Raw genomic sequence first — 144,179 nt, forward strand, 5'->3', positions numbered from 1 at the left:
GAAGAGAAACGAGGAAACTGGGTGCCAGTTAGATGTTTTGAAACCGCAGAATGTGGGCAAGCAAGTTCTCAGAAAGCAAAGGGCACCTGTGATCGATGGAAAATACACTCTGACATTATTAAAATTCAAAGCACCCCCGACAGATGGCCACCCAGCCTCATTTATTCTCTGTGGCCTAATGCATTGAAATTCCACATTTTAGTTGCCCCTTAGAAGTACTTTCTTGATTGTCAAAGTAGTTGGCCAATAGACCCAATTGCCTAGAGAGGTGTTAGGGTCTCTATAACTAGGTGCCTTCATCAAAAGTCTGGACAACCATTTGCTTTGGATGTTTACAGTGGAGATCCTGCATTGAGACTAGATGGCCTCGAGGGACCCCTTTCTCTATATCATAATCCCACCTCTATAATTATATAGTAATACAACAATTCTGCCCCCGTAATTCCAGACACATAATAAAAGTGAAAATGTGTGTGTGTATGTGTGGCTAGGGTGTCCATTTACACAGGCTCCTGGTGTTGGTCGTTCTCCTTGCTATCTTGTGTCAAGAGCTTGAGTTCATCTCATTTATTTCCCCATCCTCTGTTGCTTTAATGCCTATGTGAGCCTGCCTCTTGGTGACTAATGGAGGACCCTGTGTACTTTATTGGAGTTTTCTTAGACCAGGATCTCCTATCCTGGTGCCGACCAGAGCTGACCCTGCTTAGCTCCCAAGTTCAGACAAGAACAAGTGACTTTTGGAGATATATATATACACACACACACACACCTGTATTGGGTGTTGGTCGCTCTCCTTACTGTCCTGTGTCAAGAGTTTGAGTTCATCTCGTTTATTTCCCCCATCCTCTGTGCTTTAATGCGTATGCAACCCTGTCTCTTGGCGAGTAATGGGGGACCCTGTGGACTTGATGGGGTTGTCTTAGACCAGGATCTCCTATCCAGGTGCCGACCAGAGCTGACCCTGCTTAGCTCCCAAGTTCAGACAAGAATTGATCAGCAACTAAGAGGATTGGGGAGAATTCATCATGATGTATAGGAGTTGTATGTACTGGGATGTATAGTTCACCTGCAATCTAAGAACTGCACTCTGAACTCCACCAATGATGGACCTGGAACTCACTTGGCACACAAAACCCCCATGACCAACAACAAATACTGGAGGTCTTTGGATGGATTTAGAGGAGTTGTAGTTCACCTACATCCAAAGCACACTATGAACCCAAACAATGATGGATCTGGACCAAACTTGGCACACATACCCAATAATCCCAGATTTGAATACTGGTGGGTTTTGAGGGGAATTGGCCAGGGCATTTTGGAGTTGTAGGTATTGGGATTTATAGTTCACCTGCAATCAAGGAGCACTCTGAACTCCACCAAAGAGGGATCTGGACCAAACTTGGCACACAGAGCCCTCATAACCAGCAAAAAAATATTGGAGATCTTTGGGAGGATATCACCTTGATTTGGGGGAGATGTAGTTCACCTACACCCAGAGAACCTCTGTGAGCCAAAACACCGATGAATCTGGACCAAACTTGCTACACAGACCTGATATGCTGAAATGTGATTACCGGAGGGGTTTGGAGGGAACTGACCCCAATTTCTGGGAGTTGTAGTTCACCCACAACCAGAGAAAGTGTGATACCCAGTAATGGTAATGCCTGTACTCACCACCAGAGGGCACCCTTCGACCAATCTTTGATTCCCATTCTATAGACTACAACTCTCCAGCAGAAAGCAGAAGTTGTTTTCTGTTCTCCACCAATGTTGACACTCTCTTCGTTCATGTGAATATTTAACCTGGCAAAGGCTGGGTCTGGCCCTTAAAGAGCTGGGGTCAAAATGTCCTGGACACCAAAGGACCGACGGTGACGTAACCTTGAGGACGAGTCACTTAATTATTGCGTTCAAAGCAAGACTAAAGCATGTCAATTGCGCCTGTTGCATAAGGCCTCGCTGTCCTACTTCGCAATCTGGGTTTGCTGTTATTGTTGTGCGCTCTTCGGCAAAGGTTGCCAACCGATCGCTCGGCCAGCGCTCCTGTGCATTTAAAATTACGATCGGACGCAGATTGGGAGCAAAACTTGTCTATTTGGAAAATATAAGTGAAACCGGGACATTTTAATAGCAGCTGGGAAAGTGGGAAGGCCGTCCTGTGTCAAGAGCTTGAGTTCATCTCATTTATTTCCCCATCCTCTGTGCCTTAATGCCTATGTGAGCCTGCCTCTTGGCAACTAATGGGGGACCCTGTGGACTTGAGGGGGTTGTCTTAGACCAGGATCTCCTATCCAGGTGCCGACCAGAGCTGACCCTGCTGGAAGTTATAGTTTAGCTGCCAAGTTCAGGCAAAAACAAGTGAAGTTGGAGGTTCTATTGATGCAAGGGGAGAGTAAAGAGAAATGAAAGAGGAAGAGAAAAGAAAGGGATGTAACCTTCCTTTATGGGCTAACTCAACTTAAAACACTTTGGAGGGGATTGACAGAGGATAATGGGAGTTGTAGTCCAACCACATAAGCTGGGCCAGAGTGAAGAGACGGGGGGGGGGGGGACGGGGACAGTTCCATCTTGTTTCCTGTGCTATTTTAATAATATAATATAATATATTGTATATACATATAATATTTATAATATTATAATATAATGCAATATAATAATATATAATTATATATTTATATTACATGCAATATTACTAATAATATTACAATATAATAGTATAATACAAAATAGTAGTAATTAATAATTAATGCAATATAACACGAATAATAGTATGATATTATAATTATATATTTATATTACATGTAATATTACTAATAATATTACAATACAATGGTATAATATAATATAGTAATAATAATGCAATATAATATTAATAATAGTGTGATATTATAATTATATATTGCATGTAATATTACTACTAATAATAATACAATATGATGGTATAAGACAATATAGTAATAATTAATAATTAATGCAATAATAATATATAATTATATATTTATATTATATATTTATATTATATACATGTTATATAAATATAAATAATATAAATGTATTATACAATTATATTGTAATAATAATATTACAATATAATGGTATAATACAATATGTCAATAATTAATAGTTAATGCAATATAATAATATTACTAATAATATTACTAATATTACAATATAATGATATAATGCAATATGGTAAATAAAGCAAAATAATACTACTAACAATAACACGATATTATAATTACATATTATATTACATGTAATACTAATAATATTACAATAAAATGGTATAATACAAAATAATAATAATTAATAATTAATGCAATTTAATAATAATAATAATAATATGATATTATAATTATATATTTATATTACATGTAATATTACTAATAATATTACAATATAATGGTATAACACAATATAGTAATAATTATTAATGCAATATAATACTGATATTAATAATACTACTAATACTAATAATATGATATTATAATTATATATTTATATTACATATAAATACAATAATATTACAATGCAATAGTATAATACAATATAGTAATAATTAATAATGTGATGTAATATAATACTAATAATAATATTATAATTATATATTTATAATACATGTAATATTACTAATAATATTACAATATAATGTTATAATACAATATAGTAATAATTAATAATCAATGCAATATAATAATAATATGATATTATAATTATATATTTATATTACATGTAATATTACTAATAATATTACAATATAATGGTATAACAATATAGTAATATTTAATAATTAATGCAATATAATACTAATAATAATATATTATAATTATATATTTATATTACATGTAATATTACTAATAATACAACATAATGATATAATACAATATAGTAATAATTAATACTGATATTGGAGTACTTCCTCATTCTTCTGCACACTGCTGGAAGGTTTTATGGTGTTGCATTTAACTAATTAATTAGCCTCCCCACATAAAGTGGTACCTAGATTTCCTACTTGACAGATGCAACTGTTTTTCAGGTCGCATAGGTCAACAACAAGCTAGACAAATGGTCGGGAGCTTACTCCAACCCGGGCTGGCTTCGACTCAGGGCAGATCGCAATGCACATATACATGACAAACATTCAATGCCATAGACACACACAGAGGCTATTTAACTTCCCAGCCTCATGAGGGTATGCTTCGAATTCTGGCCACCGGGGGAGCTGTCAGTTCACCATTCACCTGTGACACCAATGGAGTACTTCCTCATTCTTTTGCATGCTGTTGGAGAGTTTTATGGCGTCATAAATTAGTTAGTTAGTTAGGCGATCCCTCATAGTCCGAGGATGATGGTCCTCCAAGGTCGGTGTTCTGTCGGTGGGTCCGTAGGTGACTGTGGAGCCCAATTAGTTAAGTTAGCCTTGATGGAGTACTTCCTCATTCTTTTGCACACTGTTGGAGAGTTTTATGGCGTCATAAATTAGTTAGTTAGTTAGTTAGGCGATCCCTCGTAGTCCGAGGATGATGGTCCTCCAAGGTTGGTGTTCTGTCGGTGGGTCCGTAGGTGACTGTGGAGCCCAATTAGTTAAGTTAGCCTTGATGGAGTACTTCCTCATTCTTTTGCATACTGTTGGAGAGTTTTATGGCGTCATAAATTAGTTAGTTAGGCGATCCCTCGTAGTCCGAGGATGATGGTCCTCCAAGGTCAGTGTTCTGTCGGTGGATCTGTAGGTGACTGTGGAACCATATTCTTGACCATAAATTAGTTAGGTACTTCCTCATTCTTCTGCACGCTGCTGGAAGGTTTTATGCTGTTGCATTTAATTAATTAGCCTCCCCACATCAAGCAGTACCTAAACTTCCTACTTGACAGATGCAACTGTGTTTCGGGCTGCAAAGGTCGACAGCAAGCTAGACAAATGGTCGGGAGCTTACTCCAACCCGGGCTGGCTTTGAACTCAGTAGTGATGGTTGTGATGCTGCGGCGAAAAAGCCAATGTAATTCTCGAATTGAGGGAAGCCACAGCCTCATCTGCTATTATGCAGAAATGGGGAAGTGGCACGACTAATAATACATGCTAATAAATAATACAAAGCCCAGAATTCCCAGCTTTAGTGGGACCAGCAAAACCATTGCTTTCTCGTGGAGTTATGCATCACCAAACTATGAATCCCTGGCTCCTTTAAGGGCAAAGTATTTCAGCAAAAGGGCCCAATGCACCACCTGAAGGGCCATCTCCTTTGACAGATTTGAAATGCATGTATAAAAAACTATATGGGAAGCACCCCGCCCAACACAACAACCCTGCGATCAAAAATGCATGAGTCAGGCGACCGGTTATATAACTACCTGGCAGTAAATCTCAAGGAGGTTGGGTTGAGCCTAATAGGTTTTGGCAGGAGGAATTTGGCAGCCTCTCGGGCAAGGCGGACGCTTGCCACCAGGGGGCGGCGCGGCTCTGGCAATCATCGTCAACAACTTCCTGAATTTTTCGTTTCGTTGGAGAGACAGCGCACAAAATTTCGCCAAGATCAGAAAGGAAATCGCACACAAATACTGTGCCAGAGCCTTTGCAAGCTCCATCTTTAAATCCTCGAATCATTATTATTTTGCATCTGACAGATGGTAATTTTGTTAGCGGCAATTGTTTTTAAGTGCAGGCCAAGGACTTGAGGCACCACACCCAGTGTGCCAATCACTACTGGGACCATCTTGACTGGCTTGTGCACCTCGATCTTTAAATCCTCGAATCATAATTATTTTGGCAGCTGACAGATAGTAATTTTGTCAGCAGCGATTGTTTTTAAGTGCAGGCCAAGGATTTGAGGCACTTCACCCAGTGTGCCCATCACCACTGGGACCACCTTGACTGGCTTGTGCCAGAATCTTTGCAGCTCCATCTTTAAATCCTCAAATCATTATTCTTTTTGCAATTGTTTTTAAGTGCAGGCCAAGGACTTGAGGCACCACACCCAGTGTGCCGATCACCACTGGGACCACCTTGACTGGCTTGTGCAGCTCGATCTTTAAATCCTCGAATCATTATTATTATTGCAGCTGACAGACGGTAATTTTGTCAGCAGCGATTGTTTGTAAGTGCAGGCCGAGGACTTGAGGCACTGCACCCAGTGTGCCGATCACCACTAGGACCACCTTGACTGGCTTGTGCCAGACTCTTTGCAGCTCCATCTTTAAATCCTTGAATCATTATTAATTTTTGAGCTAACAGATAGTAATTTTTGTCAGCGGCAATTGTTTTTAAGTGCAGGCCAAGGACTTTAGGCACCACACCCAGGGTGCCCACCACCACTGGGACCACCTTGACTAGCTTGTGCCAGAGTCTTTGCAGCTCGATCTTTAAATCCTCGAATCATTATTATTTTTGCATCTAACAGATGGTAATATTGTCAGTGGCAATTGTTTTTAAGTGCAGGCCAAGGACTTGAGGCACTTCACCCGGTGTGCCGGTCACCACTGGGACCACCTTGACTGGCTTGTGCCAGAGTCTTTACAGATCAATCTTTTAATCCTCATATTAATATTATTAATAATAATAGATGGGAGCCTTGGAAAAGTTACTTTTTTCCAAATTGGTTTTGGGACAGGAACGGCTCTCATAAGCGTTTCCATACGTGGATGATTTCCTCATCTTTCCACAGGGATTGTTGTGGTGTTCTTTAAAAGGAGAGAGAGCTGCAAGTTGCTTTTGCCAAAGAGAAAGGGTAAAATGTTGCATTTTCTCCCATTCCCGTGTTCAATTTGATTGCAAACTACTTTGAACACAGTTGACAGCCGTTCGAATTCGCTGAGGACGAAGGAGGGAGCGATAAGAGAAACCGGGACTTTTGAAAAGCTGCTAAAAATGTGGGAATGCAGAGGATGAATTTGGAGTTTTAGAAAGCAGCGGAGGTTATGGATGCAAGGAGAGACGGGAGCCTTGGAAAAGTTACTTTTTTCCAAACGGGGGCCTTGGAAAAGTTACTTTTTTTCCAAATCGGTTTTGGGACGGAAACGGCTCTCGTAAGCGTTTCCATACGTGGACGATTTCCTCATCTTTCCACGAGGATTGTTTATCGGGAAGCCGGCCCGAAGTTGGGAAACGAAATGCTTCCAAAGTGCAAGGGAGGGACATCAAGAGCTGGGCGTCTCCCTCCAAGAAATGCCAATTTCCAAAGCCAAGCGGCCTCCGATTTGGCACCGCGTTCGAGTCCTTGCCTCACCTGGCCTTGCCAAATCTGGCCCCAAAAAGAGAATGATGAGGCAAGTACCTGGGACGTGTCCACGCTGCAGAACGAATGCCGAACCAGCAGGACTCAAGGCTATAGGACCCTGGAAGTTGTAGTTTGGCAAAGTACCAGCCACTCGTACTTGTCAAATGGCCTTGTCAAACTGCAACTCCCAAGGTCCCATAACCTTGAGCCTTGGCATCCATTCTGCAGTGTGGATGCGTCCCATAATGTACTGCCTTAAGTGTAGAACTATACATCTCTCCGGAGTTCGAGAAGCGACACCTCGGCCATTATCGAAAGCGGAGGAGCCGGAAAGGTGGCAACCGATTGGCACACCGAGAGCCGAAGCCAGGATCAAACGCAATCCAAGGCAAGGGAGGCGCAGGAATGGGGCGCTGGGGCCGGTCCTGGCAGCGAGGCGCCCCACGTGCCCGCCCTCCTCCCCCGCCCTGCCGCCCCCAGCCTCAGGCGGCCGTCCAGGTGCCCCAAAAAGACAGCCAAGTAAACAGTAATTAGCCCCAGGGCCAGGGCGGGCCTGCATGCCCAAAGTGGGGAGGAGGAGGAAGGCGGGGCGGGTCGGGTGCCAGCATCCCCATTGGCACAGGCTTTGGGGATTGCGTCGGACTGCATGATAGGAGCCTGCACTGACCCTGCAATGCAATTGAACCGCATGGTGTCAGTCCCTACTGACTCTATAATGCAACTGAACCACATTGTGTGAGCCTACAATGAACCTCGAATGCAATTGGACTGCATTGTAGGAGCCTGCACTGTCTCTATAACACAACTGAATTGCATTGTATGAACCTGCACTGACCCTATAATGCAACTGAACTGCATTGTGTGAGTCCCCACTGACTATAATGGAATGGAACGGCATTGAAATGCATTGTATGAGCCTACACTGGCCCTATAACACAATTTAACTGCATTGAAATACACTGTATGAGCCTGCATTGACCCTATAATGCAATTGAGCTGCATAGAAATGCATTGTATGAGACTACACTTACCCTATAACACAATTGAGCTGCATTGAAATGCATTGTATGAGCCTACACTGACCCTATAATGCAATTGAACTGCATAGAAATGCATTGGATGAGACTGCACTGACCCTATAATGCAATTGAACTGCATAGAAATGCATTGGATGAGACTACACTTACCCTATAACACAATTGAGCTGCATTGAAATGCATTGTATGAGCCTACACTGACCCTATAATGCAATTGAGCTGCATTGAAATGCATTGGATGAGCCTGCACTGACCCTATAATGCAATTGAACTGCATAGAAATGCATTGTATGAGACTACACTGACACTATAACACAACTGAATGGCATTTTTTGAGCCTGCACGGACTCTGTAATGCAACTGAACTGCATTGAAATGCATTGTATGAGCCTACACTTACCCTATAATGAAATTGAACTGCATAGAAATGCATTGTATGAGCCTGCACTGACCCTATAACGCAATTGAACTTTGGGTGATCTTGGGAAGGAGTAATAGAGTTGGGTATCATCTGCATACGCATGTCACCAAACTCTGGAAGATCTCTCCCCGCTGTTTTGTACAGATATAAAACAGCATGGGGGATGTTATTGAACCGGGCATCTTTGGCTTTCGGTGGGAAGGAGTAATAGAGTTGGGTGTCATCTGCATACACGTCACCAAACTCTGAATCATCTCTCCCAGCGGTTTTGTACACATATTAAACAGCATGGGGGACGTTACTGAACTGGGCATCCTTGGCTTTGGGTGGGAAGGAGTCATAGAGTTGGGTATCATCTGCATACACATGTCACCGCACTCCAAAACTTTGGGTGATCTTGGGAAGGAGTAATATGCAGAAGTCGGGTGTCATCTGCATACACATGTCACCGAACTCTGGATGATCTCTCCCAGCGGTTTCGTAGAGATATTACACAGCGTTGGGGACGTTATTGTACCTGGCATCCTTGGCTTTGGGTGGGAAGAAGTCATAGAGTTGGGTGTCATCTGCATACACGTCACAAAACTCCAAAACTCTGGTTGATCTTGGGAAGGAGTCATAGAGTTGGGTGTCATCTGCATACACATGTCACCACACTCCAAAACTTTGGTTGATCTTGGTAAGGAGTCATAGCTGCACTCCAGAACTTTGGGTGATCTTGGGAAGGAGTAATAGAGTTGGGTATCATCTGCATACGTATGTCACCAAACTCCAGAAGATCTCTCCCAGCGGTTTCATACAGATATAAAACAGCATGGCAGGTGTTACTGAAGTGGGCATCCTTGGCTTTGGGTGGGAAGGAGGCATAGATTTGGATATCATCTGCATACATATGTCACAGCACTCCAAAACTTTGGGTGATCTTGGGAAGGAGTAATAGAATTGGGTCTCATCTGCATACACATGTCACCGCACTCCAGAACTTTGGGTGATCTTGGGAAGGAAACATAGAATTGGGTATCATCTGCATATGTATGTCACCAAACTCTGGATGATCTCTCCCAGCAGTTTGACACAGATATTAAACATCATGGGGGATGTTATTGAACTGGGCATCTTTGTCTTTTGGTGGGAAGGGGTAATAGAGTCGGGTGTCATCTGCATACACATGTTACCAAACTCCAAAACTCTGGGTGATCTTTGAAAGTAGTAATACAGTTGGGTGTCATCTGCATACACATGTCACGGAACTGTGGATGATCTCCAAGCAGTTTTGTGTAGATACTAAACAGCATGGGGAACGTTATTGAACCGAGCATCCTTCTCTTTCGGTGGGAAGGAGTAATAGAGTTGGGTGTCATCTGCATACACATGTCACCAAACTCTGGATGATCTATCCCAGTAGTTTGACACAGATATTTGACATCTTGGGGGACGTTATTGAACTGAGCATCCTTGTCTTTTGGTGGGAAGGAGTAATAGAGTTGGGTGTCATCCAAAACTTTGGGTGATCTTGGGAAGGAGTCATAGAGGTGGGTGTCATCTGCATACACAACTCCAGATGATCTCTCCCAGCAGAGAAGAAACTTTGGAGTTGTGAGGCCATCATAAAGCAGGAGACAAATCCATAATATGTAGTATAATAATAATAATAAAATGCCATTATCATCATAATATATTCTGAATGAATCTGATGCTGCTGATGCCATTGAGGAGGGAGGAGAGCCACCCCCAGCGCCACGTGACTCCTCTGGGAGGGAGGAAAGGCGGAGGGGGCGTGGCCCTCCTTTGATTGACAGGCGCGGGGTCACGCGGCCTCGGCGTGGCTTGTGTTGACTCCCTGCTGGCCCCGATCCAGGGACGGGCCTGGTTGTGTAATGCCAGCAAAGCCGCCCAAGGCCTGGCCAATGGAGCGCCGAGTGCCCCAAAGGGGATTGTACTGCACCGGTTGCATTCCTGCCTGCGCCTGCTTGCCTGTGCCTGCACTCTTCCAGGCACACAGGAGGAGGGCCTTGGGAGGCTTTGCAACTGTTTCTTTCCAAAGAGATCCCTCCAAAAGCAACTTTGTTTCCTCTTTCCTTCCTCTACTTCTCCAGTCCCCATCTACCATTATTATTATTATTATTATTATTATTATATTTATTATTATATTTATTATTATATTTATTATATTTATTATATTATATTTATTATATTTATTTAGAAAACACTTTCTTCTCATTGAAAGCAATGCATTTTAAGCCACACAAGTGTCAATACTCAAATAGGCATCCTTATGATATTGGTATTATTTTACATTTATTATATTACATTATAGTAATCTATAATATATTATTATATAATATTATTATATGATATATTATTATATTATATTACAATTGTTATAATTATAATATATTATAAACATGATAAATATATTATTATCATAATACATTATATATTATATTATGTGGTTACATTTATTATAATTTTACATATTATTATATTATATTATATTATATATATTATTGCATTTATTATATATCATAATAATCTATAATATATTATATAATTATTATATAATATTATTATATGATATATTATTATATTATATTAAAATGGGTATAATTATAATATATTATATTATAAATATTATAAATATTATATTATATTATTATCATAATACATTATATATTATATTATGTGGTTACATTTGTTATAATTTATTTTACATATTATTTTATTATTATATTATATTATAAATATTATTGCATTTATTATATTATATCATAATAATCTATAATATATTATTATATATTACATAATTATTATATAATATTATTATATGATATATTATTATATTATATTAAAATTGGTATAATTATAATATATTATATTATAAATATTATAAATATTATATTATATTATATTATTATCATAATAGATTATATATTATATTATGTGGTTACATTTGTTATTATTTGTTTTACGTATTATTATATTATATTATATTATAAATATTATTGCATTTATTATATTATATCATAATAATCTATAATATTTTATTATATATTATATAATTATTATATAATATTATTATGTGATATATTATTATATTATATTAAAATTGTTATAATTATAATATATTATATTATAAATATTATAAATATTATATTATTATCATAATAGATTATATATTATATTATGTGGTTACATTTGTAATATTATTGCATTTATTATATTATATCATAATAATCTATGATATATTATTATATATTATATAATTATTATATAATATTATTATATGATATATTATTATATTATATTACAATTGTTACAGTTATAATTATAATATATTATATTATAAATGTGATAAATATTATATTATATTATTATCACAATACATTATATATTATATTATGTGGTTACATTTGTTATCATTTGTTTTACGTATTATTATATTATATTATATTATTATAAATATTATGTGGCTACATTTATCATATTTTATTTTACACATTATTTTATTATGATCTTATATTATCTTATTTATAATATATATTATAATTATTATAGTATGTAATATATTATTATTTTATTTTATTTCATAAACATAATATTATATTATATTATAACAGTATAAAATATATTATTATATTATGATGTTACATTTATTATATTTTATTTTACATATTATTTTATTATTTTATTTAATTATAATTATTATAGTATGTAATATATTATTATATTAATTAATGAACATAATAAATATTAGATTATATTATAATAGTATAAATATTATATTATAATACTTACATTTATTATATATTATTTTACATTTTTATTTCATTATATTATTATATTTTATAATAAATATAATAAATATAATTACTATAATTATAACAGTATATATCATTATATTATGATGTTACATTTATTCTATTTCATTTTACATATTATATTATATTATTATATTTTATAATAAATATAATAAATATTATATTATATTCTAATTATTACAATTATAATAGTATATAATATATTATGATATTAGATTTATTATATTTTATTTTACTTATTATATTTTTATTATTAATTATAATAGTATATAATATATTATGATGTTACATTTATCATATTTTATTTTACATATTATTTTATTATTATATTATATTATTATATTATAAATGTAATAAATATTATATTATATTCCAATTATTCTAATTATAATAATATAAAGTATATTATTATATTATGTTGTTACATTTATTATATTTTATTTTACATATTATTTTATATTATATATTATATTGTTACATAATAAATATATTGATTATATCTTATTTAATATTATATATATTATATAATATATAATATATATTAATACGATGTAATATAATAAGCTACTTATGATATTATGATGTTACATTTATTATATTTTATTTTACATATTATTTTATTAGTATATTATATTAGATATTATATTGGTATATAATAAATATAATGATTATATCTTATTTAATATTATATATATTTTATATTATATTATATATATTAATTCGATATAATATGATAAGATACTTATGATATTATGGTGTTACATTTATTCTATTTTATTTTACATATTATTTTATCATTATATTATATAGTATATTGTTATATATTAATATAATATTGATTATATCTTATTTAATATTATATATATTATATATTATATTATATATAATAAAATGATATAATATAATAAGATACATATGACAATATAATATAATATACTATATATATATATATATGTAATATGCATTTTATTATATTATATCTCATTAATATGAAAAGGCAAGGCATTGCTTGCAGTGAAGCTTCACCTGTTGAATGGCAACCTGTTGCAATCAAGAGAAACTTTACTGGGAGAAAGCTGATATGTTTATATAACTTGGGAGGAGAAAGATGACAGCCACACAGGCCGATATGCTTCCGGTGGTGTTTTGGTCCCAGCGTGAGCTTCACCTGTTGAATTGCAACCTGTTTGGCACAGGCCTTTTATTAGAGGAATGAAAGGAGCGCTTCTGTCACAGGACGCTTCACCTGTTTAATGACAGCCCTTTTTTTAGATGGCCATTATTGTGGAGGGAGTGCAAGGCAGGCGTCCAACAGGTCATGCGGGTTTTCGTAAATAAGTCCCAGCTGGGGAAGCTTTCCCTATTTAACTTCAGCCTGGCGATGGGACCTCAATGGGAGCTTCACCGGTTGGGTGACAGCTTTGGAGACGCCTCGTTAGTTTGATGGCAGCCCTCTTTTATTAGATACGGAAAACTTTTGAGACTTTGGCAAGGCGGAAATCCAACCGGTGCAGCCGGGAATTGCTTCCCGGTTGAATGGCTGCCTGTGGAGTACATTAAGAGAAAGAGAAAAAAGAAGAAATCCCTCGCATTGAGAAAAATTGGGTGTTAAGAGCCTTGCAGCAGGTAGAAATCCAATCGGTAAAGTCCTCAAAGTGAGGAGGTAGGAATAAATATATTTAAACACCGACTCGAACCAGGCGGAAATCCAACTGGTGATGTCCCTTTCCCCATTTCAGTATATTTGGGGGATATTGCAGGGAAGGACGCAGAGAAGCCTAGCTGCACCAGTTTAATGACAGCCTTGCCATCCAATTGTTTGGCTGGCCCAGTTTAATGGCCGCCTGAGGCAGATGATGCCACTGGAATGCTTAATAAGAGGAATGAGAGAGCAAGTTTGGGCCTCATTCAGGCAGAAATCCAACCGGTGAAGACGGCATTTCCAGCCAAGGAGAGAAGAGCCTCCTTGGAGATACCCAGTGTGATTCCCACCTGTTTCGAAAGCAGAAAAGGAGAAAGGAGGATAGGTTTGTGCCTCTTGCAGGCAGAAATCCAACTGGTGAAGATTGCAATCTCATTGGAGGGATAGAGGAACCTTCTTGGAGCTGCACCCGCGTGATTCCTGCCTATTTGGGTCCTTTTCCATAGCAGCCTAGGCTTATAAAGGGAGGAGAAGAGGACCAAAATCCTGATTCAGGCCGAAACCCAACTGGTGAAGATTGAATTTCTAGGAAAGAAGCAGAGAAGATCCGAACCAGTGTGATTCCCGCCTGTTTGGCCTTGTTGGATTGCAATCTTGGCTTAGAAAAGAGAAAAAGGAGATAGTTTAGTACATCTTGCAGGCAGAAATCCAACTGGTGAAGATTAAATTTCTATTAGAGACACCGAAGAACCTCCGTGGAGCTTTACTGGTGCAATTCCTGCCTGTTTGGTCTTGTTGGATTGTAGCCTGCATTTACAAAAGGGAGAAAGGAGGGTAGATTTGTGCCTCTTGCAGGCAGCAATCCAACTGGTGAGGATTTCAAGTTCCCTTAGTGCTTCACCAGTGTGATTCCTGCCTGATTTAGTCCTTTTTTAGTATAGCCTGGGCTCAGAAAGGGAGAAAGGAGGGTAGATTTGTGCCTCTTGCAGACAGTAATCCAACTGGTGAAGTTTCCCAGTTCATTTAGTGCTTCACCAGTGTGATTCCTGCCTGATTTGGTTCTTTTTTAGTATAGCCTGGGCTCAGAAAGAGAGAAAGGAGAGTAGATGTGTGCCTCTTGCAGGCAGAAATCCAACTGGTGAAGGTTGCATTCTCATTGGAGGGATAGAGGAACCTTCTTGGAGCTGCGCCGGTGTGATTCCTGCCCGATTTGGACCTTTCCCCCTGGGTTTTCAAAGGGAAGAAGAAGAAAAGAATTCCCTGATTCAGGCAGAAACCCAACCGGTGAAGAGTCCAGGGGAGAGTGGAAAGGAAGGAAACAGCGCCCCTGTCGGCGCCGCGGCGGCACTACAGGTCCGGCGGCGGCGGCGGGGGGAGCGTCCGGTTCGGGCAGCCGCTGCTCTTCCCTGCTCCGCCCGCCTCCCGCCGCCCGTCGCCGCCTCCTCCTCCTCCTTTCCCCGACGCTGCTCTTCTCCTCCTCCTCCTCTTCTCCTCCTTCTCTTCTTCCTCCTCTTTGGGAGTGAAGCGGCCGCCTCGCCGCCCCATGGAGGCCCGCCCCGGAGAGAGCCCCCCCGCCAAGCGGCCCCGAGGTAAGGGAGAACGAGGGGGGAGAAGAAGGGGGCCAAGCGGGGTAAACGCGGGGTAGAAGAGCCTTGCCTTCTTCATCCCTGGAGGGAGAACCAGGAGCAGGTTGGGCAGCCCCAGTGCCTTCCTTCACTTCTCCTTCCCTCCTTCCTTTCCTTCTCTCTTGTCTCTTTTCTCTCTTTCTTTGCTCACTTGCTTCTTTTCTTCCTCCCTCTTTTCTTTCCTTCTTTTGCTCCTTCTTTCATTCCTCCTTTCTTTCTTTTTCCTTCCCTTCTTCTCTTCCTTCTTTCTTCTTCTTTCCCTTCTTTCCTTCCTTCTTTTTCCTTTCCTTCTTGCCTCCTTTCTTTTCTTCCTCCCTCCTTTCTTTTCTTCCTTTGCTCCTTCTTTAATTCCTCCCTCCCTTCTTTCCTTCTTTCCCTTCTTCTCTTCCTTCTTTCTTTTCTTTTTCCCCTTCTTTCCTTCCTTCTTTTTTCCTTCCCTTCTTCCCTCCCTTCTTTCTTTTCTTCTTTTCTCCCTCCTTTCTTTTCTTCCTTTGCTCCTTCTTTAATTCATCCCTCCCTTCTTTCTTTCTTCCCCCCCTTTTTCCTTCCCTTCTTCCCTCCCTTCTTTCCCCCTCTTTTCTTGCCCTTCTTCTCTTCCTACTTTCCTTTCTTCTTTTTTCCCCTTCCCTTCTTCCTTTCTTTTCTTCCTTCTCTTCTTCTCTCCCTGCTTTCCTTTTTCCTTCCCTTCTTCTCTTCCTTCTTTCTCTTCCTTCTTCTCTTTTCCCTTCTTTCTTTCCTTCCTTCATTTTTATCCCTTCTTCCTTCCCTCCTTCCCTTCTTTTTCCTTCCCTTCCTTTTTTCCTTCTCTTCTACCCTCCCTTCTTTCTTTTCTTCTTTCCTTTTTCTTTCCCTTCTTCCCTCCCTCCTTTCCTTACTTTCTTTCTTCCTTCATTTTCCCTTCCCTTCTTTCTTTCTTTGATTCTTACCATTTTCCTTCCCTTCCTTTTTCTTCCTTTTTCCTTCGCATCTTCCCTTCCTTTTTTCTTTTTTTCCTTCCTTCTTCCCTCCTTTTCTTCCTTCCTTTCCTTTTTTCTTCCTTCCTTTATCCTTCCCTTCTTTTTCTTCCATCCTTTTTTCTTCACTTCTTCCCTTTCTTCCTTTTTCCTTCCCTTCTTCTCTTCCTTCTTTCTGTTCTTCTTTCCTTTTTCCTTCCTTCCCTTCCTTCCTTCTTTTCTTCTTTCCTTTAATCTTTCATTCCCAATTGTCTCCTTTCTTTTTTTTGCTCCCTTCTTTCCCTTCTTCTTTCTTTCTTTTCATTCCCTTCTTCCATCCTTTCTTCTTTCCTTTCTTTCCTTCTTTAATTCCCCCTCCCTCCCTTCTTTCCTCAGTTCCTCCTCTTCCATTTTTTCTTCCTTTCTTCTCTTCTTTCTTTTCTCCCTTCCTCCCTCCCTTCTTCCCTTCCATAATAATAATAATAATAATAATAATAATAATAATAATAATGCTTTATTTATAACCGGAGGGGACTCAGGGCAGTTTCGACCCGTCAATCAAAACAGACTCAATCAAACTACAAAATAACAACTTAAATAAACATACATGATACATGATACATTTTTTTCTTCCTTTCCTTCCTTCCTTCCTTCCTTCCTTCCTTCCCTCCTTCTTTCATTCCTCTTCTCCTCCCTCCCCCTTCCCTCCCCCTTCCCTTCCTTTTTTCTTCCCTTCCTCCTTCTCTTCCTTCCCTCCCTCCCTCCTTCTTTAATTCCTCCTCCCCTCCCTTCTTCCCTTCCTTTCTTCCTTCCTCTCTTCCTTCACAAATTGGAATAGAAGGGCAGGTGGGCTGTGCAGGTAAGTGGCAGAGTGAGAGGACCTTCCTTTCCTTCATATTTTTCCTTTCCTTTTCCTTTCCTTTTCTTCTTTCCTTCCTTCCTTCCTGGAGAGAGTGAGAGGAACAAGAGGCAAATGGAGTGGGATTTTCAGGGCAGTTTGCAAGGTAAAGACCCTTCCTTCCTTCTTTTTCCTTTCTTCCTTCCCTCTCTTCCTTCCATCCTTTCTTTTCCTGTCTTCCTTCCTTCCTTTCTTCCATTTGCTCTCTTCCTTCCCTCTCTTCAATTTTCCTTTTTTTTCCTTCCCTCCCTTCCTTTTCCTGTCTTCCTTCCTTTCTTCCATTTCCTTCCTTCCCTCTCTTCCTTTTTCCTTCCTTTTCCATTCTTCCTTCCATCTCTTCCTTCCTTGCTTTTCCTTTCTCCCTTCTGACTCTTCCTCCCTTACTTCCTTTTCCATCTCTTCAATCTCTTCCTTCCTTCCTTGTCCTGTCTTTCCTTCCTTCCTTTTCGTTTCTTCTTTCTTTCTCTTCCTCCCTTACTTTCTTTTCCATTTTCTTCCATCTCTTCCTTCCTTTTCCTCTTTCCTTCCTTCCTTTCTTTTCCTTCCTTCCTTCCCTCTCTTCCTCCCTTACATCCTTTTCCATTATTCTTTCCATCTCTTCCTTCTTTCTTTCCTTTTCCATTCTGCCTTCCCTCTCTTCTTTACTTTTCCTGTCTCGCTTCTCTCTCTCCCCCCTCCTTCCTTCCTTTTACTTCCTTCCTTCCTTCCCTTCCTTTTCTATTCTTCCTTCCCTCTCATACTTCTTTCCTTCCTTTTCCTCTCTTCCTTCTTTCCTTCCTTCCTTCCTTCCTTCCCCTGCTGGAATAAGACCAGAGGCAGACAGGGTGGGATTTTCAGAGGCGCTTTCAAAGTAAAGATCCTTCCTTCCTTCCTTCCTTCCTTCCTTCCTTCCTTCCTTCCTCTCTCCTTCCTTCCTTCCTTCCTTCCTTCCTGAAGCGTTCACTAAACCCAAATTTAGGGTGAGGGGGGACCCCAAAAAGATTTGCGAAAGGAGGAAAGATATGGGAAGAAGGGCAATGAGAGAGCTCAGGAGGGGACTCAAAGTGTATTAAAGTTGGAAGGGGACCCAGAAGGTCATCTAGTCTGACCCCGCTTTGTCGTAGTTTCTTTATGGAGAGGGAATGGCCGGGGATTTTGGGATGTATAGTCCTACTCAAATGTCAATATCTAAAAACTTTGCTTTAATCCAATTTACAAACTTGGGGGAAAGCGCTTCGTTTGTTCTTGGACTACAACTCCCAGCATCCCCCTTGGTGCTCCAAGAAGGGGAACTTTTGCCATGCTCTGGAATCCCTCTCGCTATATTCTCCCACCCAATATTAACTCTTTAGGATGTGTGACCGAAAAGAGGGAACTTTTGCCATGCTCTGGAACACTCTTGCTATGCTTTCCAATCTCAGGTTAGCTCTTTGGCCTTTGTGGTTCCAAAAAGGGCACTTTTGCCATGCTCTGGAGCCCTCTTGCTTCACCAAATGGAGAGATTTGGAGGATGGATACCCTCCTCTTCCTATTCCCTGATCAGGCTTGTTGACAAAACCATTTCGATGGGCCGAAAGCCACAATTAAGTCATTTGCATGGCGGTTGCGGCAGAAAGGAATCAGAAGATGGTATCTCTCTCTCTCTCTCTCTCCTGCTTTCTCTCTCTCTCGCTCTCTCTCTCTTTCTCTCTCCGAAGCTGGCAAACGCGGCCGGGCCAGTTTCTCGGAGTGGCCGGTTTCGTTCCCGGCGTCGCCTCCTTCGCCTAATCACCGCCTTTGGCCGGGCAGCCACTCCAAATCCAAAACCAAGCAGCAAGTCCACATTAATCCTCTTCCATCCCATCTCCTGTTAGTGCAATGCAATGGTAACCCTGAGCACATGCAGTGCAATGGTAACTGAGCATATACAGAGTGCACGTAGTGCAATGCAATGGTAACCCTGAGCACATGCACTGCAATGGTACCTGAGCATATGCACTGCAATGGTAACTGAGCATATACAGAGTGCACGTAGTGCAATGCAGTGGTAACCCTGAGCACATGCACTGCAATGGTAACTGAGCGTATGCATAGTGCACATAGTGCAAAGCAATGGTAACCCTGAGCACATGCGCTGCAATGGTACCTGAGCATATGCAGAGTGCACATAGTGCAATGCTATGGTAACTGAGCATATGCACTGCAATGGTAACTGAGCATATACAGAGTGCACATAGTGCAATGCAATGGTAACCCTGAGCACATGCGCTGCAATGGTAACTGAGCATATACAGAGTGCACGTAGTGCAATGCAGTGGTCACCCTGAGCACATGCACTGCAATGGTAACTGAGCATATACAGAGTGCACGTAGTGCAATGCAATGGTAACCCTGAGCACATGCACTGCAATGGTAAGTGAGCATATACAGAGTGCACGTAGTGCAATGCAATGGTAACCCTGAGCACATGCGCTGCAGTGGTAACTGAGTATATGCAGAGTGCACATAGCGCAATGCAATGGTAACCTTGAGCACATGCACTGCAATGGTAACTGAGCATATGCAGAGTGCACATAGTGGAGTGCAATGGTAACCCTGAGCACATGCAATGCAATGGTAACTGAGCATATGCAGAGTGCACATAGTGGAGTGCAATGGTAACCCTGAGCACATGCAATGCAATGGTAACTGAGCATATGCAGAGTGCACATAGTGCAGTGCCATGGTAACCCTGAGCACATGCACTGCAATGGTACCTGAGCATATGCAGAGTGCACATAGTGCAATGCAACGGTAACCCTGAGCACATGCACTGCAATGGTAACATGCAAAGTCCCAGTTTCTCCCTCTGCCTTTGCCCTCCATTAAGGCAAACGACCATCCTGATGGATATGGTTCCCACTCCGTCTTTTCATCCTTTTGCAACTTTCTCAATCCTTGTGTTTACATATGCAAGACTATATTTGCATAGTGTAAACATCATTGCATATGGCAACCCTATCACAGGGTTTGGCTTGGCCTTTGAAGCTGAGAGGGTGTTGTCCAGCAGGGATTCAAACCCTGGCCTTCTTAGTCTAATGTGCAACCAAGAGCATATGTGTATATATATCCATATATGTATATTTGCACTGCATATGTATACATATATGTATATGCATGTGTATATGTTATCTATCTATACACCTATACACATAATACTAGTGAAAATCTGTATGTATGTATGTGGCAGGAGTGTCCACTTACACAGACAGACTCCCGCCTCCACGTACAGCTATAGCTCCCACCACTCAAGATACACCCATGGCCCTCCCTCCAATGACATTGCAGGTTATAGCGAGCACTATAAACATGTTCAAGAGCCCCGCCAATGTCGGCCACAAATGCCATACTAACTACCATCAAAGAGAAGACTTTCATATGGGGACAATTTCCACCTAGATTTCATGTGTTTCCTCCACCACAGGCATCCTAGTGTTCCTTACTCTCTCCATTGGTGTGGAATTTGCATGACCCCCCACCCACCCACTGCCTCTCACTTAACCCTTTCTTATTCTTTTCTACGGCACACAGCATTCTGAACCCCATCCTCTGTGCCTTAATGCGTATGCGAGCCTGCCTCTTGGCGACTAATGGGAAACTCTGTGGACTTGATGGGGTTGTCTTGGACCAGGATCTCCTATCCAGGTGCTGACCAGAGCTGACCCTGCTTAGCTCCCAAGTTCAGACAAGAACAAGTGACTTTGGGATATATACACACACACACAGATGTATTGGGTGTTGGTCATTCTCTTTGCCATTTTGTGTCAAGAGCTTGAGTTCATCTCGTTTATTTCCCCATCCTCTGTGCCTTAATGCCTATGTGAGCCTGCTGCTTGGCGACTAATGGTAAACCCAGTGGACTTGATGACATTGTCTGAGACCAGGATCTCCTATCCAGGTGCTGACCAGAGCTGACCCTGCTTAGCTCCCAAGTACAGACAATAACAAGTTACTTTGGGATATATATATATATATATATATATATATACACACACACACACACACATACATACATACATACATGTATTGTGTGTTGGTCATTCTCCTTGCTATCCTGTGTGAAGAGCTTGAGTTCATCTCATTTATTTCCCCATCCTCTGTTCCTTAATGCCTATATGAGCCTGCCTCATGGCAACAAATGGGGGATCCTGTGGACTTGATGGGGTTATCTTAGATCAGGATCCACCATCCAGGTGCCACCCAGAGATGACCCTGCTTAGCTCCCAAGTTCAGACAAGAACAAGTGATTTTGGGCTATACTGGTATTGGGTGTTGGTCACTCTCCTTGTTGTCCTGTGTCAAGAGCTTGAGTTCATCTCATTTATTTCCCTATCCTCTGTTCCTTAATGCCTATATGATCCTGCCTCATGGCGACCAATGGGGGACCCTGTGGACTTGATCGAACGCCCATTGTGTTCGATTTTATATTATGTTATTTGCTTTGTTTATTCTGTTTTGGCTATTGTATGTATTTTATTGTGAAGGAATTATTGTTGTTTTTTGTTGTTTGCATTTTGTATTTTATTTTGCTGTATTGTATTTTTGGCCTTGGCCTCATGTTAGCCTCCCTGAGTCCTCCTCGGGGAGATGGGGGCGAGGTATAAATAAAGATGATGATGATTATTATTATTGATGGAATTGTCTTAGACCAGGATCTCCTATCCAGGTGCCGACTAGAGCTGACCCTGCTTAGCTCCCAAGCTCAGACAAGAACAGTGATTTTGGGATATATATATATCACATACACACATGTATTGGGTGTTGGTCATTCTCCTTGCTGTCCTGTGTCAAGAGCTTGAGTTCATCTCATTTATTTCCCCATCCTTTGTGCCTTAATGCCTATACGACCAGAGCTGACCCTGTGGACTTGATGGGGTTATCTTAGACCAGGATCTCCTATCCAGTTGGGTGTTGGTCGTTCTCCTTGCCATCTTGTGTCAAGAGGTTGAGTTCATCTCGTCTTAGACCAGAATCTTCTATCCAGTTGCCGACCAGAGCTGACTTTGCTTAGCTCCCAAGGTCAGACAAGAACAAGTGACTTTGGGATGTGTGTGTACATACATATATTGGGTGTTGGTCGTTCTCCTTGCCATCCTGTGTCAAGAGCTTGAGTTCATCTAATTTATTTCCCCATCCTCTGTGCATTAATGCCTATGCGAACCTGTCTTGTGGCGACTAATGGGGGACCTTGTGTCTTAGACCAGGATCTCCCATCCAGTTGCCGGCCAGAGCTGACCCTGCTTAGCTCCCAAGTTCAGACAAGAACAAGTGACTTTGGGATATATATATATATATATATATATATATATATATATATACACATACATTTATGGGGTGTTGGTCACCCTCCTTACTGCAATCCTGCCTCATGGCGACAAAGGGGGTACCCTGTGGACTTGATGGGGTTGTCTTAGACGAGGGTCTCCTATCCAGTTGCCGACCGGAGCTGTCTCTGCTTAGCTCCCAAGGTCAGACAAGAAGAAGTGACTTTGGGGTGTGTGTGTGTGTGTGTGTGTATATATATATATATATATATATATGTGTGTGTGTGTGTGTGTGTACACACACACACACACACATACACACACATACATTGGGTGTTGGTCATTCTCTTTACCATCCTGTGTCAAGAGCTTGAGTTCATCTCATTTATTTCCCCATCCTCTGTGCCTTAATGCCTATTTTGAGCCTGCCTCGTGGCGAGAAATGGGGGACCCTGTGGACTTGATGGGGTTGTCTTAGGCCAGGAGTCCCCAGAAGCCGCTCGGCCAGTTCCTCCCTCCAAACGTATCATTACAATGACCTATAAACGCTACCAGTAAAATAGGGCAATACTACAGTTTTTGTACTGAAGTAGTAATTACGACGGCATTCAATACTACGCCGAATCATTCCGAAAACGTTTTTACGATGCGCGTGTTATGATTGTGATCGCTGTGTAAGCAATGGAAGCTCCTGGCCGGTTTGCGGGTTGAACCTTTTTCGGATTTCGCCAACCAATGGTGCCATCTCGGAAGGAAACAAGAGTGTTGTCGTCATCCGCTTCCAACAAAATGTGCGACTTTGAGCGTAGACATCTTCCTTTAGCAGGTGGATCCGTGCTCGAAGGCTTGGCCCCTGAACCCAAGTGGCTCCTTGCCCACCAAGGAACGGGTTTTATTTTTAACCGCGCCTCGGGATTTGAGTTAATATGTTAATGCGCCCAAGTCCGCAGCCCAGTGCGCTTGATCTCCCTCCGATGTGACGCAGGGACGCTGCTTAAGCCACTGGTAATCCCCCTCCCGGCTTCACTCTTTCTCTCTTTCCGGACTGTAACTCCCAGCATCCCCAATGGCCAGAGAGGGGAACTGGAGAATCTACAACTTGGGAGAAATGCAGCTCTCTTTTGGGACTACAATTCCCATTGTTCCCAAAATGGGAACTAAGAAGTTTGGGAATCTCCAACTTGGGAGATATACACTTCTCTTTTGGGACTACAACTCCCATTGTCCTCAGTGCCCCCAAAATGGAAACCAAGAAGTTGGGAGATATGCATCTCTCTTTTGGGACTACAATTCCCATTGTCCCCAAAATGGGAACTAAGAAGTTTGGGAATCTCCAACTTGGGAGATATGCACTTCTCTTTTGGGACTACAATTCCCATTGTCCCCAAAATGAGAACTAAGAAGTTTGGGAATCTTCAACTTGGGAGATATGCATCTCTCTTTTGGGACTACAGTTCCCATTTCCCTAGTGCCCCCAAAATGGGAACCAAGAAGTTTGGGAATCTTCAACTTGGGAGATATGCATCTCTCTTTTGGGACTACAGTTCCCATTTCCCTAGTGCCCCCAAAATGGGAACCAAGAAGTTTGGGAATCTCCAACTTGAGAGATATGCATCTCTCTTTTGGGATTACAGTTCCCATTTTCCCTAATGCCTCCAAAATGGGAACCAAGAAGTTTGGGAATCTCTAACTTTGGAGATATGCACTTCACTTTTGGGACTACAATTCCCATTGTCCTCAGTGCCCCCAAAATGGGAACCAAGACAATTGGGAATCTACAATTTGGGAGATATGCATCTCTTTTTGGGGACTACAGTTCCCATTGTACCCAGTGCCCCCAAATTGGAAACCAAGATGTTTGGGAATCTACAATTTGGGAGATAGGCATCTCTCTTTTGGAATTACAATTCCCATTGTCCCCAAAATGGGAACTAAGAAGTTTGGGAATCTCCAACCTGAGAGATATTCGTCTCTTTTGGAACTACAATTCCCATTGTCCCCAAAATGGGAACTAAGAAGTTTGGGAATCTACAACTTGGGAGGTACACATCTCTCTTTTGGGACTACAATTCCCATTGTGCCCACTGCCCCCAAAATGGGAACCAAGAAGTTTGGGAATCTACAACTTGGGAGATTTGTATCTCTCTTTTGGGACTACAGTTCCCATTGTCCCTAGTGCCCCAGAATGGGAACCAAGAAGTTTGGGAATCTACAACGTGGGAAATATGCATCTCTCTTTTGGGACTACAACTCCCATTGTCCCCAGTGCCCCCCAAATGAGAACCAAGAAGTTTGGGAATTATTAGTATCGTTCATATTAGTCTTCTTCTTGTTGTTAAGTATATTATTATTATGACAGTATGTAACAAAATTTGGAAAAATAAAGTCTGTTCCTGGTTTGTAAGCATTATTTCCTGTTTAATTGTGCCACCCTTGCTTTGGAAGTAGTTGTTCTGCTCCAAAAACGTTGTTTTTGTAGTGGCCACAAACTACGTTAAGTTGGGTGAGTCTCCCTGAGATAAGTCATTGAAAGACTAGAGCAGAGGATTCTACAGGATGTCCCGCCAAAACAAACTTTTCACATGTCTTTGTGATAGAGCCAATTAGGAAATGGCATTTATAACCCAGGAACAAATATTGTGTTACATAATGTTGTTGTTGTTGTTTAACCCAGGAGCAAAAATCGTGTTACTTGTTGTTGTTATTTAACCCAGGAACAAAAATTATGTTACATGGTGTTGTTATTGTTGTTTAACCCATGAACAAAAATCGTGTTACATAGTGTTGCTGTTGTTGTTGTTGTTTAACCCTGGAACAAAACACGGGTTACATTGTGTTGCTGTTATTGTTTAGCTGAGGAACAAAAACTGTGTTACATAGTGTTGTTGTTGTTGTTTAACCCAGGAACAAAAATCGTGTTACATGGTGTTGTTGTTGTTTAACCCAGGAACAAAAATCGTGTTACATGGTGTTGTTGTTGTTTAACCCAGGAACAAAAATTGTGTTAGTGTTGTTGTTACTGTTGTTTAATCCAGGAACAAAAATAGTGTTACATTGTGTTGTTGTTTGATCCAAGAACAAAAATCATGTTACATAGTGCTGTTGTTGTTTAACCCAGGAACAAAAATTGTGTTACATTGTGTTGTTGTTGTTTAACCCAGGAACAAAAATCGTGTTACATAGTGTTGTTGTTGTTGTTTAACCCAGGAACAAAAAATTGTGTTAAATAGTGTTGTTGTTGTTTAACCCAGGAACAAAAATTGTGTTACATTGTGTTGTTGTTGTTGTTCCTTAACCCAGGAACAAAAATGGTGTTACTTAATGTTGTTGTTGTTGGTAATAATAATAATAATAATAATAATAATACAAACATATTGTTATTGATCCAAATAGAAGGCACCGAATCCCCTTTCCGTCCTCATCCTCATCCTTTGCACTCTTTGGCAAAGAAGACCTTGGGAAACTACAATTCCCAGGCGGTTAAAGCGATGTCAAACTGCATTCATTCTGCAGTGTAGACGCACTCCGAGATTGAGATTGCAAGCCGCCAGCTCAGCGCAGTGGAATTCCAGGACGGAGGCCACGGAAATGTTGGCTGAGCATTGTTTCTGGCTTTGGCAAGCGGGGTGTTGTTTTCCCTCTCCCTTTTCTTGTGTTGGGAGCTCTCCGAATCCAGATGATAGAAGAGATTCGAACCCGGGGAGAGATGCGCTTTGTGCATGCTCAGCGTCGCCCTTTATTCAATTCTGTGTTTGCTCATCCATAAGTAGTGATGCCATTCCTATATGCACTCTGCCCATGCTCCAAGTTGCCCTTGCCATCACGTATTCATACTCTGTGCGTTGGGTTTCCTTGCTCAAAATAGTGACCTTTGTGTATACACTCTGTCTATGCTCAGAGCTACCTTTGCCATTACACACCATCGAGTATGCAAAGTATTTATTGTGCAATATAAACATAACTGAGCATATGCGCAATGCAGAGATAACTGAGCCGATCCCAAGGGCCTGTAGTGCAATAGAACAGTAACTCTGAGCATATGAAGATTGCACATAGCGCAATGCAATAGTAACGGAGCGTAAGCAAAGTGCACATAGTGCAATGCAACTGTAACTCTGAGCTCATGCAATGGTAACTGAGCATATACAAACTGCAGATAGTACAGTACAAAGTCAACTCTGAGCATATGCAAAGTGCACATATGCAGTCCAGTGGTAACTGAGCATATGCAAAGTGCATATAATGCAATGCAATGGTAACTTTGAGTGTAAGAAAAGTGCATATAGTGGAATGCAACCATTACTGAGCATATGCAAAGTGCATATAGTGCAATGTAATGGTCACTCTGAGCACATGCAGAGTGCATATAGTGCAATGTAGTGGTAATAGCATATGGAAAGTGCATATAGTGCAATGCAACGGTAACTCTGAGCACATACAAAGTGCATATAGTGCAATGCAATGGTAACAGCACATGCAAACTGCACATAGTGCAATGCAACAGTAACTCTGAGCACATACAAAGTGCATGTAGTGCAATGCAGTGGTAACGGCATATGCAAAGTGCACATAGTATAATGCAACAGTAACTGGGCATATGTAAAGTGCATATAGTGCAATGCAATGGTAACTCTGAGCACATGCAAATTGCATATAGTGCAATGCAGTGGTAACAGCATATGCAAAGTGCACATAGTGCAATGCCACAGTAACTCTTGAGTGTAAGCAAAGTGCATATAATGCAATGCAGTGGTAACAGCGTATGCAAAGTGCACATAGTGCAATGCAACAGTAACTCTGAGCACATACAAAGTGCATAAAGTGCAATGCAACGGTAATGGCATATGCAAGGTGCACATAGTATAATGCAACGGTAACTCTGAGCACATGCACATAGTGAAATGGAGAGGTAACTGGGCACATGCAAAGTGCATATAGTGCAATGCAGTGGTAACAGCATATGCAAAGTGCATATAGTGCAATGCAACAGTAACTGAGCACATGCAAAGTGCATATAGTGCAATGCATTGGTAACAGCGTATGCAAACTGCACATAGTGCAATGCAACTGTAACTCTGAGCACATGCAAAGTGCATATAGTGCAATGCAGTGGTAACGGCATATGCAAAGTGCACATAGTATAATGCAGCGGTAATTGAGCACATGCAGAGTGCATTTAGTGCAATGCAATGATAACGGCATTTGCAAAGTGCACATAGTTCAATGCAATGGTAACCGAGCACATGCAAAGTGCATATAGTGCAGTGGTAACTGGGCATATGCAAAATGCGCATAGTGCAATGCAACACTTAACGATGAGCATAAGCAAAGTGCATATAGTTCAGTGCAACAGTGAGAATATGCCAAATGTGTGTGGTGCAATGCTAACTCGTAAATGGGCATATGCAGAGTGCACATAGTGCAATGCCACAGTTACTCTGAGCATACGCGCATGCCAAGGTAACTGAGCCGATGCAATGGCAACTCTGAGCACCTGCGAAGTGAGCCTGGCGCAGTGCAAGAGAGGGAGATCAGGTTCAAGCCAGCTGCCGTGCCTTGCGGGATGCAGCTTGGAGGGGAAAGAGGTGTGGGATTGGAACCCGGTGCCCCACCCAGAGTGGGTGGCAGGCGGCCAGGGCGCTCGGAGAAACCCCCGGGGGCCCCCCACTCTTCCCTGATCCGGCCTTGGGAGGCCCAGCAGAGAAAGCTCCGCTGCCACTATTTATAAAGGAGGATTATTGGCCCCGGAGCCGCTTTGCCACGTCTTAGGCTCGGCCAGCAGAGAAAGGAGTTTGCTCGGATTGGAGGGCAGCGGGTGCAAAAGCCGCCCATGCCAGGAGGGGGGGGGGCGGAGAGAAAGAAACACCCCCCAGAAATGTTCCTTCAGGTGAAGAGCTTTAAGGTTGCTCTTGACGTCATTCGGGCCCTTAGGTCAATGGGGGCTAAGCCTTCTGCAAGGTGGGAAGCCCCGCCCCTCATTTGCATAAACACCTCCCTCTTTGGAATGGCCACACCCATTGCACTATATACACTTTGCATATGTTCAGTTACCACTGTATTGCACAATACGCACTTTGCTTATGCTCAGAGTTACTGTTGCATTACACTATGTGCTTTTTCATATGCTCAGGTACCGTTGTATTGCACTATATGCACTTTGCTTATGCTCGTTGTTACTGTTGCATTATACTATATACACTTTGCATGTTCTCAATTACTATTGGATTGCACTATAAGCACTTTGCCTATGCTCGTAGGTACTGTTGCATTGCACTATATGTACTTTTTCATATGTTCAGTTACTGTTGTATTGCACTATATGCAATTTGCATATTCTCACTTACCATTGCGTTGCACTATATGCATTTTGCATATGCTCAGTAACTGTTGCATCGCACTATATGCACTTTGCATATGCTCGATTACAGTCAGTTACTTTTGCATTGCACTATATGCACTTTGCTTATGCTCGTTGTTACTGTTGCATTACACTATATACACTTTGCATATTTTCAATTACTGTTGCATTACACTATATGCACTTTGCTTATGCTCGGAGTTACTGCTGCATTGCACTATATACACTTTGCATATTTTCAGTTACTGTTGCATTGCAGTAAAAGCACTTTGCATTTGCTCGTTGTTACTGTTGCATTGCACTATATGTACTTTTTCATATGTTCGGTTACCGTTGTATTGCACTATATGCACTTTGCTTATGCTCAGGTACTATTGCATTGCACTATATGCACTTGGCTTATGCTCATTGTTACTGTTACGTTGCACTATATGCACTTTGCATATGCTCAGTTACAGTTGCATTGCACTATATGCACTTTGCATATGCTCAGTAACTATTGCATTGTACTATATGCACTTTTTATGTGCTCAGTAACTGTTGCATTGCACTATGCACTTTGCATATGCTCAGTTATAGTTACACTGCACCATATGCACTTTGCATATGCTCAGTAACCATTACATTGCACTATATGCATTTTGCTTATGCTCAGTTACTGTGACATTGCTCTATATGCATTTTGCATATTCTCAGTAACCATTGCATTGCACTATATACACCTGCAAATGCTCAGTAACCATTGCATTGCACTATATGCTCTTTGCATATGCTCAGTAACCATTGCATTGCACTATATGCTCTTTGCATATGCTCAGTAACCATTGCATTGCACTATATGCACTTTGCTTACGCTCAGAGTTACTGTTTCATTGCACTATATGCATTTTGCATGTGTTCAGTTACTTTTGCATTGCACTATGTGCACTTTGCATATGCTCAGTTACCATTGCATTGCACTATATGCACTTTACATATGTTCAGTTACCCTTGCATTGCACTATATGCACTAAGTTTACACTCTGAGTCACCGTTGCATTGCACTGTGTGCACTTTACATATTTTAGGACAGCCTTCCAGAAGCTCTGCCCCACATTTGCATAAGCCCCTCCCTCTTTTGAAATGGCCCCGCCCCCTGGAGTCGAAGCCCACCCACCCCCTCCATAGAGGCAGAGCTTTACTCTTCCTACTCGGCCCTTTGCCTATGCTCAGAGTCTCCTTTGCTATTGCGCTGTGTGTGCTTTGTGCCAATTCCCTTTACATTGCATTAGGTGAAGTTTGCATATGCTCAGAGTCCCATCCCAGAGGGCGAAAAAATGTAAATTTCTCCCTTTTTGTTGCAAAGGTGGGTATGTTAGAAGGTCGTGACCCTATGGGGTCTCTTTGGGGTCTAAATGGCCCCCTAACTTTCCATGTTGCCCACTCCTCTTGCAGACAAACCGGGTCTGGCATATTTAATTTCTAAACGACTGCAGTTACAACACCGGCCACTTGGGGGAGACAAACATATTCACTTTGCTGTATTTGAAACATTCTGCGCAGAAAATTGCATTGGCTATGCCAAAAAAAAAATCACAATTTTCCATTTCTTGTGCGAATTAATTCGCTTTGAAACCACTTTAGGGTTATGGGCCCAGTATATCCCAGTATAGCCCAGTGCTACGGAATCCTGGGAGTTATAGTATGGTGTGAGGTGTCCACACTGCGAAATGACTGCCGTTTGATTCCCCCACCTCACTGCCTTGCCTCAAGGCGATGTTATCTTGAGAGTTGTAGTTTGGCAGAGAAAGACCTAGTGGAACTACAGCTCCCGAATTTGCATTGTAATTGGATGTTTTGGAAGGGAAGGTTGTCAGAGGAGATGGGGTTATTTCGATTTGACGTCTTGGCATTCGTCCTGATTGATGTAGCAATGGAGGAAACTAGAAAGAAAGGGGAAATCCACCCCAAGTTTCCGCTTCTCGTTAGAAGATTCCACTTTTGAAGTCAACTCAGATCTGGTGAACCGTGCCAAATCCACCTGCGGCAGAGTAAATCCGCTCCGGTTTGCAGTCCGAACTATAGCAGAGTTATTATACACCACCTGAAAATTCTATTTGAGTCAAATTAATGCAACTTTCACTGCCATGGCTTAATATGAGTTCCTGGGAGTTGTAGTTTTCCAAGGCTGTGAGCCTTCTCTGCTCAAGAGTAATGGGGCATCGCCCAACTACAACTCCCAGGACTCCATTGCATTGAACCACAGTAGTCAAAGTGGTGTCAGACGGCACTGATTTTAGCGTACTTGCACCTATTGATAAACTACAACTCCCAGGATGCAATCAGAGTCAAAATTGTGCTCCTTGATAGACTATATCTCTTGAGATGCCATTGCATCGAGCCATTGTAGTCAAAGGAATTTGTTGCATAGATGGTAAACTATAACTTCCATCCAGAGTGCTATCACACTGACCCATGGTAGTCAACAGTGTTGATAAACTATAAATCTGAGAGTGCCATTGTATTGGGCTGAGGGAGTCAAAGTTATGTCTAGTGTAGATTCACTCCTTGGCAAACTATAACTTCCAGAGTGTCAGTGCATTGATCCATAGCAGCCATAGTCATGTCTAGCATAGATGCACTCCTTGGCAAACTATAACTTCCAGGGTGTCATCATACTGAGCCATGGCAGCCATAGTCATGTCTTGTATAGATGAACTCCTTGACAACTACTATTTCCAGAGTGTAATGGCAGTCGTTGTCATATCTCGTATAGATGCACTCCTTGGCAAACTATAACTTCCAGGGTTTAATTGTATTGAACCATGGCAGCCATAATCATCTCTAGTATAGATGCACTCCTTGACAAACTATAATTCCCAGAGTATAAAGGCAGTCATTGTCATGTCTAGTATAGATGTACTCCTTGGCAAACTATAACTTCCAGCGTGTCATCACACTGAGTCATGGCAGCCATAGTCATGTCTCGTTTAGATGCACTCCTTAACAAACTATAATTTCCAGAGTGTAAAAGCAGTCATTGTCATGTCTAGTATAGATGCACTCCTTGGGAAACTATAATTTCCAGAGTGTAATGGCAGTCATTGTCATGTCTTGTATAGATGTGCTCCTTGACAAACTATAATTTCTAGGGTGTAATTGCATTGAGCCATGGCAGTCATTGTCATGTCTAGTATAGGTGCAATCCTTGACAAACTATAATTTCCTGGGTGTAACTGCATTGAGATATGGCATTCAAAGTCATGTCTAGTATAGATGCACTCCTTGGGAAACTATAACTTCCAGGGTGCCATTGCATTGAACCATGGCAATCAAAGTCATGTATAGTACAAATTCACTCCTTGAGAAACTATAATTTCCAGAGTGTAATGGCAGTCATTGTCATGTATAGTATAGATGCACTCCTTGGGAAACTATAACTTCCAGGACACCATTGCACTGAGCCATGGCAGCCATAGCCATGTCTAGCATAGATGCAATCCTTGACAAACTATAATTTCCAGAGTGTAATGGCAGTCATTGTCATTTCTAGTATCGGTCCACTCCTTGGCAAACTATAACTTCCAGAGTGCCATTGCATTGATCCATAGCAGCCATAGTCATGTCTAGTATAGATGCACTCCTTGACAAACTATAATTTCCATAGTGTAAAGGCAGTCATTGTCATGTCTAGTATAAATGCACTCCTTGACAAACTATAACTTCCAGAGGGTAATGGCAGTCAAAGTCATGTCTAGTATAGATGCACTCCTTGACAAACTATAACTTTCAGAGTGTAATGGCAGTCATTGTCATGTATAGTGTAGATGCACTCCTTGGGAAACTATAACTTCCAGAGTGCCATTGCATTGATCCATAGCAGCCATAGCCATGTCTAGCATAGATGCACTCCTTGGGAAACTATAACTTTCAGAGTGTAATGGCAGTCATTGCCATGTATAGTATAGATGCACTCCTTGGCCAACTATAACTTCCAGAGTGCCATTGCATTGCATAGATGCACTCCTTGGGAAACTATAACTTCCAGAGCGCCATTGCATTGAGTCTAGTATAGATGCACTCCTTGGCAAACTATAACTTCCAGGGTGCCATTGCATTGATCCATAGCAGTCAAATTCATGTCTAGCGTAGATGCAGCCTTGATCAACTAGAACTCCTTTGGCGTGGTGTGCCGGGCTGCCTCCTTTCTCGGGTGCAGAGGTGACAGTGTTGCGTCCTCCTCCCCGAAACCCTTCCAGTTCCACCCTCTCCTCCTCTTTGAGGATTGAATGCCAAACTGGGAAAAGTGGGAAGCCCGGCGTTTGCCGCCCGCCCGCCTTCTTTCCTCCCGCTGGGGCCGGGACGGGGGCCAAAGCCCTGCCAGCGGAGTTATGTAAGCGGCGGGTTCACCCCGGGACAGCCAGCCAGCCAGCCAGCCAGCCAGCCGCTCCCCTTCCACCGCTTCCTTATTTAAACCTCTTCCATTGGAGAGAGTGAGGGAGAGAGAGAGAGAGAGAGAGAGGAGGGGAATCCGGCACCTCCGCTTTAACCCCTTCCTTCTTGGTCTCCCCGCAGGGTGGACCAGACACGGCAAACTATAACACCCAGGATACCATAGCCGTGAGCCATACTGGGCCCATAACCCTCCTGTGGTTTCCAAGTGAATTAATTCAATTGAAAAATTGCGATTTTTTTGCGCAGAATGTTTCAAACCACAATTGGAGAAATAGTCGTCATCAGATGTGTTTCTCTGCAGGTTCACTAAGCCGAGGCTGGATGGCCATCTGTCGGGAGGGCTTCATAATAATAATAATAATAATAATAATAATAATAATTTTTATTTATACCCCGCTGAAATCTCCCCCAACGGGGACTCGGGGTGGTGTTTCTCTGCAGGTTCACTAAGCTGAGACTGGATGGCCATCTGTCGGGAGGGCTTCATAATAATAATAATAATAATAATCTCTATTTATACCCCGCTGCCATCTCCCCCAACGGGGACTCAGGGCGGTGTTTCTCTGCAGGTTCACTAAGCCACAGGATCCCCCATTAGTCGTCACGAGGCAGGCTCACATAGGCATTAAAGCACAGAGGATGGAGAAATAAATGAGATGAACTCAAGCTCTTGACACAGGATGGCAAGGAGAGCGACCAACACCCAATACATGTATACACAGGGACGGCTCAACCATTACGCAAAGTAAGCCTTTGCGGTACCATTGATTTTGCCCAGGGGCGCTCTTGAGGCGCTCTCGGGGGGAAATAGACCTTGACATATGCGAGTTGTAGTTACTGGGATGTATAGTTCACCTACAATCAAAGAGCATTCTGAACTCCACCAATGATGGAATCAAACCAAATACGGCACACAGAACTCCCTCGACGGACAGAAAATATATATCAGTGATTGGTTGGGGGGGGGGGGGGGCGCGAAATACTGTTTGCTTCCCGTCGAAAATTACCTAGGGCCGCCTCTGCGGCAAACTATAACACCCAGGATCCCATAGCCATGAGCTATACTGGGCCCACAACCCTCCCGTGGTTTCCAAGTGAATTAATTCGCACAGGAAACGGAAAATTGCGATTTTTTTGCGCAGAATGTTTCAAACCACAATTGGAGAAATAGTCGTCATCAGATGTGTTTCTCTGCAGGTTCACTAAGCCGAGACTGGATGGCCATCTGTCGGGAGGGCTTCATAATAATAATAATAATAATAATAATAATAATAATAATAATTTTTATTTATACCCCGCTGCCATCTCCCCCAATGGGGACTCGGGGCGGTGTTTCTCTGCAGCTTCACTAAGCTGAGACTGTATGGCCATCTGTCGGGAGGGCTTCATAATAATAATAATAATAATAATAATAATAATAATCTTTATTTATACCCCGCTGCCATCTCACCCAATGGGGACTCGGGGTGGTGTTTCTCTGCAGGTTCACTAAGCCGAGACTGGATGGCCATCTGTCGGGAGGGCTTTATAATAATAATAATAATAATAATAATAATCTTTATTTATACCCCGCTGCCATCTCCCCCAATGGGGACTCGGGGCGGTGTTTCTCTGCAGGTTCACTAAGCTGAGACTGGATGGCCATCTGTCGGGAGGGCTTCATAATAATAATAATAATAATAATAATCTTTATAATCTTAATAATAATAATAATAATAATAATAATAATAATAATAATAAATTATTTATACCCTGCCACCATCTCCCCCAACAGGGACTCGGGGCGGCTTACATAAGTCCAAGCCAAACATCAAATTACAATAAAATAAAATTAAATGCAAATTACAGTAAAATAAAATGCAAATTACAATGAAATAAAATGCAAATTACAATAAACTAAACAACATATACAATAAGCAATATACATAAAACATTTTTTAAAAAGCCTTCGTGTATCAGAAGCGGGTTGGACTGGTTGGTCCCTTCCAACTCGAGGATGCTATGACACGTCTATCGTATTTATTTATTTGTCCTTAAATCCAGACTTTGGGGTTCTCCCCAGGCTGGCCACGCCCCTTTCGTGATGACATCATCATAGGGGGTTCCCTAACCTTTGGATAAGTCGATCCCAATTGCAAAAGGCTGAGATCCAAAGCTTGAAACGGAACCGGGATATGTTTGATGACGGTTGGCATGGAAAATAACATATTTTGTGACATTTTTTCTGCCTAGGAAGCAATATTTCTGGTGTTGAAATATATATTTTTCCATGCCAAGTTTGGTCCAGATCTATCATTGTTTGGGAAGGAACTGGCCAAGTGGCTTCTGGGGACTCCTGGCCTAAGACAAACCCATTGAGTCCACAGCGTCCCCCATTAATCACCATGAAGTAGGCTCACATAGGCATTAAGGCACAGAAGATGGAGAAATAAATGAGATTTTTTAAAATGTATCGTGTCAGTGCAACCAGTCGATTATATTACATTTCTAACAGAACAAAGCAAAGAAACAGACAAAATGCAAAACTTGTGAGTTTGGTAGTGGATTAAATGTCCTTTGACCAGTATCTGGTCACTTGGAGTGCTTCTGGTGTTGCCGCAAGAAAGTCCTCCATTGTGCATCATGTGGCAGGGCTCAGGTTGCATTGCAGCAGGTGGTCAGTGGTTTGCTCTTCTCCACACTCGTATGTCGTGGATTCCACTTTGTGGCTCCATCTCTTGAGGTTGGCTCTGCATCTTGTGGTGCCAGAGCACAGTCTGTTCAGTGCCTTCCAAGTCGCCCAGTCCTCTGTGTGCCCAGGGAGGAGTCTCTCATTTGGTATCAGCCATTGGTTGAGGTTCTGGGTTTGAGCCTGCCACTTTTGGACTCTCGCTTGCTGAGGTGTTCCAGCAAGTGTCTCTGTAGATCTCAGAAAACTATTTCTTGATTTAAGTCATTGACGTGCTGGCTGATACCCAAACAGGGGATGAGCTGGAGATGTCTCTGCCTTGGTCCTATCAATATTGGCTGCTACTTCCCGGCGGATGTCAGGTGGTGCAATACCGGCTAAGCAGTGTAATTTCTCCAGTGGTGTAGGGCGCAGGCACCCCGTGACAATGCGGCATGTCTCATTAAGAGCCACATCCACTGTTTTAGCGTGGTGAGATGTGTTCCACACTGAGCATGCGTACTCAGCAGCAGAGTAGCACAGCGCAAGGGCAGATGTCTTCACTATGTCTGGTTGTGATCCCCAGGTTGTGCCAGTCAGCTTTCGTATGATATTGTTTCTAGCACCCACTTTTTGCTTGATGTTCAGGCAGTGCTTCTTGTAGGTCAGAGCATGGTCCAGAGTGACTCCCAGGTATTTGGGTGCGCTGCAATGCTCCAGTGGGATTCCTTCCTTCCCAGGTAATAATCCTCAGCGCTTGGGATGTTTGTCTGTTCTTAAGGGGAAAGGCACATGTCTGTGTTTTAGATGGGTTGGGGATCAGCTGGTTTTCCCTGTAATAGGCAGTAAGGGCGCCTAGAGCTTCGGAGAGCTTCTGTTCGACCAATAAATGAGATGAACTCGAGCTCTTGACACAGAATGGCAAGGAGAACAACCAACACCCAATACATGGGTGTGATATATCCCAAACTCACCATTCTTGCCTGAACTTGGAAGCTAAGCAGGGTCAGCTCTGGTCGGCACCTGGATAGGAGATCCTGGTCTAAAACAACCCCATCAAGTCCACAGGACAGTAAGGAGAGCGACCAACACCCAATACATGTGTGTGTGTGATATATATATATCCCAAATTGTGTTGGTGGAGGACAGTGGCAGGACTCTTGAAGATGTTTACGTTGCTCACTATAACCTGCAATGCCGTTGGAGGGAGGGCCATTGGTGGGTCCTTATAGGTGGGGGTCATAGCTGTTTGTGGAAGTGGGAGCTTGTCTGTGAAGGTAGACACCTCAGCCACATACACACATAGATTATTATATTATGTGTAGTGTGTAATGTGTATAGATAGATAGATAATTATAATATATCTTGAGTGTGTGTGTGTGTATAGTTTGTGAGTTTTCTGAGCTGTGTAATGTACATAGATAGATAATTATAATATATCTTGAGATATTTTATATAAATATTATATTATATATATATATTATATATAGGCTGTTGTGATTTTTCTGAGCTGTGTAATAACTTCCAGGACACCATCGCACCGAGCCATGGCAGCCATAGTCATGTCTAGTATAGATGCACTCCTTGGCGAACTATAATTTCCAGGATGCCATTGCACTGAGCCATAGCAGTCAAGTCATGTCTCATATAGATGCACTCCTTGGCAAACTATAATTTCCATGACACCATTGCACTGAGCCATGGCAGTCAAAGACATGTCTAATATAGATGCACTCCTTGGTGAACTATAATTTCCAGAGTATAATGGCCGTCATTGTCATGTCTAGTATAGATGCACTCCTTAGCCAACTATAACTTCCAGGTGCCATTGCATCAAGCCATGGCAGCCATAATCATGTCTAGTATAGATGCACTCCTTGGCGAACTATAACTTCCAGGACACCATTGCACTGAGCCATGGCAGCCATAGTCATGTCTAGTATAGATGCACTCCTTGGCAAACTATAACTTCCAGGACACCATTGCATTGAGGCATGCCACCCATAGTCATGTCTAGTATAGATTCACCCCTTGGCAAACTATAACTTCCAGGGTGCCATTGCATCGAGCCATGGCAGTCATAGTCATGTGTAGTATAGATGCACTCCTTGGCAAATTATAATTTCCAGAGTGTAATGGCAGCCATTGTATGTCTAGTATAGATGCATTCCTTGGCAAACTATAATTTCCAGGGTGTCACTGCACTGAGCCATAGTAGCCAAAGTCATGTTTAGTGCAAACTATAACTTCCAGGACACCATTGCACTGAGCCATGGCAGTCAAGTCATGTCTCATATAGATGCACTCCTTGGCAAACTATAATTTCCAGGGTGACATCACACTGTGCCATAGCAGTGCACCCCTTGGCAAACTAGATAGATCATTATAATATATCTTGAGAATATATATACAGGTTGTTGTGAGTTTTCCGAAATGTCTGGCCATGTTCCAGAAGCATTCTCTCCTGACATTTCGCCTACATCTATGGCCGACATCCTCATTCTCTCTCTCTCTATATATATAGTATTTAGTTTGAAAGTTTATCCTAATTATAACGACAGTGGCAATGCTTTCAGCCATTTGGTTCCCAAACCCTCTTAAGGACTAGCGGCTTAGGGATCCTTTTTAATATATACGGAATCAGTGCCACCGGAGAACCGAGCGCATGATGGCGGTTATATAAATAGCTCCGGAGCTCAAGCGCCGAAGACAAGGAGCCAAAATAGCAAAGCTGCTTAGGTCTGACTTAGCCGCAGAGGGAAGGAGGATCTCCCCGGATGGACGCCGCACACCAAGGCGCACGTCCTGCTCTCAAAGTGGGTGGCTATGGCCTTCCTGCTTTCACGTCTCTTGTTGAAAGGTCCCGGTTTCTCGCTCCTCCTTCCGCCTTTGTCCTTGGCCTGCTTCAAACGGAAACCAAAGGCCTTCCGGTGTATCTGCAAGCATTTGCTTGCCACAACTCAATGGAGTGGACTCCTTGGAGTTGTAGTTTGGAGCCCCTCGAGCAGTGGTTCTCAACTTATGGGGCACCAAATGTTTTGGCCTTCAACTCCCAGAAGTCCAAAACTGGCTGGGATTTCTGGGAGCTGTAGTCCAAAACACCTCAGGACACACAGGTTGAGAACCACTGACTTAGACTAAAGTGAATGATATAAAACCAACAACAACAACTAAAGTGGATGATATAACAACAACCACTACCACCACAACAACAACTAAAGTGGATGATATAATAAAAACAACTACTACTAAAGTGAATGATATAAAACCAACGACAACAACTCAAGTGGATGATATAACAACCACCACCACCACAATAACTAAAGTTGATGATATAACAACAACTAAAGTGGGTGATATAACAACAACCACAACAACTAAAGTGAATGATATAAAACCAACAACAACTAAAGTGGATGATATAACAACAACAACAACTAAAGTGGATGATATAACAACAACAACAACAACAACTAAAGTGGATGATCTAACAACCACCACCACAACAACTAAAGTGGATGATATAACAACCACCACCACAACAATAACTAAAGTGGATGATATAACAACCACCACCACCACAACAACAACAACTAAAGTGGTTGATATAACAACCACCACCACCATCACCGCAACAACTAAAGTGGATGATATAACAACCACCACCACAACAACAACTAAAGTGGATGATATAATCACCACCACAACAACTAAAGTGGATGATATAACAACAACAGCAACAAAACAACTAAAGTGAATGATATAAAACCAATAACCACCACAATAACAACAACTAAAGTGGATTATATAACAACCACCACCACAACAACAACAACTAAAGTGGATGATATAATAACAACAACCACCACCACCACAACAACAACTAAAGTGGATGATATAACAACAACAAAACAACTAAAGTGAATGATATAAAACCAATAACCACCACAATAACAACAACTAAAGTGGATGATATAACAACCACCACCACCATCACCGCAACAACTAAAGTGGATGATATAACAACCACCACCACAACAACAACTAAAGTGGATGATATAATCACCACCACAACAACTAAAGTGGATGATATAACAACAACAGCAACAAAACAACTAAAGTGAATGATATAAAACCAATAACCACCACAATAACAACAACTAAAGTGGATTATATAACAACCACCACCACAACAACAACAACTAAAGTGGATGATATAATAACAACAACCACCACCACCACAACAACAACTAAAGTGGATGATATAACAACAACAAAACAACTAAAGTGAATGATATAAAACCAATAACCACAACAACAACAACTAAAGTGGATGATATAACAACCACCACCACAACAACTAAAGTGAATAACAACCACCACCACAACAATGACAACTAAAGTGGATGATATAACAACAACCACCACAACAACAACTAAAGTGGATGATATAAAACCAATAACCACCACAATAACAACAACTAAAGTGGATTATATAACAACCACCACCACAACAACAACAACTAAAGTGGATGATATAATAACAACAACCACCACCACCACAACAACAACTAAAGTGGATGATATAACAACAACAAAACAACTAAAGTGAATGATATAAAACCAATAACCACAACAACAACAACTAAAGTGGATGATATAACAACCACCACCACAACAACTAAAGTGAATAACAACCACCACCACAACAATGACAACTAAAGCGGATGATATAACAACAACCACCACAACAACAACTAAAGTGGATGTTATAACAACCACCACCACCATCACCACAACTAAAGTGGATGATATAACAACCACAACTAAAGTGGGTGATAAAAATATCATCATCATCATAGAACTTAGAATGAATGCAGTAGACACCACTTGAACTGACATGACACATGCAGTGACATCCTGGGAGTTGTAGTTTGGTGGATAATATAATAGTAATAATAGTAGTCGTAATAGTGATAGTAATAATTGAATGCAGTTTGACACTACTTGAACCGATGTCGCAGAGTGCAGTGGAATCCTGGGAGTTGTAGTTTGGTGCACCTCAACTAAAGTGGAGGATAGAATGATAATAATAGTAATAATAATAACAATGATTGAATGCAGTTTGATACCACTTGAACTGACATGACACCATGCAATGGAATCCTGGGAGTTGTAGTTTGGTGCACCTACATTAAAGTGGATGATATAAATATAACAACAACAACGACGACGACACTAATAATAATAGTATGAATGCAGTATGACAGCACTTGAACTGGCATGGTGCCATGCAATGGGATCTTGGGAGTTGTAGTTTGGGGTATCTAGTCTCTTTAACATTTGTTCTTTGGCGCCCTCTTGTGACCAAAAGGCAGACCTGCAGCATTTGCATTTCTCACTTTGCATCCTATACTTTCCCCTCCTCCTATTGGTTGGGTTGGTTTATTTATTTATTTGTTTGTTTATATGAATTATTAATACTATTTTATTATTTACTTATATATACTAACGTACTAAACTCTCCTATCTTCTTTCTTGCAGGCTCAGTGGCGATGAAGAAGACACATACATGTGAGTAGCTATATTTTCCAATGGGTTTGTTTATATTTGTTGTTATTTAAATTAAATAACAACAACAACAACACTTTATCTGTATTCTCCCCTATCTCCCTGAGTGGATTCCATCATATATACAGAGATAGGCAAACATTCAATGCCTCTGAAACACAGATACGCAGACAAAGGCAAAGGCTTCCCCTTTCATTTCCGGCTCTCCATTTCCAAGCTGAGGAGCCCGTGTTGTCCGTAGACACTTCCTGGCATGACTTCATGAGGCATGACTTCATAGGGCACCCTTTTACCTTCCCAACGGAGTGGTAACTATAGATCTACTCGTATTTCCTTGTTTTCAAACTGCTAGGTTGGCAGGAGCTGGGGCTGACAGCGGGAGCTCACCCCATCTCGTGGATTCAAACTGCCAGATCAGCAAGCTCAGCAGCTATCCCCCTGAGGGGAGAGTGGATTCCAACATATATACAGAGATAGGCAAACGTTCAATACCTTTGAAACACAAATACACAGACAAAGGCAAAGGCTTCCCCTTTCATTTCTGGCTCTGGAGGCAACACTCATCTCAGTTTCCAAGCTGAGGAACCTGTGTTGTCTATTGACACCTCCTGGTCACGAAGCCGGTATGACTTCATGAGGCACCCCTTTAACCTTCCCATCAAGGCCGTGCCTATACATCCACTCATATTTGCTTGTTTTCGAACTGCTAGGTTGGCAGGAGCTGGGGCTGACAGTGGGAGCTCACTCCGTCTTGTGGATTCAAACTGGCAGCCTTCAGGTCAGCAAGCTCAGCAGCTATCCCCCTGAGGGGAGAGTGGATTCCAACATATATACAGAGATAGGAAACGTTCAATGCCTTTGAGACACAAATACACAGACAAAGGCAAAGGCTTCCCCTTTCATTTCCGGCTCTGGAGGCGGCGCTCATCTCCATTTCCAAGCTGAGGAACCCATGTTGTCCATAGACACCTCCTGTTTACAAAGCCGGCATGACTTCATGGAAGCACCATGAAACATATAGCAACACAAAGACACAGGCAAAGGCTTCCCCTTTCATTTCTGGCTCTGGAGGTGGTGCTGATCTCCATTTCCAAGCTGAGGAGCCCGTGTTGTCTATAGACATCTCCTGGTTACGAAGCCGGCATGACTTCATGGAGGCACCATGAAACACAAACACACAGGCAAAGGCTTCCCCTTTCATTTCCGGCTCTGGAGGTGGCGCTCATCTCCATTTCCAAGCTGAGGAACCCGTGTTGTCCATAGACACCTCCTGGTTACGAAACCCGCATGACTTCATGGAGGCACCATGAAACACATTGAAACATAAATACACAGGCAAAGGCTTCCCCTTTCATTTCCGGCTCTGGAGGCAGTGCTAGTCTCTGATTCTGGGGTTGACGCTCGTCTTCATCTCTGAGCCAAGGAGCCGGCATTGTCCGTAGACACCTCCTGATCACATATCTGACATGACTTGATGGGGCACCCTTTTACCTTTGCTAGGTTGGCAGGAGCTAGGGCTCACAACCCTACCCAACATTATCAGTAGTCATGGAAGTTCCATGGAGCTCGTTTTCTGGATTTTCCCTATTGCGTTGATGGACTTTGTGACTTGCTTGTTGGTGGCCATTGTGGCTCCGTATCTCAACCTACGAGACGCTAAACCATTTCCTCGTTGTCAACCCTGAACGTAATTCTGTTATTGTGAACGTAATGTTTCACCTTGAGGGCCTCCATGGGGTGAAGGTGGGTTTTGGGGTCGGGAGAGAGATCGAGATTTGCTCGCCTCGTATACGGCGCTCGGAACAATTTGCGTGCGACGCGACCCCGTTCTGCTGCCATTCGGCGTCATGGTTTTTTCTCTGCCTCGGGGCGATGCGGTCGGAATCAGCAAAATGGACTACCTGGAAACGCCGTCCCGCCTCGCCGGGGTGGGAGGGCCCCAATGAGAAATGTCGAGAGAGACAGTTTTACCCATGTATGGTCTTTGTTGGCGTGTGCCTTGACTCCATCATTAACCAACATGGGGACCATACTCAAGAAATCGTAAACAGGCGTCCGGATTGGTGGGGAAGTCTCAAATTGTGTCCCTGTTTTGTGCCGAGTTAACACAAACCGAGCTGGGGTACATCTCCACTGTGGAATTAATGCAGTTTGGCACTGCTTTGCAATCTTGGAAGTTGTAGTTTGGGGCAAGAACGTGGGCTCGGAGGCCACAAAAAATAAGGCCCACATATGTATAGAGCAGGGGTTCCCAACCTGTGGTCCGTGGACCACCAGTGGTCCACAAGAACGAAAATATGGTCCACGGCCTCACCATTACCACACCGTTGCCTCGAAACCACGTGATCCCTGATCAAGTGGTCCCTGGTCAAAGTGGTCTCTAGTCAAGAGGTCCCTAATCAAAGTGGTTCCTGGTCAAGTGGTACCTGGTCAGAGTGGTTGCTGGTCAGAGTGGTCTCTGGTCAAGTGGTCCCTGGTCAAAATGGTCCCTGGTTAAAGTTGTCTCTGGTTAAGTGCTCCCTGGTCAAGTGTTCCTTGGTCAAAGTGGTCCCTGGTCAAGTGGTCTCTGGTGAAAGTGGTCCCTGGTCTAGTGGTTCCTGATCAAGTGGTCCCTGGTCAGGTGGTCCCTGGTCAAAGTGGTCCTGGGTCAAGTGACCCCTGGTCAAAGTGGTCCCTGGTCAAAGTGGTACCTGGTCAGAGTGGTCCCTGGTCAAGTGTTCCTTGGTCAAAGTGGTCCCTGGTCAAGTGGTCTCTGGTGAAAGTGGTCCCTGGTGTAGTGGTTCCTGTTCAAAGTGGTCCCTGGTCATAGTGGTCCCTTGTCAAAGAGACCCTGGTCAAGTGGTCCCTAGTTGAGTGGTCCCTGGTCAAGGTAGTCCCTAGTCAAGTGGTCCCTGATCAAAGAGGTCCCTGGTCAAAGGGGTCCCTGGTCAAAGTGGTCCCTTGTCAAAGAAGTCCCTGGTCAAGTTGTCCCTAGTTGAGTGGTCCCTGGTCAAAGTAGTCCCTAGTCAAGTGACCCTGGTCAAGTGGTCCCTGGTCAAAGTGGTTCCTATTCAAGTTGTCTCTGGTTAAGTGCTCCCTGGTCAAGTGTTCCTTGGTCATAGTGGTCCCTGGTCAAGTGGTCTCTGGTGAAAGTGGTCCCTGTTCTAGTGGTTCCTGATCAAGTGGTCCCTGGTCAGGTGGTCCCTGGTCAAAGTGGTCCCTGGTCAAAGCGGTCCCTTGTCAAAGAGGTCCCTGGTAAAGTTGTCCCTAGTTGAGTGCTCCCTGGTCAAAGAAGTCCCTAGTCAAGTGACCCTGGTCAAGTGGTCCCTGCTCAGTGTGTTCCCTATTCAAGTGGTCTCTGGTCAAAGAGGTCTCTGGTCAAAGTGGTCCCTTCTCAAAGTAGTTCCTGGTCAAAGTGGTCCCTGTCAAAGTAGTCCCTGACCAAAAAATGGTTGGGAACCACTGATCTAGAAAAAATTGAAAATTTCTGTCCATAAAAAAATACCCCACCTGGAGCTGCGTGTCCGATTCTCTTTCTCAGAGTAGACCCCATGCTCCCTCCTTTGTGCAAGTGGAAACTTCTTTCTTTCTTGTGGCGCCTTTGTTCTCTTTCGTCTTTTGTGGGTTCGGAACTTTCCACCTTGTCGGTTTCCCTCTCCTCCTCCCTCCCTCCCGAAATACAGCAAGAGCTTCTCATTGGCTGGCGGGCACCTCCTTGTTCTTTGGGTGCTGTGTATCACCTGTGTGCCGGCATCCTTTTAGAAAGAGGGTGATCGGACACAAACGTTGGCACGTCCTCTGAAAACCGGACCACACTCTCCCAAATCTAATCTTTGGGGTCTCCACCCCATAAGGCACCAGAGTCATGAGAGGTATGTGGGGTAATTGGGAGAATTACGAATCTCTGGGTTTGGATTAAAAGGCAACTTCAGAGGTACAATGTTAGGGACCATTTCGGGATCCCGTCTATGCCCCTGGCTTTTGGGATCCCATCTATGCCCCTGGCTTCTCACTTCATGTATTTGTGAAAATTGAGGATTTGCCCTATTATTGGCTTGTTGTATCTGAAACCAAGAACCGAACTCTTAGAATATGTTCTGCTTATATAAATTTGTATATACTCACAGATATCCATTGGCTCTGTTTGGATATTTCCGCAGCCCCCGAAATTGTGGATTTACCCTGTTATTTCCTCTCCTGCTCCTTATATTTTTATCTAATCCCTATGTTGTGATGGAGTCTTTGAGTAGTGATACTACTGGGAGTATTAGGAGGGGTTGCATAGGGGTTGCAACACCCTATGTCTTATATACATGCATAACCCTCCATTTGGGTATTTGCGGGACCCCATAAATTAAAAATTTGCCCCATTATTTCCTGTCTTACATATTATATTCTAAACCAGGAACCAAATTCTTGGGATCCGTTCTGTCTTAATTCCGTTTCTATATGCTCGTGTTCATATTTTTGCGGGACCCCAGATATTGAAAATTTGCCCTTATTTGCTCTTCTACTCATTAAATTATTTAAGTATTGTCATGTAAACGTACCTTGTTATTGATTTATATGTTTATGTACCTCACTGTATTTTGTGTGTCACTATTAAGTGCTTTCTGTGAGTTGTCCCGAGCCCCTTCGGGGAGAAGGTAGTGGGATACAAATAAGGTTTTATTATTGTTATTATATTATTATGTTATATTCAAAAACAAGGATCCTCCTTTTGGGTGTTTGTTGGTTCCCAAAAATTGAATATTTTGTTAATTTGTATGCTCTTTTGTGCATACAATCCATTTGTATGCACAAAATTGTATTTGTGGGGCCCCAATGGCCCTGTTTGGATATTTACATGAACTCCGAAATTAATTGTTGACTTTTTTGTGCATACAATTCAAAACTGAGACCCCCCCCCCCCGGATTTGGGTATTTGTGGGGCCCCAAAATTGTGCATTTGCCCCATTATTTGTTATTTGTTATATCCAAAACCAAGAACCGAATTTTTAGAATCTGTTCTGCCTATATACATTTGTGCATTTCTTCTCCTGCTCGTTGTATTTTCAACCAATACCCAGATTTTGGAATCCGTTATGTCTTATATACATTTATATATAGTCATGTATAACCCCCCCCCCCCCCCAATTTGGGTATTTGTGGGGAACCCAGAAATTAAGGATTTGCCCCATTATTTCCTCTCCTTCTCATTATATGCTCAACCAAGAAACATATTCCTGGGACGCATTCTATCATATATATATACTAGCCATCCCCTGTCACGCATTGCTGTGGCCCACATGGGGGTTCTGTGTGGGAGGTTTGGCCCAATTCTATAATTGGTGGGGTCCAGAATGCTCTGTGATTGTAGGTGAACTATAAATCCCAGCAACTACAACTCCCAAATGTCAAGATTCTATTTCCCCCAAACTCCACCAGTGTTCACATTTGGGCATATTGAGTATTTGTGTAGAGTTTTGTCCAGATCCATCATTGTTTGAGTCCACAGTGATCTCTGGATGTAGGTGAACTACAACTCCAAAACCAAAGGACACTGCCCACCAAACCCTTCCAGTATTTTCTGTTGGTTATGGGAGAACTGTGTGCCAAGTTTGGTTCAATTCCATCTTTGGTGGGGTTCAGAATGCTCTTTGATTGTAGGTGAACTGTAAATCCCAGCAACTACAACTCCCAAATGTCAAGATTCTATTTTCCCCTAACTCCACCAGTGTTTGCATTTGAGCATATTGAGTATTCATGTAGACTTTGGTCCAGATCCATCATTGTTTGAGTCCACAGTGATCTCTGGATGTAGGTGAACTACAACTCCAAAACCAGAGGACACTGCCCACCAAACCCTTCCAGTATTTTTTGTTGGTCATGGGAGAACTGTGTGCCAAGTTTGGTTCAATTCCATCGTTGGTGGGGTTCAGAATGCTCTTTGATTGTAGGTGAACTATAAATCCCAGCAACTACAACTCCCAAATGACAAAATCAATTTTTTTTTTGGTGAAGGACATACATTGGATTGTTAGGTGTCTTGTGTCCAAATTTGGTGTCAATTCATCCAGTGGTTTTTGAGTTCTGTTAATCCCACAAACGAACGTTACATTTTTATTTATATAGATTCAAAACCGTGGGTATTTTTGGGTCTCCAGAAATTGAAAATTTGTCCTGTTATTTCAGCGGTTCCCAACCTTTTTTTTGACCAGGGACCACTCTCCAACATTAGCACCAAAAGGGTTACGAATCCATTTTTGGTCAACTTTAGATTTGGTTTGGTTATTTGGGGTACTGATTCAGAAAAATGGACTATGCTAGCCAGTCGTCGACATAGGCTGTAGTTGCAACGGTGTAGTAACAGTGAGGCTGCGGACCATGGACCACAGATTGGGAACCACTGCTTTATTTACTCTCCTATTTAGTATATTCAGAATCAAGGATCCTCCGTTTGTGTGTTTGTTGGCCCCCCAGAAAGGGAAAATTTTGCCCATTATTTGCTGTCTTTCTCATACTATTCAAACCCAGGAACCCTCCATTTGGATATTTGTGGAGACTCCAAAAATTGAGGATTTCCCATTGTTTGCTCTCCAACTCATTATATTCTTAACCAAGAACCTAATTGTTGAGATCCATTCTGTCTTATATAAATGTGTATATATTCCTGGATGCTCTCTGGCCCTGTTTGGGTATTTACGGGTGGCCCAGAATTGAGGATTCCCCCGTTATTTGCTCTTCTCTAAATATATTTGGAGTCAAGAATCAAATTCTTGGATCCATTCTGTGTTGTGTACATGAATATATAGTTAGGTAAACCCACTGTTTAGGTATTTGTGAGATCAAACAAATTGCCCCGTTATTTGCTCTCCTGCTCATTAGATTCCCAATCGAGAACCACATTCTTGGAACGTATTCTGTCTTTACATTCCTGATTCCTGATATCAATTCTGTGATAACTCGCCTGAGTTTACGCCCTGGAAATTTGGGCAAATTAATCCCCGATACAGCAGCCAATTGCTCATATCTCATCTGATTTTATCTCACAAGGGTGTTGCACTGTGTTGAATTTTGAGATGTGAGAAGTATGTGATGCTCTTATCTGATTTTCTTCACATTTTAGTATCGTTGTTTATATCTAATGTGTTGTAATGGTACTGAAGGTTGGCTAAAATTCGATATCGAAGTGTTGGTTGTTACAAATAGTACTTTTATAGTGTTATATATTTTGTATTGGTTGTGACTTGTTTTCTTTGTATGACTTTAGGTTGCATTCTGCGTGTGTCAACTTTTTAGTTAAAAATTTCACCCAGCTCTGCATTTTCATAGTTCTTATCCTTCCTTTTGATTAATTTTCTATTAATTAATATTTTATATTAGGATACTTTAGCATTATTACTATTATTTTGTATTGGTTGTGACTTCTTTTCTTTGCATGACTTTAGGTCGCATTCTGCATGTGTCGACTTTCTGGTTGAAAATTTCACCCAGCTCTGCATTTTCATAGTTATTATCCTTCCTTTTGATTAATTTTATATTAATATTTTATATTAGGATATTTTAGCATTATTATTATTATTATTATTATTATTATTATTATTTCATATTGGTTGTGACTTGTTTTCTTTGTATGACTTTAGGTCACATTCTGTGTGTCAACTTTCTGGTTGAAAATTTCACCCTGCTCTGCATTTTCATAGTTACTATCCTTCCTTTTGATTAATTTTATATTAATTAATATTTTATATTAGGATATTTTAGCATTATTATTATTATTTTGTATTGGTTGTGACTTGCTTTCTTTGTATGACTTTAGGTCATGTTTTGCATGTGTCGATTTTCTGGTTGAAAATTTCACCTCAATCTGCATTTTCATAGTTATAAAATTAATTAAAAGGATATTAATATTTTATATTAGGACATTTTATATCATAGCTATTTATTTTCTACTTTCTGTACCTGCCACACGTTGCTATGGCCAACCTTCCCTCCTTCTTTCTCTCCTCCTTTCTTTCTCTCCTTCCTTCCCTTTTTTCTTTACTTCTCTCCTTCCGTCCTTCTCTTCCCTTCCTTTCCCGCCTTTTAACCCCTTCCTCCTTCTCCCCGTTCTTCCTTCTCTACCTATTCTTGGACTGCAATTCCCAGCAGTCCTCCTGATCTATCTATCTACCTACCTACTTATCTATCTCTATCTAATCTATTTATCTGGAGGATTGCTGGGAGTTGCAGTCCAGGAATAGGAAATTGGAAATATGCGGGGATTGAGGCGCTCTCAAAGAAATCCAAGGAGGAGAAAGCTTGCATCTTGGAAGCGGCGCATTTGGATCATTCTCATCTCCTAAAAGATCTGGTCTAGGGGATGGTGGGAGCTGTAATCTGGAAGAGAGAGTGGATATGCTATTGTGTGTTTTGATTGCTGGGGGAGTAATTTTTGTGCAGCTTCTTTTTGATTTTTTGACCTATTAAGTCCCTTCTGCTGTATTTTCCAGTGTTTTGATGAGTGATGGCCACTCATTGGCCTGAGAGGTGTCTTGTATCGACATTTGGTGTCAATTCATCCAGTGGTTTTTTGAGTTATGTTAATCCCACAAACTAACATTATATATATATGGTTTTTGCATGTGTTGTAATGTATTTGAGGAGGGGTTAAGCCCCTTCCATTGTATTTTCCAGTGTTTTGATGAGTGATGGTCACTCGTTGGCCTGAGCGACATCTTGTATCCAAATTTGGTGTTAATTCGTCCAGTGGTTTTTGAGTTATGTTAATCCCACAAACTAACATTATATATATATATATATATATATATATATATATATGGTTTTGCACATGTGTTGTAATGTATTTGAGGAGGGGTTAAGTCCCTTCCACTGTATTTTCCAGTGTTTTTATGAGTGATGGTCACTCGTTGGCCTGAGAGGTATCTTTTGTCCAAATTTGGTGTCAATTCGTCCAGTGGTTTTTGAGTTATGTTCATCCCACAAACTAACATTACATTTTTATTTATATAGACGTGAATGATCCCTGGCCTAAGACTTAATAATTTGTTACTATTTATGTGTAAGTCAAAGGCATGTTTGAGGACTAAAATATATTTGCAACATCCAAGACCTTCCAACCTGAATTTTAGACCAAATTTTTAGATTTGTGCACAAGGACATTTCAGACAAAATGGGTTCAACCAAAAACAGTAGTAACAACAACAACAACACAACAATAATAGTAATTATGTATTTGTAATTTCAGATATAATCTACCTAGATCTTAAAAATCTTCAGTCTCAGGAACACGAATACAATGAGGTTGTCCACAAATACCCCAAAACAAGAATAGATTTTCTTGAAATCTCTGGTTAGGAAACAACGCAAATGTACTCAATCCATAATAAAAACGATATCAGTATAAAACATGATGAAAAATGAAATGCTGTACTTCAATATAAGAGGATAATATGAAAATGATGCAGAGTCATAATGGAAAAGGTGATTAATATGAAAGCGCAGAGCAGAACGAAATTTTCAACCAGAAAGTCGGCACACGCAGAATGCGACCTAAAGCCTTGGTCGCCTTAGTAGATGATCTTTGCCGGGAGCTTGACAAGGGGAGTGTGTCCCTGTTGGTTCTGGTAGACCTCTCAGCGGCCTTCGATACCGTTGACCACGTTATCCTTCTGGGACGCCTTGCAGAAATGGGACTTGGGGGTACTGCTCTGCAGTGGCTCCAGTCCTTCTTGGAGGGTCGGTCCCAGAGGGTGTTATTGGGTGACACCTGTTTGACTCCACAACCGTTGTCTAACTTAGTAGATGATCTTCGCTGGGAGCTGGACAGGGGGAGTGTGTCCCTGTTGGTTCTGGTGGACCTCTCAGTGGCCTTCGATACCGTTGACCACGGTATCCTTCTGGAATGCCTCAAAGATATGTGACTTGGAGGTACTGCTCTGCAGTGGCTCCAGTCCTTCCTGGAGGGTTGGTCTCAGGGGGTGTTACTGGGTGACACCTGTTTGACTCCACAACTGTTGTCTGCCTTAGTCAATCTTCGCCGGGAGCTCGACAGCAGGAGTGTGTCCCTGTTGGTTCTGGTGGACCTCTCAGCGGCCTTCAATACCATTGACCACGGTATCCTTCTGGGACACCTCACGGGAATGGGACTTGGAGGTACTGCTCTGCAGTAGCTTCAGTCCTTCCTGGAGGGTCGGCCTCAGAAGGTGTTACTGGGTGACACCTGTTCGGCTCCACAACCGTTGTCTTGTGGAGTCTGTCAGGGTTCAGTACTGTCCCCAATGCTATTTAACATCTACATGAAGCTGTTGGAGGAGGTCATCCGAAGTTTCGGAGAAAGGTGATGACGTGCAGATCTGTCACCCCTTCCCATCTGTTACTAAGGAGGTTGTCCAGACCTCGAACCAATGCTTGGCCACTGTGTCGGACTGGATGAGGGCTACCAAATTGAAATTGAATCCAAACAAGACAGAGCTCCTCCTGCTCAGTCGAAAGACCGAACAGCCTGTGTTGGATGGGATGACACTCCCCCTGAAGACGCAGGTTCGCACCTTGGGAGTGATCCTGGACTCATCGCTGAGCCTGGAACCCCAGGTTTCGGCGGTGACCAGGGGAGCTTTTGCACAGCTAAAACTCGTGCACCAGCTGTGCCCGTACCTTGGAAAGTCTGATCTGGCCACAGTGGTCCACGCTCTGGTTTCATCCCAAATAGATTACTACAACGCGCTCTACGCGGGGCTGTCTTTGAAGACTGTTTGGAAACGTCAGCTAGTCCAACGGGCGGCAGCCAGATTACTAACCGACGTGGCATACAGAGAGCATACCACCCCCCTGCTATGCCAGTTCCACTGGCTGCTGGTCCGCCTCCGAGCCCAATTCAAAGTGCTGGTTTTGACCTATAAAGCTCTCTACCAGTGGTTCTCAACCTTCCTAATGCCGCGACCCCTTAATACAGTTCTTCATGTTGTGGTGACCCCCAACCATAACCCTAACATTATGAATCACCATGTAAATAATGCTCTGCAGGATGTATTTTCATTTACTGGAGCAAATTTGGCACATATACCCGGTATGCCCAAATTTGAATACTGGTGGGGTTGGCGGGGAGATTGATTTTGCCATTTGGGAGTTGTAGTTGCTGGGATTTATAGTTAACCTGTAAACAAAGAGCATTGTGAATCCCACCAACAATGGAATTGAACCAAAGTTGGCACACAGAACCTCCATGACCAACAGAAAATACTGGAAGGGTTTGGTGGGCATTGACCTTGAGTTTGGGAGTTGAAGTTCACCTACATCCAGACTCCAACCATGATGGATCTGGACCAAACTTGGCACGGATACTCCATATGCCCAAATGTGAACACTCGTGGGTTTTTTGGGAAAATAGACCTTGAGATTTGGGAGTTGTACTTCCTGGGATTTGTAGTTCGCCTACAATCAAGGAGCGTATTGAACCCTAACAATGATAGAATTGGGTCAAACTTCCCACACAGAGACCCCCATGACCAACAGAAAATACTGTGTTTTCTGATGGTCTTTGGAGACCCCCTGACACCCTTTCGCGATCCTTCCAGGGGTCTCGACCCCCAGGTTGAGAAACACTGTTCTGGCCCAGCTTACTTGTCCGAACGCATCCGCCCTTATGTCCCACCTCGTAATCTAAGATCACCGGGGAGGCCCTGCTCTCACTCCTGTCAATTGCACAAATGCGTCTGGCGGGGATGAGAGACAGGGCCTTCTCGGCGGTGGCTCCCCACCTATGGAACACCTATGGAACACACTCCCAAATGAGGTAAGATCTGCTCCCTCCCTTCCTGGCTTTTAGAAAAAAAATTAAAATCACGTTTTTGGGGCCACTCCTTCGGGCAGTAGAAGTAAATGTATGTATTTCAGAAAGACAGTGACTGGAACGGCGATTCGCCGGACAGGACTGTTTTATTGTTTTAATGATTGTTTTATTGCTTGTGGACGCACTGTTTTTAACTTGATTTATGTCTAATTGTAGTGCATAATTGTAATTGTTTGTACTGGCGTTGAATTTTGCCATAACTTATGTGTAAACTGCTTTGAGTCCCCCTCGGGGTGAGAAAAGTGATATACAAATACTGCAAATAAATAAATAAATACAAAGAAAACAAGTCACAACCAATACATAATAATAATAATAATAATAATAATAATAATAATAATAATGTCCTAATATAAATATTAATTAATATAAAAGTAATCAAAAGGAAGGATAACTATGAAAATGCAGATCGAGGTGAAATTTTCAACCCGAAAGGCGATACACGCAGAATTCCACCTAAAGTCATACAAAGCAAACAATTCACAACCAATACAAAATAATAATAATATGTCCTAATTTAAATATTAATTAATATAAAATTAATAAAAAGGGATAACTATAAAAATGCAGATCGAGGTGAAATTTTCAACCCGAAAGGCGATACACGCAAAATGCAATCTAAAGTCATACAAAGAAAACAAGTCACAACCAATATAATAATAATAATAATAATAATAATAATAATAATAATATGTCCTAATACAAATATTAATTAATATAAAATTAATCAAAAGGAAGGATAACTATGAAAATGCAGATCGAGGTGAAATTTTCAACCCGAAAGGCGATACACGCAGAATACAATCTAAAGTCATACAAAGAAAACAAGTCACAACCAATCCAAAATAATAATAATAATAAGAAGAAGAAGAAGAAGAAGAAGAAGAAGAAAACAGCAGAAGGGACTTAAAAAACAACAGCATTACAACGCATGCGCAAAACCACATATATACACACATATATGCATATACACACACAAAACACATACACAGAAAGGACGACGGAAGGGAGAGAAGGAGGGATGGAAGGAGAGCAGGAAGGAAAGAAAGAAGGGTAGAGAAGGAAGGAGGGAGAGAAGAAGGGAAAGAAGGAGGGAAGGAGAGAAAGAAGGAAAGAAAGAAGGGTAGAGAAGGAAAGAGGGAGAGAAAGAGGGAGAGAAGAAGGGAATAAAGGAGGGAAGGAGAGAAGGAAGGAAAAAAAGAAGGGTAGAGAAGTAAGGAAGGAGAGAAGGAGGGAAGGAGAGAAGTAAGGAAAGAAAGAATGGTAGAGAAGGAAGGAGGGAGAGAAAGAGGGAGAGAAAGAGGGAAAGAAGGAGGGAAGGAGAGAAGGAAGGGAAAAAAAGAAGGGTCGAGAAGGAAGGAGAGAAGGAAAGAAAGAAAGTTAGAGAAGGAAAGAGGGAGAGAAAGAGGGAAAGAAGGAGGGAAGGAGAGAAGGAAGGGAAAAAAAGAAGGGTCGAGAAGGAAGGAGAGAAGGAAAGAAAGAAAGTTAGAGAAGGAAAGAGGGAGAGAAAGAGGGAAAGAAGGAGGGAAGGAGAGAAGGAAGGGAAAAAAAGAAGGGTCGAGAAGGAAGGAGAGAAGGAAAGAAAGAAAGTTAGAGAAGGAAAGAGGGAGAGAAAGAGGGAGAGAAGAAGGGAAAGGAGGGAAGGAAAGAAGGGTCGAGAAGGAAAGAAAGAGAGAAGGAGGGAAAGAAGGAGGGAAGGAGATAAAGAAGGAAAGACAGAAGGGTAGGGAAGGAAGGAAGGAGAGAAGGAGAGAGAGAATGAAATAAAAAAGTGAAAGAGGGAAGGAAGGAGAGAAGGAATGAAAGAGAGAAAGAGGGAGGGAAAGAAGGAAGGAAAGAGACAAGACAGGATGGAACCAAAGAGCAAAGGAAGCGAGAAAAGAAACAGGTAGAGAAGGAAGAAAGAAGAAGGGAAAGAAAAAGAGGGAAGGAAGGAAGGAGAGAAAGAAAGAAGGAGAGAAAGAGAGAAAGAGGGAGGGAAGGAAGGAAGGAAGGAAGGAAGGAAGGAAGGAAGGAAGGAAGGAAGGAAGGAAAGAAAGAAAGAGACAAGGAAGGACGGAACCAAAGAGGAAAGGAAGCGAGAAAAGAAACAGGTAGAGAAGGAAGAAAGGAGAAGGGAAAGAAAAAGAGGGAAGGAAGGAAGGAGAGAAAAGATAAAGGAGAGAAAGAGGGAGGGAAGGTTGACCACAGCAACGTGTGGCGAGTACAGCTAGTATGTGTGTGCGTGTGTGTGTGTGTATATATATATATAATAAAGACAAGGAAAATAAATAGGAAAATAGTACAAATGACGGGTTTGTAGACCAAGGTTGATCGAGATCTATCAAGCCATTCAGGAGCCTTTGTAGTACCAACTAATGTACATACATACATTGAGATAGATAGGCAGACATATAGATAGATAATGATGATGACAATGAGGCAGAAAGGGGTCAGGCTAGATTACCTTTGGGGATCCCGCCCAACTCAAAGATGCTATGATTCTGCACTAAGAGCCTATGTCGTACCAAAATGCATGAAATCAACCATCCCAATTTTACACACAAAAAAAAATCAAAATTACAACCTTTTTTTTTTCCATCTGAGGGGGGTTCCCCCTTGGTCTCCCCACCCGCTTGCACCCGCTGCCCCTTTGATCTCACGCCAGGAAGGTGAGGTTTGAGCCTTGCATTTCCCGGCTTTGCTTCTTTCCCCCGTACGTACGTGAGCGATGCTGCGGAAACTGACAATGCAAAAACGCTATCTTTTGTTCTTTTTCTTTTGGCAGAGAAACAAATTTAAAATAATCATATTAATCATCTTCAGTGAATATTCCATTGTTCTGCTTTGCAGATATATATATACATATATATCACTATTATATCTGAGGATGTTTGCCTTAGATGCAGGTGAAACGTCAGGAGAGAATGCCTCTAGATCATGGCCATATAGCCCGAAAAGACCTACAACAACCCACTACTATTATATTATTATATTCTATAATATTTATTATATTATATTAATATATATAATGGTAATCTCTATTATTATATTATATCTGTAATATTTATTGTTCTATTATATTATAATAATATAATTATTACTATTATATTTATTATTACTATACATTATTTATCTCTAATAATATATTATATTTTCTATATTATATTATAATATAATATATTATTACTATCATATTTATTATCATTACTATTATATTATTATATTCTATAATATTCTATAATATTTATTATATTATTATTAATATATATAATACTAATCTCTATTATTATATTATATCTATATTTATTGTTCTATTATACTATAATAATATATTATTACTATTATATTTATTATTACTATACATTATTTTTCTCTAATAATATATTATATTTTCTATATTATATTATAATATAATATATTATTACTATCATATTTTATATCATTACTATTATATTATTATATTCTATAATATTCTATAATATTTATTATATTATATTAATATATAATAGTAATCTCTATTATTATATCTATAATATTTATTGTTTTATTATATTATAATAATATATTATTACTATTATATTTATTATTACTATACATTATTTATCTCTAATAATATATTATATTTTCTATATTATATTATAATATAATATATTATTACTATCATATTTTATATCATTATTATTATATTATTATATTCTATAATATTCTATAATATTTATTATATTATATTAATATATATAATAGTAATCTCTATTATTATATTATATCTATAATATTTATTGTTCTATTATATTATAATAACATATGATTACTATTACATTTATTATTACTATACATTATTTTTCTCTATTATAATATATTTTCTATGTTATGCTATAATATATTATTACTATCATATTTATTATCCTTACTATTATATTATTATATTATAGCTATATTTATTGTTCTGTTATATTAATATAATATATATAATAGTAATCTCCATGAAATTATTATCATATTATTATATTATTATATACTATAATATTATTATTATTGTATTATAAGAATATATTATTACTATTATATTTAATGTTACTATACTTACATTTTATATTGTATTATAATAATATATGATTACTATCATATGGATTATTACTATTATTTTATTATTACTATTATTTTGTTATTATATTATACTTCTATTTATTGTTCTATTATATTTATATAAAAGTAATCTCTAATATATTATTATTACTATTATATTTAATTTTACTATATTTATATTATTATATTATAATAATATATTATTAATATATTATTTATTATTACTATTATTTTATTATTATATTATAGCTATATTTATTGTTCTATTATATTAATATAATATATAATAGTAATCTCTATTATATTATTACTATTATTATACTCTATTATTATATGTTATTATATTATTACTTTTGTATAATATTGTTACTATTAAATTTAGTGTTACTCTATTTACATTATTATATTAGATTATAATAATATATAATTACTATCATATTATTAATACTATTATAGATGTATTTAATGTTCTAGTATATTATTATAATATATATAATAGTAATATCATATTATTACTATTATTATACTATATCATATATATAATATTATATTATTACTTTTGTATAATATTATTACTATCATATTTATTATTATGATAATATTATTATTATATTATATTAGTACTATATTAATATATATTAATATTAAATTATTATATATTCTTATATTATTATCACTATTATATTATAATAATATATTGTTGCTATTACTATTTTATTTATTATTACTATATTTATGTTATTATATTTATGTTATTATTTATGTGGATTGGCTAGTTCGATATTTACAAGCCCTAATAACTTTAGTATTAAGGTAAAGATGAAAAGAGAGATGTATATAGAGGAGGGCCTTCCAGATGTTTTGGACTGCAACTCCCACCATTCCTAACACCTTAACCCTTTTGTCCATCCGGCATCCCCATAGGTTTCCTTTTCTAAATGGGGTGGGATTTGTAGTTTGCCAGGTGAGCAGCAGCACCATGCCTGGAGTGGGCGCTCCTGGTGCCTGGATCCCAGACGTTGTGTTTCTCGGTTTGATTCATGTGGGAAAAAGTGTCAACGACTCCCCCGCCCATCATCCCGCCGAAAGAGAGGGGGCCGAGAATCACTCACTCGTCTCAGAACGCTATTTTCGATCCTCTCGCGGTGCGGTTTGGTCTCTCTTTGGTTCCTTGCCTTGTTTTTCAAAGCAGGTGCGATTTTGTAAAAAAGAGAGAGAAGGAAGAGACGGGAAGAAAAAGCCTATACGGGCAAAGTCGGGGCGTATCCAGCAAACTATGACTCCCTTTTCCCTTCTCAGAGGTCTTCCCAAGAATAATAATGATGATGATGATGATGATTTACTAGCTTGAGTACCCATCATTGCCTGGGTTATTTCCAAAAGTTTTAAACCCCAAATCCACAGGTTGCCCACCATCTTCAGGTTGTCCAACATCCACCAGTTGTGCACCCCTTAATCTACACCATCCACAGGTTGTCCAACCCTTGGTCTACACCTTCCATAGGTTACCCACCAACTTCAGGTTGTCCAGCATCCACAGGTTGTGCACCCTTTAATCTACACCATCCACAGGTTGCCCATCATCCTCAGGTTGTCCACCCCTTGGTCTACACCTTCCATAGATTACCTACCATCTTCAGGTTGTCCAGCATCCACAGGTTGTGCACCTCTTAATCTACACCATCAGCAGGTTGTCCACCCCTTGGTCTACCACCTTCCATAGGTTACCCACCATCTTCAGGTTGTCCAGCATCCACAGGTTGTGCACCCCTTAAACTACACCATCCACAGGTTGCCCACCATCTGCAGGTTGTCCACCCCTTGGTCTACACCTTCCATAGGTTACCCACCAACTTCAGGTTGTCCAGCATCCACAGGTTGTGCACCTCTTAATCTACACCATCAGCAGGTTGTCCACCCCTTGGTCTACCACCTTCCATGGGTTACCCACCATCTCCAGGTTGTCCAGCATCCACAGGTTGTGCACCCCTTAATCTACACTATCCACAGGCTGCCCACCATCCGCAGGTTGTCCACCCCTTGGTCTACACCTTCCATAGGTTACCCACCATCTTCAGGTTGTCCAGCATCCACAGGTTGTGCAGCTCTTAATCTACACCATCCACAGGCTGCCCACCATCCTCAGATTGACCATCCCTTGAGCTACACTATTCACAGGTTGCCTGCCCACCATCCACAGGTTGTGCATCCCTTGGTCTACACCATCCACAGGTTGCCCACCATCATCAGATTGTCCACCACTTGGTCTACACCATCCACAGGTTGCCCACCCTCCTCAAGCTGTCCATTATCCACAGGTTGTACACCCCTTAGTATACACCATCCACAGGTTGCCCACCCTCCTCAGGCTGTCCATTATCCACAGGTTGTGCACCCCTTAGTATACACCATCCATAGGTTGCCCGCCATCCTCAGATTGTCCACCACTTGGTCTACACCATCCACAGGTTGCCTACCATCTTCAGGTTGGTCACCATACACTGGCTGTGCACCGCTTGCTCGACACCATCCACAGGTTGCCCACCATTCTCAGGTTGACCATTATACACAGGTTGTTCACCCCTTAGTATACACCATCCACAGGTTGCCCACCATCATTAGATTGTCCACCACTTGGTCTACACTATCCACAGGTTGCCCACCATCTTCAGGTTGGTCACCATACACTGGCTGTGTACCCCTTGGTCTACACCATCCACAGGTTGCCCACCATTCTCAGGTTGTCCATTATACACAGGTTGTTCACCCCTTAGTATACACCATCCACAAGTTGCCCACCATCATCAGATTGTACACCACTTGGTCTACACTATCCACAGGTTGCCCACCATCTTCAGGTTGTCAACCATCCACAGGTTGTGCACCCTTTGGTCTACACCATTGACAGTTTGCCCACCATCCTCAAGTTGTCCATTATCCACAGGTTGTTCACCCCTTAGTATACACCATCTATAGGTTGCCCACCATCCTCAGACTGTCCACCACTTGGTCTACACCATCCACAGGTTGCCCACCATCAGGTTGTCCACCATACACAGGTTGTGCACCCTTTAGTTGACACCATCCACAGGTGGCCCACCATCCACAGGTTGTGCACCTCTTGATCTACACCAGCCATTCTCAACCTGTGCGTGCCCAGGTGTTTTGGCCTGTTTACCAGCTGTTAGGATGTTTCGGAGTTGAAGGCCAAAACTTCTGGGGCTCCATGGGTTGAGAACTGCTGGTCTATACCATCCACTGATTGCCCACCATCCTCAGATTTACCACCCCCTGGTCTACAGCACCCCTACATCTACACCATCCTAGGTTGTTCACCATCCTCAGATTGCTTACTATCCATATGTTTACAACATCCTCAGGTTTCCAACCATTCAAAGGTTGTCCATTCCTTGGTCTGGAGAACCACCAGGTTGCTCATCCTTTGATCTACACCATTGGTTCTCAACCTGTGGGTACCCAGATGTTTTGGCCTTCAACTCCTAGAAATCCTAACAGCTGCTAAATTGGCTGGGATTTCCGGGAGTTGTTGGCCAAAACGCCTGGGGACCCACAGGTTGAGAACCACTGATCTACACCATCCATGGTCTGTCTACTCCACCTATATGCTGTAATATTCTCCTCTTTGACATCTTTAGTTACCTTTTGGCACCCTCGCCGGTGGTGCGTCAAAATTAATAAAATGGAAAAAAGCAAAGAAAGAATGAAAACCGCAGAGGCCAATTGCTTCTCCTCCTAACCACAAATGCTGCGTCAAAAGTGAGAAGGGAAGAGGAGGTTGAGTCAGGCGTCAGATTACTCAGCCGCTGGTCCACCTTTAAGGAGATGCCGGTAAGGAGCACTCTCACTTTTAGGCAAAAGGAGATGCCGGTAAATCCAACCGACGGCAGGTCAACAAGGCCTCGGCGTCATGCAACAGGTACTAATAACTCTTCTCAAAGCCTATTTTTCAAGGGCTCGAAGCACGGAAATTGCCCCATTCCCATCGACGCCGTCCTCCCACGCTGCGGCTTCCATCCCGTCACCGGAAAGACGTTTGGCGTCGGTGGAAAAAAGGACGGGCAAGCTTGCCACTCATTTGGTTTTGCGCATGTTGGGCGAAAAAAACCAACATAAACATCCTTGAGATGAGGTCCCTGTGGTCTTGGCCACTTCCGCTCCACCATCTTGGTTGTTAACCATCGGCCATTTTGGATTTGGCGTTTAAGAGTAATAGAGTTGGAAGGGAACACACATGGGCGATCTAGTCCAACCCCCTGCCATTCAGGAAAAACACAATCAAAGCCTCCCTGACAGATGCCATCCAGCCTCTGCTTAAAGGTTTCCAAGGAAGGAGCTCCCACCACACTCCGAGGCAGAGAGTTCCGTGGTTGAACAGCTCGTACGGACAGGAAGCTCTTCCTAGTGTTCAGGTGGAATCTCCTTTCCTGTGATTTGGTGATTTTGGGTCAGCCGTTCCACCATCTTGAATGTGGCCGTATTTTTTTCCCAACAGAATAGGCACATTTGTGAGTCAGGCAGCCGTTTAGAAATAGCCAATAAATCATATTGACTAGGCATGGGCGATTCTAAACTGTGTTCAAAAGTAGGGGGTGCCGGTGATTCAATTCTAAAGTCACTTCCGAATTTTTCCCAAAAAATCTAAACTTTCCAAAAACTTCCAAATTGATTCGTTAGTGGCAGACCGATTGCACAATAGGGGAAAAAACAGCACAAAGTGGGGAAACCTTCAGGGGCTTCTCTCTCCCTCGGTTTTTGACCTATAACCCCTCCCCTTTTCGAAACCTGAGCCCTGATTGGCTGGGAGGCAAGTACTTTAGGCTGCCCCTTCCACCTGGCTTACTTTCACCCCAAAAACTTAGTTGGACATCCGAATCAGGTTGCTTCGAATCTAAAGGGGACTTCCGACTCGCGAATTCACTTTGGAACCACATTCGGAAGTCTGAAATGTCCGACTTTGGTTCCGAATTCTGCATCTTCCGAAAGAAATCGCCCACTCCCAGCAGGCTTACTTTCACCCCAAAAACTTAGTTGGACATCCGAATCAGGTTGCTTTGAATCTAAAGAGGACTTCCAACTCGCTAATTCACTTCGGAACCCCGTTCAGAAGTCTGAAACTTCCGACTTTGGTTCCGAATTCCGCAACTTCCGAAAGAAATCGCCCACTCCCAGCAGGCTTACTTTCACCCCAAAAACTTAGTTGGACATCCGAATCAGGTTGCTTCGAATCTAAAGGGACTTCCAACTCGCGAATTCACTTCGGAACCCCGTTTGGAAGTCTGAAACTTCCGACTTTGGTTCCAAATTCCGCAACTTCCGAAAGAAATCGCCCACTCCCAGCAGGCTTACTTTCACCCCAAAAGCTTAGTTGGACATCCGAATCAGATTGCTTCGAATCTAAAGAGGACTTCCGACTCGCTAATTCACTTCAGAACCTCGTTCGGAAGTCTGAAACTTCCGACTTTGGTTCCGAATTCCGCAACTTCCGAAAGAAATCGCCCTGGTATCGATGCCATGGATTCGGATCTAGAGGATGAGTAGGGCCATATTTGAGTGTTAGACTTTGAGGAAGCCTGGGTTCGAGCTCCAACTTAGCCACGGAAACACTTGGCTGGGGGGTTGACTGGAAATCCCTTTTAGTCTCTTCCAACTCTAGGAATCAAAGGACGTTTAGTATAATGCCAAGTTTGTGTTTTTAAATACATTACAACTGTACCCTCGGTTCGATCCTGATACGATAAATAAACAAACCAATCCTTGTACTTTGAATGTTGAGAAGTGGATTCAGGTTCCAACAAAGGATTCGGGTTCAAACTCTTGCGTGGCCATCCCTTGGATCATACGTTTGGGAAAGTCACACTCTCGGTCTCAAAGAAGGCAACAGCAAACCCCTTTCTTTGTGAAAGTTGTGTGCAAAAATTGTCTTGTCCCCCCCCCCCCCCACCCTCCAAATGTTGTCTCACCCCACTCTCTCCTTTCTGATGAAGAAGTAGGGCAATCGGTGGAGAGACATTGGTTACCGGCTTTTTTCGAACGTGAGCCGGGTTCTCTACCTTCCAGGAAACCCCAACAGGAAAAGCAAGCCATTGTTTCTTTTTGGTCCCTTGCTAAAAATGTCCTCCTCATACATCTGCCTCGGGTGGGGAGATGCCACCTGCGATTGCTTAGGGGGCAGTCGCGGAGAGTTGCCCCCAAACCCACAGCTGCGCCATCCCCAAACGGCACGGCTCCCTGATGAGAAAGGCAGCGGCTTTGAGATAAGAAAACCCACCTGCCGAAACAGAGAGAGGGCTGCGTTTGACGTTAGGATCAACGCCCCACATTCGGGTTGCACTCCTTGGCCAAAAGGAAAGCGTTGCGGTTGAGAGCGAATCCCAATAAAAGCCCATGGGGGTCCAGATTGGGGCAACCTGTTGTCTATTTATGGTCTGGCGATGATGGGCAACCTGTGGATGGTGTCGACCAAAGGATGCACAGCCTGTATATGGTGGGCAAACTGTGGATGGTGTAGATCGGGGGGGGAGGTGGGGCAATCTGAGTATGGCAGGCAACCTGTAGATGGTGTAGACCAAGGGAAACAACCTGTTGGCCAACCTGTGGATGGTGTAGACCAAGGGAAACAACCTGTTGGCCAACCTGTGGATGGTGTAGACCAAGGGGTGCACAACCTGTGGATAATGGACAATCCGAAGATGATAGGCAACCTGTGGATGGTGTCGACCAAGTGGTGGACAATCTGATGATGGTGGGCAACCTGTGAATGGTGTAAATCAAGAGCGGGGGACACAATCTGAGTATAGCGGGCAACCTATGGATGGTGTCGACCAAAGGATGCATAACCTGTGTATGGTGGGCAAACTGTGGATGGTGTAGACCAAGTGGTGGACAATCTGATGATGGTGGGCAACCTGTATGTGGTGTAGACCAAGGGGTGGACAACCTCAGAATGGTAAGCAACCTATGGATAGTGTAGACCAAGGGATGCACAATGTGAAGTTGGTGGGCAACCTGTGGATGGTGTAGACCAAGGGGTGCACAACCTGCGGATGGTAGACAACCTGAAGATGGTGGGCAACCCATGGAAGGTGTAGACCAATGGTTGCACAACCTGAGGATGGTGGGTAACCTGTGGATAGTGTAGACCAAGGGTTGCATAACCTGTGGATGGTTGACAACCTGAAGATGGTGGGCAACCTGTGTATGGTGTAGACCAATGAGTGGACAATCTCAGGATGGTGGGCAACCTGTGGATGGTGTAGACCAAGGGATGCACAACCTGCAGATGGTAGACAACCTGAAGATAGTGGGAAACCCGTGGAAGGTGTAGACCAAGAGGTGCACAACCTGTGGATGGTGGACAGCCGGAAGATGGTGGGCAAGGTGTAGACCAAGGGGTGCACAACCTGTGGATGGTGGGCAACCTGTGAATGGTGTAGACCAAGGAGTGGACAATCTCAGAATGGTGGGCAACCTGTGGATGGTGTAGACCAAAGGATGCACAACCTGTGGATGGTCAAAAACCTGAAGATGGTGGGCAACCTGTGGATGGCATAGACCAAGGGGTGGACAATCTGAGAATGGTGGGCAACATGTGGATGCTTTAGCCCAAAGGGCGCACAACCTGTGGATGGTATAAACCATGGAGTGGACAACTTGAGGATAGCATAGGCCAAAGAATGGGTAACCACGGGATGGTGTGGGCCAAGTGGTGGGCAATGTGTTGATAGTACACACCAAGTGGTGAACAATTGTGGATGGCTGAGCAACCTATGGATGGTGGGCAACCTCAGGATGTGGACCTGTGGGTGAGGGTGCTACAGACCTAGGTGTGGACTTTTCCACCCAAGGCCATTTTTGTGGCTTTTTGGTGGGTACACAAAGGGCATTTTGGCCACACTTGGAGAACCTCCATCCCCCCACTTTCCCAGTGACCCTTTCCATAGGGTTTTCTTGACTCGTCTCATTCTGTGATGCTTTGCAGTCGCCTTCCTCCATGCTGAGCGATTACGGCATGTCTGAACACACTGCAGTCCTTAGGTCTGAAATCCCCGAGCTCTCCCATCCTTGCACTACGTCCTCCTTTGGCACCTCGCCTTTACTCCCTCCATCTGTGTTGGGGATTTGTTAGGGATGATGATCTAAAGAGGCAGCGTTATGCAGTCCACCATGTGATGATAATCTCTTGCAAGAAGAGAGGAAGAAGCAGAGGAAGGGCTTAATAGCACGGTTCGGACATCCCATATCTGAAATGTATAGCATCAGAAGGACGTCGTATTTTGGACTTTGGAATACCTGCATGTCCATCAGAAGATACCTTGGAGATGGGTCCCATAGGATATGCAGGATGTATTTTCATTCAGTGGAGTAAATTTGGCATAAACACCCGATACGTCCAAATTTGAATACTGGGGGGGGGGGGGGGGGGGGGGTTGTGGGGAAGATTGATTTTGCCATTTGGGAGTTGTACTTGCTGGGATTTATAGTTCACCTACAATCAAACAGCATTCTGAACTCCACCAATAATTGTAATTGAACCAATCTTGGCACACAGAACTCCCATGACCAATAGAAAATATTGGAAGGGTTTGGTGTGCATTGATCCTGAGTTTGGGAGTTGTAGTTCACCTACATCCAGAGAGCACCATGGACTCAAACAATGATGGATCTGAACCAAACTTGGCACATATACTCAGTATGCCCAAAAGTGAACACTGGTGGAGTTTGGGGGAATTAGTCCTTGACATTTGGGCGTTGTAGTTCCTGGGATGTATAGTTCACCTACATCAAAGAGCATTCTGAACTCCACTAGCAATAGAATTTAACCAATCTTGGTACACAGAACTCCCATGACCAATAGAAAATATTGGACGGGTTTGGTGGGCATTGACCTTGAGTTTTGGAGTTGTAGTTCACCTACATCCAGAGAGCACAGTGGACTCAAACAATGATGGATCTGAACCAAACTTGGCACGTATACTCAATATGTCCAAGTGTGAACACTGGTGGAGTTTGGGGGAAATAGAGCTTGACATTTGGGAGTTGTAGTTGCTGGGATTTATAGTTCACCTACAATAAAAGAGCATTCTGAACTCCACTAATAATTGGAATTCAACCAATCTTGGCACACAGAACTCCCATGAACAATAGAAAATATTGGAAGAGTTTGGTGTGCATTTACCCTGAGTTTGGGAGTTGTAGTTCACCTACATCCAGAGAGCACTGTGGACTCAAACGACTATGAATCTGGACCAAACTTGGCATGTCCAAATGTGAACACTGGTGGAGTTTGGAAGAAATAGACCTTGACATTTGGGAGTTGTGGTTGTTGGGATTTATAGTTCACCTTGAATCCCACCAACAATAGAATTGGGCCAAACTTCCCACACAGAACCCCTATGACCAACAGAAAATACTGTGTTTTCTGATGGTCTTTGGCAACCCCCCGACACCTCCTTGCAACCCCTCCAGGAGTCGCGACCCCCAGGTTTAGAAACTCTGATGTAAACGTTGAATCCAATGGAAAATAAAATGCTGTGCAAACTACTTGGGATTGTGACAGGCTGTAAAGGAAAGCACTCTGTGCATGCTCAGAGGTATGGAAATGCCTCCTCTGCTTCGGTGTCGGTATTGCCTTTCCTTCTGACACACGGTGCAAGAGTGCCCTCTCGTGGCTCAAACTCCGCATTGCATCTGCGGAGAAAAGGGAAGCAAAGAGCCAAAGCAAATCATCATCTTTTCATTTTTGGCAGATTTGCTCCTCCTGGAGGTTTGTTTTCTCCGTTGGTTTCCTTCTCTCATGCAAGAACAAACAATTTCCAAAGTTTTCGCCCCGCTGAGCAAGATTGCAAAGTTCCTGATGGCTGTCTTTGTCATCTCAAGGAATCAGCTTGTGCCAAAAAAAGAGATTCTTTTTGAACAAGAAATGGGCATTTTGTGCCGGAAGGGACATTTCTAAATGGAGAATTAACCTGTTTGTTCTTCTTCCCTTTCTCCCTCCCTCCAGCCCAAATAGAGGTGATCCCATGCAAGATCTGTGGAGACAAGTCGTCTGGGATCCACTATGGGGTGATCACTTGTGAAGGGTGTAAGGTGAGTCAAATATCTCCTTCAATCCCTTAGTCCAGTGGTTCCAAAACGTTGGTGTTTGGAGCTTCAACTCCCAGAATCCCCAGACATCTTGGCCAACAATCAGGATCTCTTCGAACTGAAGTCCAAAATGGATGGAGTAGACAAAACAAAAGGTGGACAACCTGGGGAAGGTGCAGTAGACCATCTGGGCAACCTGTGGATAGTGGAGATCAAGGCGTGAACAAGATATGGATGATGTAGACAATGGGGTAGAACACCTGTGGATGGTGTAGACCAAAGGATGAATAGTCTGTAAATGGTGTAGACTCTTTGAAGTGTAGACCAAGAGATGAACGACCTGTGGATATTGGAGATCAAGGCATGAACAAGATATGGATGATGTAGATGGAGTAGACTAAGGATTAGACCTTCTTTGGAGTGTAGACCAAGAGATGGACGACCTGTGGATAGTGGAGATCAAGGCGTGAACAAGATACGGATGATGTAGTCCATGGGGTAGAACACCTGTGGATGGTGTAGACCAAAGAATGAACAGTCTGTAAATGGTGTAGACTAAGGATTGGGCCATCTTTGGAGTGTAGACCAAGAGATAAATGACCTGTGGATAGTGGAGATCAAAGCGTCAACAAGATGTGGATGATGTAAACCACTGGTTCTCAATCTGTGGGTCCCCAGATGTTTTGGCCTTCTACTCCCAGAAATTGTAACAGCTGGTAAACTGGCTGGGATTTCTGGGAGTTCTAGATCAAAACACCTGAGAACCCACAGGTTGAGAACTACTGATGTAAACCATGGGGTAGACAACCTGTGGATGGTGTAGACCAAAGGATAAACAGTCTGTAAATGGTGTAGACTAAGGATTAGACCATCTTTGAAGTGTAGACCAAGATATGGACGACCTGTGGATAGTGGAGATCAAGGCGTGAACAAAATATGGATGATGTAGACCATGGGGTAGAACACCTGTGGATGGTGTAGACCAAAGGATGAACAGTCCGTAAATGGTGTAGGCTAAGGATTAGTCTACACCATCTTTGAAGTGTAGACCAAGAGATGGATGACCTGTGGATAGTGGAGATCAAGGCATGAACAAAATATGGATGATGTAGTCCATAGGGTAGAACACCTGTGGTTGGTGTAGACCAAAGGATAAACAGTCTGTAAATGGTGTAGACTAAGGATTAGACCATCTTTGAAGTGTAGACTAAGAGATGGATGACCTGTGGATAGTGGAGATCAAGGCGTGCACAAGATATGGATGATGTAGACCATAGGGTAGAACACCTGTGGATGGTGTAGACCAAAGGATGAACAGTCTGTAAATGGTGTAGACTCTTTGAAGTGTAGACCAAGAGATGGACAACCAATGGATAGTGGAGATAAAGGTGTGAACAAGATATGGATGATGTAGACCATGGAGTAGAAAACCTGTGGATGGTGTAGACCAAAAGGTGAACAGTCTGGAAATGGTGTGGACTAAGGATTAGACCTTCTTTGAAGTGTAGACCAAGAGATGGACAACCTGTGGATAGTGGAGATCAAGGCATGAACAAGATGTGGATGATGTAGACCGTGGAGTAGACTGTGGATGGTGTAGCCAGTTTACCAGCTGTTAGGATTTCTGGGAGTTGAAGGCCAAATCTGGGGACCCACAGGTTGAGAACCACTGGTGTAGACCAAAGGATGAACAGTCTGTAGACTAAGGATTAGACCATCTTTGGAGCGTGGACTAAGAGCGGACAACCTGTAGATTGTGTAGATCAAGATGGACAATCTGTGGGTAGTGTAGATCAAGAGGGGAATAATCTGTGGATCGTGTAGACCAAAGACTGGACAAACTATGGATGGTGTAGACTGGGGTGGAAAGCCTATGGATGGTAAAGACGAAGCAATTGATGGTGGAGATCAAGGGGTGAGTGGTGTGGACCAGAGGTATAAAACTTGTGGCCCTTCAGATGTTTGGGCCTCCAACTCCCAGAAGCCCTAAATAGCTTGTCCAATAGGCAATAATTCTGGCAACTTCAGTCCAAAACACCTGGAGGACCACAAGTTTGTCACCACTGGTGTAGACAAAGATGTGGAGGACCTGAGGATGATGTAGACCAAGGGATAGGCAACCTGTGGATGACATAGATGAAGGGGTGGCCAACCTGTGAATGGTGCAGATCAAGCAATGAATTGTGTACAGACCAAGAGGAGAACAACTGGTGGTTGTCTGTAGACCAAGGGGCAGAGAAGCTGTGTTTGATGTAGACCAAGGAGTGGGAACAACGTGTTAGTAGTACAGAATAGGGATGGACAAGCTATGGATGGTGCAGTCCAAAATGTACTTGGACTGTAAACAACTAGGTGCTTGTTTTCAAACAAACCAGGTACTTCCTTACAGTTTCTGCGCATTGGAAATATTCTGGGCCCATAACCATAATAATGAGCCACTCGAGTTAGAGCAGAGAGAGACTCTCAAAGTGAATGAATGGTATTAGAATCAGCGCTTTGGCCACCTAATTACACTGAAAGTGTTGTTTTCCTCTCTGTGCCTTTTGCTCCAGGGCTTCTTCCGGCGGAGCCAGCAAGGGAACGTGACGTACTCTTGTACCCGGCAGCAGAACTGCCAAATCGACCGTACCAGTCGCAACAGGTGCCAGCACTGCCGTTTGCAGAAATGCCTCAGCCTCGGCATGTCCCGGGATGGTAAGCAAAACCTTAGGAGCTTACTAACAAAGGATTTCCTCTCTTCCTCAACAACCTTGGGTGCATCTACGCTGTAGAATTGATGTACAGTATTCCCTCGCTACTTCACGGTTCGCTTTTCGTAGACTCGCTGTTTTGCGGTTTTTCAAAAAATATGAATTTAAGGTCTACAACTAGCGAGGAAACAAATGTATACCCGCTACCAGAAAACTTGTTGATTGTTGGTGGAAATGTATCCAATTGTCTGGTGGTTATGTGTGGGTCACATTATTGCTTTGCTTGGCTATTGGAAGATCTGTGCATGATGGGTACCCAGGATGAGAGAACTGTGAGACGCTGGTTGTGGAAACAGAGTGTCGACTTCTTCCGTGACGGCTTCAGAAAACTTGTTCATCGTTGGCAGAAATGTATCCAATTGTCTGGTGATTATGTGTGGGTCACATTCTTGCTTTGCTTGGCTATTGGAAGATCTGTGCACGATGGGTACCCAGGATGAGAGAACTGTGAGTCGCTGGTTGTGGAAACAGAGTGTCGACTTCTTCCGTGACGGCTTCAGAAAACTTGTTCATCGTTGGCAGAAATGTATCCAATTGTCTGGTGATTATGTGTGGGTCACATTATTGCTTTGCTTGGCTATCGGAAGATCTGTGCACAACGGTTACTCAGGACGCTGACGCTTGAAATGAAAGCGCACAGACTTGAAACTTCAGAGACTGAATCTCAGCACCGTACGGCATCCTCCATACAGTCCAGATTTAGCACCGTCTGACTTCCATCTGTTCCCAATAATGAAAGAAGATCTGCGGGGACATTGTTATGCTTCTGATGAAGATGTTGAGAGAACTGTGTGACGCTGGTTGCGGGAACAAAGTGTTGAAGTCTTCTGTGACAGCTTCAGAAAACTTGTTCATCGTTGGCAGAAATGTATCCAATTGTCTGGTGATTATGTGTGGGTCACATTCTTGCTTTGCTTGACTATTGGAAGATCTGTGCATGATGGGTACCCAGGATGAGAGAACTGTGAGACGCTGGTTCAGGAAACAGAGTGTCGACTTCTTCCGTGATGGCTTCAGAAAACTTGTTCATCATTGACAGAAATGTATCTGACTATCTGGTGATTATGTGTGGGTCACATTATTGCTTTGCTTGGCTATTGGAAGGTCTGTGCATGATGGGTACCCAGGATGAGAGAACTGTGAGACGCTGGTTGTGGGAACAGAGTGTTGACGTCTTCTGTGACAGCTTCAGAAAACATGTTCATCGTTGGCAGAAATGTATCCGATTGTCTGGTGGTTTTGTGTGGGTCACATTATTGCTTTTCTTGGCTATCGGAAGATCTGTGCACAATGGATACCCAGGATGAGAGAACTGTGAGACGCTGGTTGCGGAAACAGAGTGTCAACTTCTTCCATGACGGCTTCAGAAAACTTGTTCATCGTTGGCAGAAATGTATCCAATTGTCTGGTGATTATGTGTGGGTCACATTATTGCTTTGCTTGGCTATCGGAAGATCTGTGCATGATGGGTACCCAGGATGAGAGAACTGTGAGACGCTGGTTGTGGAAACAGAGTGTCGACTTCTTAGGTGACAGCTTCAGAAAACTTGTTCATCGTTGGCAGAAATGTATCCAATTGTCTGGTGATTATGTGTGGGTCACATTATTGCTTTGCTTGGCTATCGGGAGATCTGTGCACGATGGATACCCAGGATGAGAGAACTGTGAGACGCTGGTTGCGGAAACAGAGTGTCGACTTCTTAGGTGACAGCTTCAGAAAACTTGTTCATCGTTGGCAGAAATGTATCCAATTGTCTGGTGACCATGGGAGTTGTAGTTTTACTAAGCCTGTAGTCTCCCCGGCCAAAGACAGCTGGTTCTTTACCAGACTAAAACTCCCTGGATTCTGTAGCATTAGCGTATGGTAGTTAAGGTGATGTCAAACTGCTTTAATTCTACAGCGTGGATGCACCCCTAGTAGTTTAATATGCTCATCTACTTCCGATTGCTATGGCGATCAAATATCATCGAATGCGTTCTTGCTGGCAAATTATTGCTGATCATCTGTCGATCCCAGTGAGAACAGAGATTTGGAAAAATTTGAATATCTTCTGAATCACCCTGTGGGATGCGCTGCCAACCTTACTCCTTGCTCAGAAAAAAAACGTGCCCATTTGGCATTCACATTTCCAACACATATTATTAACTCCTTTATGCATTACAAACAATTTTGGAAATCCCAACCGTACATCTGTCTATACCAGTGTTACTCAAACTGGGGGTCGGGACCCCTGGGGGGGGGTCGTGAGGGGGTGTGAGAGGGGTCATCAGAAAACACAATATTTTCTGGGTTGCTGCAAGTTTTCTGGGATGTCTGGCCATGTTCCAGATTATTTGTGGGGTTCAGGATGCTCTTTGATGGTAGCTGAACTACAAATCCCATCAGCTACAACTCCCAAATGTCAAGGTCTCTTTCTCCCAAACTCCACTGGTGGTCTTTTTGGGCATATACTCAATCAGTGCCAAGTTTGGTCAAGATCCATCGTTGTTTGAGTCCACCGTGCTCTCTGGATGTAGGTGAACTACAACTCCCAAACTCAAGGTCAATGCCCACCAAACCCTGTTGGTCATGGGAGTTCTGTGTACCAAGTTGGTTCAATTCCATGGTTGGTGGAGTCCAGAATGCTCTTTGATTGTAGGTGAACTATAAATCCCAGGAACTACAACTCCCAAATGTCAAGATCTATTTCTCCCAAACTCCACTGGTGTTCATATTTGGGCATATACTCAATCCTTGCCAAGTCCAGATCCATCATTGATTGAGCCCACATTTGGGAGTTGTAGTTGATGGGCTTTATAGTTCACCTACAATCAAAGAGCATTCTGAACTCCACCAACGATGGAATTGAACCAAACTTAGCACACAGATTTCCCATGATGAACAGAATATACTTGGAAGGGTTTGGTGGGCACAGACCTTGAATTTGGGAGTTGTAGTTCACCTACATCCAGAGAGCACTGTGAACCCAAACACCGATGGATCTGGACCAAACTTGGCACACAGACCTGATATGTCAGAATGCGATTACTGGAGGGGTTTGAAGGGAAACGGCCTCCCTTTCTGGGAGCTGTAGTTCACCCAGTTCTGCCTGCACTGTTTGGGTGATTTGTGAGACGAGAGGCTCAGATGAAGAAGTGTGGTTTACTGGGATAAAAGTGTATTAATTATATTAGAAGTGTATTTTAATTTACCTGTCCAGTCTCCCTTGAGTCCTTTCCCCACACTGACCGCTGTCCGTTTTCCTCCCTAGCCGTCAAATTTGGCCGGATGTCCAAGAAGCAACGGGACAGCCTCCATGCCGAAGTTCAGAAGCAACTACAGCAACAGCAACAAGGAGGAGAGGCTTCCTCCTACTCCTTGGGGGTGGCCAACGGTCAACTCAAGTTGGCCCCTTCTCCGGACCTCTTGGAGTCCTCCTCCTGCTCCGCGGCCCTCCTCAATGGCCAGACCCGCCTCGGCCAGTCGCCGGATGAGGCGGCCACCTTGGCCTACTCCAACGGACTCACCAAAGCTCAGGGTCTCCTCGGGGAAGACCTCCGGACCCCCTTCACCAAGGGATACAGCCCCGAACGTATCAAGATGGAGGGCAGGGGGAGTGCCTACTACGCCCTGGAGGTCCAGACGTCGCCCGAGGTCTTGAACCCGGAGGTCACCGGGATGAAACGGACAGTGGGGAGTGACATGGGGGACGGAAACCTCGACTTCTACACCACCCCGAACTTCACCAGCTTGTTGGAGTCGCCCAATTCGTCCCTGATGGAGATCGGTGAGTAGGAGTAGTGGAGGAGTATATTTTGACGGGGCAATCATAGTTGTAGAGAGGCCATCTTGTTGGGTGAGTGGGCTTATTAACAAAAGGCCCTCCCCATAACTTATTGGCAATGGCGTCACCCACCATCAGAAACCCAAAATGATAAAAAGAACAAAAACACACCGAACAATGTTATCTCTTCCGTATGAGGCTTGTTGTTGTAGTAAAATAATATGGTTGCGATATTTACAAGGACAAGGTTTCCACCACACAAATAAAGTTTTTTATACTTCCTTCTTTGCTTCCACACTGGGCTTCTTTCTCAAGCAGATCAACAGCTTCGCTCTCACAGAGCCTCTTCTCACACCGAACTTACACGGGAGCTACACACATGAGGCTTTACAACCTGGGGCTTCTCTCACCGAAGCTTCTCACACCAGGCCTTCTCACACTCGGCTTTCTCGTAGACGAAGGTCTACCTCACACAGAGGCTTCTCTCACAGATTAAGACCTGTCTCACACTGTGAGGCCTTCTCTCAAAGGCTAAGGTCCATCTCACATTGTGAGGCCTTCTCTCACAGACTAAGACCTGCCTCACACTGTGAGGCCTACCTCACACAGAGGCTTTTCTCACAGACGAAGGCGTACCTCACACTGTGAGACGTTCTCTCACAGAGTAAGCCCCATCTCACATTTTGAGGTGTTCTCTCACAGACTAAGGCCCATCTCATATTGTGAGGCCTTCTCTCACAGACTAAGGCCAGCCTCACACTGTGAGGCCTACCTCACACAGAGGCTTTTCTGACAGACTAAGGCCTACCTCACACTGTGAGGCCTTCTCTCACAGACTAAGGCCCATTTCACATTGTGAGGCCTTCTCTCACAGACGAAGACCTGCCTTACATTGTGAGGCCTTCTCTCACAGACTAAGGCTTGCCTCACACTGTGAGGTCTACCTCACACAGAGGCTTCTCTCAGTGACTAAGGTCTGTCTCACACTGTGAGGCCTTCTCTCACAAACTAAGGCCCATATCACATTGTGAGGCTTTCTCTCACAGACTAGGACCTGCCTCACACTGTGAGGCCTACCTCAGACAGAGGCTTTTCTCACAGACTAAGGTCTCTCTCACACTGTGAGGCTTTCTCTCACAGACTAAGGCCTGTCTCACACTGTGAGGCCTTCTCTCACAGACTAAGGCCCATTTCATATTGTGAGGCCTTCTCTCACAGACTAAGGCCTACCTCACACTGTGAGGCTTCCCTCAAAGACTAAGGCCTGCCTCACACTGTGAGGCCTTCTCTCACAGACTAAGGCCTGCCTTACGCTGTGAGGACTATCTCACACAGAGGCTTCTCTCACAGACTAAGGCCAATATCACTGACCCGTTGGCTCTTCTCCTTCCACAGAGCAGCTCACGCAAAACGTCCTCAAATCCTATCGGGAGACCTGCCAGCTACACTTGGAGGAACTCCATCTCCGGAGATGGCAGACCTTCACCAGGGAAGAAGTTGGGAGCTACCAGAAAAAGGTGAGGAAGTGTCCATGGCAGGACTTCGTGTGCCTTCAAAAGGTCTATCCTTCCTTGTGGTCATCTATGGGTTCTCCATGTTGTCAGAAGCGAGGTACATGGAGCCTTCTTTGTGGTGGCACCGTATCACCAAACTGCATTTCCACATCACCGTTAACCAATAGGGCTGTGCAGAACGTCATATGTTGTTTGTATTTTGGATGTTCTGTTCATCTGAAGCATTTTCAGAGCACGAGTGGTGACCAGTCGAAAAACCAACAATTTCCCTTTTGCTGATGCAGTTTTAACCATTTACATTGATTGATCTTTAGAGTGTTGTGTGTTTTCTCCAATAAATAAAATTAAGCAGACTTGGCGGGGGAAGAGGGTTCAATTGGATTCGGAGCTGCCTGCCAAAAACCCATTAAGTAATGAGAAATGCTGGTGTTTTGCGTCTGAAATTGCCGAGCGGTGACTCAGGCATTAATTCATACCGCCGGCTGGGAATGAATTGCTTTGGAGGAAAACAATCCCGAGCCCAGCTCGATGAGTCGCAAACGTTGAGTGTCCCTTATCTGGATTTCCAAAATTATCACCATGAATGGATGAGAGAGTGACAGCTTTGCTTTTCTGATGGTCCACAACCTCTAGGTTTGAGCCTGCCACTTTTGGACTCTCACTTGCTGAGGTGTTCCAGCGAGTGTCTCTGTCGATCTTAGAAAACTATTTCTTGATTTAAGTCGTTGACCTGCTGGCTGATACCCAAACAGGGGATGAGCTGGAGATGTCACTGCCTTGGTCCTTTCACTATTGTCTGCTACTTCCCGGCGGATGTCAGGTGGTGCAATACCGGCTAAACAGTGTGTAGGGCGCAGACACCCCATGATAATGCGGCATGTCTCATGAAGAGCCACATCCACTGTTTGAGCGTAGTGAGATGTATTTCACACTGGGCGTGCGTGTTCAGCAGCAGAAAAACCAAGCGTAAGATCAGATGCCGTAATTGTGTCTAGTTGTGATCCCCAGGTTGTGCCAGTCAGTTTTCATATTATCGTTTTCATGTGATCTCACCGGGACTGTGGTGCAGCTGGCTGGTAGTCAGCGGCATTAGATCACTATGGACCGAAAGGTCATGAGTTTGAAAACAGCCCGGGTTGTAATTTCTCCAGTGGTGTAGGGTGCAGACACCCTGTGATAAGGCGGCATGTCTCATTCAGAGCCACATCCACTGTTTTAGTGTGGTGAGATGTGTTCCACACTGGGCATGCGTACTCAGCAGCAGAGTAGCATAGCACAAGGGCAGATGTCTTCACTGTGTCTGGTTGTGATCCCCAGGTTGTGCCAGTCAGCTTTCGTATGATATTGTTTCTAGCACCCACTTTTTGCTTGATGTTCAGGCAGTGCTTCTTGTAGGTCAGAGCACGGTCCAGAGTGACTCCCAGGTATTTGGGTGTGCTGCAATGCTCCAGTGGGATTCCTTCCCAGGTAATAATCCTCAGAGCTCGGGATGCTTCTTTGTTCTTAAGGTGAAAGGCACATGCCTGTGTTTTAGATGGATTAGGGATCAGCTGGTTTTCCCTGTAATAGGCAGTTAGAGCACCTAGAGCTTCGGAGAGCTTCTGTTCAACCATCTCAAAGCTCCCTGCTTGAGCGGTGATGGCACGATCATCAGCATAGATGAAGCTCTGTGTCCCTTCTGGCAGTGGCTGGTCATTTGTGTAGATGTTGAACATGGATGGAGCAAGCACGCTCCCCTGAGGCAGGCCGTTCTTCTGTTTCCGCCATCTGCTTCTCTGGCCCTGGAACTCAACAAAAAAGCTCCTGTTTTGTAGCAGGTTTCCTATGAGGCGGGTGAGGTGGTCGTCCTTTGTGATATTATACATTTTCCTCAGGAGGAGGCGGTGGTTTACAGTCTCATAAGCCGCTGACAGGTCTATGAAGACAGCTCCTGTGATATGCTGCCATTCAAAGCCATCTTCTATGTGCTGAGTCAGGTTCAGCACTTGCAAGGTGCAGCTTTTGCCTTGCTATGGATAGATGGCCATCAGTAGATGGCAGATCTTCTGTATCTCAAAAATTGGAGCTGATGGGGGGAAACTCCTGGCATTTTTGGAATTGGCAGATCAAATATACCCAGAAACAGATCTAACATTTGAGTGTTGGTCAGTGTTATCTTCATAATATGCGAACAAAGTGTCTCTGGAACATCCATGAATTGCGTGTTGAGATATGAGTCCCATCTCCAAGATATCTCATAATGAATGTATATCCAAACATGGTCGTCCCTCCACATTTACAGATTTGATGATTCATGGATTGGATTGAGATGTTGTTTCTAGAGATCCCTGTGCACCCATTGAAAGTCATTCTGGAGGACCTCAAGATGCCTACAAAGAACATCTCTCTGGGAACCTCTAGGTCCTCCAATGCTGATGGGGGTAAACTGTTGACATTTTTGGAATTGGCAGATCAAATATATCCAGAAACAGATCTAACATTTGCATGTTGGTCAGTGTTATCTTCATAATATGTGAACAAGTTGTCTCTGGAACATCCATGAATTGCGTGTTGAGATATGAGTCCCATCTCCAAGGTATCTCATAATGAACCAAACATGGTCATCGCTCCACGTTTACAGATTTGATGATTCATGGATTTGATTGAGATGTCGTTTCTAGAGATCCCTATACCCCCCTTGGAAGTCATTCTGGAGGACCTCAAGATGCCTACAAAGAACATCTCTCTGGAAACCTCTAGGTTCTCCAATGCAATTCTGTATAGCGAATGTTGCAGTGGAGGACCTAGAAATTCCTAGAGAGATATGGTTGTAGTATAATCATTAATCGGTATTTTCCTCCTCTTTCCCCTGACCAGCCCATGGAGGAGATGTGGGAGCGCTGCGCCTGCCGCGTCACAGAAGCCATCCAGTACGTGGTCGAGTTTGCCAAGCGCATGGCTGGCTTCATGGATCTGTGCCAAAACGACCAGATTGTGCTGCTCAAAGCAGGTGAGGACTTGGAGAATTAGGTCAGCTTCTGTCCCACAAAAGCCTCCTCAGATTAATCTCTATCTTTCCTTTTCTTCCTTTCCCCAGGTGCCATGGAAGTGGTTCTGGTGAGGATGTGCCGTGCCTTCAATTCTGAGAACCGGACCGTCTACTTTGAAGGGAAATATGCCGGACCGGAACTCTTCAAATCCCTTGGTATGAGAGTTGACGATCTGGGCAGACCCATAGCTATTTGCCACCTGAGGCCATAGGCAAAAGGGCAGACTGCTACCCTCCATTCCTCTACTGGTGGTCATGTTGGGACTGAGAGAGTGTGCCTCACCCACGGTCAACCAGTGGGTTTGCATGGCTGTCCAGAGATCTGAAGCCTGGTTTCTTGAAGCATGATGACTTCAAGTTGGTTCCAGGTTACAGCAAGATTCCTTTAGAAGACGATTGCCACAAGGTTACCCAAGAAGACCAGGGATGGAGAACATGCTCTCCATGAAGAAAGTATTGCTTGGGGACAGGGGATGGAGAACATACTCTCCATGAAGAATGTCCTCATTTGACACCAGGGAAGAAAGGCCTGGATAGAGACCAGGGATGGAGAACATGATCTCCATGAAGAAAGGCCTAGTTTGAGACCAGGGATGGAGAACATGATCTCCATAAAGAAAGGCCTAGTTTGAGACCAGGGATGGAGAGCATATTCTCCATGAATAAAGTCCTAGTTTGAGACCAGGGATGGAGAACATAATCTCCATGAATAAAGTCCTGGTTTGAGACCAGGGATGGAGAACATGCTCTCCATGAAGAAAATCCTGGGTTGAGACCAAGGATTGAGAACATGATCTCCATGAAAAACATCCTGGTTGGAGACAAGGGATAGAGAGCATGCTCTCCATGAAGAAAGACCTGGTTGGGGACAGGGGATGGAGAGCAATCTCTCCACGAAGAAAGGCCTGGTTGGAGACATGGGATGGAGAACATATTCTCCATGAAGAAAATCCTGGGTTGAAATCAAGGATTGAGAACATGATCTCCATAAAAAACATCCTGGTTGGAGACAAGGGATAGAGAACATGCTCTCCATGAAGAAAGACCTGGTTGGGGACAGGGGATGGAGAGCAATCTCTCCACGAAGAAAGGCCTGGTTGGAGACATGGGATGGAGAACATATTCTCCATGAAGAAAATCCTGGGTTGAGACCAAGGATTGAGAACATGATCTCCATGAAAAACATCCTGGTTGGAGACAAGGGATAGAGAGCATGCTCTCCATGAAGAAAGACCTGGTTGGGGACAGGGGATGGAGAACATACTCTCCATGAAGAAAGTCCTGGATGGAGGCAAGGGATAGAGAAGATGCTCTCCATGAAGAAAGACCTGGTTGGGGACAGGGGATGGAGAGCAATCTCTCCACGAAGAAAGGCCTGGTTGGAGACATGGGATGGAGAACATATTCTCCATGAAGAAAGTCCTGGGTTGAGACCAAGGATTGAGAACATGATCTCCATGAAAAACATCCTGGTTGGAGACAAGGGATAGAGAGCATGCTCTCCATGAAGAAAGACCTGGTTGGGGACAGGGGATGGAGAGCAATCTCTCCACGAAGAAAGGCCTGGTTGGAGACATGGGATGGAGAACATATTCTCCATGAAGAAAATCCTGGGTTGAGATCAAGGATTGAGAACATGATCTCCATAAAAAACATCCTGGTTGGAGACAAGGGATAGAGAACATGCTCTCCATGAAGAAAGACCTGGTTGGGGACAGGGGATGGAGAGCAATCTCTCCACGAAGAAAGGCCTGGTTGGAGACATGGGATGGAGAACATATTCTCCATGAAGAAAATCCTGGGTTGAGACCAAGGATTGAGAACATGATCTCCATGAAAAACATCCTGGTTGGAGACAAGGGATAGAGAGCATGCTCTCCATGAAGAAAGACCTGGTTGGGGACAGGGGATGGAGAACATACTCTCCATGAAGAAAGTCCTGGATGGAGGCAAGGGATAGAGAAGATGCTCTCCATGAAGAAAGACCTGGTTGGGGACAGGGGATGGAGAGCAATCTCTCCACGAAGAAAGGCCTGGTTGGAGACATGGGATGGAGAACATATTCTCCATGAAGAAAGTCCTGGGTTGAGACCAAGGATTGAGAACATGATCTCCATGAAAAACATCCTGGTTGGAGACAAGGGATAGAGAGCATGCTCTCCATGAAGAAAGACCTGGTTGGGGACAGGGGATGGAGAGCAATCTCTCCACGAAGAAAGGCCTGGTTGGAGACATGGGATGGAGAACATATTCTCCATGAAGAAAATCCTGGGTTGAGATCAAGGATTGAGAACATGATCTCCATAAAAAACATCCTGGTTGGAGACAAGGGATAGAGAACATGCTCTCCATGAAGAAAGACCTGGTTGGGGACAGGGGATGGAGAGCAATCTCTCCACGAAGAAAGGCCTGGTTGGAGACATGGGATGGAGAACATATTCTCCATGAAGAAAATCCTGGGTTGAGACCAAGGATTGAGAACATGATCTCCATGAAAAACATCCTGGTTGGAGACAAGGGATAGAGAGCATGCTCTCCATGAAGAAAGACCTGGTTGGGGACAGGGGATGGAGAACATACTCTCCATGAAGAAAGTCCTGGATGGAGGCAAGGGATAGAGAAGATGCTCTCCATGAAGAAAGACCTGGTTGGGGACAGGGGATGGAGAGCAATCTCTCCACGAAGAAAGGCCTGGTTGGAGACATGGGATGGAGAACATATTCTCCATGAAGAAAGTCCTGGGTTGAGACCAAGGATTGAGAACATGATCTCCATGAAAAACATCCTGGTTGGAGACAAGGGATAGAGAGCATGCTCTCCATGAAGAAAGACCTGGTTGGGGACAGGGGATGGAGAGCATTCTCTCCATTGAGAAAATCTTGGATGGAGACAAGGGATGGAGAACATGCTCTGCATGAAGAAAGACCTGATTGGAGACAGGGGATGGAGATCATACTCTCCATGAAGAATGTCTTGATTTAAGACCATGCATGGGTCTCCATGGACGGAAATGGAGTCTCCATTGGTCTCCATGGATGGATAGGGGATTCAAGTTAGCATCTTCCAGAATCTTAGTCCAGCACTTTAGCCCCTACACCCAAATTCTTCTCTCCCATTACTAGTCATCTTTTTATTTTGTTAATTTGGAGGACTAATTTTGGGACTGTTGTTTTCTTTTCCTCCCCAGGATGCAACGAACTCATCAACTCCATATTTGACTTTGCCCACAGTCTGTGTTCCCTTCACTTCTCTGAGAATGAGATCGCCCTCTTCACGGCATTAGTACTTATTAATTCAAGTAAGGGGGACCTTTACGGCAGAGCTGAATGGGGGAAGGTGGCCAGAAACATAACAACAGGAAGTGGTCCAAAAATTTGACTTCCTTTTTTGTCCTCCCTCGCAGATCGTCCCTGGTTGCAGGAGAAAAGCAAAGTGGAACGGCTGCAGAACAACTTGGAACTGGCCTTCAAGCACATGTTACGGAAGAACCACCGAGAAGGCATCTTGGCTAAGGTGGGGCAGGCCAAGGGTAGGAAAAGGAAGGGAAGGTCAACTCTGAAATTCAGCATGACCCCCATATCCACATGACCAGTACCCCTGGTTTCATTTACCCACCTCTGCCAAAATATGTCCCGTCAAGGCTTTCCAGGTGATTCTACGGTATTCTTCTGCTGGAAGTTGACCATAGAATTACGCTGGAAGATGTAGAAGAGACTGGAATGCTTTGCTCAGAAGAGGGTCCCCAGTTTGAGACCAGGGATGGATAACAAGCTATCCATGATGGAAGTCCTGATTTAAGACCATGGATGGAGAACATGCTCTCCATGAAGAAACCCCTGTTTGGAGACCAGGGATGGAGAACATAGTCTCAATGAAGACCATCCTGGTTTGAGACCAAGGATGGAGAATATGCTCTCCATGAAGAAAGTCCTGGTTTGAGACCAGGGATGGAGAGCATGCTTTCCATGAAGAACGGCCTGGTTTGAGACCAGGGATGGAGAACTTGCTCTCCATGAAGATAGTCCTGGTTTGAGACCAGGTATGGAGAGCATGCTTTCCATGAAGGAAGTCCTGGTTTGAGACCAGGTATGGAGAACATACTTTCCATGAAAGAAGTCCTGGTTTGAGAGAAGGGATGGAGAGCATGCTTTCCATGAAGAAAGTCCTGGTTGGAGACCAGGGATGGAGAACATACTTTCCCTGAAGGAAGTCCTGGTTTGAGAGCAGGGATGGAGAGAATGCTTTCCATGAAGAACGTCCTGGTTTAAGACCATCGATGGAGGACATGCTTTCCATGAAGAAGGGCTTGGTTTGTAACCAGAATTGGAGGAAAGTGTGTTCTCCATCCCTGGTCTTAGACCAGGTCCTTCATCATGGAAAACACATTCTACATCCCTATCAAAAGCCAGATCCTTCTTCATGGAATGTATGTTCTTCACCAGGATGCTCTTTGGGCAAAGTATGTTCTCCTTCCATAATCTCAAACGAGGACCTTTCTTGTGAAAAGAATGTTCTTAAAGAGGGTCCTCATTTGATACCTGGGATGGAGAACATGCTTTGTCTGGAGAGGTTTCTGTAATTCCTACTCCTAATTATATGCAGCCAAAACACTTACTCTCTTTACTTCCCTCCCAACAGCTGCCTCCAAAAGGAAAACTCCGAAATCTCTGCTATCAGCATGTGGAGAAGCTACGCTCCTTCCGTCAGATGTTCCCCATCATCGTCCATGCTGTTTTCCCACCATTGTATAAAGAGCTCTTCAGCTCAGACTGTGACCCACTGCCAGGAACAGCTGGGGAATAATCCCCCTGACAACAAAGAAGGACACCTCGATGAGGTGAGGAAGGCGGCATCCAGACGTCTCCTCCTCAGTTTTTTCATGCCTTTTTCCGGGGACCACCCCGGAGTGGGAAGGCTGGAGAACATCAAGGTTGATGAATATCAGAGTTGGAGAATATCAAGGTTTGGAAAATATAAAAGTTGGAGAACATCAATTTTGGAGACCATCAATGCTGGAGAACATCAAAGTTAGAGAATATCAATTTTGGAGGACATCAATGCTGGAGAATATCAAAGTTGGAGAACATCAAGGTTGGGGAATATCAAAGCTGGAGAACATCAAAGTTGGAGGACATCAAGGTTGGAGAACATCAAGGTTGGGAAATATCAAGGCTGGAGAACATCAAAGTTGGAGAACATCAAGGTTGGAGAATATCAAGGTTGGGGAATATCAAGGCTGGAGAACATCAAGGTTGGGGAATATCAAGGCTGAAGAACGTCAAAGTTGGAGAACATCAAAGTTGGGGAATATCAAGGCTGGAGAACATCAGAATTGGAGAACATCAAGACCAAACACAATGAATCTCACCCTCAGAGCAGGGATGCCTGGGGAGATTTATATATATAAATGATTGGATAATTGTTTCTTTGATAGGCAGCCATAAAACATGTCACTTCCTCCCTAAAAAAGACGTATTGGATACATACGGTGCTCTCCTTCTCCGACACCATTGAGTCGACGAGTTAAGTGACCATGTACGATGTGCTTCAGGATTTCACTCGGAGGTTTGCCGTCATTACAGCATAAAAGTATTAATTGTACAGGAAGTTCTTGCGGGGATTTTGGTCCCGTCAGAGAGATGTATTTGCTGCCCGCAATTCGAAACGACGACCGGTCGGGTTGAAAATGGTGAATCCGGAAAAAAATACCTCATTTTTTTGCTGTCTAATGGAGACGAGACTCGATGGGTTTTTTGTTTTTGTTTCCTCGAAGCGAAGTTTTTAAAGAAATAATATATATATATAGTGGACAAATGTGGTTCTATAAGATAGATCTCTATTTTTCAGTGTTTGTTTACTTCTGTGTCTGAGAACGAAGGAGTTGCTCGTATTTGTCTGTCCTCCTTTCCTTCCCCGCTTCCTCGGATATTTTTGTACGAGATTCCAAAAACCAGCAACTATTTTAAAAGTGCATCTACACTGTAGAATTAACATAGTTTGACACCACTTTGACTGGCTTGGCTCAAGGCAAGTTGGAGTTTTAGCTGTCTCTGCCAAACTGCAAATCCCATGTAGCTTCTGCGTTGTAGCTCATGGGTTTCAGTTCAGGAACAGATAAATATATATTATTATATATTTGCATTTCTTTGTGGCTCTTTCATTCCTTCCTTCCTTCCTTTCCCTCGTATACTTTCCCCCTGCCTCTTTTCTTCCATCCTTCCTTTCTTCCCATTCTCTCTCTTCCCTTCTTTTTCTTTCTTTCCTCACTACTTTCTTTATTTTCTCTCCCTACCGTTCTCATGTCTTCTTTCTCTTTCTTTCCTTTCTTTCTCTCATACTTTTACTTTTTTACATTCTCTCCATTCCTTCCTTTCCTCTTTTATCTTCCTTTCCTCTCCCTCCCTCCCTTCATTCCTTCCTTCCATTCTCCCTTCCTTCCCTCTCTCATTCCTTCCTTCCTCCCTCCCTCTCTTCCTTTCTCCCTTCCTTCCTTTCTCCTTTCTTTACTTCCTCCCTCCCTCCCTTTCTTTCTCCCTTCCTTCCTTTCTCCCTTCCTCCCTCCCTTCCTTTCTCCCACCCTCCATCCCTTCCTTTCTCCCTTCCTTACTTACTTCCTCCCTCTCTTTCTTTCTCCCTCCCTCCCTCCCTCCCTTCCTTCCTTCTTTCCTCCCTTTCTTCCTTACTTCCCTCTCTTCCTTTCTTTCTCCCTTTCTCCCTTCCTTCCTTCTTTCCTTACTTTCTCCCTTTCTTTCTCCCATCCTTCGTTTCTGCCTTCCTTCTTTTCTCCCTCCCTCCCTCCATCATCCCTTCCTTTTCCTCTTCCTTCCTTCCTTCCTTCCTTCCTTCCTTCCTTCCTTTCTCCCTTCTTTCCTTCCTTACTTCCTCCCTCCCTCCCTCCCTTCCTTCCTTACTTTCTCCCTTTCTTTCTCCCATCCTTCATTTCTGCCTTTCTTCCTTTCTCCCTCCCTCCCTCCATCCCTTCCTTCCTTTCTCCCTTTCTCCCTCCCTTCCTTTCTCCCTCCCTTCCTTTCTCCCTCCCTCCATCCCTTCCTTTCTCTCTTCCTTCCTTTCTTCCTTACTTCCTTCTTCCCTCCCTTCCTTTCTTTCTCCCTCCCTCCCTTCCTTTCTCCCTTCCTTTCTCCCATCCTTCCTTTCTACCCTCCTTCCTTACTTCCTTACTTTCTCCCTCCCTTCACTCTTTCATTTCTCCCTTCCTTCTTCCTTCCCCCTTTCCTCCCTCCCTCCCTCCCTCCCTCCCTTTCTTTCTCCCTTCCTCCCTTCCCTCCATCCTTCCTTCCTTCCCCTTTGTTTTCCCCTCATACCCCTGTCCCTTAGCAGTAGCCAATCCATTTCCCTTCCTTTCTTTTCCTGGCAACATCACGGAAGGCCACTTCACCTGGCAACAGCCAATCCTTCACATAATCTCTGTTCTGGGTCTGAAAGCGGGACTTTTTAGTTCAGACCCCACCATTGTTTCAAGTGGGATCATTTCAATGGAGACCCACCAAGCCATGGAAGTCAAACTGTTGTCGAATGGCATTAATTTTACGGTGCAGATGCACCCGAGAATTAAAGAGAATTAAATTTTTTTACCCCTTTTCCTTTAATTAGCCAGACTCACGAGATGGTCCCATGTGAAATTGTTATAGTACACAAACACATGTTCGTTGATATGAGATGCAGGAACATTTGTATATCATGCGCGGAAAAGTTAATGCCATTCTGTTGATATGAATCCTAATGGTGTAACCTTTGAGAAGGAAGCATCAGCCCAACTTATGTAAGAGGAAGGAAAGGTCGAGGGAAAAACAGATTGGTTTCCTCATTGGCCGTGCAAGCGTCATTGACGAACATCTTGAATTTCCGAATCGAATTTGGCTTCGTTCCATGCCATAGCTCAATGCCGTGGAATAATGGGAGTTGTAGTTCACCTACCATCTTGATTAGCATTGAATAGCCTTGTAGCTTCAAGGCTTTCTGCCTGGAGGAATCCTTTGTTGGAATCCTCTAGTTGATTTGGTCATTTGGGAGTTGTAGTTGCTGGGATTTATAGTTCACCTACAATCAAATTGACTCTCACAGCTTAGGGAGGGGCTTAATCTCATAAATAAGGGGCGGAGCTTGAATTTCATAGATTTTGGGTGGAGCTGGAATCTTGTGAATTGGGGCGGAGCTTGAATCTCATCAATAAGGGGTGGAGCTTCACTCATAGCTTGGGGAGGGGCTTAATCTCGTAAATAACGAGTGGACTTTGAATCTCATAGATTGTGGGTGGAGCTGAAGCCTTGTAAATTGAGGCGGAGCTTGAATCTCGTCAATAAGGGGCGGAGCTTGACTCTCACAGCTTGGGGAGGGGCTTATTCTCGTAAATAAGGGGTGGAGCTTGAATCTTATACATTGTAGGTGGAGCTGAAGGCTTGTAAATTGGGGCGGAGCTTAAATTTCGTAAATTGTGGGTGGAGCTGGAATCTTGTAGATGAGAGGTGGAGCTTCACTAACAGCTTGGGGAGGGGCTTAATCTCGTAAATAAGGGGCAGAGCTTGAGTCTCATCGATTGTGGGTGGAGCTAGAATCTTGTGAATTGGGGCGGAGCTTGACTCTCACAGCTTGGGGAGGGGCTTAATCTCATTAGTAAGGGGCGGAGCTTGAATCTCATAGATTGTGGGTCGAGCTGAAGTCTTGTAAATTGGGGCGGAGCTTGACTCTCAGAGCTTGGGGAGGGGCCTAATCTCCTAAATAAAGGGTGGAGCTTGAATTTCGTAGATTGTGGGTGGAGCTGAAGTCTGGTAAATTGGGGTGGAGCTTGAATATCATCAATAAGGGGCGGAGCTTGACTCTCACAGCTTGGGGAGGGGCTTAATCTCGTAAATAAGGGGCGGAGCTTGAATCTCATAGATTGTGGGTGGAGCTTGAATCTCGTAAATAAGGGGCGGAGCTTGACTCTCACAGCTTGGGGAGGGGCTTAATCTTGTAAACAAGGGGCGGAGCTTGAATCTCGTGGATTGTGGGTGGAGCTGGAATTTTGTAAATTGGGGCGGAGCTTGAATCTCGTCAATTTGTGGGTGGGGCTAAACAGAAATCTTGAAATTATGGGAGGAGCCAGGCAGGAAAATTGATACTTCGATTAGTTGTTTTTCTTGACGAATTGGAGCACTCAAATATTTTACGAATCTAGCAACAGTGGACATTGCATTTGCATAAAATAGCGAACCTAATAATTGATCAGATTTGCATACGTTGGATCTCATTTGCATAAAATAGCAAATCCAATAATTGATCAGAGTTTCCATTCGACACATTGGATCTCTCGTAACTCTTCAGACTTGCTTTGTGTTGTATGTCAAGTGTGTGTTGTTGGTGTTTTCAGAAGCAGGGCCAGATTGTGTTGGACTCCAGTTCCCATCGTCCTGAGAATTGCAGCCCAATCCTATCTGGCAGGTACCAGAACTCCCGTTGTGTCATCATCTTTGTTTTGTTTTGTTTTCTGTCTTCTTCGTTGTTTTTTCGAAATCTGAATTATTTAAATAGATGGTTATTTTTTTTTCTCCCGGTCGTGTAAATATCTGTTTTGAAATGTTTCATTTTTGGGGGGCGAAAATAAGACGTTTAGAGCGGTTATTCTTCTACGAAAAAGTTTAAAGAGAGATAAACGTTTAGGTTACTTTGTAATTTAATTAAAACGACAGTGCATATCAAATACCACGAGTTGGTTTCGGTCTCCTTTTTGGACTCTTCGTGTTCCAGAAGCATTGCCTCCTGACGTTTCGCCCACATCTATGGTTTTGTCATTTGGGAGTGGTAGTTACTGGGATGTATAGTTCGCCTACGATCAAAGAGCATTCTGAACTCCACCAATAATGGAATTGAATCAAACTTGGCACACAGAACCAACAGAAATTACTGGAAGGGTTTGTTGGGCATTGACCTTTGGGAGTTGTAGTGCACCTACATTCAAAGAGCACTGTGGACTCAACCAATGATGGACCAAACTTGGCACAGATACTCAATATGCCCAAATATAAACACTAGTGGAGTTTGGGAAAAATAGACCTTGACATTTAGGAAATTGTAGTTGCTGGGATTTATAGTTCACCTACAGTCAGAGAGCACTGTGGACTCAAACAATGATGGACCAAACTTGGCACAGATACTCAATATACCCAAATGTGAACACTGGTGGAGTTTGGAGAAAATAGACCTTGACGTTTGGGAAATTGTAGTTGCTGGGATGTATAGTTCACCTACAATCAAAGAGCATTCTGGACTCCACCAACAATGGAATTGAACCAAACTTGGCACACAGAACCAACAGAAAATACTGCAAAGGTTTGGTGGGCATTGACCTTGAGTTTGGGAGTTGTAGTTCACCTGCATCCAGAAAGCACTGTGGACTCAAACAATGATGGACCAAACTTGGCACGGATACTCAATATGCCAAAATGTGAACACTGGTGGAGTTTGGGGGAAATAGACCTTGATATTTGGGAAATTGTAGTTGCTGGGATGTATAGTTCACCTACAATCAAAGAGCACTGTGGACTCAAACAATGATGGACCAAACTTGGCATGGATACTCAATACGCCCAAATGTGAACACTGGTGGAATTTGGAGGAAATAGACCTTGGCATTTGGGAGTTGTAGTTGATGGGATTTATAGTTCACCTACGTTCAAAGATCATTCAAAACACCACCAACAATGGAATTGAACCAAACTTGGCACACAGAACTCTCATGACCAACATAAAATATTGGAAGGTTTTGGTGGGCATTGACCTTGAGTTTGGGAGTTGTAGTTCACCTACATTCAAAGAGCATTGTGGACTCAAACAATGATGGACCAAACTTGGCACAGATCCTCAATATGCCAAAATGTGGACACTGGTGGAGTTTGGGGAAAATAGACCTTGATATTTGGGAAATTGTAGTTGCTGGGATTTATAGTTCACCTACAATCAAAGAGTATTCTGAACTCCACCAACGATGGAATTGAACCAAACTTGGCACACAGAACTCTCATGACCAACATAAAATACTGGAAGGGTTTGGTGGGCACTGACCTTGAGTTTGGGAGTTGTTTTCTGATGGTCTTTAGCAACCCTTCTGAAACCCCCTTGGGTCTCTAAAGCATTCTGTTTCTACTCACTTCTAAAATGGAGTCTGAGTCTGAATAGTCCCAGATCTGGTCACATGGTCTGCAGACAGTCCCACAACATATAGTTAAGGAGAACTACACACCAGAAATATATGTTTTCTGGTGGTCTTTAGCAACCCCTCTGAAACCCCCTTGGGTCCCTAAAGCATTCTGTTTCTACTAACTGCTAAAATGGAGTCTGAGTCTGAATAGTCCCAGATCTGGCCACATGGTCTGCAGCCACTCCCATAACATAGAATTAAGGAGAACAGCACACCAGAAATACATGTTTTCCGATGGTATTTTAGCAACCCTTCTGAAACCCCCTTGGGTCTCTAAAGCATTCTGTTTTTACTAACTTCTAAAATGGAGTCTCAGTCTGAATAGTCCCAGATCTGGTCACATGGTCTACAGCCACTCCCACAAAATAGAGTTAAGGAGAACTGCACACCAGACATATATGTTTTCTGATGGTCTTTAGCAACCCTTCTGAAACCCCCTTGGGTCTCTAAAGCATTCTGTTTCTACTAACCTCTAAAATGGAGTCTGAGTCTGAATAATCCCAGATCTGGTCAAATGGTCTGCAGCCACTCCCACAAAATAGAGTTAAGGAGAACGGCACACCAGAAATATATGTTTTCTAATGATCTTTAGCAACCCTTCTGAAACCCCCATGGGTCTCTAAAGCATTCTGTTTTTACTAAGTTCTAAAATAGAGTCTCAGTCTGAATAGTCCCAGATTTGGTCACATGGTCTACAACCACTCCCACAACATGGAGTTAAGGAGAACTGCATACCAGAAATATATGTTTTCTGGTGGTCTTTAGCAACCCTTCTGAAACCTTGGGTCTCTAAAGCATTCTGTTTCTACTAACTTCTAAAATGGAGTCTGAGTCTGAATAGTCCCAGATCTGGTCACATGGTCTACAGCCACTACCACAACATGGAGTTAAGGAGAACTGCACACCAGAAATATATGTTTTCTAATGGTCTTTAGCAACCCTTCTGAAACCCCCTTGGGTCTCTAAAGCATTCTGTTTCTACTAACTTCTAAAATGGAGTCTGAGTCTGAATAGTCCCAGATCTGGTCAAATTGTCTGCAGACACTCCCACAACATGGGGTCAAGGAGAACTGCACACCAGAAATATATGTTTTCTGATGGTTTTAGCAATCCTTCTGAAACCCCCTTGGGACTCCAAAATGGAGTCTGAGTCTGAATAGTCCCAGATCTGGTCATATGGTCTGCAGGCACTCCCACAACATAGAGTTAAGGAGTACTGCACACAGAAATATGTTTTCTGGTGGTCTTTAGCAACCCCTCTGAAACCCCCTTGGGTCTCTAAAGCATTCTGTTTCTACTAACTTCTAAAATGGAGTCTGAGTCTGAATAGTCCCAGATCTGGTCACATGGTCTGCAGCCACTCCCACAACATATAGAGTTAAGGAGGACTGCACACCAGAAATACATGTTTTCTGATGGTCTTAGCAACCCTTCTGAAACCCCCTCGGGGTCCTGATCCCCAGGCTGAGAAATACTGTTCTGAATGCGGTGTTTGACACTTGGGAGTTGTAGTTTGGTGAGGTACTATTTTGCAGAGAAGGCGAAAGACGTTGCAGAAATACAAGATTTTGTCGCAGTTCATGTGGTGCCAAACTGTATTCATTCAACAGTGTAGATACACCCTGAGATCACATTGTGCCCCGGGGTCAGGGAGTCCAATTGGTCCGATTATAGCAGTCCTGCTGCCATCGTTACCCCGTCCATTGGCCGAAATCGCCGTCCCCTTTGGCTTCGATCCGCCGCATGCCCCGGAGCTCCCTTTGGGCGCCTACTGTTCGCTCCTTTTTCCTCTCGCCTGGCATTGCAATCACCATAAATTTGCTACTTGGCGGTGATGTGTACCCAACGAACGAAAGGCTGAGACAACAACTGAAGAAAAAAAATAGAATATCAGAAACTCAGGCATGGAACATTCCCTTGGCAAAAGGACGTCCACGTGGCTGGCGGAATGAAAGACACACACGACAGAAAGAGAGAGCGAGACAGACAGAGAGAGAGAGAGAGAGAAAGGACGACAAGGAGAGAGAAGCCCGGCATCAGAGCTCTTTGTCGCCCGAATCGGCTGGCAACGTCCGTCCTGCTTCTTGCAAATTCCAGGTAAGCGACTCAGATTCGTTTCCTGTCTTAGTTAGAGGAACACTGTTGCTTAAGAGATCTCCGTTTTCTTCTTTTTCGGTGGAGGAAAGTGTGATTTGAAGTTCTCCCTTTGGTTTCGAGCCTTGCAAAATCATTGATCCTTTCGACAGGAAAGGGCCTTAGATTCACGGCATTGTAGACAGAGAGTAGGAGAAATGCCCCGAATGACTGGCAGTAAAGGCATAGAAGGAGTGATGGTTTGACCTCTGGCAGCTTTGCATGATCCACTGGCACGAATGGTTATCCAAACAGGCAGATCGGTAGCTCAGGGATGAAGAATTTGCATTGTACGAAGAGTGTCCTGGTGGGAGACCAGGGAAGGAGAACATGCTCTCCACGAAGAAAGTCCTGGTTGGAGACCACGGATGGAGAACGTGCTCTCCATGATGAAAGTCCTGGTTTGAGACCAGGAATGGAGAGCATACTCTTCATGAAGTAAGTCCTGGTTGGAGACTGGGGGTGGAGAATATATGCTCCATGAAAAAAGTCCTTGTTTGAGACTAGTGATGGAGAACATATTCTTCATGAAGTAAGTCCTGGTTGGAGACCAGGGATGGAGAGCATGCTCTCCACAAAGAGAGTCCTGATTGGAGACAGGGGATGGAGAACATGCTCTCCATGAAGAAAGTCCTGGTTGGAGACAAGGGATGGAGAACATGCTCTCCGTAAAGAAAGTCCTGGTTGGAGACCAGGGATGAAGAACATGCTCTCCATGAAGACAGTCCTGGTTGGATACCAGGGATGGAGAACATACTCTCCATGAAGAAAGTCCTGGTTTGAGATCAGGGCTGGAGAACATGCTCTCCATGAAGGAAGTCCTGGTTTGAGATCAGGGAAGGAGAACATGCTCTCCATGAAGTAAGTCCTGGTTTGAGACCAGGGATGGAGAACATGCTCTCCATGAAGGAAGTCCTGGTTTGAGATCAGGGAAGGAGAGCATGCTCTCCAGGAAGAAAGTCCTGGTTGGAGACCGGGGATGGAGAGCATGTTCTCCACAAAGAAAGTCCTGGTTGGAGACAGGGGATGGAGAACATACTCTCCATGTAGAAAGTCCTGGTTGGAGACCAGGGATGGAGAACATGCTCTCCACAAAGAAAGTCCTGGTTGGAGACAAGGGATGGAGAACATGCTCTCCATGAAGAAATTCCTGGTTGGAGACCAGGGATGGAGAACATACTCTCCATGAAGAAAGTCCTGGTTGGAGACCAGGGATGGAGAACATTCTCTCCATGATGAAAGTCCTGGTTGGAGACCAGGGATGGGGAATATACTCTCCATGAAGAAAGTCTTGGTTGGAGACCAGGGATGGAGAACATACTCTCCATGTAGGAAGTCCTGGTTGGAGACCAGGGCTGGAGAACATCCTCTCCTTGAAGAAGAGCTTGGTTTGTGACCAGCATGGTAGAAAAATGTGTTCTCCATTCCTGGTCTCAGACCAGGTCTTTCATCATGGAAAACATACTATACATCCCTATCAAAAACCAGGTCCTTCTTCATGGAAAGGATGCTCTCCATCCTTGCTCTTCTTCCATGAAGGAGATCCTGATTTGAGACCAGCGATGGAGGACATACTTTCCATGTAGAAGGTCCTGGTTTGAGACCAGGGAAGGGGGACATAGTTTCCATGTGGAAGGTCCTGGTTTGAGACCAAGGATATGGAGAACATGTTTTGTATGGATAAGGTCCTCATTAGCCATTTTTCATTGATGGAACTCCTTGCCACAAGAGTCCCTGAACTATGTCCTTGCTTAATGTTTCCTGCGGGATTTGTAGGGGATGGGATGTGTGCAAGGAATTGGAGATCCCCCCTCTCAAACGTGGTTTTCTTTTGCATCTCTCAAGACAGAGACTCACGGAGTCGTCCAGCTGAAGCCTAGGAGATATCCAAGCAACGTCCCACCAAAAGGTATTCCAACTTCATTCATGTATTTTGTTATTTTGGAACGAAGCGAATGCTTCAACGATTCTTCCGGCTGCTTTTGCCAAGTGCCAGGTTGCTTCCAATCTTCGTGGGAAGCTTTTCGTGACAGCGGGCAAGGCGGCGTGTGTTGGTGCCTCATTTCCTTTTTGCAAACGCGAGTATCTTATTGTTTTCCCGTCTTAAAGGAAACGTTCCGAGGAAAACAAACCTCCTTCCGACAAACCTAACGTCATACGAGATTTGGAAAAACGTTGTTTTGGAAGTCTCTCCGCAGCCTTCGCCGCCTCCCAGCAAAAGCAAACAGTGCTTGATCCGTGACTTCTAGTTCACCCATTTTGGCCACTAAGGGCCAGGCCGCACGTCCCCGAGGGCGCATTCGCACATGGTTGGCTCCTAAATTGGTGACATCTAATCCGGGCCGACAGCTTGCATGCTCTGATGCGCCACCGCAACCGACAACAACAAACCTAGATATAGATATACAGTTTGCAAACGTTTCAGTGTCACTTGCTTCTGCGTTGTAAATAATGGGATTCAGTTGAGGAATATATATAGGCAATCCCTTGTAGTCCGAGGATGATGGTCCTCCAAGTGTAGTATCCCGGTGGCGGGTCCGTACGTGACCGTGGAGCCCAATTCTTGACCCGCATCTTCTCCCGCAGTGAGGGCATTGGTTTCCAGGTGGAAGGCGGTCCCGGATGGTGTTGGCTTGACGCTCCTTCCTCTTGGCACGTTTCTCTCTTTCACCCTCCATTCGTGCTTCTTCAAATTCTGCAGCACTGCTAGTCACAGCTGACCTCCAGCTAGAGCACTCAAGGGCCAGGACTTCCCAGTTCTCAGTGTCTATAAAGGTTGACTTTGAGCCCATCTTTCAATCTCTTTCCCTGCCCACCGACATTCCGTTTTCCGTTCTTGAGTTCGGAGTAGAGCAACTGCTTTGGGAGACGGTGGTCGAGCATCCGGAAAAGCGGAGTTGATGGCGGAGGACCATCGCTTCAGTGTTGGTGGTCTTTGCTTTTTCCAGCATGCTGACGTTTGTCCGCTTGTCTCCCCGAGAGATTTGCCAGATTTTCCGGAGGCAGCGCTGATGGAATCGTTCCAGGAGTTGCATGTGACGTCTGTAGACAGTCCACGTCTCACAGGCATAGAGCAGGGTTGGGAGGGGAATAGCTTTATAAACAAGCCCCTTGGTATCCCTACGGATGTCTCCGTCCTCAAACACTCTCTGCTTCATTCAGAAAAATGCTGCACTTGCAGAGTTTAGGCAGTGTCGTATTTCAGTGTCAATGCTGACGTCTGTAGACAGTCCACGTCTCGTAGGTGTATAGCAGGGTTGGGAGGACAATAGCTTTATAGACAAGCACCTTGGTATCCCTATGGGTGTCCCGGTCCTCAAACACTCTCTGCTTCATTCGGAAAAATGCTGCACTCACAAAGCTCAGGCGGTGTTGTATTTCAGTGTCAGTGTTGACATCTGTAGACAGTCCATGTTTCACAGGCATATAGCAGGGTTGGGAGGGGAATAGCTTTATAAACAAGCCAACTTGGTCTCCGTACGGATGTCCCAGTCCTCAAACACTCTCTGCTTCATTCGGAAAAATGCTGCACTCACAGAGCTCAGGCGGTGTTGTATTTCAGTGTCAATGTTGATGTCTGTAGACAGTCCACATCTCGCAGGCGTATAGCAGGGTTGGGAGGGGAAGAGCTTTATAAACAAGCCCCTTGGTATCTCTACGGATGTCCTGGTCCTCAAACACTCTCTGCTTCTTTTGGAAAAATGCTGCAATCGCAGAGCTCAGGCACTGTTGTATTTCAGTGTCAATGTTGATGTCTGTAGACAGTCCACGTCTCGCAGGTGTATAGCAGGTTGGGAGGACAATAGCTTTATAAACAAGCACCTTGGTATCTCTACAGATGTCCCGGTCCTCAAACAATCTCTGCTTCATTCAGAAAAATGCTGCACTCTCAGAGCTCATATATGTATATGTATGTATATATGTAATGTTAGTTTGTGGGATTAACATAATCCAAAAACCACTGAATGAATTGACACCAAATTTGGACACAATACACCTATCAGGCCAATGAGTGACCATCACTCATAAAAACACTGAAAAACACAGCAGAAGGGACTTAAAAAGCCAAAAAACAAAAAATACCATTATAACGCATGCGCATAACCACACATATATATATACGCAAATACACATTAACACAAATGTATATACACACACATACACATATACACACACACAAAACACATATACACAGACTGGGCCATAGCAACGCATGGCAGGGGATGGCTAGTATGTATGTGTGTGTGTGTGTATGTATATATATATATATGTATGTATGTGTATATATATATATATATAAATGTAATGTTCACACACATATACACATATATACACACAAAAACACATATACACACACTGGGCCACAGCAATGCATGACAGGGGACAGCTAGTAATAAATATCTATATATATAAAAATGTTGTGTTCGTTTTTAGTGACATCTTAACTCAAAAACCGCTGGATGAATTGACACCAAATTTGGCCACAAGACACTTACTAACCCAAAAAGTGAACTGTTGGCATTAGCAGAGTGTCGCAGAAGCTCAGAATAATGGACTCTGGAGTCTCCGGTAAAAGCAGGTTTTCAGCTTTACTTTAGCAGTTCAAAATAGACAACATACACCATCAGCGGACAGACGTGAAGAACACAAACCGAAAGAGATAGGAACTAATACAAACTGCAGCTGGAAGGAAGTTTATCTCTGGCACTCCCTAATCTTTCACAGAGCAAGAACTCAGGGTCACATTCTCACAACTTCTGTGTCAAAATACAACTCTATTACAATCACAATCCTATCACATAAAATTACATTTAAACACACATCATACATGAATTACACACTGACATGAACATCACTCAAAAAAAACTCACAAAAAACTGCAAAAACCCAAAAATAAAAAATGCGAAACCAGCATTTTCTCATTACTCTATTTTCCTGATCACCAGACTGAGCCACAGCAATGCCTGGCAGGGGATGGCTAGCATTTTATATACTAGCTTGGGTGCCAGGCGTTGACACAGCCAATCCTTCACCTAACCGCAGCCAATCCACCTTGTTCCTTTTCTTTATTCTGGGCTTGAAAGTGGAACTTTGTAGTTCAAACCCCACCATTATTTTAAGTGGGGTCGTGATGGATCTGTGTGCCAAGTTTGGCCCAGATCCACCAAGCCATGGAGGAGCCTTCGTGGCACAAACCAACCAACCAACATGCAGTCATCTACATACATATACACACACGTGTAGAGATAGAGATAGACAGAGATCTAGATAGAGGTAGTAGTAGTGTAACATACCCTGTTCCAATGTTATGGCTGGAACAGGAAGCCACCATAACCAAGGCTTTCATGAGATTGGTTTGGCATCATTTAGTATTCCATCAGCAATCTTATTTCCTTTGCTATTCTCTCCAGCCAAGGATGATCGCATTAAGATAATTAAATATGCCCAGCGAAAATGAAAGAGGCGAGCACAGCGTCTTTATCTTCTCCACGCAAAGCCACCTCCTGCCCTACTCTTTGTGAATCTTGAGTCCTGGGATCAAATTCTGAAGACACAGAATGCAGATTGAGAGTGTGTCTAGAATAAAGAATACTAGGCATGGGCAATCTTAAATTCTGGTGGTGAAAATTTCAGAACTCTAACAAAGCTTTCAAAATGTCATTATAAATGGCAGTTCCTAATTGGTTCCATCATAAAAAAAATCACCAATAATGAAATAATAAAATTTTGAAAGTTTTGTTAGAGTTCTGAAATTTTCACCACCAGCACTTTAGAAACACTTTAGAAGCAAAGCACCAGTTTTAGCGACACTTTAGAAGCAAAGTACCAGCGCCCCATAGTTTTGTAAGTACTGTAGAACTATTTAGAACCATGCCTAATCATGCCTAATCTAAAGTTCTGGTGGTGAAAATTTAAGAACTCTAACAAAACTTTCAAAATGTCGTTATAAATGGCAGTCCCTAATTGGTTCTGTCATAAAAATCGCCAATAATGAAATAATAATAAAATTTTCAAATTTTTGTTAGAGTTCTGAAATTTTCACCACCAGAACTTTAGAAACACTTCAGAAGCAAAGCACCAGTGCCCCCAAGTTTTGTAAGTACTTTAGAGCCATTTAGAACCATTCCTACTATCTATCTATCTATTAGGTATGGGTAGGCATGGTTCTAAATGGTTTCAAAGTACTTACAAAACTAGGGGGTGCTGGTGCTTTGCTTCTAATGAGTGGCTAAAGTTCTAGTGGTGAAAATTTCAGAACTCTAACAAAACTTTCAAAATGTCGTTATAAATGGCAGTCCCTAATTGGTTCTGTCATAAAAATCACCAATAATGAAATAATGAAATTTCAAAAGTTTTGTTAGAGTTCTGAAATTTTTACCACCAGAACTTTACCACCAGAAGCAAAGCACCAGCACCCCCTAGTTTTGTAAGTACTTTAGAACCATGCCTATCCATATCTAATAGATAGATAGATGGTAGACATGGTTCTAAATAGCTGTAAAATACTTACAAAACTAGGGGGCACTGGTGCTTTGCTTCTAAAGTGTTGCTAAAGTTCTTGTGGTGAAAATTTCAGAACCTTGCCTACCCATGCCTAATATAGATAGATAGTAGGCGTGGTTCTAAATGGCTCTAAAGTACTTACAAAACTAGGGGGCACTGGTGATTTGCTTCTAAAGTGTTGCTAAAGTTCTTGTGGTGAAAATTTCAGAACCTTGCCTACCCATGCCTAAGATAGATAGATAGTAGGCGTGGTTCTAAATGGCTCTAAAGTACTTACAAAACTAAGGGGCACTGGTGCTTTGCTTCTAAAGTGTTGCTAAAGTTCTGGTGGTGAAAATTTCAGAACTCTAACAAAACTTTCAAAAATGTCATTATTATTTTGTTATTGGCAATTTTTATGACAAAACCAACTAGGAACTGCCATTTATAAGGAAATTAGAAGTTTTGTTAGAGTTCTGAAATTTTCACCATCAGAACTTGAGACGCAAAGCCATTTTAGAAGCAAAGCCATTTCACTTGCTGGGTCTCGATGCTATGGAATCCTTGGAGTTGTACGAGGTTCCACCAGGTCTTTGGCTATTTCTCCCCGATAGTGCAAACTACAACTCCCAGGAGTCCATCGCATAGAGCCAGACTGCAGTCATTCCTCAGTGTAGATGCACCCAACTGTCCTCCAGCTCCAGCGAGAAGGGCGAGAGTGAGAACCGCTCAATGTCGCAGATCTTTCTTTTCAACATTGGCGTCTAGGAAAAAAAAGGAGACGCAGTCCTTGGGTGTCTCGTCTGCTCCCTCAGCTTCTGAATTCTCGTTCTTGTCCCTCCTTGCATTTTAATGCATCCTCTGGAGTGATGCCAAGGGGACACTTAGCTGAAATGGCGTCCTTTGGCTTTGGCTGGAGGACATCGGGCCAACACTGCATTGCCGCCGTCGAATCAATGCCATTTGGCACCGCTTGGACTGCCGTGACTCAAGGATACAGAATCCTGAGAGCTGTAGTTTTGCAAGGTCTTCTACCTACTCTGGTCAAAGTAGTTCTTATTCAAGTGGTCCCTGGTCAAAGTGGTCCCTGGTCAAAGTGGTCCCTGGTCAATATGGTCCCTGGTCAAAGTGGTCCCTGGTCAAGTGGTTCCTGGTAAAGTGGTCCCTGGTGAAGGTGGGCCCTGTTCAAGTGGTTCCTCATCAAGTGGTCCCTGTTCAGGTGGTCTCTATTCAAGTGGTCCCTGGTCAAAGTGGTCCCTCATCAAGATGTCCCTGGTCAAAGTGGTCCCTGGTCAAGTGATCCCTGATCAAAGTGGTCCCTGGTCAAGGTGGTCCCTGGTCAAAGTGGTTCCTCATCAAGTGTTCCCTGTTCAAGGTGGTCCCTGGTGAAAGTGGTCCCTGGTCAAAGTGGTCCCTGGTCAAGGTGGTCCCTGGTCAAAGTGGTCTCTGGTCAAGGTGGTCCCTGTTCAAGGTGGCCCCTGGTCAAAGTGGTCTCTGGGCAAAGTTGTCCCTGGGCAAGGTGGTCCTTGTTCAAGTGGTTTCTCATCAAGTGTTCCCTGTTCAAGGTGGTCTCTGGTCAAAGTGGTCCCTGGTGAAAGTGATCCCTGGTCAAGGTGGTCCCTGGTCAAAGTGGTCCCTGGTTAAAGTGGCCCCTGGTCAAGGTGGTCCCTGCTCAAAGTGGTCCCTGGTCAAGGTGGTCCCTGGTCAAGGTGGTCCCTGGTGAAAGTGATCCCTGGTCAAGGTAGTCCCTAGTCAAAGTGGTCCCTGGTCAAAGTGGTCCCTGGTCAAAGTGGTCCCTGGTCAAAGTGGTCCCTGGTCAATGTGGTCCCTGGTCAAGGTGGTCCCTGGTCAAAGTAGTCCCTAGTGAAAGTAGTTCCTGGTCAAGTGGTCCCTGTTCAAGTGGTCCCTGGTCAAAGTGGTTCCTGGTCAAGTGGTTCCTCATCAAGTGGATCCTGTTCAAGTGGTCCCTGTTCAAGTGGTTCCTGTGGGTTTGGTGTGGAGTTCAATGTGATCCCGGAACGACATGCCACTTTTAATCAGGATCTAATTATGTAAAATGGTGATTCACCGCTCGGTAAAGTCACACCTGAATTGTCCTGGAATGAATAGCAAGGGCGGAATCGAAGATCGGGTGAATGAGGGGAGGGTGGACTCCTCCTGCAAAGAGATAAATATCAATTGCATTTCTCTCTCTGGTGCAGCGCCCAAGAAAGTGGCCACTGAGGTACATGGCATCAGCATGAATGCCGAACGGAGGAGCCGGAGCTGACGGGACGTCTTCGTTTCGAGGTAAGTGGATTTCCACCAGGAACCTGAAACACAACAGCTAGACAGGACTAAGCCTGGCTCTACAAATGATTGTAGTTTGACACTACTTCGAACTGCCATAGCTCTGGAATCCTGGAAGTTGTAGTTTGTTGAGGCACCAGGAAAGTTGTAAAACTACAGCTCCCAGGATTCCATATAATTGAGCCATGATTGACACATGGATCGATTGTTCAAGCTGTCCTGTCAGAAAGCACGCAAGATGGCATCCTTGCCCATATCTCTTGATATATTATTGATTATTGATTGATTATTGATTTGTTTTGGAAAAGTACAAAACTTGTCAGTCCCGTTTCAGATATGTTTGAGATAATTCTCCGTGTGTGGTCTGAGGTCAGAAGTAGTATGTCACGTTCATGTAGCCCTTTTATAACTTCTCAGGAGCCATAGAGTAAAGGAAGCTGCATACTAGAACATACACACAGGAAACAGTAAGCAACAGGATCATAGATAAACATTACTAGAGACAGCTTAATTAATGTTGTCATTTCCAACAGTTTTGGTGGTTTGGTTGGTGAATTGGTTGGGTAATTGGTGAGTTGGTTGGGTAATTGGTGGGTTGGTTGGGTAATTGGTGGGTTGGTTGGGTAATTGGTGGGTTGGTTGGGTAACTGGTGGGTTGGTTGGGTAATTGGTGGCTTGGTTGGGTAATTGATGGGTTGGTTGGGTAATTGGTGGGTTGGTTGGGTAATTGGTGGGTTGGTTGGGTAATTGGTGGGTTGGTTAGATACTTGGTGAGTTGGTTGGGTAATTGGTGGGTTGGTTGGGTAATTGGTGGGTTGGTTGGGTCATTGGTGGGTTGGTTGGGTCATTGGTGGGTTGGTTGGGTAATTGGTGGGTTGGTTGGCTAATTGGTGGGTTATTTGGGTAATTAGTGGGTTGTTTGGGTAATTGGTGGGTTATTTGGGTAATTGGTGGGTTGGTTGGGTAATTGTTCATGCTGTCCTTTCAGAAAGCAAGCAAGATGGCTGCCTTGTCCAATTATCCATTTTGATTGATGATGATTGATTCGTTGATTGATTGTACATGCTGTCCTCCAGAAAGCAAGCAAGAGGTTGGCCTTGCTTGAGTCTTGATCTTGATTGGTGATGATTGATTCATTGATTGATTGTCCATGCTGTCCTTCTAGAAAGCAAGCTAGAGGTTGGCCTTGCTTGAATCTCCATCTTGATTGGTGATGATTGGTTCATTGATTGATTGTCCATGCTGTCCTTCCAGAAAGCAAGCAAGAGGTTGGCCTTGCTTGAGTCTCCATCTTGATAGGTGATGACTGATTTGTTGATTGACTGTCCATGCTGTCCTCCAGAAAGCAAGCAAGAGGTTGGCCTTGTTTGAGTGTCCATCTTGATGGGTGATGATTGATTCATTGATTGATTGTCCATGCTTTGCCTAAATCTCCATGTTGATTGTTGATGGGTTCATTGATTGATTGTTCATGCTAACTTTTCAGAAAGCAAGCAAGATGGCAGCCAAGCCCTTACCTGATTCTCCATCTTGGATGAGCTGGAGGACCCTGCTGTTCCTCATCCCAGCAGCCTTCTTGGTGGGCTTCGGAGAGAGCTGCCCATCCAAGTGTGTCTGTCCTGCCCATAACACCGCTGTCTTCTGCAACAGCCGGAATCTGACCACCGTTCCTGGAAGGATCCCTCCAGATTCTGAGTTCTTGGACCTGAGTCGCAACTCCCTCCACACCTTGAGGGAGGGCATGTTCTCTCGCCTCTGGGTCCTGAAGGAGCTGGACCTCAGCCACAACATGATCTCCAATATCGAAGAGCAGACCTTCAATTGCCTACGGAACTTGATGACCCTCCGGTTGAAAGGGAACCGGTTGGACATGGTCCCGGAGGGTGTCTTCACAGGGCTACCCAACCTCTCCATCCTGGACATCAGCGAAAACCGGATCCTTGTTTTCCTGGACCACTCCTTCAGGGATCTCTCCAACCTCAGGAAGCTGGAGACAGGGGACAACCACCTGGTCTTCATCTCCAGCCAAGCATTTAGTGGCCTTTGGAGCCTCCAGCAGCTGACCCTGGAGAAATGCAATATCACTAGCGTCCCGACCGAGGCCCTCTCCCATCTCCGCCAACTTGTGGAGCTCCGGCTCAAAGTCTTGAATGTCACCACCATCCCCAACTATGCTTTCCAAACACTGCATCACCTCAAGGATCTAGAAATCCATCGGTGGCCTTTCCTGACCTCACTGCAGTCTGAGAGTCTCTCCGGCCTGAACATCACCTCCTTGTCTATCACCAAGTGCAACCTACATGACGTTCCTTACAAAGCCATCAAGCACTTGGCTCACCTCCGTTTCCTCGATCTCTCATACAACCCCATCTCTGTGATCCAAGGGAAGCGGCTGGTTGATCTCTCCCGTCTTCAGGAGTTCCACCTCACGGGTGGACAACTGGCCACCATACAAGCCCATGCCTTTCAGGGCCTGGTCCACTTTCGTCTCCTCAATGTCTCCAGCAATGATTTGCAGACCCTTGAGGAGAAGGTCTTCCACTCAGTGGGGAACTTGGAGGTTCTCCGATTAGACCGGAACCCCCTGGCTTGTGATTGCCGCCTCCTCTGGATCGTTCGGAGAAGGAGGAGGCTCAATTTTGAGTCCCGGCAACCGATCTGTTCTACCAACTCCACCAGGAAAGGAAAGACCTTCCATAAAATCTCAGAGGTCCCACCCGGTCACTTCAGGTGTAGGAAGCCAAAGATTGTGGACAAGGCTCTCCAGAAAGTGAACGTTGAGGAAGGTGGCCAAGCCAACTTGACTTGCAAAAGCGAGGGAGATCCACCTCCTGTGGTTTCGTGGGTCTCTCCTCAAAACGTGACATTGGACATGGGCCGCAGAGGCCGGATGGTGGTCCTTCCTGATGGTTCCTTGAAGATCCACTATGCCTTGCTTGGAGATAGTGGGTCGTACCACTGCATCGCCAGCAACGCTGCAGGCATCGACATGATGGAGGCCTACCTCCATGTCTCTATACCTCTTTTCAACAGCTCTGCATTCGCAAACAACGCCAGCTTACTCAGCGATCCGGGCAACCAGCTCCCCTTCCTGGTGGACCTCGGGACCTTGGTGGGCATCTTGGTCATTGGGGTGGTGCCCTTCCTGTGCTCAGTCATGATTTGCTTCGTCTTTATCTTTCTCTGGAGTAAAGGCAGAGGGAACGCCAAGCACCACGTGATTGAATCGGTGCCCCGTTTCCCCCGTGGGTACAAGGCCATCACTAACAAAAACAGAACCCCAACTAAAAAACCCAGATGAGATGAGTCCTTGGCTTCCTTCTCCTTGCAGTTATGGGACGGTGAGAAGTCTTCTTAGGCCTCGATCCAATCGTTAGTCCTAACTAGCGTACACCCATTTGGTCCACTCTAGTTGGAATTACGGAATTGGTGGGCCTAACTCTGCATAAGCATTGACTTACCATTGTAGTTGGGATGGACTACTGAATTAGTGAGTCAACTTTATTTGAGACTATGGATTCAGTGGATCTAACTCTACATAAGATTTGACTTATCATGTTCCATTGATTCAGTTATTCTAACTGGGATTTACTATGGGTTAGATGAGTCTAGTTGAGAGTGTGGAGTCAATGAGTGTAACTAAACATACGAGTGGACTTTCTAATCCTTGATTCTTCTCTAATTAGGACTTACTACTGAATCAATGGGTTTGCTGTAGACAATCAACTATTTGAGTCCAACGCAACCTAAGAGTTGACTTATCATGTTCCCATTAATTCTAATTACTCTAGTTAGGATTTACTATTGAATTGGTGGGGTCAACTTTAGTTGAGTCTTTGGCTTTGATGCATCCAACTCAACCTAAGAGTTGACTTATCATGTCCCCATTGATTCAGTTACTCTAACTGGGATTTACTATTGAATTGGTGGGGTCTACTATAGTTGAGTCTTTGTCCTCGATGCGTCCACCTCAACCTAAGAGTTGACTTTTCATGTCCTCAATAATTCAGTTACTCTAACTGGGATTTACTATTGAATTAGTGGGGTCTACTTTAGTTGAGTCTATGGTCTTGATGCGTCCAACTCAACCTAAGAGTTGACTTAACGTGTTCCCATTGATTCAGTTACTCTAACTGGGATTTACTATTGAATTGGTGGAATCTACTATAGTTAGGACTATCAACTATTAGGGCCCAACTCAGCCTAAGAGTTGATTTATCGTGTCCCCATTGATTCAGTTACTCTAACTGGGATATACTATTGAATTGGGGGGGTCTACTATTGTTAGGACTATCAACTATTAGGGTCCAACTCAACCTAGGAGTTGACTTACCATGTCCCCATTGATTCAGTTACTCTAACTGGGATTTACTATTGAATTGGTAAGGTTCACTATAGCTAGGACTATCAACTATTAGGGTCCAACTCAACGTAGGAGTTGACCTACATGTCCCCATTGATTCAGTTACTCTCAATGGGATTTACTATTGAATTGGTGGAGTCTACTATAGTTAGGACTATCAACTGTGAGGGTCCAACTCAACCTAGGAGTTGACTTATAGTGTCCCCATTGATTCAGTTACTCTAACTAGGATTTACTATTGAATAGGTGGGGTCTACTATAATTAGGACTATCAACTATTAGGGTCCAGCTGAGCCTAAGAGTTAACTTATCGTGTCCCCATTGATTCAGTTACTCTAACTGGAATATACTATTGAATTGGGGGGGTCTACTATAGTTAGGACTATCAACTATTAGGGCCCAACTGTACCTAGGAGTTGACTTATCGTGTCCCCATTGATTGAGTTACTCTAACTGGTATTTACTATTGAATTGGTGGGGTCTACTATAGTTCAGACTATCAACTATTAGGGTCCAACTCAACCTTATCATGTCCCCATTGATTTAGTTACTCTCAATGGGATTTACTATTGAATTGGTGGGGTCTACTTTAATTAAGTCTATGGTCTTGATGCGTCCAATTCAATCTAAGACATGACTTGATTCAATGATTTTGCTCTTAACTGGGACTTATTTCCTGAATCAATGGGTCTACTTCAGTTGGGACTATTGACTAAATGGGGTCTAACTCAACCTAAGAGCTATCTTGTTCCCATTGATTCAGTTACTCCAATTGGCGTTTACTACTGAATCAATGGGTCTGCTTTAGCTCGGACTATGGGCACAATAGGCCTAACTCAACATGGATTCAACAATCGGGACTATCTACTGAATCAATGCGTCTACATCAGAGCTGACCAAGAAAGGTCCCATTGATAGGACATGTCAACTGTGCAATTGAATGAATGGGCCTCTTGTAGTTGGGACCATGGAGTCAATGGGTCTTACCTGGTTTACCTGGTTGTTTCAATTCAGATGTGTATATGGTTATTTTTGGATTAAAACAAAAATTGGTGAAGCAGTGTGTGTATGTGTAGTATATGGATATTTTCCTATTAATTCCCTGTTATTTCCGGTTACAGATAGAGCATCAGAAGATATAAAGTGGATTATTATTATTATTATTATTATTATTGTTTTTACTCCCTCCATTCTCAGGTCTAATCTAGTTTCCTGGGAGATATAAAGTGGATTATTATTATTATTATTATTGTTGTTGTTGTTGTTGTTATTTTTACTCCCTCCATTCTCAGGTCTAATCTAGTTTCCTGGGAGATATAAAGTGGATTATTATTATTGTTGTTGTTGTTGTTGTTGTTGTTGTTGTTGTTATTTTTACTCCCTCCATTCTCAGGTCTAATCTAGTTTCCTGGGAGATATAAAGTGTATTATTATTATTATTATTATTATTATTATTATTAGAATATATATTTTTGAGGGTGAAGCAAGGATCCAAATTGATGTTAGCGCCCTCTATATAACAGTCTTCCCCTCACTTATATTGGACTCTAATGGCCATAAACCGCCGCCATGTTGGACTCTAATGCCCATAATCCCCCGCCATGTGCTCCCCGGAATGATGGGCATTGCAGTCTCCTTAATGAGCGAGACCGCCATCTAAGAGATCTTTGAGGCACTCTCAAGAAATAGTACTGTTTGGGGGGACTACAACTCCCAGAATCACCTGGACTTCAAGGTCTTCTCACAGATTCTGTGAGAATATCTAGTTTGTCTGTTTTCACTCCCTCCATTCTCAGGTCTAATCTAGTTTCCTGGGAGAAATAAAGTGGATTATTATTATTATTATTATTATTATTATTATTATTATTAGAATATATGGATTTTAGGGAGATCTTTGAGACATTGTCAAGAAATAGTGCTTTTTGGGGGGACTACAACTCCCAGAATCCCCATTAGCAGCATTCTGGGAGTTGTAGTCTCTTTGCCAAAAAGTGATCCAACCGCAGAAAGGAATGAGAAGGAGAGGCAGAGCCAAGGGCGGAAAGGTGTGGTCGTTTCAGCCGAAAATACAATTTTCTGCTCCAAAAGGCTTCTGGGTTACAATCTCGCACACGTACAAACACACCGTCTCCCACGTCCACAATTTTGAAGGTGAAATGTTTACAAATTCTCTCAACAAAAACTTGCCATGGAATAAAATAATGCTAGTGTTGAAAGGGGTGCCTTGAGGTCATCTAGTCCAAGCACAGCTTAATGCAGGATCTCCATTTTCTTGTGTCAATAACAACAACACATTGATGTGCTACTTGCCTCTCCTCATGGCTCGGGACCAGATACATCACAGGAAACTTGAATCATGAACTTGCGAGCAGAGGCAGGAAAACCATCCTTTAGCAACGTTGTCTCTTCTAATAGGGTTGAAGCCCAAATACTTAATTTAAGCCCATCGAGGTACCCATGACATCATGCCGAACGCACCTGGACTTCATGGCCCGCTCACGGATTCTGTGAGAATATCTAGTTTGTCTGTTTTTTACTCCCTCCGTTCTCAGGCCTAATCTAGTTTCCTGGGAAAACTCCCCATCAGCCCAAAAACTTTGACTTTCCCCTGTTTCTTGGGAACCAGCACTGGAATCCAAAACATCGCCTTCCTCTGCCTCGGCCTCATCTGCCTGCAATTCTTTCTGATCTAAGGCCTGCCATTCTCTCCAATCACACACAGATTCCTCATTTTGAAACCCAACATCCCCCTCATCCTCTGACAAATGCTCGGACGCTCGCTGTGCTACAACAAGTATATGGATTACAACACTTTAAAAATAATGTATGTCGAAGAAAACAACTCAGAGACAGTCCAATATATTCTGCATTGCTCCTTATTGCAAACCTGAAACCTTGCCAGTATTTTAAGTTGGTCATAATCGATATATGTGCCCTGTTTTGTCCAGGTCCGTTGTCGGTGGGGTTCGCAGTGGTCTCTGGATGTGAGTGGACTACAACTCCCATCATCATCTGCCATTGTCCCTGGTGTGGGTGGACTACAACTTCCATTGTCCCTCCCTCAATTCCCACCTGAAACTTTGCCAATATTTTACATTGGTCATGATGACTATATATGCCACGTTTGGTCCGGGTCTTTTGTGATGGGATTCACAGCGGTCTCTGGATGTGGGTTGACTACAACTCCCATCATCATCTGGCATTGCCCCTTCCCAAACAATGGAGGTGCAATGACATTAACTTGGTCAGGATGGGTATGAGTGCTAAGTGTGGTCCATCGCTATTTGGATATGGGTGTACTACAACTCCCATCATCCTGCGTGAATATCCCCAATACCCCACCAGTATGTTAATTTGGTCATGATGGGTATGTGTGCCGTGTTTGGTCCAGATCCATTGTCGATGGGGTTCGTAACGGTCTCTGAATGTGGGTGGACTACAACTTCCATCATCACCTACCATTGCCCCTGGTGTGGGTGGACTACAACTCCCATCACCCTCCCTCAATCCCCACCTGAAACTTTGCCAATATTTTACATTGGTCATTCTGGGTATGTGTGCCATGTTTGGTCCAGATCCATTGTCGATGGGGTTTCCAAAGATCTCTGGATGTGGGTGTACTACAACTCCCATCCTCATCTGCCATTGCCCCTTCCCAAACAATGGGGGTGCAATGACGTTAACTTGGTCAGGATGGGTATGAGTGCTAAGTGTGGTCCATTGCTGTTTGGGTATGGGTGTACTACAACTCCTATCGTCCTGCATGAATATCTCCAATACCCCACCAGTATGTTAATTTGGTCATGATGGGTATGTGTGCCATGTTTGGTCCAGATCCCATGTCGATGGGGTTCACAACGGTCTCTAGATGTGGGTGGAGTACAACTCCCATCACCTTCCCTCAATCCTCACCTGAAATATTTTACATTGCCAATATTTTACATTGGTCATGATGACTTTATATGCCACGTTTGGTCCAGATCTGTTGTTGATGGGGTTCACAGCGGTCTCTGGGTGTGGGTTGACTACAACTCTCATCATCGCAGCGGCCCTGCGGGAATAAGAAACAGAGCAGCTGGCAGTCCCGGGTCCCTCAAGGAGGAGGCCCGGCCTGATGTATGAGGTATATGCTGCAGACCCCCAGCGCCCTATGGCCTTGATGCTGTCCACAGGGACGCCACTCTCCGCAGCTGCTGTAGCTGCTCCTATTCTGAATGAATGTCCCCCAAACTCACCCTGTGGAAGTCCCAGCTCTTTGAGTGACCTACGGAAGATAGCCATGAACTGATACCTCGTGAGGGGGCTCCCATCCCAGTGTACAAACAGCAGGCCCGGGGTGGTGCCACGTATCCCCAGGAACTTGGTGAGGGTCCAAACTGGGCATTGTTGCCCTGCCTGCAGAGGCGGCCCTAGGTAATTTTCAATGGTAAGCAAACAGTATTTTGGTGCCCCCCCCCCCCCAAAACCAATCACTTATATATATTTTCTGTTTGTCGTGGGAGTTCTGTGTGCCATATTTGGTTCAATTCCATCATTGGTGGAGTTCAGAATGCTCTTTGATTGTAGGTGAACTATACATCCCAGTAACTACAACTCACATGTTTCAAGGTCTATTTTCCCCCAAGAGCACCTCAATAGCACCCCTGGGCAAAATCAAGCATACTGCAAAAGCTTACTTTGCGTAATGGGTTGAGCCGCCCCTGCCTCCATGACTATTAGAATTCAGAGGTCAAAGACAGACCGGGGGGTGGGGGGGGTGGCTTCCTAGCCATCAAGAGATCTCAGGCAGGCAGGGGCGGCTTGTCCATTACGCGAAGTAAGCGGTCGCACAACACTTTTTTTTTTGCCAGGGGCGCAGAGGCGCCTCTGTAAATGCCCCTCGACCGCCACTTGAGGAGCGCCCCCTCAGCTCACAACAGCCCTAGTAGTCCGGGGAGAGCCTCGGCTTTCTTGCCTCGCTGCCAGGCAATCCTCTTCCCAAAGGGGCCGGGCCCTTGAGCCTCGCCTCGCCCCTCTTGTTCCCGCTCCACCTGGCCACTGGGTGCACGAGCAGAGCCGGCGCTCAATCATTCTCCGCGTTCGATCCCTTCCCCATGACCAGCTCCCTTTCCTGATCCCCCGGCGCTCCACCCGCCTCCTCTCCTCTCCCCAATCTGCGCGTGGGCCAAGGGGCGGAGCCGCCACGCCTGGCCCACTTCGAATCCGGAGGCGTGTCTGAAGACCCCAGCGTGCGCACCAAAAGTCACCTCTTCTCCTGACTTTCTCTTCAGCCATTGGGACCGAGAGAGAGAGAGAGAGAGAGAGAGAGAGCCCCTCCGGCTGGAGGTATCTCCCACCTCCGCTCCCTCCTTTGTATTTGCTCCTACCTTCAGGAAAGGTGGGCATCTCCACCTCTCTCTCTCTCTCTCTCTCTCTCTCTCTCTCTCTCGGTCCCAATGGCTGAGGAGAAAGTCAGGAGAAGAGGTGACTTTTGGTGCACACGCCGGGGTCTTCAGGCACGCCTCCGGACCCAAAGCAGGCCAGGCAAGGGAGCAAGTGCGGCAAGTGTACTTACTGGGATGTATAGTTCACCCAGAGGCGGCCCTAGGTAATTTTCAATGGTAAGCAAACAGTATTTTGGCGCCCCCCCCCCAACCAATCATTGATATATATTTTCTGTTCATCATAGGAGTTCTGTGTGCCATATTTGGTTCAATTCCATCATTGGTGGAGTTCAGAATGCTCTTTGATTGTAGGTGAACATCCCAGTAACTACAGTTGCCACACTTGCTCCCTTGCCTGGCCCGCTTTGGGTGTGCATCAAAAGTCACCCGGAGGTGTGCATCAAAAGTCACCTCTTCTCCTGACTTTCTCCTCAGCCATTGGGACCGAGAGAGAGAGAGAGACAGAGGTGGAGATGCCCACCTTTCCTGAAGGTAGGTGCAAAAACAAATGAGGGAGCGGAGGTGGGAGATACCTCCAGCCGGAGGGGCTCTCTCTCTCTTTCTCTCTCTCTCTTGGTCCCAGCCATTGGGACCAAGAGAGAGAGAGAGAGAGAGAGAGAGAGGTGGAGATGCCCAACTTTCCTGAAGGTAGGCGCAAAAACAAAGGAGGGAGCGGAGGTGGGAGATACCTCCAGCCGGAGGGGCTCTCTCTCTCTCTCTCTCTCTCTTGGTCCCAGCCATTGGGACCAAGAGAGAGAGAGAGAGAGAGAGAGAGAGAGAGGTGGAGATGCCCAACTTTCCTGAAGGTAGGCGCAAAAACAAAGGAGGGAGCGGAGGTGGGAGATACCTCCAGCCAGAGGGGCTCCCTCTCTCTCTCTCTCTTGGTCCCAATGGCTGAAGAGAAAGTCAGGAGAAGAGGCGACTTTTGGTGAGCATGCTGGGGTCTTCAAACATGCCCCTTGGCCCACCCGCAGATTGGGGAGAGGAGAGGAGGCGGGTGGAGCGCCGGGGGATTGGGAAAGGGAGCCAGTTATGGGGAAGGGATCAAATGCGGAGAACGATTGAGCGCCAGCTCTGCTCGCGCACCCGTTGGCCGGGTGGAGCAGGAACGAGAGGGGCAATGCGAGGCTCAAGAGCCCGGCCCCTTTGGGAAGATGATTGCCCGGCAGTGAGGCAAGAAAGCCGAGGCTCCCCCCGGACTGCTAGGGCTGTTGTGAGCTGAGGGGGCGCTCCTCAAGTGGCGGTCGGGGGGCATTTACAGAGGTGCCTCTGCGCCCCTGGCAAAAAAAAGTGTTCTGCGACTGCTTACTTCGCGTAATGGACGAGCCGTCCCTGAGTTCACCTACAATCAAAGAGCATTCTGAACTCCACCAATGATGGAATTGAACCAAATATGGCACACAGAACTCCCACGACGAACAGAAAGTATATATCAATGATTGGTTGGGGGGGGGGGGCACCAAAATACTGTTTGCTTACCTTTGAAAATTACCTCTGAGTAGGTGTAAAGGGTTCATGGAGGTTGTTGTTCTCGATCTCTGGTTGTGCTGAAAAAGTGATATTAAAGGCCCCCGGGCACAGGGCGAGGCTGGCCCGTGGCCAATGCCAGGTGCTGGGTGGGGCCGGCCACTGATTGGCCAACCGACTGTGTGGCGGGAAAACTTCCCGCTGTGTAGGGGCTTCATAGTAGGAGAACATGGTGCCCCCCACCGCAACAGGCCTTGCTCGGTAAGTCGGGCAATGAATTAATACTATATATATATATATATATATATATATATATATATATTCCAAATGTAATGTTCCGAAGAGGCCACAAGAGGGAGCCCTTCCACAACCCTATTTCTGGGAAGCCTGTTTGCTGCAGTAGCTGATGGCCAAGTGAGAGAGGCAGAGACAAAACCATCTGGATACCTGCAAAATAAAATAAAATAAAATAGAAGATCGACCCAAGCTGCATCGTGGAGGAACCCATCGGGTAAAGTATTCTCTTCTTTCTCTAACAGCTTGCTTGGTTTTCTTTCCGTGACTAGGATTTGCTCAGCAGCCCCCGACTAAAAAGACTTGCCTGCATGGATCCTCATTGACTCCAATGACAAAATTCTGCAGTCAGGTGTCTGCAAGGTTTTGGAGGAGACAAGCCAGGAATATTATACTGAGTTCTTGTGGGTTTTTTCGGGCTATATGGCCATGTTCTAGAGGCATTTCTCCTGACGTTTCGCCTGCATCTATGGCAAGCATCCTCAGAGGTGCTTGCCATAGATGCAGGCGAAACGTCAGGAGAAATGCCTCTAGAACATGGCCATTTAGCCCGAAAAAACCCACAAGAACTTAGTGATGCCAGCCATGAAAGCCTTGTATTTGATACATAACAAGATTAGTAAACAGAAAACAAGATCATTCTTATTATTTTATATTATTATTATATATTATTTTATATTATTATATATTATTTTATATTATTATATATTATTATATATTATATTATATTATTTGATACATAACAAGATTAGTAAACAGCAAACAAGATCACTATTTTGGCTTTTGTCAAACACATCGGACACTTCCCAAGTGTCTAGGACTAATGGGTGCAGATCTGAGTAGGGTGGTGTTTTTGCAGCCGACAGATTGTGATTTTGTCAGCGCCGATTGTTTTTAAGTGCAGGCCAAAGTCTTGAGGCGCTACACCCACTGCGCCGGTTATAACTGGCACCACCTTGACTGGCTTGTGCCAGAGTCTTTGCAGTTCGATCTTTAAATTATACTGAGTCCTTTCGGGGAGATAGGAATACAAATAAATTATTATAAATTTATTATTATTATTATTATTATTATTATTATTATATAAATTATTATTATAAATTATTATTATTATTATTATATAAATTATTATTATAAATTATTATTATTATTATTATTATTACAGACCTCACTACCTCTGAGGATGCTTGCCATAGATGCAGGTGAAATGTCAGGAGAAAATGCCTCTAGAACATGGCCATATAGACCAAATAAACCTACAACAACCCAGTGATTCCGGCCATGAAAGACTTCGACAATACATTATTATTATTATATTATATTACATTATATTATATTATATTATAATTTTATATTATTTTATATTATTTTATATTATTATTGTTAGATACATAACAAGATTAGGTAAAGGTAGTCCCCTGACATTAAGTCCAGTCATGTCTGACTCTGGGACTCTGGTGCTCATCTCCATTTCTAAGCCGAAGAGCCGGCGTTGTCCGTAGACACCTCCAAGGTCATGTGGCCGGCATGACTGCGTGGAGCGCCGTTACCTTCCCGCTGGAGCGGTACCTATTGATCTACTCACATTTTGCATGTTTTCGAACTGCTAGGTTGGCAGAATTAGATTAGTAAACAGCAAACAAGATCACTATTATTATTATTATTATTATTATTATTATACATTATATATTATTATTTTATATTGTATTATTATTTTATATTATTTTATAATATTATTTTATATTATATTATAATATTATATTATTTTATATTATTATTATTTGATACATAACAAGATTGGTAAGCAGCAAAGATCACTATTACTATTATTTTATATTGTTTTATATTATTATTTGATACATAACAAGATTAGTAAACAGTAAACAAGATCACTATTATTATTATTTTATATTATTATTAGTTTATATTATTTTATATTATTATTATTTGATTCATAACAAGATTACTAAACAGCAAACAAGAGCACTATTATTATTATTATTTACATTATTATTATTTTATATTGTATTATTAGTTTATATTATTTTATATTATTATTTTATATTATATTATAATTTTATATTATTTTATATTATTATTATTTGATACATAGCAAGATTAGTAAACAGCAAATGGGATCATTATTATTATATTATTATTTTATATTATTATATTATATTATAATATTATTTTATATTATTATTTGATACATAACAAGATTAGTAAACAGCAAACAAGATCACTATTTTGGCTTTTGTCAAACACATTGAATAATGGGTGCCGATCCGAGTAGGGTGGCGTTTTTGCAGCCGACAGATGGTGATTTTGTCAGCGCCGATTGTTTTTAAGTGCAGGCCAAGGTCTTGAGGTGCTACACCCAGTGTGCCGGTCACCACTGGCATCACCTTGATTGGCTTGTGCCAGAGTCTTTGCAGTTTGATTTTAAATCTTTGTATCATTATTATTATTGCATTTTGTCAGTGCTGATTGTTTTTAAGTGCAGGCCAAGACCTTGAGGCACTGCACCCAGTGTGCCGGTCACCACAGGCACCACCTTGACTGGCTTGTGCCAGAGTCTTTGCAGTTCGATTTTTAAATCCTCATATTATTATTATTATTATTGCAGCTGACAAATGGTAATTTTATTTTTGCATTTTGTCAGCGCTGATTGTTTTTAAGTCCAGGCCAAGGTCTTGAGGCACTGCACCCAGTGTTCCGATCACCACTGGGACCATCTTGACTGGCTTGTGCCAGAGGCTTTGAAATTCGATCTTTAAATCCTCGCGTCAAGTCATTATTGTTGTTTTTAGCTTGGGGACCCGGCGGTGCCCGGGTTGTTTGAAAAAGGCAATGTGGGCGAACTACAATTCCTAGAATCGTGGGTCAGCCCACTATTGTCATCAATCCATATTATTATTAATGAATAATATTGGCATGTCATTAAATAATTATATTATATTATAATATTATATAATATATAATGTTATATATATAACATATATATTATAATATTATATAATACTATAATATTATATAATAATATATGTATATATAACATTATATATATTATATTATATAATACTATAATATTATATAATATATAATTATATATTATATATAACATTATTTATATATAAAATATTATATAATGCTATAATATGATATAATATATAATTATGTATTATATATAACATATATATATTATAATATTATATTATACTATAATATTATATAATATATAATTATATATAACATTATATATATTATAATATTATATTATACTATATTATATAATATATAATTATACATGTATATATAACATTATATATAATATTATACTATAATATTATATAATATATAATTATATACATTATATATATTATAATATTATAATATATTATAATATTATATAATATATAATTATAATATATATAATATTATATTATAATATTATATTATAATATATATAATGTTATATATAATATATTATTATATATTATATAGTATTGTAGTAGTGTATATTATATATAATGTTATATATACATGTATAATGATATATTATATAGTATTATAGTATTATATAATATTATATATATAATGTTATATATACATATATAATTATATATTATATATAACATTATATATATTATAATATTATATAATACTATAATTATATAATATATAATTATACATGTATATTATACATATATATATATATATGTGTGTGTGTATATATATATATATATATTCTTTTATTATTATTACTACTACTATTATTATTTTGCAACGAGCTACACCTACACCATTGAGTGATACCACTCAACACTATGGAATTGTGGGTGTTTGACTCTTCCTCAAGGCCTTGGAAAACTACGGCTCCCAAGATTCTATAGCATAGAGCATCTAAACTGCATTAACTCTGCAGTGTAGACACACCCTGTGTTGATTCTCACCCCTTCCCCTTGCAGGTCTTGCAATCCAATCTGGAACCAGGGCTTGGTCATGTTTAATTAATTCATATGCAATATATATATATATATATATATATATATATATATATATATATATTCATTCTCGTATCTCCGTGGGGGACTTCTGCTGAGGCTGCCACTTATTTTAAATGGGTCTATAAATTAGAAATCAGTGGGAGGGGAGCGAAGGAGACGGGCACATTGCATTTCCATCTTTGGAGATGGAGAGATGCATAATACATTTCCTTCTCCTCCTCCTACTGCAGCAGCAGTGACTCTCTCTCCGGCTTGAAGAGAATCAGCCCGACCCAAATGAGACGATGATACGGATGAGGATGACAACGTGGTGCCTCTTTCCTCTTCTCTTCTCCTTCTGCCTCGCTGTCGCCTCCCAAAAGATCCCCCGCCTGAAGCTGACGCCCAAAGGTGAGTCCCCCCACCCAGCTTTGGGTTTTTCCGAAGGCAAAATAGAGGTTGCCGTCCCGACACTCTTTGCACCATAGAGGCTTCTTCCCCGGTCCCACGTGAAAGAAGACTTAAGACTGGGTCACTCTTATCTATAGATATATCTAATATACACACAAATCATCCATCTATCTATTTATATATCACAAGCATATATGTATCTACCTATCATCTGTCTGTCTGTCTATCTATCTATCTATCTATCTATCTATCTATTGCAAGCATATATGCATTTACATATAATCTACCTGTCTGTCTGTCCATCCGTCTGTCCATCCGTCTGTCTGTCTGTCTGTCTGTCGGTCTGTCTATCTATCTATCTATCTATCTATCTATCCATCCATCCATCCATCCATCCATCCACCCACCCTTCTGTCTATCTGTCTATCTATCTATCTATCTATCTATCTATCTATCTATCTATCTATCTATTGCAGGCATATATGCATTTACATATCATCTACATGTCTGTCCATCCGACTTTCTGTCTGTCTGTCTGTCTATCTATCTATCTATCTATCTATCTATCTATATCTATCCATCCACCCTTCTATCTATCTATCTATCTATCTATCTATCTATCTATCTATCTAATGCAAGCATATATGCATTTACGTATCATCTACCTATCTGTCTGCCCATCCGTCTGTCTATCTATCTATCCATCATCTACCTATCTGTCTACTGATTGCAAGCATCTATGCATTTACCTATTGTCTACCTATCTGTCTGTCTGTCTGTCTATCTATCGGAAGCACATATGCATTTACCTATCATCTATCTATCTATCTATCTATTGGAAGCACATATGCATTTACTTATAATCCATCCATCCATCTATCTATCTATCTATCTATCTATCTATCTATCTATCTATCTATCTATCTATCTAATGGAAGCACATATGCATTTACTTATCATCCATCCATCCATCCATCCATCCATCCATCCATCCATCCATCTATCTATCTATCTATCTATCTATCTATCTATTGGAAGCACATATGCATTTACTTATAATGCATCCATCTATCTATCTATCTATCTATCTATCTATCTATCTATCTATCTATCTAATGGAAGCACATATGCATTTACTTATCATCCATCCATCCATCCATCCATCCATCTATCTATCTATCTATCTATCTATCTATCTATCTATTGGAAGCACATATGCATTTACTTATCATCCATCCATCCATCCATCCATCCATCCATCCATCCATCCATCCATCTATCTATCTATCTATCTATCTATCTATCTATCTATTGGAAGCACATATGCATTTACTTATAATGCATCCATCTATCTATCTATCTATCTATCTATCTATCTATCTATCTAATGGAAGCACATATGCATTTACTTATCATCCATCCATCCATCCATCCATCCATCTATCTATCTATCTATCTATCTATCTATCTATCTATTGGAAGCACATATGCATTTACTTATCATCCATCCATCCATCCATCCATCCATCCATCCATCCATCCATCTATCTATCTATCTATCTATCTATCTATCTATCTATCTATCTATCTAATGGAAGCACATATGCATTTACTTATCATCCATCCATCCATCCATCTATCTATCTATCTATCTATCTATCTATCTATCTATCTATCTATCTATTGGAAGCACATATGCATTTACTTATCATCCATCCATCCATCCATCCATCCATCCATCCATCCATCCATCCATCTATCTATCTATCTATCTATCTATCTATCTATCTAATGGAAGCACATATGCATTTACTTATCATCCATCCATCCATCCATCCATCCATCCATCCATCCATCCATCCATCCATCTATCTATCTATCTATCTATCTATCTATCTATCTATCTATCTATCTATTGGAAGCACATATGCATTTACTTATCATCCATCCATCCATCCATCCATCTATCTATCTATCTATCTATCTATCTATCTATCTATCTATCTATCTATCTATCTATCTATTGGAAGCACATATGCATTTACTTATCATCCATCCATCCATCCATCTATCTATCTATCTATCTATCTATCTATCTATCTATCTATCTATCTATCTATCTATTGGAAGCACATATGCATTTACTTATCATCTATCTATCTGTCTCTATCTCTCCGGCAATCTGTCCATCCCTCTATCCATCCATCCATCCATCCATCCATCTATCTATTGCAAGCACCTATGCACTTACCTATGATCTGTCTGTCTGTCGATCTATTGTCTATCTATTTATCTATCTATCAATCGATCTATCTATTTATCGATCTATCTATTTATCTATCTATCTATCATCTATCTATCATCTATCTATTTATCAATCTGTCTATCTATCTATCTATCTATCTGTCTGTCTGTCTGTTTCAAGCATATATGTATTTGCCTATCATCTATCGATCTATCTATCTATCTATCTATCTATCTATCTATCTATCTATCTATCTATCTATCCAATGCAAGTATCTATCTATTTATCTATCTATCACAAATGTATATGCATTTACCTATCATCTACCTGTCTGTCCATCTGCCTATCTATCTAGTTATCTAATGGAAACATATATACGTTTACTTATCATCTGTCTGTGTCTACCTATTGCAAGCATATATACATTTACCCATACATTAACCGTAAGAAATTGAATTTTTGGAGCGGTGCAAAGATAGCTTTGAATAATTGACGGCCGGTATGCTCTTGGAAGGAAATGGAGCTCGTCCCTGGAGCAAACTGGAAGGACTGGACACAGTGTTCTGGGCCGTGCCTGATTCGAAACCTATGTCGGCCATAATAATAATGATAATAATAATAATAATAATAATAATAATAATAATAATAATAGGACGTGTTGTCCAATACAACAGCCAGCAGAGTGATCTTGTCTGCTGTGGACTCATCTTGTTGTGTTTCAAATAAATATTCTAATTAACATTTTATTTGTTATGATTATATAATATTTATAATAATAAATATATTTGATTTCCTTAATAAAATAATATTTATAATATCAATAAATATTAAATGTATGGTTTCCTTTATTTATAATAAAGTGGGTCAGACGAAGCCTCCTGCAATGCAGATATCACATTTAAAGCCAAAACAACAAACCGAACCGTCTTGTAGCCTGTTGTGACTCTTAGTGCTGCGTTCGTTCTCGGTCCCATTCGTCTAATCAATAATCAATAATCATCCATTATTGATTATTGATTAGACATCGTTGTTTGGGGTTTCATGCACGGTCCTGTTTCCAAATACAGGTGGCTCTCTGGATGTAGGATAGACATGGTCCTCTGGGTGTAGGTGGACTACAATTCCCATCGTCCCTCCCTCAATCCCTACCTGAAACCTTGCCAATATTTTATGTTGGTCATGATGGGTATATGTGCCATGTTTGGTCCAGATCTGTTGCTGATGAGATTCGTAGCAGTCTCTGGATGTGGGTGGACTACAACTCCCATCATCATCTGCCATTGCCCCTGGGTGTGGGTGGACTATGTTTCCCATCGTCCCCCCCTCAATCCCCACCTGAAACCCTGCCAATATTTTACGTTGGTCATGATGAGTATATGTGCCATGTTTGGTCCAGAACTATTGTCAATGGTGTTTGCAGCAGTCTCTAGATGTGAGTGGACTACAACTCCCATCATCATCTGCCATTGCCCCTGGGTGTGGGTGGGCTTAATCCCCACCTGAAACCTTGCCAATATTTTATGTTGGTCATGATGGGTAAATGTGCCACATTTGGTCCAGATCTGTTGCTGATGAGATTCGTAGCAGTCTCTGGATGTGGGTGGACTACAACTCCCATCATCATCTGCCATTGCCCCTAGGTGTGGGTGGACTTAATCCCCACCTGAAACCTTGCCAATGTTTTAAGTTGGTCATGATGGGTAAATGTGCCACATTTGGTCCAGAGCCATTGTCAATGGGGTTTGCAGCAGTCTCTAGATGTGGGTGGACTACAACTCCCATCATCACCTGCCATTGCACCACCCCAACCAATAGGGGTGCAATAACATTAACTTGGACATGATGGGTATGAGTGCTAAGTGTGGTCCATTGCGGTTTGGATTCACATGGCTCTCCGGGTATGGGTGTACTACAACTCCCATCACCTTGCGTGATTATCCCCAACACCCCATCAGTATGTTAAGATGGTAATGATGGATATAAGGGCCACATTTGGTCCAGATCTGTTGTTGATGAGTTCGCAGCGGTCTCTGGATATGGGTGGACTACAACTCCCATCATCATCTGCCATTGCACACCCCCCCCCCCCGAAAAATAAACAATGGGGGGCAATCACATTAACTTGGTCATGATTAGTATGAGTGCTAAGTGTGGTCCTTAGCAGTCTATGGAAGGAAGTGAACTCCAACTCTCATCATCACCTGCCATTGCCCCCGGGTGTGGGTGGACTACAATTCCCATCATTCCTCCCTCAATGAAACCTTAAACCTTGCCAGTATTTTCAGTTACTCATAATGGATACATGTGCCATGTTTGGTCCATATCTGTTGTCGATGGGGTTCGCAGCAGTCTCTGGGTGTGGGTGTACTACAATCCCCATCATTCCTCCTCATCAATCCCCACCTGAAACCTTGCCAATATTTTAAGTTGGTCATGATGGGTATATGGTCCATGTTTGGTCCAGATCGGTTGTCGATGGGGTTCGCAGTGGTCTCTGGGTGTGGGTGGACTATAATTCCCATTGTCTTCCCTTAATCCCCACCTGAAGCCTTGCCAATATTTTCAGTTGCTCATAATGGATACATGTGCCATGTTTGGTCCAGATCCGTTGTCTATGGGGTTCACAGCGATCTCTGGATGTGGGTGGACTACAACTCCCATCATTATCTGCCATTTTCCCACCCTAAACAACGGGTATGCAATGGCATTAACTTGGTCATGATGGGTATGAGGGCTAAGTCTGGTCCATCGCTGTTTGGATTCACATAACTCTCTGGGTATGGGTGTACTACAATTCCCATCACCTTGCGTGAATATCCCCAATATCCCACCAGTATGTTAAGTTGGTCATGATGGGTATATGTGCCACGTTTGGTCCAAATCCATTGTCGATGGAGTTTGCAGCGGACTCTGGATGCGGGTGTACTACAGCTCCCATCATCCTGCGTGAATGTCCCCAATATCCCACCATGGTCATGATGGGTATATGGGCCACGTTCGGTCCAGATCTGCTGTCGATAGGGTTTGCAGCAGTCTCTAGATCTGAATGGTCCAGGTTTGTTAAGCAGAGGCTGGATGGTCATCTGTTGGGAGGGTTTTGATGGTGTCTTCCTTCCTGATAGAAGGAGGTTGGATTCTCCGATTATTCTCTTTTTCAGATGCTTTACTCGCGACATTCTCTGAGAAAGACAGTCCAAAGCCCATGTACCACGAAGCGGGCTCTAACCAGGTCCTGATCGGAGGGAAGGGGGCACTATGGTTCCTCACTTTTACGGGGTCAACAGTCTATCAGAAGATGGTAAGGGGTGTAAGACTTGTTCAGCCGCCTTTGCCCAGGTTGCCCCGTGTGCCGCTGGGTTGTGCCACAGCTCTTGTTATGGGTTCCCCGTCACCATCGAAATCTCTCCAAGCTTGTTTTGTTTTCCGTTTTTCGTTTCCGTTTTCCATTTTCCATTTTTTGTTTTTTCTTCGTTTTCCATTTCCCGTTTTTTGTTTTGTCTTCATTTTCCGTTTTCCATTTTTCGTTTTGTCTTCGTTTTCCATTTTCCGACTTCGTTTTCTGTTTTCCATTTTTCATTTTCCGTTTTTCATCTTCATTTTCTGTTTTTCGTTTTCGTTTTTCGTTTTCCATTTTTCATTTTCCGTTTTTCGTCTTCATTTTCTGTTTTTCGTTTTCGTTTTCCATTTTTCGTTTTCCGTTTTTTGTCTTCGTTTTCCGTTTTCCATTTTTCATTTTCGTTTTTGTCTTCATTTTCCGTTTTCTGTTTTTGTCTTCATTTTCCATTTTCCGTTTTTGTCTTCGTTTTTTGTTTTCGTCTCCATTTTCCGTTTTCCGTTTTTCATTTTCGTTTTCGAAACGGGAAGCTCATGTCCGTGGTTGCCATGAGGATTCACCTGCTTCACTTTTCTTTCTTCCAGATTCCTCTGAAGGCCGATGAGAAGGCGGAGAAGGACTGCAAGAAAAGGCCGACGTTAGAAGAGGTGAGGAGAGAGAGAGAGAGAGAGAGAGAGAGAGAGAAGGGCATGACAGGTCACGTGTCCCTTATCCGAAATGCTGGAGACCAGAAGTATTTGGGAGTGTTTATGGATTTAGGAATATTTATATACAACTAGCTGTACCCACCACGCGTTGCTGTGGCCAACCTTCTCTCCCTCTTTCTCTCTTTCGTTCCTTCTCTCCTTCATTCCCTCTTTCACTTTTTTTTACTTTTTTCTCTCCTTCCTTCGTTCTCTACTTTCATGGACACCAATATATTGGCACGTTTTCTTCTCTTTTGTAGGGCGAGTGCGAGAACATCATCCGTCTGATCAAGAAGCTGGACTACAGGATCATGGTCTGCGGGACCAACGCCGGTTCCCCCAAATGCTGGTTTCTGGTGAGCCGGAAGGTCGAGGAGGACGGTGGGAGAAGCAGCCCAAAATGTCACCAAGAATACATTGGTTGTCTCCTCTCTCTTCTCTCCTAGGTGAACTCGACTTGGCAGCAGGACAGGCATGGCCACAATATCACTCTCTCTGCGGACAACATTGTCCCGCCGCTGGAGTCCCAGAAAGCCGTGTCCATCGCCATCGGTATGGCATCGAGAAACTGTTCTGCCGTTCCGGAGCTCCGGGTTTGGGTTTCTTAACCGTGTCTTAACCAAAGAGAGAAAGTTTGTGAGGAAAGAGAGAAGGAAGGGGGTAGGAAGGGAGGGAGAAGGAAGGAGCAGAGGAGGGAGTAAAGAAGGAGAGGAAGGATGAAAGGAAGGGAGAGGAAGGAAGGAAGGAAGGAAGGAGGGAAGGGAGGAGGAAGGAAGACGGGAATTAAAAAGGAGGAGAGGAAGGAGGGACGGAAGGTGAAGAGGGAGGGAAGGAAGGAAGGAGAGGAAGGATGAAAGGAAGGGAGGGAGGAAGGAAGGAGGAATAAATAAATAGCCAAAGAGTATTTGGGATTCGGGAGAAAGAAGTGATGGAGGCGAGATGTGTTTTCATTCCCCATAATTAATTAATTATTCTTTTGCAATCATTCGTATTTTTAGAAGGAAACCTTTATTCCGCTGTGTCGGGGAAGAAAGGTATGATCCAGAGAAGCTACGGAAACAAGAAAGGGATCAAGACGGAAGACAGATGGCTAGCCAGTAAGAAAAACACACTTCTATCCTTAGTATCATGCAAGGATATATATGTACATGTATGTACACACACACATATATGAGATGAGCACTTGATTGGTAGAACGTTCAATGAATGTATTCTTTGAACAAGGGTTCAAGTAGACTTAATATTGATACACTCTATGTATCTAATGTACTATCTATCTATCTATCTATCTATCTAATGTAAGCATATAGGCATATCATCTATTAATCATCGATCTGTCTGTCTATCCATCTATGTAGCTAGACAGATAGGAAGATAGTTAGGTAGGCAAGTAGGCAGGTAGGTAGATGGATGGATGGATGGATGGAAAGGAAGATAGATAGATGGATGGATGGATGGATAGGAAGATAGGAAGATAGATGGATGGATGGATAGAAAGATAGGAAGATAGATAGATGGATGGATGGATAGGAAGATGGATGGAGAATCCATCTATCTTCCTATCCATCCATCCATCCATCTATCTATCTTCCTTTCTATCCATCCATCCATCCATGGATAGAAAGATAGGAAGATAGATAGATGGATGGATGGATGCATGGATGGATAGGAAGATAGGAATATAGATGGATGGATGGATGGATAGGAGGATAGATGGGTGGATGGATAGATGGATAGAAAGATAAGAAGATAGATGGATGGATGGATAGATGGATAGAAAGATAGGAAGATAGATAGATGGATGGATGGATAGGAAGATAGATGGATGGATGGATGGATGGATAGAAAGATAGGAAGATAGAAAGATGGATGGATTGATAGGAAGATAGATGGATGGATGGATGGATAGAAAGATAGGAAGATGGATGGATAGATAGATAGCAGGATGGATGGATGGATGAATAGAAAGATAGGAAGATGAATGGGTGGAGAGGAAGATGGATGGATAGAAAGATAGGAAGATAGATGGATGGATGGATAGGAAGATGGATGGATGGATAGATAGATAGCAAGATGGATGGATGGATGGATGGATGGATAGAAAGATACATGGATGGATGGGTGGAAAGATAGGAATATAGATGGATGGATGCATGGAAAGATAGGAATATAGATGGATGGATGGATAGGAAGATAGATAGATAGATAGATAGATAGATAGATAGATAGATAGATAGATAGATAGATAAATTGATAGATAGGAAGGTAGGTAGGTAGGTAGATAAGATAGATGGAAAGATGGGAAGATAGATAGATAGATAGATAGATAGATAGATAGATAGACAGACAGGAAGATAGAGAGATAGGAATATATATAGAGAGAGGTAGATAGATAGATAGATAGATAGATAGATAGGAAGATAGAGAGAGAGATAGACAGATAGAGAGAGAGAGGTAGGAAGATAGACAGAGATAAGAAAATAGATAGATAGATAGATAGATAGATAGATAAGAAGATAGATAGATAAATAGATAGAGAGATAATTTCTTATTTAATGTGTTGTATATTTATGTCACTGAATTGCAAACTGGAAGCTGCCCTTCGGGGTGTGATAGAGTGGGGTACAAATGCAGTAAATAAATAAAATAAATACAGTGATATCACCTGTCTCTCTACTGCAAATACATATGCATATCATCTCTCAGTCTGTCTATCTATCTATGTAATACAAACATATATGGATATCTATTGATCATCTCTCGCTCTAATCCATCTGTGCCGGTTGTCTTACCCAAAAACGCGTCTCCCTCTCCAGAATCGGAATTTGTGGGTGCCGCCCTCCTTCCCGAGGACAATCCGAAGAACGATGAGATCTTCTTCTTCTACAACGACGTCAACGAAACGGCCGGGCTGGACAAAGAGCCTTACAAAGCTCACCTGGGACGTGTCTGCAAGGTCAGGTGGAGCTTCTAAAGGGGAGGTCCCATATGAGATACTGAGTTTATACATTAACAAGGGAGATGTACTGTTGGAAGGTCTCCAAGACCTCTGACTGTTGGAAGAAGCCATTCGTTTGTAATGCGGCACCATCTGCATTCCCAGGAGGACCAAGGTGGGAAGCCCATCCTGACCGACTCCTGGAGCACCTTCCTCAAGGCCCGGCTGGTGTGCGGACACCCCAACGAACCCATGCGCTTCCACCGCCTCCGGGACGCCTTCGTCTTCCGAAAGGAGGGGAAAGGCGAGGCCGTTCTCTATGGTGTCTTCTCCAGCACTTGGTGAGTGACGACGAACGTGAGACGGGGGTCTTCGTCAGGGGCGGCTCGTCCATTACGCGAAGTAAGCGGTCGCAGAACACTTTTTTTTTGCCGGGGGTGCAGAGGCGCCTCTGTAAATGCCCCTCGACCGCCACTTGAGGAGCGCCCCCTCAGCTCACAACAGCCCTAGCAGTCTGGGGGGAGCCTCGGCTTTCTTGCCTCGCGGCCGGGCGATCCTCTACCCAAAAGGGCCGGGCCCTTGAGCCACGCCTAGCCCCTCTCGTTCCTGCTCCACCCGGCCACCGGGTGTGCGAGCAGAGCCAGCGCTCAATAGTTCTCCGCGTTCGATCCCTTCCCCATGACCGGCTCCCTTTCCCGATCCCCAGCGCTCCACACGCCTCCTCTCCCCAATCCATGGGTGGCCAAGGGGCGGAGCCGCCACGCCTGGCCCGCTTCAGGTCCGGAGGCGTGTCTGAAGACCCCAGCGTGCGCACCAAAAGTCGCCTCTTCTCCTGACTTTCTCTTCAGCCATTGGGACCAAGAGAGAGAGAGAGAGCGAGAGAGAGAGCCCCTCCGGCTGGAGGTATCTCCCACCTCCGCTCCCTCCTTTGTTTTTGCGCCTACCTTCAGGAAAGGTGGGCATCTCCACCTCTCTCTCTCTCTCTCTCTCTTGGTCCCAATGGCTGAGGAGAAAGTCAGGAGAAGAGGTGACTTTTGGTGCACACGCAGGCACTCCTCCGGACCCAAAGCGGGCCAGGCAAGGGAGCAAGTGCGGCAAGTGTAGTTACTGGGATGTATAGTTCACCTACAATCAAAGAGCATTCTGAACTCCACCAATGATGGAATTGAACCAAATATGGCACACAGAACTCCCACGACGAACAGAAAAAATATATCAATGATTGGTGGTGGGGGGGGGGGGACCAAAATACTGTTTGCTTACCGTTGAAAATTACCTAGGGCCGCCTCTGGTCTTCGTAGCCAGATTGAGTCTCTCTCTATTGCAATTCACAGCTGGGTGAAGTGGCCCGGTGTGCTGTCACTGGATGGGCTGCTGCTAGGTGAAGGGCTGGCTGTTGCTGGGTGAAGTGGCCCTTGGGTATCACTGGGAAAGGAAGGTGGTAGGTACATAAGGGGGAGAAAGGGATGAGCAAAGGAAAGGAATGTAAAGGAGGGAGAAATAAAAAGGAGGGAAGAGGAAAAGAGGGAGAGAAGGAGGGAGGGAGGGGAGATGTGTGAGGGAAAGGAAGGAAAGATGAAAGGAAGAGGAAGGGAGGAAAGAGCTGCAAAGAGAACTTGCCCACCATCACCAACGCATTGCAATGGAGACATTGTTGAGAGCTGGAGAAGGGAGAAAGTAGTCAGGCAGCGGTTTCAATGACTCCCGGGGAAACACAAGGGATTTGTTACATCTGTGTTCCTTATCCAAAGGGGTTCATCAGCTGTTTGCTCGTACTCTATGAAGAGAGTCAGCTCCCTTTTCAAGACATCCAGCTTCAGAGGAGGTCCTGCAAGCATACCCTATCCCCGACCTGGAACGGTAGAGTATACCTTCTTTTCCACAGTCGGTAATACCAATAATATTATCATTATTGATTGGGCCGGGCTTTAGCTCAGCGGGTTAAAACACCAGCTGCAGAAAATCTTGCCGATTGAAAGGTTGACAGTTCAAGCCTGGGTTGGGGTGAGCTCCCAACTGCCATCCCAGCTTCTGCTCATCCTAGCAGTTCGAAAACAGCAATGTGAGTAGATAAATAGGGGAAGTAATAAAAGCCCTATTCGATCGGGAGAGAGTCTAAAGACAACAAAGCTCCTCATCGTGCAGCAACAGCACCTCCCAGTGGCCGGAGTCAAGCACCGCCTCCAGATGCCGGAGATGGGGAAATGATGGGAAGCCTTTGCCTTTGTTTATGTACTCTCTGTCCTTGTTAATTGTATGACAGCATTGAATGTTTGCTGTTGTTGGGGTTCAGCCTGATCCTGATCTGTGTGAACCGGATTCTCCGATAGTTTTTCCAACTGAGCAAGCTCTCCCTGACAGTGTGGAATCTATAAACCCTACAAGAACCTAGTGTGGAATCTGTTGTTGATGCTGAGGTCAGCGGCGAGGAAAGTGAAACTGAACAGCTGGAGGAAAATGTTTTGGAAGCTAGCCGTGATATCCCTCCACCAGGGTTTGTTAATGAGGACCGAAGAGAACAGATAGTTAGAGACAGAAATGTTTCACAGTTTCTACGAAGGTCACATCGTTTACAGGAGAGACAGGCCCAGGTTTTAAAGTCAAGGGGCGTTTCAAAGAATATCTTCTTTGGTTTAAGGGGCCTCCTGCCGGGTGTCTCTTTAGATCAAGCAACGTTTGGGACTGTGGTTGTGCCTTAGCAGAATTCCTGTGTTCCATGGCCGGTAATCCCAGAGGCTTCTAGTTTTCAAGTTCATGGTTAGCGAGAGGCTAACAGGTTCCTGGTTCTTGTATTGTGGCTTTTGTAATTTTGCTCAAGTTCAGAGATTCTACTGACTGCTGTGTTTCTATTGTGGATTTTTGACTTTGCATTTACCTTTCTTTTGTAACCAATTTTTCATCAATAAACAAGGATTGTTTTTCCTACAGTGCAGTGTGGTGGATTTAATCTTATGGTCTCGTTTCTTGATCTGGGATGCAACAGCTGTATATGTGTACTGTAATCTGCTCTGAGTCCATTTGCTTGGCCAACCTTTGCCTTTATCCTTCTTCCTTGTTGCAGTGCTTCTCGCCAGAATCCTCCCACCAGCTGAACAGAGGGACCTTGAATTACATTAAGGATCACCCAGAACTGGACGCGGTTATCTACCCCGACGAAGAACGCCCGCTCTATGTCCTCCAGAATAACGACACGTACACCCACGTGGTTGTGGACCAGGTGCGGGACGCCAGCAACGTGTCCTACGATGTCCTTTACCTGGGGACAGGTGAGCTTAAGAGGAAGGTGATAATGAGGCACCGTCTTGGCCAATTTGGCTTGGATTGGATGGGTAACACTTGGCTTGGAAGCAGTCCATGGAATCTGAGGAGTCTGCGGGCCGGGCTTTAGCACAGCGAGTTAAACCGCCAGCTGTAGAAAATCTTGCCGATCGAAGGTTGGCAGTTCAAGCTTGGGTCGGGGTGAGGTCCCACCATCAGCCCAGCTTCTGCTCATCTAGCAGATCGAAAACAGCAATGTGAGTAGATAAATAGGGGAGGTAATAAAAGACACCCATAAGGACATGCCGGTGATTCAGTCGGGAGGACGTCTACGGACAACAAAGCTCCTCGGCATGGAAGATGGTGCAACAGCACCCCCTCGTGGCCAGAGTTGAGCATAGCCTCTAGATGCCGGAGATGGAAAAAGATGGGAAAGTCTTTACCTTTGTTTATGTATTGCCTGTCTTTGTTAATTGTATAAATGTATTGAATGTCTGCTGTTTATGTGTTCTGTAATCCGCCCTGAGTCTCCTAGGAGAGATAGGGCGGATTTTAAATAATAATAATAATAATAATAATTGTTGTTGTTGTTGTTGTTGTTGTATGTGTACATACAATATATATGTATATATACACACACACAATATATATGTGTATATACAATTATTATTGTATGTATATATACACATACACACATACATACAATATATGTATATGTACACAATATATGTATATGTACACAATACGTATATGTATATGCATACAATCATTATTGTGTGTGTATATATACATACACACATACATACAATATATATATATAATTATTATTATTATTGTGTACACATACACACATACATACTATATATGTATATGCATACAATCATTATTATGTGTGTATATATACATACACACATACATACAATATATATGTATATATACACAATAGATATGCACATGGATATATATAGAATTATTATTATTGTGTGTGTGTGTGTATATACATACACACATACATACAATATATATGTATATGTATACAATTATTATTGTGTGTATATGTATATATATACACAATATATATGTATATGTATATATAATTATTATTAAAGGTAAAGGTTGTCCCCTGACATTAAGTCCAGTCATGTCTGACTCTGGGGTGTGGTGCTCGTCTCCATTTCTAAGCCGAAGAGCCAGCGTTGTCCACCTCCAAGGTCATGTGGCCAGCATGACTGCATGGAGCGCCATTACCTTCCCGCCGGAGCGGTACCTATTGATCTACTCACATTTGCATGTTTTCGAACTGCTAGGTTGGCAGAAGCTAGGGCTGACAGCGGAAGCTCACACCGCTCCCTGGAATCGAACCTGCGACCTTTTGGTCAACAAGCTCAGCAGCTCAGTGCTTTAACCCACTGCGCCACCGGGGGGCCCTAATTATTATTATATATATATATACACATACACACATACATACTATATATATATATATATATATATATATATATATACATACACACATACATATAATATATATGTATATGTATATATACACAATATATATATGTATATATATACAATTATTATTGTGTGTGTGTGTATATATATATATATATACACATACACACATACATACATACATACAACATCTATGTATATGTATATATACACTATATATATATATGCACATATGTATTTTATATACAATTATTGTTATTTGTGCTATGGACAAGCTGGGAAGTGTTCAGAGAAGGAAAACTAGGAATCCCTCTAAAGTTGTGTCTTAGGGAGCTGGGGATGTTTAGCTTGGAGAGGAGGAGATGAATAAGTGTCCTGAAAGAGGAGGACTTGGTTGCCTTGGTTGCCTTTCTGAGCGCAACCTCGTCTTTGTCTCCGTTCGGTAGCGAAAGGGAAGATCCACAAAGTGCTCCGGAGCAAAGACCAGACGGTGATCATTGCTGAGATCAGTCCCTTCAAGGAGCAAGAGCCCATCTCTTCGATGATCCTGGACACTAACACGGTAAGTATGCCGTTGCTGCCTGGGGTCTATAGTTCTTCCAAGCTTCCAAGTTCCCTCTTTCTCAATGGCTGCGAAAGTCGGAACATTCACAACCCCAGTCCAATGACCAATATTGAAGGCACAAAGTCTTCCTCTTGACGCCAAAGGACTGGTTTGAAGGCGCTTAAGATTCCTCAATGTCGTCCAGGTGAGCTGGGCATGAAGTATGAATCTTAAGGGTCAAACCTAAGAATTGGTGATAAGAGATGACTTGACTAAGGCCATAGAGCCAAGCCTTTCTCACGTCCATCTGTTAAGCTGATTGATGGTGGAATGAAAGAGAAAGCACTGCCCTCTTCCCTAGGAAGGGGTGGAGTCAAACAATTGAGCTGGGGAGCAATTCAACTGGTGCAAAACAACATTGATAACCAACAATTCAACTATATATTTACATACAAGTGGCGCCATTCGCGCCGTCACAGTAAGAATGGCCGAAAACCTAATAAAATACAGGAGAGTCTCGCTTATCCAACCTTCACTTATCCGACATTCCGTCTTATCTGAAAATATATTCCACCTAAAAGTTGGGAAGAACTTGGTGACGGTAAGAGCTAAATATGTGTGATGGATCATCCTTCTCTGGAGGTTTTTCAGCAGAAGCTGGATGGCCATCTGTCGGGAGGGCTTGGATTGTGCTTTCCTGCCTGGCAGAAGGTCAGACTGGATGGCTCTTGGGTGTCCCTTCCAATTCTAGATATGGAACCTTTAGTAAATAACTGTATGTGAGTGATTTGGGATGTTTTCTTTTCGGCAGAGCCACTTGTACGCCGACACCAAAGCGGAAGTCACTCGCCTGCCGCTCGCCGACTGCGACCAGTATAGTGAAAACTGCTGGAAATGCGTCCTGGCTCGTGACCCGTACTGTGGATGGGATGTCGATGGGAGGAAATGTTCGGCCGTTTCCCAAGACGAAAACCACACTGGCAGGTCGGACCCGAAACCATAATATGGGAATAGCGGGGTGGAAAGGGACCCACATCTTGGCCCCAATTCTCCCTGTTGCGTTTCCTCGTAAGTTATACTGTTTTGCTCAGATTCCTCTGACTTCCTTCATCCATAGGTTGCTTCAGAGCTTGGATTCCACAAATACAACATACGTGTGTGAAGCTGCGGAAGGTATGTTGATGCTTGCGGCCTCCGGTGGGAAGAGAGTGCCAATCAGTGGGTAAGGCGGGAGCTTTCTTCTCAGGACAATGAGCGAGCATGGAGGGAGGAACCTTACATTTCCCGTTTTGAGCACGGGAAATGTAAGGTTTCTTCGCAATAGCTTGTCCAGCAGATGGCGCTGTTTTGGAAGCGAAAGATGTTTTTACCTGTCACAGGTGTGACATCTGTATAGTAGTTGGGTTTTGACAACCTGTAAACCTTTGCCTGTTTGATTGCTACGTTGTGTCCAAATTTCGACTCAATCGGTTAAGTATTTTGGGAGTTATGAGGTCACTCACAAATGGACATTTACGTTTTTATATAGATGTTCATTTGTGGGATTAACATAATTCAAAAACCACTGGACGAATTGACACCAAATTTGGACACAAGACACCTCTCAGGCCAACGAGTGACCATCACTCCTAAAAACACTGAAAAACACAGCAGGAGGGACTTAAAAATCCAAAAACAACCCCCAAAAATACATTACAGTGCATGCGCAAAATCACATCTATGCACAAACACATATATATATACACAGATACATAAATATACACACACATATATTCATATACACACACACAAAACACATATATACACAGACTGGGCCACAGCAATGCGTGGCAGGGGATGGCTAGTATCTATATAAATAAAATTGTAATGTTAGTTTGTGGGATTAACGGAACTCAAAAATCACTGGATGAATTAACACCAAATTTGGACACAAGACACCTAACAACCCAATGGATGTCCTTCTCTCAAAAAAATTGATTTTGTCATTTGGGAGTTGTAGTTGCTGGGATTTATAGTTCACCTACAATCAAAGAGCATTCTGAACCCCACCAACGATGGAATTGAACCAAACTTGGCACACAGTTCTCCCATGACCAACAGAAAATACTGGAAGGGTTTGGTGGGCAGTGTCCTTTGGTTTTGGAGTTGTAGTTCACCTACATCCAGAGATCACTATGGACTCAAACAATGATGGATCTGGACCAAGCTCTACAAGAACACTCAATATGCCCAAATGTGAACACTGGTAGAGTTTGGGGAAAATAGAATCTTGACATTTGGGAGTTGTAGTTGCTGGGATTTGTAGTTCACCTACAGTCAAAGAGCATTCTGAACCCCACCAATGATAGAATTGGGCCAAACCTCCCACACAGAATCCCCATGTGGGCCACAGCAGCACGTGGCAGGGGACAGCTAGTATCTATATAAATAACAGTGTAATGTTCGTTTGTGGGATTAACAGAACTCAAAAATCAATGGGCGAATTGACATCAAATTTGGACACAATATACCTAACAACCCAATATATGTCCTTCACTCATAAAAACACTAAAAAACACAGAGGGGACTTTAAAAGCCCCAAATAGCTAAATGACGAAAAGCTAAATGACAATACAGAAAAAAGGGAAGAAAGGGGGAGGGGAGGAAAGAAAGAAAGAAAGAAAGAAAGAAAGAAAGAAAGAGAAGAAAGCGGGAGGGAAAGAAAGAAGGAAAGCGAGAAGGAAGCATGGAAGCAAAGAGAGAAGGAAGGAAAGAGGTAGAGAGGAAGAAAGGAGAGAAAGAGGGGGGGAAAGAAAAGGGAGGAATGAAAGTTAGAGAAGGAAGGAAGAAGGAAAGATAAAAGGGAAAGAAGGAAGGAAAGAGGGAGTGAAGGAAGGGGGAAGATGTAGAGAAAGAGAGAGGGAAGGAAAGAGGGAAAGAGAGAAGGAAGAAAAGAGAGACAGCAGAAGAGAAAGAAAAAGAGGGAAGGAAGGAAAGAGATAGAGAAGGAAGGAAGGAAAGAGGGAGTGAAGGAAGGAGGGAAGATGTAGAGAAAGAGGGAGGGAAGGAAAGAGGGAAAGAGAGAAGGAAGGAAAGAGAGACAGCAGAAGAGAAAGAAAAAGAGGGAAGGAAGGAAAGAGGTAGAGAAGGAAGGAAGGAAAGAGGGAGTGAAGGAAGGAGGGAAAGAGGGAAGGTTGGCCACAGCAAAGCGTGGCGGGTACAGCTAGTGTGTGTGTGTGTGTGTGTGTATATATATATATATATACATATATACATACACACACACACGCGCGCACACACACACATATATATATATACACACACATCCACACATATATATGCACGCACGATTCTCACCAGAACAAAGCTTATCTTACTTTCTCAAGTTCACATAATCACAGCCTCAACTCTAAACATTTCTGCACAGTATTTTCCATTCTGTGGAAGGAAAATACAGCTCCTTGAAGGAGCTGGGGGTGGTGACGGCCGACAGGGAGCTCTGGCGTGGGCTGGTCCATGAGGTCACGAAGAGTCGCAGACGACTGAACGAATGAACAACAACATTTTCCATTCACAGTGGCATCCATATTTGCAATACATAGAAGCACATTTAAAACACATACATAACTCAATAAATCCTGACAGTATACACACACACATACATATAGTTTGCTATAAACTAAGATCCACCCAGAAAAGTAGTTTGCTGTGAGCTGAGCACCAACGTATTTTGTTCTCATTTAACTTTTCCCCTTTTCTCTCTCGTCGGGTTTTGAAGCCAAACTGGCGCAAGAGGCTCTCAAGAAGGTGAGTGTGGACCCCACCAGCTACATCTACCTGCCGTGCCCGCTGAGATCCCACCACGCCATCTATACCTGGGTCAAAGACGACAAGACATACCCTTGCGCCATGGACGAACAGTCCTGCACCCTGCGCTTTGGGGAGAGCACCCCCATGGACCAGGGGGTCTTCAAATGCACGGCCAAAGAGGAGGGCTTCCAGGAGGAAATCACGGCCTTCAAAGTCACGCTCAACGCCGGCAAGGTCTCAGAGGTCTCCTTGATCGCGGTGGGCGCCGGCATCGTCTTCCTCACCATCACCATCCTCTTGCTATAGACCGGTTCGATACGAAGCGATCTCATCACACTGCCAACTCCAACGTTTACCCCTTTGAAAGAATCGGACCGTTTGTATGTTCCCGCACCAAAGCCGCACGCCTTGGACAAAAACGCGCTTCACGCAACAAAACGGGATTCTCCGTCGCTCCCGAATCTGCGGTCTCGTCTTCTTTACAATCACAGATGCCTTTTCTTTTGTGATCTTTCGCTTGGAGTTGCAGCCCAGTCCAAGAATTATTTTTGAAACGGGGTTCTCCAAATGGATGTACCGTCGTTCTTGAATCCAGACGTTTCAACCACACTTTCCTCCCCATAAATACGGTCTCGTTTTCTTTACAGTCACAGATACTTTTTCTTTTGTGATCTTTAGTTTGGAGTCGTAGGCCAATCCAATAATTATTTTTGAAACAGGGTTCTCCAAATGGATGTACCATTATTTTTGAATCCGGACGTTTCAACCACATTTTCCTCCCCATAAATACGGTCTCGTCTTCTTTACAATCACAGATGCTTTTTCTTTTGTGATCTTTCATTTGGAGTTGCAGCCCAATCCAAGAGTTATTTTTGAAACAGGGTTCTCCAAATGGATGTACCGTCGTTCTTGAAACCGGACGTTTCAACCACACTTTCCTCCCCATAAATACGGTCTCGTCTTCTTTACAATCACAGATGCTTTTTCTTTTGTGATCTTTCATTTGGAGTTGCAGCCCAATCCAAGAGTTATTTTTGAAATGGGATTCTCCAAATGGATGTACCATTGTTCTTGATCCGGACATTTCAACCACACTTTTCACATAAACACAAATGCCGTTTTCCGTTTTTGCTTCCTTTTTTTAATGAGTTACAGCCCGATCCAAGCATTATTTGTTTGTCCTACAGTTTTGGGAAAGACATATATCCAAGTTGCACTTTGCACACGACGTGTCACATATCTGTTGTGGATCGTGTTTGTAACGCCCCAAGGCTTTTTGCATGTGCTTCACAATGGGCAAATTGTTATCGCTCGCCGGCACAAAAATAGACTATGGACCAACCGTGAAGGAGTCAAATTATGCGGCGAAATAATGCTTCCCGCTTTCAACTACCGTCGGGAGCAAGAACGAGCCGATTCTGCCTTGTTTCATCTGCCTTCGTCCAAACGGACGCTTTCGGCGGTGTCGACCCGTTGCCGGATGCCAATTATTCAGTGTGCCGTCATAAAGACTCCGCTTATATAATCTTGTATACTAAAGAAGCATGCCGTCAACACATCCTATCCCAAGAAAAAATCCTCAAAACGGTGGACCGAGCGGAGAGAGGTTGGTTGCGAAGAAAGGAAAAGAATCAAGATTTTTACAGAACGGAGCTAAACGGGTGCCGATTGCCGAAGCTTGTGTTTCAGCCATGAGATCTTTTGAATGGAGAAGACGGGAGAATTGCGGGAACCCAATGCACAAAGACAATTGACTAAAACGTTAAAACGTATTTGCCAGATTCGGCAAAACCCTTCGTCGGAGAATGCCAATTCCTCGGGAAGAATAGTGGAAGAAAGCCATTGCCTCCAAGCCATTGACACGACAAGTCTGCTTCCTTATTGTAACGGGGAGCAGTTTAAGACTTTCCTGTTTACAGGGGAGACACGACCTATTTGTTGCATGACATCAAAATGCTTGCACATGTCTCTTCTATTAGGACCGAGAATAAGTAGAATGGAGCAGGATAAATGGGATGTATATTTCTGACCGTGATATAAAAGATCCCAAAAATAATTGGCCAATGTTTCCGTTAAATAATAGATGATAAATATGTGGCTGCCATTTAGGCAAAGCAATTGTAAACAGTACAATAAAGTCTACTCCGTAAGGATCAAGCAGGTTTCCTACCAAAGAGGCATTTTGGAATGTTTTGGAATCCCATAATGAAAAGTGAGCAGTTTTGATCATTTTTAGATGCAGAGAAAGCTATTGACAACATTTCTTGGCCTTTTATGGGGTCTGTCTTGGAGAAAATGACATTCGGAGGAATTATTGAAGGTTTTTTAAATACAGGAGAATTGACTAAACCAGGCATGGGTGGAAGAGAATGGAGGGAGGGAAGAGAGAAGGAAGGGAAGATAAAATGGAAGGAAGGAAGGAAAAAAGGGAGAGGGAAGGAGGGAGGAAAAAGGGAAGGAAGGGAGGGAGATTAAGATGGAAGGAAGGGTGGGAGGGAATGGGGGGAGGGAGGAAAGAGAAGGAAGAAAAGACAAGACGGAAGGAAGGAAAAAAGGGAGAGAGAGGGAAGGTGGGAGGAAAAAGGGAAGGAATGAAGGGAGGAAGAGAAAGATGGAAGGAAGGGTGGGAGGGAATGGAGGGAGGGAGGAAAGAGAAGGAAGAAAAGACAAAACGGAAGGAAGGAAAAAAGGGAGAGAGGGGGAAGGTTGGAGGAAAAAGGGAAGGAAGAAAGGGAGGAAGAGAAAGATGGAAGGAAGAGTGGAAGAGAATGGAAGGAGGAAGGGAAGAGAAGAAAGACAAAACGGACGGAAGGAAGGAAAAAAGGAGAGAGAGGGAAGGTGGGAGGAAAAAGGGAAGGAATGTAGGGAGGAAGAGAAAGATGGAAGGAAGGGTGGGAGGGAATGGAGGGAGGGAGGAAAGAGAAGGAAGAAAAGACAAAACAGAAGGAAGGAAGGAAAAAGGGAAAGAAGGAAGGTGGGGGGAGAAAGGGAAGGAAGAAAGGGAGGAAGAGAAAGATGGAAGGAAGAGTGGAAGAGAATGGAAGGAGGGAGGGAAGAGAAGAAAGACAAAACGGACGGAAGGAAGGAAAAAAGGGAGAGAGAGGGAAGGTGGGAGAAAAAAGGGAAGGAATGAAGGGAGGAAGAGAAAGATGGAAGGAAGGGTGGGAGGGAATGGAGGGAGGGAGGAAAGAGAAGGAAGAAAAGACAAAACAGAAGGAAGGAAGGAAAAAGGGAAAGAAGGAAGGTGGGAGGAGAAAGGGAAGGAAGAAAGGGAGGAAGAGAAAGATGGAAGAGTGGAAGAGAATGGAGGGAGGGAGGGAAGAGAAGAAAGACAAAACGGAAGGAAGGGAAGGAAGAAAGGAAGGGAAGGAAGGAAGGAAGGAAGGAAGGAAGGAAGGAAGGAAGGAAAAAAGGGAGAAAGAGGGAAGGTGGGAGGAAAGGGGGAAGGAAAAAGGAAGAGAAAGATGGAAGGGAGGGTGGAAGAGAAGGGAGGGAGGAAGGGAAGAGAAGGCAGGAAAGACAAAAGGGAAGGAAGGAAGGACAAAAGGGAGTGGGGGAAGGAGGGAGGAAAAAGGGAAGGGAGGAAGAAAGAGAGGAAGAGAAGGATGCAAGGAAGGGTGGAAGAGAATGGAGGGAGGGAAGAGAGAAGGCAGGAAAGACAGGACGGATGGACAGAAGGAAGGAAGGAAGGAAGGAAGGAAGGAAGGAAGGAAGGAAGGAAGGAAAAAAGGGAGAAAAAGGGAAGGTGGGAGGAAAGGGAGAAGAAGAGAAAGATGGAAGGAAGGGTGGAAGAGAATGGAGGGAAGACAGAAGAAGGAAAGACAAAAGGGAAGGAAGGAGAAAGAGGGAGAGAAGGAAGGAGGAAGGGTGGAAGGGAAGGATGGAGGAAGGGAGAAAGAAGGAGAGAAGGAATGAAGGGAAGGGAAGAGATACAGAAGGAAGGATTTCACTGTCCTTCCCCTTCACTCTCCAAGTCCTGCTCTGTATCCGAAACACAGTGTCAATTTCTCTGTCTTTCAACAACCATCTCTGGAGCAAGGAAGAAAGAAAAGCATTAATATGTGATGTCGGGGAGGAAGAAATAAAAGTGCTTGAACACCTTTGGTTACTGGATCTTTGGCTTCATATTTCTTATAGTTCTTTAGAGGTATCCGTTCATACATATTACGATCTTTCAGATTAATCCTCTGTCATCCCACTTTCTTGGCTGGCTGTTAAATTGTCCCGGTTTCCTCTCTCCTCCTCCCACCACAATCTTCTATTGTCGCATCTTTCCTTCTTCTTCTCCTTTAATCTCTTCTGCCCTTCCTTCTTTTTCTCTTTTTTTCCTTTCTTATTTCTCCAGCTCTAAGGGGGCTTGCCTCACAATCTTTCCATGGTCACATCTTTCATTCTTCCTCTCCTCCTTTTCATCTCTTCAGCCCTTCCTGCCTTCTTTTTCTCTCTCATATGTTCCCTTTCTCCCTTCTCCAGCTTTGAGAGGGCCTGCCTCGCAATCTTCCTATTGTCACATCTTTCCTTCTTCTTTTTTCATCTCTTCTGCCCTTCTGTCTATTTACCTTTCTTTCCTTTCTTTTTCTCCAGCACTGAGAGAGCTTGCCTCACAATCTTATCACAATCTTATCTTATTCTTTCTCCCCTCTTCATCTCTGCTCCCCTTCCTCCCTACTTTTTCTCTTTCTTTCCTTTCTTCCTTCTCCAGCTCTGAAAGAGCCTCCCTCACAATCTTTCCATAGTGACATCTTCCTTCTTCCTCTCCTCCTTTTTCCTCTTTTGCCCTTCTTCCCTTCTTTTTCTCTCTTTCTTCCCGTTCTCCCTTCTCCAGCTCTGAGATGACCTGCCTCACAATCTTCCCATAGTCACATCTTCCTTCTTCCTCTCCTCCTTTTTTTCCTCTTCTGCCCTTCCTCCCTTCTTTTTCTCTTTCTTTCTCCCTTTTCCAGGGTCTGCCTCATAATCTTTCCATTGCAACATCTTTCCTTCTTACTCCTCTCTTCTTCCCTTCCTCCCCTTTTATCTTTCCTTTCTCCTTTCTCCGGCTCAGAGAGAGCCTGCCTCACAATCTTACCATGGCAACACCTTCTTTCTTTCTCTCCTCTTCATCTCTTCTTCCCTTCTTTTTCTCTTTCTTTCCTTTCTCCCTTCTCCACCTCTGAAAGAGCCTGCCTCACAATCTTCCCATAGTCACATCTTCCTTCTTATTCTCCTCCTTTTTCCATCTTCTGCCCTTCCTCCCTTCTTTTTCTCTTTCTTTCCTTTCTCCCTTCTCCAGCTCTGAAAGAGCCTGCCTCACAATCTTCCCATAGTTACATCTTCCTTCTCCTCCTCCTCCTATTTCCCTCTTCTGCCCTTCCTCCCTTCTTTTTCTTTCTTTCCTTTCTCCATTCTCCAGCTCTGAAAGAGCCTGCCTCACAATATTCCCATAGTCATATCTTCCTTCTTTCTCTCCTCCTTTTTCCTCTTTTGCCCTTCTTCCCTCCTTTTTCTCTCTTTCTTTCCTTTCTCCCTTCTCCAGCTCTGAGATGACCTGCCTCACAATCTTCCCATAGTCACATCTTCCTTCTTCCTCTCCTCCTTTTTTTCCTCTTCTGCCCTTCCTCCCTTCTTTTTCTCTTTCTTTCCTTTCTCCCTTTTCCAGTTCGAAGAGGGTCTGCCTCATAATCTTTCCATTGCAACATCTTTCCTTCTTACTCCCCTCTTCTGCCCTTCCTCCCCTTTTATCTTTCCTTTCTCCTTTCTCCGGCTCACAGAGAGCCTGCCTCACAATCTTATCATGGCAACACCTTCCTTCTTTCTCTCCTCTTCATCTCTTCTTCCCTTCTTTTTCTCTTTCTTTCCTTTCTCCCTTCTCCAGCTCTGAAAGAGCCTGCATCAGAATCTTCCCATAGCCACTTCTTCCTCTCCTCCTTTTTCCCTCTTCTGCCCTTCCTCCCCTTTTATCTTTCCTTTCTCCTTTCTCCGGCTCACAGAGAGCCTGCCTCACAATCTTATCATGGCAACACCTTCCTTCTTTCTCTCCTCTTCATCTCATCTCCCCTTCTTTTTCTTTCTTTCCCCCTTCTCCAGCCCTGAGATGACCTGCCTCACAATCTTCCCATAGTCACATCTTCCTTCTTCCTCTCCTCCTTTTCCCCTCTTCTGACTTTCCTCCCTTCTTTTTCTCTTCCTTTCCTTTCTCCCTTCTCCAGCTCTGAAAGAGCCTGCCTCACAATCTTCCCATAGTCACATCTTCCTTCTTCCTCTCCTCCTTTTTCCCTCTTCTGCCCTTCCTCCCTTCTTTTTCTCTTTCTTTCCTTTCTCCCTTTTCCAGCTCTGAAAGAGCCTGCCTCACAATCTTCCCATAGTCACATCTTCCTTCTTCCTCTCCTCCTTTTTCCCTCTTCTGCCCATCCTCCCTTCTTTTTCTCTTTCTTTCCTTTCTCCCTTCTCCATGGCAACACCTTCTTTCTTTCTCCCCTCTTCATCTCTGCTCCCCTTCCTCCCTAGTTTTTCTCTTTCTTTCCTTTCTCCCTTCTCCAGCTCTGAAAGAGCTTACAATCTTCCCATAGCCACATCTTCCTTCTTCCTCTCCTCCTTTTCCCCTCTTCTGACTTTCTTCCCTCCTTTCTCTCTCTTTCTTTCCTTTCTCCCTTCTCCAGCTCTGAGATGACCTGCCTCACAATCTTCCCATAGTCACATCATCCTTCTTCTTCTCCTCCTCCTTCTCCCCTCTTCTGCCTTTCCTCCCTTCTTTTTCTCTTTCTTTCCTTTCTCCCTTCTCCAGCTCTGAAGGAGCCTGCCTCACAATATTCCCATAGTCATATCTTCCTTCTTTCTCTCCTCCTTTTCCTTCTTCCCTTCCTCCCTTCTTTTTCTCTTTCTTTCCTTTCTTTTTCTATTTCCTTCCTTTCTCCCTAGTCCAGCTCTGAGAGGGCCTGCCTCACAATCTTCCCATAGTCACATCTTCCTTCTCCTCCTCCTCCTCCTCCTCCTATTTCCCTCTTCTGCCCTTCCTCCCTTCTTTTTCTCTTTCTTTCTCCCTTCCCCAGCTCCGAAAGAGCCTGCCTCACAATCTTCCCATAGTCACATCTTTCTTCTTCCTCTCCTACTTTTCCTTCTTCCCTTCCTCCCTTCTTTTTCTCTTCCTTTCCTCCCTTTTTCTCTTTTGTTACTTTCTCCCTTCTCCAGCTCTGAGATGACCTGCCTCACAATCTTATCATGGCAAAATTTTCCTTCTTCTTCTCCTGCTTATCCTTCTTCCCTTCCTCCCTTCTTTTTCTCTTTCTTTCCTTTCTCCTTTCTCCAGCTTTGAGAGGGCCTGCCTCACAATCTTTCCTTCTTACTCTCCTCCTCTTCTTCTTCTTCTGCCCTTCCTCCCTTTTCTTTCCTTTCTCCAGCTTTAAGAGGGCCTGCCTCACAATCTTTCCTCTTTACTCTCCTCCTTTTCCTCTTCTTCTGCCCTTCCTCCCTTTGCTTTCCTTTCTCCCTTCCCCAGCTCTGAGAGGCCTATACTCTCTCCATGGCTCAACAGAGGCAGATAGGCCTCTGGCCATTGAGCCTTATGCGTCGCCATGGCAACAGCATCCCCTCAGCCCTCATGGGTCGCCATAGCAACAGCCTTCCCCCCTCCCAGTCGCTTGAAACCTTTCTTCCCGCCCCTTTTCCAAACGCTCGTTCTCGATTGGACGAGCGGGTTGGATCCTCGCCAGCTGATTGGCTGTAGGAGGATTATTTTCCCTTCTCTGACAGCGTGTTCCCTCACGGTTTGCCACCTGCGGCCGTCCGCGCGCCCTCCTCTCTGATTGGCCGGCCCGCTCTCCCTCTTCTCCTCCTCCTCCTCCTCCGGATTGGCTGAAATTCGAAGGGCGGGAGGCGCGAGGCTCAACCGCGGCAGGCGATTGGACGAGGCGCAAAACGAGGGGCTCTGTGATTGGCCAGCGGGGGGAAGGCCCTCTCCTATATAAAGGCGGCGTCGCGCATTCTTGGATGGATTGGTGTGAGGAGAGGATGGCGCTCCAGAGGTAACGCAGTGCGGGCTGAGGGTGGGAAAGAAGGGGCATAGGCCTGGATTTGTGTGTGTATATGTATCTAATACCAGGTATAGGCCAGCTTGGGGCCTTCAGGTGTTTTGGACTACAACTCCCACAATTCCTAACAGCCGGTAGGCTGTTAGGAATTGTGGGAGTTGTAGTCCAAAACACCTGAAGGCCCCAAGCTGGCCTATGCCTGATCTATACACAATATATGTATGTGTGAATCAGTATTCATACCCATATATGTCTATTCTCTTATGTGTATGTGTCTTGTTACACATATGTATGTGTTTATACATATCCATGCATATACATGTGTTTGTGTGTATGTATTCATACATATATATGTCTGTATATACATATGCATGTATATTCATGTTTGTATATATATGTATATCTGTACAAGGTACACATATGTGTGTATTTCATATGTATTCATACATCTGTGTGTATATATGCATGTATATTCATGTGTGTATATATATATGTACACAAGGTACACATATGTGTATTTTATATGTATTCATACATCTATGTGTGTATATACACATATTTGTGTGTGTATATTTATGTGTGTATGTATGTGTATACAAGATACACATATGTGTGTATTTTATATGTATTCATACATCTATGTGTATATGCATGTATATTCATGTGTGTATATATATATATATGTATACAAGGTACACATGTGTATTTTATATGTATTCATACATCTATATGTGTATATACACATATTTGTGTGTATATGCATGTATATTCATATGTGTATATATATATGTATACAAGGTACACATATATATGTGTATTTCATGTGTATTCATACATCTGTGTGTGTATATGCATGTATATTCATGTGTGTATATATATGTATACAAGGTACACATATATGTGTGTATTTTATATGTATTCATAAATCTATGTGTATATATACACATATTTGTGTGTGTATATGCATGTATATTCATGTGTGTATATAT

General features: G+C 43.2%; 5 protein-coding genes across 8 annotated transcripts in view; 4 read left to right on the forward strand and 1 right to left on the reverse strand.

The window, feature by feature from the left end:
• Positions 1-15,506: 15,506 nt before the first annotated feature.
• RORC (RAR related orphan receptor C) lies at positions 15,507-88,592 on the forward strand. 2 transcript variants are annotated; one of them, XM_060758101.2, is made up of 11 exons: positions 15,507-15,718; positions 41,829-41,858; positions 67,757-67,842; positions 70,392-70,533; positions 73,841-74,356; positions 75,749-75,870; positions 78,724-78,856; positions 78,944-79,051; positions 82,083-82,193; positions 82,299-82,408; positions 83,534-88,592. In XM_060758101.2, the coding sequence occupies exons 1-11, from the start codon at positions 15,673-15,675 to the stop codon at positions 83,696-83,698; spliced, it is 1,569 nt and encodes a 522-aa protein (XP_060614084.2). In that variant the 5' UTR covers positions 15,507-15,672; the 3' UTR covers positions 83,699-88,592. The 2 variants fall into 2 exon arrangements, with proteins under 2 accessions (XP_060614084.2, XP_060614085.2); XM_060758102.2 differs by lacking the exon at positions 15,507-15,718 and adding an exon at positions 17,368-17,545.
• A 3,095-nt stretch (positions 88,593-91,687) lies between these two features.
• On the forward strand, positions 91,688-106,414 carry LINGO4 (leucine rich repeat and Ig domain containing 4). 2 transcript variants are annotated; one of them, XM_067472320.1, is made up of 4 exons: positions 91,688-92,186; positions 94,068-94,131; positions 100,907-100,994; positions 102,481-106,414. In XM_067472320.1, exon 4 carries the CDS (start codon positions 102,493-102,495, stop codon positions 104,293-104,295), a length of 1,803 nt encoding a protein of 600 aa, XP_067328421.1. In that variant the 5' UTR covers positions 91,688-92,186; positions 94,068-94,131; positions 100,907-100,994; positions 102,481-102,492; the 3' UTR covers positions 104,296-106,414. The 2 variants fall into 2 exon arrangements, with proteins under 2 accessions (XP_067328421.1, XP_067328422.1); XM_067472321.1 differs by having other exon boundaries at positions 94,072-94,131.
• Positions 106,415-112,594: 6,180 nt separating this feature from the next.
• Positions 112,595-139,284, forward strand: LOC132764209 (semaphorin-7A-like). Of its 2 annotated transcripts, none has more exons than XM_067472322.1 (15): positions 112,595-112,758; positions 116,779-116,938; positions 122,342-122,481; positions 123,102-123,164; positions 123,464-123,559; positions 123,650-123,755; positions 124,202-124,300; positions 126,020-126,159; positions 126,307-126,482; positions 127,893-128,001; positions 129,203-129,407; positions 131,298-131,413; positions 132,207-132,379; positions 132,513-132,568; positions 135,153-139,284. In XM_067472322.1, the coding sequence occupies exons 2-15, from the start codon at positions 116,833-116,835 to the stop codon at positions 135,488-135,490; spliced, it is 1,923 nt and encodes a 640-aa protein (XP_067328423.1). In that variant the 5' UTR covers positions 112,595-112,758; positions 116,779-116,832; the 3' UTR covers positions 135,491-139,284. The 2 variants fall into 2 exon arrangements, with proteins under 2 accessions (XP_067328423.1, XP_060614081.2); XM_060758098.2 differs by having other exon boundaries at positions 116,782-116,938.
• Positions 139,285-140,351: 1,067 nt separating this feature from the next.
• On the reverse strand, positions 140,352-140,843 carry LOC137097748 (octapeptide-repeat protein T2-like). The gene has a single exon (XM_067472664.1). The coding sequence runs from the start codon at positions 140,841-140,843 to the stop codon at positions 140,352-140,354; it is 492 nt and encodes a 163-aa protein (XP_067328765.1).
• Positions 140,844-143,097: 2,254 nt separating this feature from the next.
• Positions 143,098-144,179, forward strand: part of TDRKH (tudor and KH domain containing) — a 22,620-nt gene continuing 21,538 nt past the window's right edge. Inside the window, exon 1 of the mRNA XM_060758097.2 lies at positions 143,098-143,184. Coding sequence (XP_060614080.2) covers positions 143,150-143,184 — 35 coding nt within the window. The 5' untranslated portion in view covers positions 143,098-143,149. The remainder of the gene's footprint in view (positions 143,185-144,179) is intronic.

The sequence above is a fragment of the Anolis sagrei genome, chromosome 12 (genome assembly GCF_037176765.1).
Source record: "Anolis sagrei isolate rAnoSag1 chromosome 12, rAnoSag1.mat, whole genome shotgun sequence".
NCBI lineage: Eukaryota > Metazoa > Chordata > Lepidosauria > Squamata > Dactyloidae > Anolis > Anolis sagrei.

What these genes read in the sequence shown, in the direction of transcription:
- RORC (XM_060758101.2), top strand. Translation starts at nt 15,673, where the DNA reads ATGGAGGCCCGCCCCGGAGAGAGCCCCCCCGCCAAGCGGCCCCGAG. An exon ending in TTGGGAGCTACCAGAAAAAG is followed by an intron (nt 75,871 to 78,723) that starts GTGAGGAAGTGT and finishes TCCCCTGACCAG; the next exon opens with CCCATGGAGGAGATGTGGGA. An exon ending in ATTAGTACTTATTAATTCAA is followed by an intron (nt 82,194 to 82,298) that starts GTAAGGGGGACC and finishes CCTCCCTCGCAG; the next exon opens with ATCGTCCCTGGTTGCAGGAG.
- LINGO4 (XM_067472320.1), top strand. Translation starts at nt 102,493, where the DNA reads ATGGCAGCCAAGCCCTTACCTGATTCTCCATCTTGGATGAGCTGGAGG.
- LOC132764209 (XM_067472322.1), top strand. Translation starts at nt 116,833, where the DNA reads ATGATACGGATGAGGATGACAACGTGGTGCCTCTTTCCTCTTCTCTTC. An exon ending in CCCCCAAATGCTGGTTTCTG is followed by an intron (nt 123,560 to 123,649) that starts GTGAGCCGGAAG and finishes CTTCTCTCCTAG; the next exon opens with GTGAACTCGACTTGGCAGCA. An exon ending in GGTGTCTTCTCCAGCACTTG is followed by an intron (nt 126,483 to 127,892) that starts GTGAGTGACGAC and finishes CCTTATCCAAAG; the next exon opens with GGGTTCATCAGCTGTTTGCT.
- LOC137097748 (XM_067472664.1), bottom strand. Translation starts at nt 140,843, where the DNA reads ATGAGGCAGACCCTCTTCGAACTGGAAAAGGGAGAAAGGAAAGAAAGA.